The 121,896-nt window shown below is 34.8% G+C and overlaps 3 protein-coding genes across 3 annotated transcripts; 2 read left to right on the forward strand and 1 right to left on the reverse strand.

Moving 5' to 3' along the window:
- Positions 1–5,197: 5,197 nt before the first annotated feature.
- On the forward strand, positions 5,198–8,768 carry LOC123532493 (sodium-dependent glucose transporter 1A-like). Its single transcript, XM_045313947.2, has 4 exons — positions 5,198–5,747; positions 6,017–6,120; positions 6,452–6,633; positions 7,240–8,768. The coding sequence occupies exons 1-4, from the start codon at positions 5,559–5,561 to the stop codon at positions 8,280–8,282; spliced, it is 1,518 nt and encodes a 505-aa protein (XP_045169882.2). The 5' UTR covers positions 5,198–5,558; the 3' UTR covers positions 8,283–8,768.
- Positions 8,769–13,117: 4,349 nt separating this feature from the next.
- LOC123531292 (sodium-dependent glucose transporter 1A-like) lies at positions 13,118–22,721 on the forward strand. The gene is made up of 4 exons (XM_045312118.2): positions 13,118–13,714; positions 15,205–15,308; positions 20,487–20,668; positions 21,016–22,721. Exons 1-4 carry the CDS (start codon positions 13,535–13,537, stop codon positions 22,143–22,145), a joined length of 1,596 nt encoding a protein of 531 aa, XP_045168053.2. The 5' UTR covers positions 13,118–13,534; the 3' UTR covers positions 22,146–22,721.
- Positions 22,722–28,356: 5,635 nt separating this feature from the next.
- LOC123532440 (ankyrin and armadillo repeat-containing protein-like) lies at positions 28,357–121,259 on the reverse strand. Its single transcript, XM_053518370.1, has 23 exons — positions 121,127–121,259; positions 113,514–114,162; positions 109,791–110,225; positions 105,825–105,848; positions 93,225–93,260; positions 86,650–86,754; positions 84,861–85,032; positions 83,721–83,904; positions 83,046–83,268; positions 76,439–76,513; positions 71,914–72,115; positions 70,724–70,932; positions 60,414–60,518; positions 54,637–55,072; positions 50,033–50,180; positions 49,139–49,292; positions 47,635–47,799; positions 47,199–47,311; positions 46,173–46,289; positions 41,930–42,088; positions 40,758–41,182; positions 36,249–36,304; positions 28,357–31,848 (listed from the first exon to the last, which is right to left on the reverse strand). The coding sequence occupies exons 2-23, from the start codon at positions 114,094–114,096 to the stop codon at positions 31,574–31,576; spliced, it is 4,401 nt and encodes a 1,466-aa protein (XP_053374345.1). The 5' UTR covers positions 114,097–114,162; positions 121,127–121,259; the 3' UTR covers positions 28,357–31,573.
- Between the last annotated feature and the right edge of the window lie 637 nt (positions 121,260–121,896).

Genomic DNA, 121,896 nt, shown 5'->3' on the forward strand with positions numbered 1-121,896 from the left:
CAAACATGCGGCATCAAAATGTAAATGTTATTCAAATATGTACAAATGCTTTACGAGATGCCGTCATATCAATTATTATTACATACTCGTTTCTATTCCCCGTTAGGTTACACTGGTACCGGAAACGTCAATATTTTTCCATACACTGACGCCTGAATTTCATATCGGGTGCGTGACGTAATTCAATGTGTGTTGTTGCACTATTTTTATCTATTTTGTTCAGTATTGTCAATCCCATTCAGGCTATTGAACAAATTTATGATATTTACATTATATTTATACGTGTAGATGTGTATGTAATAAAACTTTGCATCGGAAAATATGCACTCGTTCTTCAGCGGAAGAATATTGCGCTCCTAAAGGCGCGCAATATTTCCGCTGAAGAACTCGTGCATATTTCCCGATACAAAGCTAATAACCTATAAATATGCATGCCGCAATCGAATCTGTATATTAAATAATACAGTTAAAGCCGCTACATTTTGTCACGTTGAACAAATTCGATTGTATATTTCTCAAACGGAATACGAGCCGCCCACGAAAAACCCCCTCCCCGATTTGGACTAGGACAGGAGGAAACGTGTTTCCGTAGCCAATGTATAACACATTGAAATGCTCAGACTATTCCTCGAAATACTGAAAAACGGAACGAATTCAAGCATGCTAAAAATATAAATCAATACTCTATGACTATCATTTTTCTGTAACTATTCCGTATAGTTGCCATGCTTAACTTTGCAAACTTGTGGGAGCAGAAGAACACCAAAGTAAATGTAAGTGCATTTTATATACACTTTATATAAAAGTTTTATGAATTAATTTGAAATAACAGTGTTCGTCATAATTAAATGCACCGTATGATGGAAAGATGCAGGGGACAGAGATATACAAATAATATTGGTACACTTTACTCATGACACCGACCATTTATGCAACTAAGGTCCCGAAGATAGGTCCGCACTGTGAAACGAAGGCATGTACAATCAAATGAAAATTCACGTATAGTGGGGGCGAGTAAAACATGCGACCCAGATGTCTATAGCAGACCAGCCATTGAGTGAAGTAACTGAAAAACTGAAATCATGTCGAGTCGCCAGACTACCAAATCCTACTGCCTTTAACCTATGACGTCATCTAATGACACAAATTGAGGTGCAACTTCGACGTCAGGCAATGAGACAGCGACTTAGGCAGCACACCCGACTAGTTATAATGAACTCATATTTAAACAGTATTCTACAAATGCCTTGGCCCTCAGTCCCCGACCGAATTATTTAGTGGCTTCTAGCCAGTTTCGACCGAGAGATCGTAAGCATTCATTAAAACACAAGTGCAGACCCACAATTAAGACCTATACGCCGACAAACTATGACAATACTTCTGCCAACGCTGATTAGGCTCATGGCATTTTCGTCGAACAAATATTAACCATGGTCGGTGGTCGACAGCTTTTCAAAGTGGCGTACCCTTAACCAAGGCTAATAGGCTATTTCCTTCACTACACAGAACACTTATTCGATTTACTTGATACCATTCTGAATTAAAATATTACTTCCGAGTAATACTATTACTTTAAAATTAATGCATATGGCCTTGGTACTCTTTTACTCCCATCGTGCATTTCAAATTAGAATCAATATTCAATGAAAACGTTATAAAGCCGCGACAATTAATAACGTTAACATATATATAAATATGTCAGTTTGAGTTTCTGATGTTCAACATAACATTTACGAACAACATTTACTAACAGCACTAGCACTAAAGTGCCTGAACGTATGTGTATTCTATTTCATTTCTAAAGTAGTTCTCATAGCAATAATCTCACATAATCCATGTCATTATTTTGATACATCCTCTCAAAGAATGATCGAAAACTTTATTGATACATTCTCTCAAAGAATGATCGTAAACTTTATTGATACATCCTCTCAAAGAATGATCGTAAATTTTATTACATGACCAAATTATTGACCAGTCACTGCATAGCTGTGTGTTGTTTGTGGGCATACCACTTTCTGCTATTGTCATGTTCCCTTATGGCGTATTCTATGTTCTGAAACAGATCTATTATGCAGGAACCTGAAAAATAGATGAACAGCAGCAGCAAAGACTTCTGATTCACAATAAAGTTATAAACAATATTCACAAATATGGGCATGGGCGGGTGGGATAAATTCAGTGAAAGTCTATGTTGTTCCATTGCTGACGAGGATTGAAATGGCCATACAAACGTGGCAAATCCAAAAACGAAGTTCACGCTTTTTTCATTACAAATAGCGTTCAAAATACGAAGGGAAACAACTAGCGCACGACTAAATACTAAAATGCTGTTCTCGTCGCGACCTCTTTACTGGAACAGTGGTCCATGAAAAATAAACAGGTTTATTATGCACAAAGGGCAACATAAAACCCAATACTTACCTACTTTCACTTTTGCCTATATCGGCCATTTTGTGTCAACTAACCTTTTGCTCTCGCTTATAATGTCAACGTACCCAAACACGTTCGATCCCCTGTGCAGGAAGGCAAAAGATGTGGCACTGAATGAGTCTGACATAGTATATTTGCACTGATAAAATATTCTCGTCATAAAAGATGGTTCCATAAATATCTTGCACGATCTTATTGTAATATTACACCTTTGGATTTTCGGCTGAACCGTTCAGTGGCGTGGGAGCAAACTCAAAGTTAGGGGTAGGGCGGGGGCAATATGCTGCCCCCACTCTCAGAATCGCCCCCCCACACACCCCCCCGCCCCCACTGCGTCCCCACTCCTGCTCCTACGTCTATACCGTTGAAACAACTAATATGTTTTTTATTGCGGTGTCATAGTGTAGAGATGGTACTTAAAAATCAAATTCGGCTTTGCAGGTTTTCTTTTCAGTGTGAACTGATTGCTAATTGCACCAAATTACTAAATATGCAAGGAATATTCGATATTTAAAAATGACCAACTAAACAGTATTTTTTTTTTTACATGAAATATGTTTTAAACTACTGCCCCGAAAAACATAAGGGTCAATCTACTATTACGGCTATGACGACTGTAAGCCAAAGCATTCTTCAGTTATCGACCCAAAACCGATTTTCGGCCGAAGACTACTGCGACTTTGACCGATAGACAACTGACCTCAAAATCAATACGGATCATGTGCCTACACTAGTACAAACAATTCCCATAGCTTAGACTTGAATTCTGACATGGGTTATGCCCCTTTTTAACTTAGAATTCTTTTTTGTTAGGGTTTTATAAAGTTTTTATTGGCAGGGCTCTAATCCAAAGTCAAACACTAACTAATAGTGTTTTTTTAAACAGTCATAGAAACGTTTTAAGATTCTTTGATGTGATTTTATGGTATATCATTGGTTTTAATGATGATAAGGTTTTTATGGTATAGTATTGTTTTATTGTCATAATGTACAAACTGCCATATGTATAGTCTCATTTAAATCATTTATGATTGGTCACATACATGTTCTTGTGATATTTCGATAATTGTAAATTGTAATGTACATGTAATGTGAATGAGACTTTATAAAATATTTGAATTGAATTGAATTGAATTGTGCCTGTCACGACCAACTGGCCTACTAAGTTTGAGGTTTTTGTGTCAAAGCATTGTTTAGTTATTAACTTGAAACCAATGAGACAGACGGATGATCCTATCACTATTTGCCACCCCGTTCCGCCAGTAGAGGGTGAGTGCATAAAAGTTTCAAGGGTTTTCAAACATTATGTACATGTAACATTACAAATATATACAAAGAGTTTTAGTAGAATTCTGTTAGGATGCATGGTTTAAATTTCTGTTAGTGCCGGAAAAGAGTTTAAAACAAATGTACGTCATATTTTGTCTGCCCGATCAGTTGTTTACCAGTTTATTGGTTGATTCAGAATTGTTCCCCTTCGACCTTCTTGGGTAAGTACTATCTGTACTTAGTACAGTGATAGTGAACAATTATAAAGAAGAGTGGGGGGGGGGGGGGGTGAGGGTGTTGTTTAAAATGAAAATGAAAGAATCTGTCAACTTCAAACAACACTTCATAATATTTTACTACCATGGTCCTACATCCACAATCTAGAATTTTGGAGAAAATTAAAAAAGAATCACATGGTTAGCTGTATTTTAAGTTCAGATAAAATACTTGATTATTTTTATTATTGTATCATTTTATTCTTCCGCTGAGATGGCAGTCGTATTGAAAAAAAACAAGTTTGACCTTTTATGCAATGAAAAGTGTAAGAATATCCTTTGTAAGCATATGTAAAACGCCTTTGAACGTGTTTAACGTGAAAAGGGCGCTATATATATTATGCAACCAAGCAAAATAACAGCAGATTCGTGTTGACTAAATCTGTTCATGGGATGTTTCATGGGAGGTTATGAAACGTCCAACACCCTTCACGCCCACTAGAAAGCCAAACCGTTATAGCCGAAAGAATCACAAATTGATTACACATACACATGATACTCAGTATTGCAGTCAGGTTTGGGTTTCAAAACCATTTTAGCCTAATAAGAAAAAATCGTATTTACGTTTCTTATAGCATCTGATCACTTGCTTGTTTCATATCGTCTTGTTTGTATTTATTCATTTGTTCAATGGCAATGTCTAAGTGGCATCTCTGAATGAGTTCTCTGATCAGGATATCTCCAAAACTTCCTTTCCTGAGCTAAAAAAAATGAAAGTTCAGTTTTACAATAGTTTAAGCGTTGCTGTGCGAGTGAACACTATTGAAGGGTTTTATATGACTTTCAACCGGGCAAGATGTAGATTAATGCATGGAGATCCACTTCCTGTTCTGCTTTTTGGATTACTTTTGCAACTGGGCATTTGTCCGAATCCTCATTATCAAATTTGTTAAATTTCTACGATGAAAGTTATATTTTCTAAATCAAAACTTTCGGCGCTGTGTTACTTTTACTCGCCGTGATGTTTTGTAAAATTATTCTGGTTTTGATATTAGTATCTGTAGACAAGACAATTTTACTGCAAATCATTTAAGCCTAAAAGCCTATCATGCCATAAATATTACAAAATACAAGCGTACAGCAATTAAAGCTACAGTTAAAAGCCGCAATAATGGAATGTTAAGCTTTAACAAACACTCAAAACCGTACTATTGTCCATGTTGCTTTTTTCGCACTGTTTCACACCTTTCATTAACATTTTCAAACATTTTTTTTAATATACTTTACTAAAGAAACGTAATACAAGGGCCAAGAAGCTGCAGAATGCATTATATTTAAGATTTCTTCAGATTTCTTCACAATTCTCCTTTGTCCATCAAATGGGTCTGTTCAGTTCTCTGCCTTATCTCTCTACTTAAAGAAATCAGATAAAGTCATTGTACTTTATCTGATAGTGAGGTGCACTCCAAATACAGTTTAATAAATGAATAATTGTGACAGGGTGACATTTTTTTCTTATAACGTGCTTTTGCCTTTAAAAGTGCGTAATTGTCCTTAATATTTGTGATATGAAACATTCGAAATCAGCCTTCTTTTAACGGATACACTATGATTTCTTTAATTACGGAGATTAAGTAACCTATGATGGATTACAATGATGCAACAGAGGACAAAGTTTTAACATGCTCAGAAGATGTTTCCGATATCAAAATTGAATACGGAAGAGGTGATAATAAGGGTGGAAAATTGCTCGGTAGAAAGGCTCCAGACGTGGCATATAGGCATCGACTTTTTCACACAGCTTGTGTCTGGTTCACTATTTTTGGACTGGTAAGACACCTTAACTGAAAGCCGATTGAGTTAGATGATTTTGGTGACAGCCTTATTTAAACGAGTATTACGCGCTTATTGTTTAACTGGACATTTGGATTTTTTGGCCTTCGGGCTATCGGAATGTAGGTAATGATAGTTGGTAATTTGAATACCTGTTTTAAAAGAGAAGTGCCTAATTTTGGAGCGTTAGATTATCAGAATTTATTTTGGTCCTTATGCAAAATTTGATAACACTGTGAATGCATTTTTCCACATTTTAATTGCAGGGTTGGAGAAATGCTCTGATTGGACCTACTTTACCAGATTTGAGGCTTATCATAAATGAAGATCTTTCAACTACATCCTGGATATTCACCGCAAAATCACTGGGGTAAATACAGTGTAATAATGTATGGTTTGATTTGTTCAAGGGAAATCAATGGGTTTTTTTCTCCATCACTTCATATCTGTCTTATTAAGTATTATTTGCATAACTTACAGACTTATGCAAAATGTTAACTGAAGTTTTTGCCATAAGGCTAGGAAAATAGATGTTATCATCTTTACTGGCCCAGATATATGTATTTTGAACTTCCAACAATGTAGTTGTTTTATCATTTAATTAATTTGAAAGTCTCATACAGTTTAACTTTAAGTGTTTAGAGCAATAATAAAGAGGGTGACACCCAGCTTCAATTACATTTCCTTTCTTTGCTGTACAGAGGACTGTTTGGTTCAGTTTGTGGAGGTTTTGCCTACGACCGCTTCAACAAACTTGCCGTTTTCATCTCAACTGTCCTTGCTATGGGTGTTGTGGCTGCTATTACTCCTTGGTGCTACCACCTTGCTGCAATGCTTGTTGTGCACGCTTGTCATGGGATTTTCGGTTCTGCAGTTGAAACAGGTTTGATTTCCAGTATGCACCTTTATTGCAATTAAACTGTGTCTTTGCACTAACTACTGTATTGTGTGTCAAACAGTCAGTATTGTGTATGCACAATAAGAAGGCAAAGGTCTCCGTTAGATAAAAACGAAGATAAGCTTACTGTAAATCTGATAATCAACTTTATCAAATATTGTCTACTTTAAGACGGCAACTGTCTCTTACCAAACAATCAAAGCTTTCAGAAAATTGATGGGGCGAAGAAACTGTTTTGCTTTTTGCATTAAGGAACGACTGATTTTTGAAACTCTGTGTAAGATTATATTAACACTGAGACGGATATTCAACCCAAAACATGAAAGACAGATTAGCTTTATTCGAGGCGAAAACTTTAAGTTTATTAGAAAAGAAGAGAAATATTTAGAAACATTTTAATAGCTTATGACGGAATATACGACACAACAAACAAATATAAAAAGAAACAAAAGTAGGATAACTCATTTGATAATAATTTATTTAAAAATGGTGAAATAAAAACGCTGTATTAAGCTGTTTAGTACCCGATGTCTAAATGAGTTTACGTACAGTCAGAAAAATATAATCAGTTTGGTCATTTTTTGTATACAGCAGCGATAGCTGACATGGCTGTTGTCTGGAAACAAGATGCTGGACCTTACATGCAAGCCGTGCAATTTGCCTTTAGTGTCGGAGCAATGGTGTCGCCTTTAATTGCAGAGCCATTTTTAGCCGAAAGAATTATCGTTGGCAACCGATATACCTCGGTACTTCCAAACTCCTCTGCTGAGGCAATGCTAGATCTGGAGATGATTGCACCAACAGCGAATGTTGGGGATATCACTACGCATACAGGACTGGGTGTCAAAACCGCTACGATCGAATACGGAAAAACTCGTGTTTACGTGCCGTATAGTATAACGTCTCTTGTTTGCTTCATGTCGGCTTGCTTATATTTACTCGTTAGCTTCGTTTATGGTAATGTTTATAGGAACTCGCTAAATGAGTCCCCTGGAAGAAAAACAAATATAGGTACATGCCCAAAACGACATTTCCTGAGCAAGAAAATGAAAGTAATGTTTACTGTACTTTTAGCATTGGCAATTCTGTTTTATGTTGTAAGTGAGCACTGTTTTATAGGGTTTCTTATGACTTTCGTCATATCAGAAATAGAGTGGAGTAAAGCTAAGGGATCCACTGCCTCGTCTGCTTTTTGGATTGCTTTTGCAACTGGACGTTTATCTGGAATAATACTTGTAAAATTTGTTAATATTTCTATAATGATTCTTATATTTTCCTCAATTTTAACTTTGGGCGCTGTACTATTTTTTCTCGCTGTGATGTTTGGTAAAACATTTCTGGTTTGGGTATCTGTGGGTGTTATTGGCTACGGGATGTCTGTCATTTTTAGTTTAGTTTTCTCGTGGCTATCTCAAAACATTAGAACTCTTACAGGTAAAATGACGAGTATATTCTTTGTTTTCATGTGCATTGGAACTATGGTGATACCAATATTAGTCGGATACCTTATGGATAAGATTTCACAAATGTGGTTCATCTATTCGCTCTTAATTTTGAGCACCGCCATGTTTGTGTGTTTTATATTAGCTCTTGTATCTTTCTGTCTGGTGAAGAAAGGAAAAATCGAAAGTTAGGTTAAGAATATCAAATATAGGTCATGCATTAGAAAGTTAGAAAGATAATGAAAATAAGACTTTTAGCCGTAGTGGTAGAGATCAGACGTCGCAGGTTTGAATCTCGTCAAGTACGGGATTTGTCTGCAGCTCCCCTGATTCCTTTATTTGTCAGATTATCTTACGGAGTGATTTTAAAATGTTGAAGTATTAATAAAATTATGCTTTATTTCATTCTTTGTACTTATATTGTGAATGATCAGTGTAAAGTCTTGTATGATGTTTTATGGTCTTTTTTAATATTATTTTTTTTAATTCTCGGGGTCATACAGATATTATTATGTTAAAGTTGTTAACATCTCAGATCTATATTGTTATACCGATTATCACGTATGGGTAATTCCCTGTTACCGTTACTGAAACGTTTATAGGTTATAACACACTAAATAGTTGTTGTTCTTTGGTAGCAGATGGCGGTTTTTTCTAGTACTTCGGACTTCCGAGCGATGTGGCCAAGTCAGACGGCTTCCGATATCTTACGAGATGCAGACCTGAAAATAAAAAGATACCGGTTTTACATCTTTCTTGAAGAAGAAATAAAATACATAGTAAACTTCATACAAAGCATAGATTTTTAAATCCACAAGCCACCTGAAAGATAATTTCAGCCCGCGAAAATACATGACATTTCAGCCCAAATTAGCCATATCTCCAACTGGCCTTAAAATGTTAGGGGAAATGATAGAGCCAAATGGCCACTTGCATTCTGTACTCAGTTTCAAGTATTACTTGCACAGCTGGACAAAAATACCTGTCAACCGATTACTTTTTTCACTATTTTCAACTGTGTGAGGCCTATATGACATTTGACAGTTCACGAGACGCTCAATGCTGATAGTGGTATATATGCATTTCAAGCAGTTATATGAAAATGATGCCATCAAGCTTACATTCGCATCTGCCAGAATTTCTGCAACATACCATTCTTAAACTTGTTAATCACAAACTCACATCAACAAATATTTCAAACATCAAAACAGCCTTCACTTCAAGGTTTTATCTCTAATGACAGATTTTGACCCTGGCAAATTCGAATCTGTGGCTGGAAACTACCAACTGCTACCTTTATTCTATATAAAATTGACCTTTTTCCAATGGCCACAACACACATCAGGACCCATTTTAAATGTCTGTAACTTACATTTTCTTGAAGAATATTGTTAGTGCTAATTATAAATAAAATCAAAAGAAAAGTAGGGTCATGTTTAATGCAAGAAAAATAATTTCAGTCAAACATACAAACTGCAAAATCAGCTAAAAAAAAAAGACCCCAAATTATACTGGTGGTGTATAGTCTAAGTTTCCATGAAAATTGTTGTCATGTTGTTATTTCATTATCAAAATGCTACCTACATGTCAAGCATAGATCTGTGATGTGATTTTACCGAAAATATTGCAAAGAAAATAAGGAAATTAGCTCTACAGAGCAAAAAAAAACAACCGAGGACTATTATGCGACTAACATTTTTTTTACGCGCCATTTTTCTATTTAGTGTCTGTATGCCTTATAAGAAAAGCTTTATTTACATGCAATTTTGATTTCACTTTTGAAATTCTCGAGTTCATTGTATTCATGTTTACAAAAAAGAAACATTTTTTGAATTCAAAAGGCAATTAAGTTCACCTGAAACATGCATCAGTCTGGTTATATATGTTTCTTTTCCAGACAAAAACATGCTATGAGTTAATGTAACATCTAGTTTTTATTATTTATTGTGTATGTTGTGCATGTTTGTTGTGTAGGTCATATTGTTACGTGATCATATTTTATATGGCCGCCCATTTGGCTTTGCACGTGAAGTACATGCTAGGTCGCAAGTTCGATTCCCGGCGCCAAGTGCTTGCTGTCCGAGACAATGAGAATTAAAATATATATCTTCGTCTAAATCGTATTAGGAGGATGTCCGTTACTTGCAGAGAACAAGTCTGTACTGGTGCAATATCCAGGAAATACGGGTTTACTGGCCGTAAACAAAGCATTTTGCATTTTCAATAGTTAATTTGTTCTAAATATGTATTTTTATGTATCAAATTCTTATTTTAAAACAATCCAATGGGATATCTTTTGATAAATTGCATCCACATGCATGTTTGTAAGTTCCTATTGGCTTTTTTACTATATTTTATGGTCTGGATAGTTTTCGGGTGAAAGACCTTACGCTCATTACAGAGAACATCGATGAAAAGTATCCAGATAGTGTAGTTATGGCATATGAAAATCATAAATGCTTAAAATACCGTCTTTGTAGCAGACAGTTTTTGAAAATTAATGTCAAATTGGAAATCTTTAATATTTGGATGTTTATCCAGACGGACAATGTATTGTACAATGGACACATTGCAAATTAGAAGTTCTTTTTTTTGTGAATATTAGTTAGGAAGAATGAAATTGGGTTTGTTTTTATAAGTTAGCACCACGTTTAACAAAAGCAGTGTAAATATCTGAAACCCGACCTTCTGAAAATTGGACATTTTACATTGTACTGTAAAATACAGTCTTCATCTCATATGCGCTCGTTATATGATAGAAATTCGGACGTGCTGTTTATTTAGATAATTGGCGATTGTAAAGTCAACAAATTTAATTCAAAGGTCACATTTGTGTCCGGATCATAACTTAAACACTATTCAAAGCATTGTCTTAAAACTTGGAATATAGGTAGCTCTTAGTGGGTAGGTCAAAGAGTAAGGTCACACGTGAGCTCAACGTTGAAGTTTTGTGTCATGTAATGTGTCCAGAGCATAAAGTAAAAACCGTTTAAGGTACTGACTTCAGTTTCGCCATATTGACCGGTCCTTCTTCAGTTTCAGGAGCGTAAATAAAAAGCCGTCAAAGATATTGACATTAGATATGAACTGGTTGCGATGTGATGACTAACACATTAAAGTCCGTATCCAAATATTCACTTCTTGTTTCTTGTGACTTAATATCCCTTCTTTACATATCTGCCCCTATCTCAACCTACTGCCACATTCTGCCCCTCCCACCCTCACACATTAACTTGAATTTTATATATCAACTTAAATATGATATAGAAATGCAAATCTACGCCTTTATGTGGCCGTTCAAAAAATTGTACAGTGACGTGGAAAGTACAAATTGTTTCAGAAATCTTTGTTGACACAATAACTAAGTATTACAAGAGGAAGGTCGCTATTGGTTATAGGGTCAGTTGTTCAAAGGTCAAAGTCACAGAGATCAGACTTAATCTCTGATTTCTTTTTCATTTCTGGGTTCAGAGCTAAATCACAAAGTATATCAGCTACAGCTTTCAGACATTATAGAATAATTTAATACCACTAGAGGCAATTCCTGTTTAGTAAGTGGTTAGTGACTCAAGAGTCATTGTCAAAGGCACCTTAGTTATATTTTGGCACATGTTTTTTTGTTTCAAGGTTTTAAGGTTTAAATTTCTGTTGCTTTTTGTTGTTGTTGTTGCTGTTGTTTCCGGGCTCTAAAACCTAACACTTGATTACATATTGACGATTTAGTAATTTCTGTCCTAGATGTTTACAGCAAAGTCCACGTCTGAACTATATGGAGTCAATTAGCTTCAGAGAACAAGTTAATACTGATACAGAATCCAGGAACAAAGGTTAGATACTGTTGAAAATGACGTTTAACCAAAAACAAAAAGGCTGTTTAAGGTATCCGGAAATAAGCAAGTTCTCTATAACATTGTTATTAAAATATATCAAATATTCATGCCTGTTAAGCTCTTGAAAGTTTGGTACATTTGAAAGTGTATTGTCTACTGACGAAGAAAATATATAAATTGCGTGACAAAGCTAGATGCCCACTGGCAACATGTCGAGCTCGCTCTTTGACCCCTAACTGTGACCTTGACCTTTGAGATAGTGTCCGTCTCATTGAGTTAATATAAACAAGATTTTTCAATGCATATCAAAGTTATAGGCCGGACATCATCTGACATGACCTTTGACTTCCAACTGTGACCTTAACCTTTAAGATAGGAACTAGGGTTTGCGCATGACACTCCGTCCCACTGAGGTTAACATTCATGCCAAATATAAACGAGATTTCTGAATGCATGTCAAAGTTATGGGCCGGACAAGATCTGACATGACCTTTGACCTACAACTGCGACATTGACATTTGAGATAGGAATCTGGAGTTTGCGCATGACACTCCGTCTCAATGAGGTTAAAATCCATGCCAAATATAAACATTGCTCCATACATGTCAAAGTTGTGGTCAGGACAAACAGATCCGGACGCACGCACGCACATACACCAAACAGCCATTTGGACAACATATGTCTTCGCTTCCGCAAGCGTGCTCGACAAATATGTCAGATTTTTTATATTTTTCCTTTTAATTTTTCAATGATACTTCAACAGAAATCTATATATACAGTGTCGCAGTCAAAAACATAACTGTAGTGGTTTGTGCATATTATTATGGTCGTCTTATTTACTATTTCTTGTTCAGCAGACAAAAATCTTTCGGATGATACCAAAAAAAAATAAATAAATAAGTAAATAAAACATGGGGTCACCAGGTTTCGAAATGTTATCTATTTGTGAACTTATAAGACTTGGTTTCTCTCTATTCAGAGAAATCCAAAACGCCGCTGAGGACTTTTCTGTCAACATTTAGGACAGAAATTACTAAATCGATAATATGTTATCAAGTGTTAGGTCAGGAAAGGGCTGACCGGGGCACTCACGTCTTTGTGGTTCACTTTACTGTTGGGTACGGTGTTTCGTTAGGGTGAAATCGCGAAAACACGATGCATTGACGCGAAAACACGATGCGATACAGCGAAAACAAGATGCGAAAAATATCGCGTTTTCGCATTTTTGCCCTACACACAGCAAAGGCGAAAACGCGAAAAGACGATGGGAGATCGAGGGGAGATCGATATTTATAGCGCAAAAACGCGATATTTTTCGCATCGTGTTTTCGCTTCATCGCATCGTGTTTTCGCTTTTATCGCATCGTGTTTTCGCGTCAATGCTTCGTGTTTTCGCGATTTCGCCCTTAGGAGACAGCGCGAAACCACAATGGCCCTAACGGAACACCGTAGTTTCCAGATTATGCATGTTAAATGCATGCTAAATTTATGTTCACCTAGCATTCAATACACTGTTTTGTACGCGTCGATAGATCTGATTCGCGGTGTAGATAATTTATGTACGATACGGTACTTAACCATTCTCAACTGAGATTTCAAAACTGATATAGCAAAATGGAGAAAACATGTGAAAATGGTGTAACAGCGGAAAATGATGAATGTGGAAAATTTATAGTGGAAATCGATGATGGCATTAAACTAAAGGACGGAGAAATCAACAGGGAGGTAGAAACTAGAGCATACAGGCATCGATTTATTCATACAGCCTGTGTGTGCTTTAGTATGTTTTCACTAGTGAGTATTTAATTGTTTACAATACTATGATAAACATACTATGCTATCAGCTATGCATGCTCGATTTTCCAAAACTTTAAACCCGATTTACGTTTTAACTCGTTCTTTTGAAAACATCGAAGTAAAGCACATTAACTTGCACAATCATTTAGAATCCACCTAGTGTACAGGTGCGTTTTACATGTACCCGTTAATAATTAATATTCCAAAATGAATTGCATACCATGTCCAGTTTCTAAGAGCGCTTAATCTACAACGAGGAGAATATCTATTTACTTCAAAAAAATCCAGTGCGCAAACTATTTTCAAATATTATGGTGTTTTAATAAAAATGAAAGGCGTCTGTACTTATACAATGTGCTTTTGTGCGACCAGTACGAAAACTATTAATTTGGGTAAAGATTTACGTAAGAAAACAATGTGTTTTAATATTAAGATTTTATCGCTATCATTTAGGCAAAGTACCAAAGAAAATTAAATAGGCTTATAGTCCCGTTTAAATCGAAGCATTACACTGAACGTATGATTTATTTTTTTTCCAATTAACGAGTTGCTTTGTACAATATTTTAGCATTATTTATACATGTGGCATTACTGGAGTCGCAGCTATAACTTTGTTTTATTTTGTAGATAGTTATATTTTTGCGGGCCAGTTATCTTCATGTTATGCATTTGTAATACACAGTGTTTTATAATTCATTATTAGAATAACAGTGTATTTCATTTTATTGATCTCATCCTCCTATTTGTGTGAGATCTATGTAATATTATTGATATTTAAAACTTAACTGAACAAGACTGATGCCGGACGAAATAATCTAACTTCAAAGTGATAGTTGCTAATTGCACACATAATGTATGACTTTGACTTTGTAGAAAATAGAAAATAAGCCCTATGTGGTTCTGGGACGATCTATGTATGAAAAGAATTGGAACCACTGCCTTACCCTTGCATGATCGTAAGAGGCGACTTATAGGGTATTAACGCTTGGTTTTGCTGTAACTCTGTGATTCCAGCAGGTATGCAAATTTTGATTCCATACCTCATGTTTTTATTTCGATGTAATTGAGATGTGAAACCAAAATTTGTAGTCCTGTTTGGCGCCGTATAACCTATACTGTGTTGGTGTGCCGTAAAACCCAAATAAATAAATAAATAAATTGTAGAAAATAAATATATTCAGATAAATTATTGTAGCTGCAGTGTTGTCAAATGTTCTTTACAGCCTAAAAATTGCTTGCTATATACGTTCGGCAGCATAATGATTCTTCCGTGGAGTACATGTATTTAAGTTGATTGTACCTCCCTCTGAGAAACATTCCCCTTTGACTGCTCACGAATGGGAAGGGTACAATGACTCTGTAAAACTGCATCCTCTTCCACGTGTTTTATATACCTCAAGCATGGTCCTACTATCTGTTATTTTTTAAATGAAGGACACAAATGGAAAGAATATAAATCACCCATTTTGACATTTTATTTACTACAGGGATGGAGAAATGGACTGGTCGGCCCAACCTTTCCAGATTTACGACTAATCACGAATGAAGATCTGTCGACGGCTTCTTGGTTATTTACGGCAATTTCTTTTGGGTAATTATATCAAAATCTTCTGTTTTACATTTTGCTTAAAGGAGCGTCCCGCCTCCAGATGTATGTCGGTGTTTTGTCCAGAAGTCATCAATATTGATAAATAGATATTTCAGCTAAACTCTCCCTTTTAACATCATTTTACCACGCAATGGAGAGCTACAAGCGTGTTGCAAACTATCAAAATCCCTGCAATCTTTACTTTTGATACACAATAAATGATCAAATACTACTTCTTTCTAAATCTTCAAGAAAAGAAACACGAAAAAGTTGTTGGGGCTTCCCCTTTATAAACAAACGTCAGAGGACCCTTATTAAAAGACCTAAACCCAAGTTACATATATCTGCTGAATTAAACAAGCTGTATATTGACAAGTAATGTGCGGATCCGTTCATAATAAATGCACACTAGCCATACCTTTATCATGTTAGGTAGTACCAACGTTGTTTGAGTGGTGAATTTTATGGGAAATCGTACGTACAATACAAAACAAAACAAAAACGTCGTTTCATCCACTCATTCCACTCAAAAACGTTGGAACCACCCGGTCTGATAAAGCGACGGCCAGTGTGAAATGAACTTGGATGACTTTCGCACAAACGGTTCACTGACATGCTTGTGTTTCAATTTGCTTCGATTTCATGTTGCGTCATTCCAAGAAACTAAATACTAAATACCATCGAAAAGTACAAAAATGTAAAATATCATTTACGTTAGATAAGAATGTTTTCAGATGGCTAAATTTATCATCTATGTTCATGGAAGGATTTCTTGCGTGGTACGAGTTCAAGTTTCAGTAAATCTATGCCATCCATGCAGAAATGCGGTTGCCATGGCAGTCGACAGGAAAAATCTTATTCTTATAAACAGTAGCCCCTTTTCAAAATGATTCCGCAGCAGTATTTCTTGGGAGTCTCTCTGGCCATTCTCATTTGTTAGAAAACATTGTTGCCAGGAGGAGGTATATAGAAAAATATCTCCGAAGTCAATGACACGCTTTCAAAAATGATTTCACTGAAATGTCCCTCAATCAAAATTCTCTCAGATCATTCTGCTAAAAAAAAAGATGACCACCAGGGCAGTGGGGCAGCGATGGCCACCAGCGAGCGTGATTACTTATCCGTAGATTCATACAGTAGAATTTTTCAGAAACTGCTTGTGCCATTTTTATTTCACTAATTGTTTAGATTCGACAGAGATGAAATTATATAAAGTCTTCGAACTATTTCTCCACCTTTACCCTCTGGTCCAGTTTTTCTAATAATTTCACAGAAATGGTCATTGGAGGATTCTTCTAAAAGAATATTCAGATGTCTTTGATTCGTCAAAAATATAGCCACCAAATATGAAAAAATATAAATCATTTAAAAAAAATTAATAAAAACAGAATTTCCTCTAAATCGCTGGTTTGATTTTGCAGCTATATAATAAAGTGTTTCTTCTGGGACCCTCCTGTTGATTGTTCATACATCATGGCCACCAGAAGTAACACTTCAAAACTAAAACGCCATCGTCTCGTAATCTGCTCTTTCGATTTTTAAATAATTTCAATGAAATAGTTATTTGGTGAACATTTCAAGCATGACAAGTATCTTGACCGATTCACTAAAGATTATAATCAGTTATTTATTGTTTCTTTTTTTCCAAAATGTAAGTGGTTATACACTTTCTAAATCTGATTAGTTGATACGAACCTTTGAAGATTTTATGGAATAGAATTTCGTAAAGCTTTGGCGTGATGACAAAATGTTGTAAATGTCAACAAAATATCAAAGGCTTGGGAAGACTGATAGAGGCGGGTTTCCTGTTATAATAGTTAATGCTACTCGTTGACTCGAATGACTGCATTTACAGAGTGTCTATTAGCAAATACAGTTCAGAGGACACAATTTATCTCAAGAAAAGAAACAAACAGATTAAGCACTTGAGATAAATATAGTAACAAAGCCAACTTAATAAGTAACTATCCACTGACATAACATCTACCCTGTACATTTTATATAGCACATTCAGAAAGGTTACCCTTAATCATTAATACTTCAGACCAACTGGAACTATTTGGGACCTCACATGTATCATCTAAACGGCAGTCAGTGATGTAATCGTTGGTCGGACTATTTCATCATTGATAAATCTTACATAATCTAAATGTTGTTTCTTTTTTTCCCAAATAATTAGAAGTTTCTGTACTATTGGTCCAAAACTGTGGAATGAACTGCCGTTAGAACTACGCAAAAGCAAATCACTTGACACATTCAAAACTGTATTTCAGAGACTTCGTATCATTGTTCTGATAACTGTTTTATATGCGATAGCAGCAGATGATAGTTTTTATTTTTTTTCGTAAAAAGGTTTATATTTCAACATATATATTTTCAAGGTTTGTTTAATTAAACGTAATTGTTGGTACAGGCTCTATGGGAAGGTTAGTGTGTAGTATTTCTTTTGTTTCAAATAATCCGTGATAGTTCCATTAACCAGGGGGTATGAACCTCTATATGCAGCCCATCTGGGCGTACCATGTAAGGCTTTAAGCACTGGTATTCGCAATTGAGGTAAAATAACATCGGGGGAAAGGTGCGGTCATGACATTTTGTTTAAATGAGGCTATTATGATTGTTATTATTATTATTGTCGTTATTATTACTGTTATTATTCTTATTATGTACAACGCCATTGAATATTTCATTGTATAAAAATAGGCGTTTAATCAAATTATTCAGTTTAAGTTTCAGTTTAAATGGTCAGTTTGACCTGTAACCAGTCAGTATTGTAAACAGAGCTAGAACTCTACTTTATCATTGACAATTCATCCACATTACTTGTGAATGGAACTATTCGATATAGCGCAGAAATTTAGATGTTGTTTGGAATAAAATAAGCACTACCGGATTTCAGAAAGTTAGTATTAACTTTGGAAGCGGGTAAAACCCGCCTCCAAAACTCATTTTACAGTATCTATTTAACAGTTCATTGCATATCTTGAACTATATATATATATATATATATATATATATATATATATATATATATATATATATATAGACATAATTAAACAGCTGACAAAACGTTAACCTTATTGCACCCATCTCCATCCGTATGAGTTGTCGCTCTTCAGACATTAGGGTCAGGAACTATAGCGCGACTGTACTAGCTTCACTGTCTACGCGAGAGGTGAGAAGGCACTGTCACACCTGTACTCTGTAACACTGAACTGAATTTCAGACAGTTTAATCCTGTAGGGCGTTAGCAATTAAAGGGGTTTAATCAGATTTTGGCAAACTAATGGATTTGTTCAAAACTTGACCAACTGATCATTTACACTTGCTTGTGTACTAAACATCAGATTTTCATTTAAAGTATTTTTAAAATTTGATTTTTTCTATCTTTGTTGCTCAACCAGCATTATTTTAGCATGGGTATAAATTTAATAAACACATTTTGCCTTATGAATGATATGAGTATAAGCATTACTGTATTAAAGTTGTCAAAAACTGGCATTGAAAAGTATACATTTGCTAAAATTAATTAAAAACGGAAGTTAACAAAATTATTATTACCTCCCTTTTTCTGTCTCGGGTGCGCAGCCAAGGTAGATTGAATCTGAAGCTATACGATGTTTCAAAACTTGCCTTTTGTTTTAAGTTGTTGAAATGTCCCAATATTGATCATATGCAAATGTAAATCTGCAAATCGTATTGAAATTGAAAGAATTAGTCAACCATTTTCAGTATTTTTATATTTAAGGGAGGTAATTACAAAATGTCATAAAAGTAATAAAATATATATTTCAAATATGGATCTAACTCGATGTAATGGCCCTTATTGTTCCCTAAACAACTCTTTAACTAAATATACTTAAACTTATAAATGTCATCAAATGTTGTTCAGATGTGAATGACCACCTTTAAAAGGCTGCACATGCACTAGAGACCAAATTATTTACATGTTTTGACATACTGTGACACCTGCTAGTAAATGTTAAAGTTCGTATAAAGCAACAATCTGTAATACTTTTGTTGAGAAGGGACATAAAAACGTTCGTTAAGATAATAATGAACTATCTTTTCGTGCGCTTATCTAAGACTTTTATGAAGACAGAAAAACACCTATACTCCATATACTATAGGTTTCAACATAAAACAAACAAAAAATTTCGAATTTGCAAAAAAAAAAGAATAATATAATAAATAAATAAATATAAAAAAAAGTTTCTGTAATAATTGACAGTAATAATTGAAAAAAAAAAAGCTTTTCAAGGGGATATTGGGGCGGTGTTACCCAATGCTAATCAGTCTGAATTGACAAAATGATGTCATTTTTTTCTGACATAAAAAACCCAACAAATCCTACTGTTCACATGAATATTCAATAATGCAAACTGTTGTTCAGTAAACATTGTTACAGTCAATATCTATACAGTGAAGAATTTGATGAAACCCTGAGTTATCAAAACTTCACAAAAATGATAATAAAATTAGGCAAATAGATATGATAGTCCTGTTTTCACTGGTTTCAAAAGTTTGGACACGCAGGTTTTCATATTGCTGTATATGGGAAATCACAATTTTGATGACATGTTCAAGAATTGAAAATGGTTAACAATGTAGATGAATTTAATTATTTTTTCTCAGTTGAAAACCAACATATTAAAATGATATTTCTGTAATATAGTGAATTAAAATAAAAGCAGAGCGGTGGCCTTGTGGTGAAGATGTCGGTCGCTTGGGTCACGGCCACACCTTATCATGTAACACCAGTACTTTTTTTTCAGGAGGCGTACTCAATGGTGGTTCAGATAAGCTTGAAGCTTCCATCACCATCGTGCTTAAATGAAATAGTACAAACTAAGAACTTGATAACATGTAGAGGTCCGTGTGCTTATTCTTAGATATTGGTACATGACTTAACAGGTTTTGTAAATGTCAAACAGGCTTGGCGACATTATTTCGAACTATTTCGTGAACACCCTTTAATTATATTTTATCTTTAGAAGAAAGTAATGTTGTCGTTTTATAAATGTACACATTGGAGCTGGAGATTTATACATAGGATGATTTTCCTTTCTAGACGTCGCTGGGTCCAGGCTTTATTCTATGTTATACGGATAAATGACGTTACGTCGTGAATTCCGGTTTATCAAACGTGCGGAAATACCTTAATCTTAGAATATTTTCCAGGGGATTGATAGGTTCAGTATGCGGAGGGTTTGCCTACGATCGCTTCAACAAGATCGCCGTATTCATCTGTATCGTCAGTGGTCTGGGTATTGTTGCTGCTGTCGCGCCCTGGTGTTCACACTTTGCCGCTATGTTTATCGTGCATGCTCTGCACGGGGGTTTCGCAAGTGCACTTGATACAGGTAGTTTTCATAATCATCATTACTATTGTTTTCTTTGGGCCATTACAAAAACAAAATCGATTATTTTAAAGATATTGCAACACACTTTAAATATTGTTTTGCTCAAATGCATTAGGGCAGTATTAACTAAATGATCAATAGAATTGTTTTTTATTTTCGTTTTGCGGTTTAAACTTCCTTGTGTAAAAATGTCCCCTAAAATTTCCTAAAAATTGTCTTTAGCAAAGTAAAACTCAGTTTCCCATTTCATTGAGAAGAGATTGTAAGCATTCTCATACCGGTATGAGTGACAAGTACTGAACTGGCTTTATTTTCTATATTGACAACTGTATCGTCGTCAATTTCAGCTGCCACAGCCGATGTCACTGCGATCTGGAGACAGAAAGCTGGACCATTTATGCAGGCTGTGCACGGTATATTTAGTGTTGGCGCAATAATATCACCATTCGTTTCCGAACCATACATGGCGAAGAAAATAATAGCAGAAAGCAAGCGGAGTATTTCTTTGTGGAACACATCGATTTCATATTTGGAATCATCAACGCCTGTTTCGGAGTTTAATTCTTTTGAGACATCCTCTAAACCTTCTAATTACTCATTAGGAACATTGTTATCATCTAGATATTCTATTGCAGAAGAAGTGACATCAAACTTCTCAAATTTCACATTCGGAGTTTCAAACGTTTCTCCGGAGTCTTCTGCGTATAATTATGGAGAAACTTACATTTACATTCCATATTCTATAGCAACATTTGTATGTTTTATAGCTGCGTCATTTTATGTAGCCATTTATTTCATTTACGGAAATGTGTATAACTTACCAGTGTATATTCACAGTAACACTAAAAAGACTATACCACAGAGAGAATACTTTCTTTCAAAGAAGATGAAAATAGTATTCACCATTCTTTTAGCACTGACTTTAACGTTTTATGTGATGAGTGAACGCAGCTTTATAGGATTTCTAATGACCTTCATTATAACAGAATTAGGCTGGAGTAAGGCAAGGGGTTCCAGTGCGTCCTCCGCGTTTTGGATAGCATTTGCAACCGGTCGTTTGTCTGGTATCATAATTGTAAAATATGTACATCTTTCCATAGTGATTATGACATTTTTCCTTATAATCACTTCCGGTGCTGTGTTACTTTGGCTAGCTGTGATATATGGTATAAATTTGCTAATCTGGATATCCGTCGCCATCGTCGGTTATGGTATGTCTGTAATATTTGCCTCGATATTTTTATGGCTTTCAGAAAATATACGAAAGCTGACGGGCAAAATGGCAAGCGTTTTGTTCATTTTCTTCTCCTCTGGTGCTATGGTGTTTCCGATTTTGGTAGGACATCTTATGGATAAAGTTTCTCAAATGTGGTTTATATACACACAACTTATTTTATTTTGTGCAATGTGCTCACTCTTCATTTTTGTGTTGGTGCTGTTTAATATTTTGAAGAAACGTCACGAGACCTCTAAATGATAAAAATGACTTTATGTATATGTACTGTCAATGCGTTTTATTTCTTTTCTGGAATTCACTGAAGATAATGCCTTAAATTTCCGTTTATCATTATTTAAAAAGTTAATTTTCTTGACCATGTACTGCGTTGCTGTAAATTCAAATAATTATATTCGCCCTATTACTTTCCATTGAAATTTTTGACGCGATTCATGGATTTGCCGATCCTATTCTGTCGTTCATTTCGCATGAACACAGAAAAATAATCATTTCATTTCTTTAATACGTGTGTTAAATGCATATTTTTATATCTTATTGTGATATTTTCATTTTGATATGTTGAAAATGTGTGACTTAACAGTCAAGGGACATGACATTTAGTTTTGTAGAAACTTTGCAAAATGTACATTTGTTTACATTTTAAGTCGCCATGCAAAATGTACCTTTGTTTACATGTTAAGTCGCCATGACCCATGATTGTGTGGAACGGGCTGCTCGTGGCCAAATTCATTCGTGTATGTTACTTTTCGAGTTCATTTTATTGTTGATATGCCATAATAACAAGCACAGTACAATATCATTAAACTGGAAAACCTATGATTGTGTCGGTTAACGTTAAACTCTACGAATTTTTTTTTACATTTTTGCTTTTTATTAAAAATGATCAATACAATTATGTATTTTTCAATACTGAAATTTTGTTGTCATGTCAATGACGTTAGTTTGGAGTTACGTTTAATATTGTAGATTATTTAGATGCATTTTCGTCTTGAACTCTTTAAATATGGCTCTTAGATGTGAAGACCTTTATCTTCATGGCCATGCTGGACTTTTGGCGGGATATTGCATCACTTCTGCGTTATGATTAATTATTATTGTTATATTAATTATGAAGCAGAAATTGCCATATTTATAGTACCCTATATAGTTAACGCTAGAAACTTCTTTGGGCCATAACTCGTGTTACTTGGGCAATGTGACTGAAACTTGACGGGCCGCATAACCTCATAGTGGTAAACATGTATATGAAGTTTTATTAAGATATTCCCAACACTTCCTAGATATGGCTCCGGACGGACGGACAGACGGACAACGCCAAAACTATATTCCTCCGTCTTCGACAGGAGATAACAAAATTAATGATTTATCATGATTTGACCGCGTGACCCCGTTTTGTATCGTCGAACCAGACTTTAACTGCATGAAGAAAACATTCTGACTAGGCTCAATGAAAATCAAGAGGTTATTAACATTTTCTACCCGATGTGTATAAAAACTAATCATGTTTGCTTTTATATGAAATCTAGGTCAAGTTCAAAATATGGTAATCTGGAAAAGAGAACCAGGTCACTAGATCAAATCATACAAACACTCCAAAGGCCACATTTTCTGCGTTATCTACATTATCAGATTTTCTGTACACATTTATATGAAACTAGGTAGTAGATCATCTGGAATAAAACGCAAGGTCACTAGGTCAAATTATTGAAAAATAAATCAATTGCATGTATACAGGCCACATTGTTTACCAGATATAAATGAAAACTGAAAAAGTACTTGTCTTTGTATAACCTATAACAAGTTTGAAACATCGGATCGGTAATATATCAACAAATTGATGTTGGGGCCTTAATAGTTTGTTTTAAAAGAGTTTTATACTGTTTCTTAGTATTCTTGCCCAATAACGTAACCGGTGTTTTGTGTTAATAATGTGTCAATATTTCAGTATATGAACAATCATTATCATTAAATGCCATATTCGTTAGAATCAAAAGAAACAGAAGTCTACAGTTAGAGCTATATAATTTCTGAGCAAGACAAGCAACCGTATTACCAACGAAAACTGATTCATGACCCGTAGATCGTTCCATTACACGGAAGTACTTTATAACCATATAACCAAAATTGATCCGCCGATGCTAAAATTGATGAGGGTCATTCACTGCCTAAGAGCAGTATGTTTTCAAGGTTCGATGGTCACAGGGATGGTCTACATATTGAACGGAAACTAGTCACTGTGACCTGGGTCACTCAAAATGAAAGACCCTGCTGTGACCTTGACCTTTGGCAAACTGACCTCAAAATGTATAAAGGTTATCCACTGCCAATGAGCTGAAAATTTCATATCAAGCTGAAGGATCATAGGTCAAAGCATTCATGCATAACTTATTGTTTGGAAACAGGAATGGATTGCTCACAGGCAGACATACGTACAGATAACCTGCACCATCACATATAACTTGACAATGAATCAACAGATCTAAAATCTGCATGAAAAACAATGATCCAAATTTATTTAAAACAAGAGCTGTTTGTAAAACACGTATGCCCCACATGATGGCTTGTCCCGTTTCAGTCTCGTGATCAATATGACCTTGACCTTTAACCTACTTGTTCCCCAACAACAACAAAAAAACGAGTAATCAGCTTCAAATACGTACACAAACATGCTATCAAGTTTGAAGATAATGGGTCAGGTGGTTCTCAAGTTATTGAATGAAATCTGTTTTCAAAGTTCAGGTCCCTGTGACATTGACCTTTGACTTACTGATCCCCACAGTGGTCTTCTTTTTTGTTAAGTCCAATCAGGCCATCAAGTTGGAAGGTTGTAGGTGAAGTGATTCTCAAGTTATAGAGCAGAAATATTTTTCGATCTTCGGGTACCTGTGACCTTCACCTTTGACCTATTGACCCAAAAAGCGATAGGGGTCATCTACTTCATAAGCCCAATCATGCTACAAAGTTTGAAGGTTCTGGGTCAAGTGATTCTCAGTAATTGATGGGAAACTGTTTTGCCGATTGAGACCCCTGTGACCTTGATCTTTGACTAACTGATCCAAAATTCAGTATGGGTCATCCCCTTTATAAGCCCATTCAAGCTGGTAAGTTTGAAGGTTCTGGGTCAAGTAGTTCTCAAATTATTGGGCGGACAGTTTTCAAGGTTCAGGCCCCTTCTGACCTTGACCTTTGACTTACTTATCCCAAACACAATTTAGGTCAATTATTCTACCAGGTTTGAAGGTTCTGTGTCAAGTGGTTCTAAAGTTTTTGGATGGAAACCGTTTCAAGATTCTAGCCCATGACCTCGATCTTTAAATTACTGACCCTAATAACAATAGGGGTCATCTACTTTACAAGCTAAATCCTGCTATCAAGTTTGAAGGTTCTGAGTTTAGTGGTTCTTCAGTGATTGGATGGAATCTGTTTTCAAGGTTCCAGTCCTTGTGACCTTGACTTATTAACGCCAAAAGCTATAGGGCTCATTTTCTTCATAAGCCCAACCATACTACCAGGTTTGAAGGTTCTGGGTTAAGCGCTTCTCGGGTTATTGGGCTGAAACTGTTATCAGTTTTAGGCCCCTATGACCTTGACCTATCATGCTCCTTAGTTTGAAAGTTCTGGGTCAAGTGATTCTAGTTATTTGGAAGAAACCATTTTCAAGTTTCAGACCCCTGTGACCTTGACCCCAAAAACTAGTGTCATTTACTTTAGAAACCAATTTATGCTACCAGGTTTGAAGGTTCTGTGTGAATTGGTTCTCAAGTTCTTGGGTGGAAATCGTACGCACTACCGACCGACCAACGTGAACCACAGGTGCAAAGCAATATACCACCAGTTCTTCGGAGGTGAGCATAAATCTCAAAGGGTTTAAAAATACAAAACAGATATATGGATAGACAACTAATTAAATCAATATGTCTTCCTATAATTTGGGAAGACATAATAATATTCAGTTTATTTGATCACTAAAGGGTTAAAAGATAGAAGACAGATAATATTATTATAGGATCTTCCTGGAACAACTGATACATATTAGACCTTCCTGGATCTTCCCTTGATTTCGGCCGGGGAGACACGATATTGTTCAGTTCATTTGATCACTAAAACAGTATAAAATCTGCATGAATATGGAATGTTTGCATTTTGAGAAGAATAAGTCAAACAAACAATTGAAATATTAAACTTTTATTATGGCAAAAATGATCACAAAAATAACTTAACAAAGCTAAAATATCACAATATCAATCTAAACTGTCAAACAAACAAAGAAAACACAAGAACATCAAACGAGTTACAGATGTAAAATGCTTTTATTGTAAAATGGTAAGCAGATATTTCATAATACATTCTAATACATCATAATTATGTAGAAATAGCTTTTCTCTGAAATGTTAAGTTTTGTCAATTATCACATCTAAAAAAATCAATATTAAAAAGTAATGTGTATTAGCAAGATTCCTCACAAATCAATTACTGCTTGAGGAAAACATCAAAATTTCTTTAGAAGAATCGCGAGTGATGTTAATATTTTACGACACAAGCCCCCTGAAAATGCTTGATATAATAATACCATGAAGTCTAAAATGGGGCATAACTAAAACAATTAAACATGAAACTCAATGAAATACAACTATGTCCACTCTAAATTGATGATGTGTACTAAGTCTCCATAAAACTGTATGAAAACTGTACAAGCCAAAAAGCAAAAATCTTTACTGCAAATCAGGCATCCTGTCCATACACTTTTGAAGTTGAGTACACAAGCTACAGAAGTTGTTATATTATAAAGTCCAAAGAAGGGGCATAACTCAGAAACAGAAATAGAGGAAATGTAACTTCAGACAATACGCCCAAGTTAAAACTGAAAGACGCTCATCTGATTTTTTTGTATAATAGAAATATTTTCCTACCCATGATTTTCTAAGTCTAAAAAGGGCCATCATTCTTGCAAAAAGCAGGACAGAGTTATGTTTCTTGATGTACAGGATCTGATATTTTCTAAGTCCAAAAGGGGCCATAAATCTTGCAAAAAGCAGGATGAAGTTATGTTTCTTGCTGTACAGGGTCGGCTTATGATGGTGAAAAACTGTTGAAAGTTTTAAGGCAATAGCTTTGACAGTTTATGAGAAAAGCTGACTTAAACATAATACTCAACCAAGAAAACTGATTTTCTAAGTCCAAAAGGGGCAATAATTATTGCAAAAAGCAGGATGGAGTTATGTTTCTTGCTGTACAGGGCCAGCTTATGATGGTGAACAAGTGTTGCAAGTTTCAAAGCAATAGCTTTGATAGTTTAAGAGAAAAGGTGGACCTAAACATAAAACTTAACCAAGAAATCTGATATTTTCTAAGTCCAAAAGGGGCCATAAATCTTCCAAAAAGCAGGATGGAGTTATGTTTCTTGCTGTACAGGGTCAGCTTATGATGGTGAACAAGTGTTACAAGTCTTAAAGCAATAGCTTTGATAGTTTAGGAGAAAAGCTGACCTAAACATAAAACTTAACCAAGAAAACCGATTTTCTAAGTCAAAAAGGGGCAATAATTCTTGCAAAAAGCAGGATGGAGTTATGTTTCTTGATGTACAGAGTCAGCTTATGATAGTGAACAAGTGTTGTAAGTTTCAAAGCAATAGCTTTGATAGTTTAGGAGAAAAAGTTGACCTAAACATAAAACTTAACCAAGAAATCTGATATTTTCTTGACCTAAACATAAAACTTAACCAAGAAATCTGATATTTTCTAAGTATAAAAGGGGCCATAAATCTTCCAAAAAGCAGGATGGAGTTATGTTTCTTGCTGTACAGGGTCAGCTTATGATGGTGAACAAGTGTTCCAAGTTTCAAAGCAATAGCTTTGATAGTTTAGGAGAAAAGCTGACCTAACATAAAACTTAACCAGGCAACGCCGACACCGACACCGATCAAGTGATGACAATAACTCATCATTTTTTTTCTTCAAAAAATCAGATGAGCTAAAAACTGAAAAACAGACTTAAGGAATGACAGACTGGTAAAACACTATACTAAGTCCCTTTTGGGGCTTTCCATTTAGCACATGAAAAAGCCCTTGATATGTACACCATATACCATGCAAGCTCCCTTCCCCATTCCTCAGTAACAAAACAGAATCAAAGTTAAAGGCATGTTTGATACTTTAAGCACTCCATTATGTGTCAAATGGAACAATTCACACTGCCTGCACCCCTGAGAAATAATTCTGTAGGACATTATAATCCTCCAATCGCATCTAAATTAATAACAACACATTTCTGCTATAAATAACTTAATAAATGAATTCTAAGTACTATATAAGGTTTAGAATAAAATTCACATTAAAATGAGCGAAACATCTTAATGAAACCGGGCCCTGCCTCAAGATAATTTTGAAACTTACAAAAAGTCACTCATTTCAAGAAGACCTTCCCCTTTTGACTTTGCATGGCCATGAATGCAGACATCCCAACTTTTTCTGAATGCCAAGTGGGAGTTTCTGCTTTCCAAAGTGGGAGATTGAGGTGTTCAAGTGGGAGATTTTATACCGCGGTAATTATGTTCATGATAACGAAGCTTTTAACAAATCTAATGATAATATAAACTTATTTGCCCTTGTAAAATCACTAGTCTTAAAAAAATTCACTTGTCTATATCTTATTATTCATGCATTTTTAATGTTTTGGAACAATAATACATGAAGCCTTCTGTGCAAAATTAAATAGTTATGGCACTTTAAGCACTATGTCTAAATTCAAAACACCACTGACAATTAAACCTGCACTTTTATTTCTTTTGTTGGAAAGAAGACTCCCCAGGTGAATTTTACATGACAAACAGTACAGCTGTTAGAACTGTAAAAACAAAATGTATATAGCTAAACGAATAAAAGTTCAAGCAATAGAAAATTTACTGTTTGATTCTCATCCCTGTCAACCAGTATTTAAAACCCCTGGCTCAAATACTTTTATTGATCAAAATTCTGTTATCCAAAATTGAATGTCCGGGTATTGTTACACTTTCGTAGATTTGCCTAAATCTCCAGTTAAAAGGATGTGTTTGACAAATTGTTATGATGCAAAGACAGTTTAACAGCATTTGATAGCAAGAGATATTAAAATTTACCATGACATTTCCTCTTATCAAAATAATTTAAGAGAAATGTTTTTTAAAACCTAGCAGGTTGACTCGGCGACCATCTACTTTCGATTTCAAAAAAGTTACAGAAAAAGGTAAAGCCAGTATAATTTCTAATCTAAATTTGATTGAATTTAATTAGATATCTAATGTCTGGATTTTAATTTCAATTGTGACACATTAATCAACACCTGGCTTTGTTAAATCGTGTAATAAACAATAATCAGCACGGGTAGAAGGTGCGAAAATATCTGAAAGCTGTTGTTTACAGACTCGTCAGTAGTGATACAGTATCAGATAGGCGCAAAGAAGTGGATTATTTCATAATTTTTGTGTTTTTTTTGTTGTTTATGTTGTTTTGTTGTTGTTTTTTTTAATCGGGAGATTGAGACTTCTGATCGGGGTGATCGGGTTTTACAACCAGAATCGGGAGGAACCCGATCGGATCGGGAGAGTTGGGATGTCTGTGAATGTGTGATGGACATCCTGCAAGCTGTTTATCAGAGCCTTAACATCCATATATACCAACTGCTCACCTACAATATTTAGTTCAGGTAAGCTAAAAACGTGTGGAGAATCAAAATTCAAATATCAAAATCACTCAAGTTTGTATTCTACGATAAACGTAAAATACACCTAAATTCTGCTATATGTCTTTCAATGTTTACTGTGTTAGCTAATTTTAGGAAGAGTTTTTGTAATTTATTTTACATACTAGACACTTTTTAATCATAAATAAATACTGTGTAGAATTCCCTCTTATTCCCTTTATACATAATTACAAACTAATATTTGAGCCGCGCCATGAGAAAACCCAACATAGTGGCTTTGCGACCAGCATGGGTCCATGCTGTTCGCTAACAGTTTCTCTAATTGCAATAAGGTTTGAAAGTGAACAGCATGGATCTTGACCAGACTGTGTGGATGGGCAGGCTGGTCTGGATCCATGCTGGTCCCAAAGCCACTGTGTTGGTTTTCTCATGGCATGGCTCATTTATGAAACTTCCAAACATTCATTCAGACATAAATCTTGAGGCTTTCCTCTTTGATACATGAAGATAAGGGTTTCAAGCAATTATAAAATGTACAAATCCTTAAAAATCAAACTCTGAACTAACAGGACTTTACAGCATGTACATTGTGAATTTATGAGAAGCTAAGTGTTTCAACAGTATAATTTTATTATCACAGTTATCTCTTTATGCCAAAATTATATGTACATAAAACACACACAAAATAGTCAGTCCATATGCTTACGAAGGGGGAAATTATCAACACTAAAAAACAACTACAAAAACTAGAATAAAAAAAATCAATCAAACTTACTTGTTATATATTTATATTGAGACAAGCACTGCCTTTGTAATGTGACAGAATCTTCACACTCAACACATCTGTATTTATATCCCACTTAGTAACTTGTAACACTGATCAAAAACTGGAATTTTAGTGTCGTAACAGTAACTCCATAATTATTATAAATGCAGAAAACATTATCAAAAACAGGTCTAAGAGTAAGCATGTGCTTGTAATAAAAATGTTACTGTGAAATCATTAATATTCGTGGGGGACTAATTTTCGTGGATTTTGTGGTTTAGTCAATCCACGAAATTTAATCCCAATGAACAAGTAAAATTCCCATTCATTTTAATATGTTTAAAAGTTGAAATCCTCGAATTCATATCCCCACGAAATTGCCGTTTTGACCAAAACCACGAAATTTCATGCCCACGAAATTAAATGATTTTACAGTATTAGATTTGCATTTAGAAATACGCTCAGTTTCAGCCCTTTGCAGAGTAGTATTACACTCCTTAAGTCATGGTAGATCTCTGCTGAACAACTTCTGAATAGGAATCTAACAACCTTAAAATACTGACCACAGATAACAAAAGCAACTATTACAATAATTTTATGATTTCCCCATGAGAAGAGTTATCAAATTTTATAGATTTTAGACATTGGTACATTTCTGCAACTGGATCGCATTGCTAAATTGCCCCTGAGCAAGTTGCCTATGTGAAGAACTTTATACAGTGCAGTAGCTGGTTTTGGCCATGCCCCCGAGTCAATACAGCATTTTAAATGGAAAAGATAACAAATACAGACATGATAAAATAAATATTTTAGACAAAGCTATTGGGAGTAAAATCACACTACATTTTGCATTTTAATAATTTTAAAAGAAATGTAAACATCTTTAAACATCTATAACATTTTTAGAAAATCTTTACATTTCAGTTTCATAACTTCCTTTTCATTCGAATGGAAATGTTTTTTTTCTCTATTTGTCCACTTCTGTGTATGTGTGTTAAATTAGAATCATAAGATACTTATTCACTTAAAGCAATACTTAACTATTGCTGTGGCTGGAAAGTCATTAAATTTTCTGTGCGGACATCCCAGCATTTGTCATAATAAAATGCACTGTATCATATTTAATGTTTATCTATGAATAACTATAGACTACGTAAATCTGTTGACGTATTGCCAGTAAGTAAGCAATGTAAAAGTTCTATATAAAATATATTCAATTTATCCATCACTTTTCTTCTCTCCATGCTTTGAGTCTTGTTTTAAACTGGTGATCTGGTGATGGTGCATTAATCCTGATAGATTTTTCTGAACCAGATGCAGGGCGGGACTTGTATGCTGTTGATGGGCGTGTCATTATAGATGATGGCCGACTGTCATCATTGGATCTACTGGCTACTATACTTGGAGATTTCTTCCCACGTGCTGGTGCTGAGACGGCACGATTCAGTGTGTTGTGATCCTGTTTTCGAGATCTTGGTTGTGTTGTCATGGGACGCTGGCCTGAATAAAGACAATTATCATAGACTACTTAATACCCGTTGCAATACTAATATCACCGTACTATTAAATGGAATACAGAAATCATTTCACTGCTAAACTTCATATGGAAAAGCAGCTTCAAAGTTTACTGCTCTAATGGTTCATGCTAACAATTCTCTAAAATGAACATAGTTTTTTTGCAATGTACAAGTCCTCCTACACATACATGTAGGACTTCATTCTTGATTTCAATGAAATTCCGAGGAGTCAAAAAATTCTGAATGCTCACAGACAGAAGTATCCAAATCACATAATCTCAATCATTAGAGATAATAATCTAGTTATTCTTTTTAAGTGAATGGAGACTTTCTCTGGAATTCACAAAAGCATACCATTACATCTTTGTGGTTATCCCATAAATTATTCCCTCAACCATCAATTAAAGTCTGTTTCTTATGAAGGTTTATATTTGAAATATTTTGTCAATTTTTACTATTTATTAAATGACCACCATTTTGAATGCTATCAAATTTTCGGTTCATCATAACAATAAATTTACAAGAGAAATGGGTATATTAGACTTACATAAGACATGCATAAGAAAATGGCCTTTAAATTACAATTACAAATCAATGTTCAAATAACAGTCTGTCAAAAAAAGAAATCAAAACATGACAGTATGTGTTATACGAGTTAGAAAAGAAACAGGCAGTGCACTGTTCAATGTGACATCTTTTCATGTTTGTTGATTCTTTTTCATGGTTAAGTTTTGGCAGTATATATCACCAAACCATAGAAATATTTGTTAAACAAACAACATCTTTAACATAAACAATTTACCTGTTCAATATAAAAAAGAATCGTTTTACCATACGGTCAAATACGATTGGCTCAAAAAGTTGTTCCCATTTATAAATGAATGCCTTGTGAAGAAATAGAGTAAACAACAAAAACTACATTCCAACTAGTTATGTGAAATTTTCAAACTGGGATATTATTGTAAATGCATCAAAACAAAAGCATGTAACAGTTATATGAAAATGGTAAGATTTAAAAGGCACTGAACTGTCCAAAGAGTGGTCTCTTTAACATGCAGATCTGTTGCACACATATAGTAAACTGACAATCCTTTAGTAGACCCTTACAGAAGAAAAAGGCCTGCTGCGTACTCTTGCTGTGTACATACAGCGTATATGATGCGTACATGATGTGTACTGAAATCAAGGGCTTTAAATAGTACGCAGGATATACACCGCACATACACCGATAGTACGTTTGTAATACACTTTTGACATGCAAATGAGCTCTGCCGCGTACTACGTGCTGCGTACATGCTGTGGACTACATAATACACGGGATGTACGCTGGAGGAATTTAGTATGCGGGAAATAGTACGCAGCATGTACGCGGCACATACACTTTTCACATGAGCCTGCGGTGTACCACCCCTGCCGCGTACATGCTGTGTACTCCTGCGGCGTACATGCTGTGTACTCCTGGCCCGAGTCCTGCGGCGTACATGCTGTGTACTCTTGTGGCGAAACTGCTGTGATAATGTAAATTCCTTACCCCACCAACTTTCGTATGCAAATGCTGATCATTTGGACAGAAAAAAACAGAAAAAAGATAAGTGACATGCATCAATAAGTATTTACCCTTACCAAAATAATGTAGACTGATGTTATCAAATAAATTAGTATGCTTTTCTTCATCCACTTTTCAATGAAATAAATCAATTTTTGTAGCATGTAATTTGGTAAACATTTGAAGAAAATGGCGTAACTGCATCAAGGGGAAACAACTTTAATGCAACTAAATATAAGTATTATGTTTTATTATAGACGATGTGTGCGTAGTATGTATTTATTTTGATTAAATCCATCTGAGAACAATCTAGGACTGGAATTATATAAGCATTTATACACTTTTATGTCCGTAAAAAGTAGCGTGCCAAAAAATTTTGGATTGATTTTTTCCAATGGGGCGAGCGCAATTAGCCAAAAACGTTCTGAAAATATACAAGCGGCAAATCCGATGAACAACTCTTTAATTTGTTGAGGCCTTAATGAGTTAACATAATGAGTATTAAAGCCTTTATAAAGCATGATAGAATGTGTTGCTTAAGAGTATTCAAATAACAGTGAGAGCTATTAATTCTTCTCATTCGGGCGCTGTTGAGGCATTATCTTGGTAATTATTTCATGTATTAAACAAGAGCACCGCCTTGCGGGTGCTGACGCTCATCTGATTTTTTTTTTGTGTAATAGAAATATTGTCCTACCCATGATTTTCTAAGTCTAAAAAGGGGCATCATTCTTGCAAAAAGCAGGATAGAGTTATGTTTCTTGATGTTCAGTGTCCACTTATGATGGTGAAAAACTGTTGCAAGTTTTAAAGCAATAGCTTTGATAGTTTATGAGGAAAGTTGACTTAAACATAATACTCAACCAAGAAAATGATTTTCTAAGTCCAAAAGGGGCAATAATTATTGCAAAAAGCAGGATGGAGTTATGTTGCTTGTTGTACAGGGTCAGCTTATGATGGTGAACAAGTGTTGCAAGTTTCAAAGCAATAGCTTTGATAGTTTAAGAGAAAAAGTTTACCTAAACATAAAACTTAACCAAGAAATCTGATATTTTCTAAGTCCAAAAGGGGCCATAAATCTTGCAAAAAGCAGGATGGAGTTATGTTTCTTGCTGTACAGGGTCAACTTATGATGGTGAACAAGTGTTGCAAGTTTTAAAGCAATAGCTTTGACAGTTTAGGAGAAAAGCTGACCTAAACATAAAACTTAACCAAGAAAACTGATTTTCTAAGTCCAAAAGGGGCAAAAATTCTTGCAAAAAGCAAGATGGAGTTATGTTTCTTGATGTACAGGGTCTGCTTATGATGGTGAACAAGTATTCCAAGTTTCAAAGCAATAGCTTTGATAGTTTAGGAGAAAAGTTGACCTAAACATAAAACTTAACCAAGAAATCTGATATTTTCTAAGTACAAAAGGGGCCATAAATCTTGCAAAAATCAAGAAGGAGTTATGTTTCTTGCTATACAGAGTCAGCTTATGATGGTGAACAAGTATTCCAAGTTTCAAAGCAAAAGCTTTGACAGTTTAGGAGAAAAGCTGACCTAAACATAAAACTTAACCAGGCAACGCCGACGCAGACGCCGACGCCGACAACCGCTCAAGTGATGACAATAACTCATCATTTTTTTTCAAAAAATCAGATGAGCTAAAAATGTAATGCAACGAAGTTCAAATAAGGCTTTTCAATTAGGTATCCAAGTTAGACAGCTCCAGGATTAATTCAAAATGAAAAAGAATATATTTTTACACTGCATGCAAGGTGCAGCTCAGAAATCACTAAGATGTAAGCTTCGCAAATGAACATTGCAGATAGTTTGGCAAATTTTCATTGTTCAGAATACTGGTAATCTGAACTATTCTGTGCTATTAAGATAAAAGTTACTCGGAAATCAAGTTCTTGCTTCCAAAAAAAAAAAAATGTACAAATCCTTTCTGCATGAAGTGTACTTCAGACTTTTACCTAAAAAAATTCAAAGTATAAACACCAAAAGAAAATGAACAAGTCCCTCCCACTTATATGAAGTTTACTTCAGACTTTAACTTATAAAAAAAAACTAAGTATAAATGCCAAAAGAAATTGTACAAGTCTTTCCCGCGTATATGAAGTGTACTGCACAAATTTCAAAATATCTGCGGTGTACATGCAGTGTACTATTTTCTTGTACAAGTCCCTCCTGCGTACATGCAGTGTACTCGTTAAATTTTCAGAGTCTGTGCTGCGTACTTGAAGTGTACTAGTGACCTCCTGCGTACATGCTGTGTACTCATCGAAATAATACGCGGCATGTACGCGGCATGCGGTGTATGTAAAATGTACTCCTCTGTGTTCGCGGCATATACACAGCAAATACGCAGCATGTACGCCACAGAGGCTTGCTTCTGTAAGGGTCGAGTCATATACATGTTTTTATATGCTGTTCAATTATCATGTAAAACAACTCTTTCTTTGATTTAGTGTTGTTTAAACTTTCTTTTTCAAAATACATGTATAGAACTAGCCGTTAAAGGCTGATTTTCAACAATATTTCGGCTGTGTAACCACAGCCAGTAAACCTAATCAGTGACCTGGACATTCTACAAGTACTGACTTGCACCCTGCAAGAAAATCACAACTTCCCAGCATTAAACAGAGAAGGGCAAATGACTTCTGATATACTGTTCTCAATAGGATGTTTTTTATCTTTTGCCACTTTTTCTCATTAAATTTTGCAACGCTCCTAAACCAAACTTACATGGATCAAACTCACAACCTTGATACAGTGTCTCATGCCCTATCTACTGAACTAACTGGGTGAGTTGACTTTGTGTTACAGGCTTAGCTACAAAAAGCACTTACCATTGACCCCTATCCTGCTAGGGGGGATAATGGGATAGCCACCATTTATTTCAAGGCTGGAAACAAAATATAAACATGGGGTTATTAAAGACATACTACTGTTATCGTGTCAAAGGAGATCCCTGTTCCAAAGGATTGAGGAAATAGGAATATAACTAGGAAAACAATATTTATCCACCAATAAGACGATCATTCTGCCAATAAGATGGATTCTTTAATACATATCAAAATCTGCAGCATTTTGCAGAGACTAATTACCAGTATTATAAGGCAAATGCCATTAACTGACACACTTATATGACATAGTAGATATGTAAGTCTAATTATTAAAGAAAAATTTATAATAATTAATTAATTTTTCCATAATTTGAATTTAGAAGGCTGCTCTTTGTTATACTGGTCAAAGAATTTTAAATTTCTTCTTTTCTTAATTACATTTTCTTTCTTTTGCAGTTTCTCAATTGTTTTAATGCACAATCACTTTCACATAGCTCAATGCATTCAAATGTAACATTATTGTGGCTGTAGAAGGAATACAAAATATATATCAATTTACAGTAGACAGCATTTGTATGAAGCTCTTTTAAAATATATCTGATATCTGCATGTCTATCTTTTTCACACACACATTTATTTTCTTGAATTGGGAAAACAATTTTTCTGAACTGCTGTCTGAACACACGCTGAAAGTATCTGAATTCCTCTTGAATTAAACTGTCCGAGTAAATTTACTTAACTTGACCCACTTCAGGATATATTCATACTTCTTAAAAAGGGTAAAAAGATCTAGAGCCTACAAAATATGCTGAAAATACATACACCCTTGACTTTGAACTGACATAACTGAAAGCTACATTCTGTAACTATGTTGTCTTATAATGGCAAAATTTTGTGCCAACTTTAATATTTGCCCATGGGGTATAAAGATAAATAGCAGACAAGATTTTGTGACAGACAGACAGACAAACAAACAACTATTAATTATACATGTCTCCTTTTAAATTCTGGGAATACAAAATAAATATGAAAAACATTATAATGCAGAGAATGTATAATTTATATGTAATAGTCATTTATAATGTTGGACTTTATAACATTTATTTCCCTGCACCCCTATTTTCTACAGTCAACAAAAAGAGGAAAACAACTAAATACCAAAACCCTACCCATGTGATAACTTTGATGAATTTAATGTCTGATTGCTTTAATTATGTGTTTGAAGCAAAAATAAAAGATAAATATTCCAAATTAAATAATCATCTAACCTAATAAAGCTGCAAATATTATGCATTGTAAAAAAGATGCTTTTCCTACTAAGAAAAATGTGAGTCACAGTATGATTTACCTTTTGTCACTGAAGGTTTCCTGAAGAATTAAATGAAAATGTTTTTTTTTCTCTATTTTTGGGTAAAAATTGTACTTTTGTTGGTTTAATAGTTTTGTTTGGTTTTAAGGTAAAAATGTTAAAATAACATTTGAAAACTTTCACAACATCTTGACGGTAGGAGGAAGTTCAAGAAACTTGGATTAAGAGCTCAATTCATAAGCAAGCTAGACAGCTACTTCTCATGAGAGAATTCTACACCCAAGTAGAATTCATATCCATAGAGGTTTTGAAGTCTGTGACATTTATCTATATTATCAATGGCAACTCTTGCAAATTCTAGATCTTAGTAAAGGATTTCTGTTTTTTTTTTCTACTGAAAATTTTCTATATGTGTGTTTGTTCAGGTTTAGCATCTTTTTCAACAACTTTTCAGTCATAAAAACAAGACGTTTGCTTGCAGTAGTGAGTGCAATGCCTAACTGTATATGCTCAGCTACCTCACTGAAACATCACTCCATAGACAGGAGACATGACACCCCGCCTAGTCACATATTACTAACACTAGTCTGACCAGTTCTTAACTATCTTTTAATGCTGAACATCAAGCAAGGAAGCTTCTAATACCATTCTTCATGTGTTTGGTATGATACAGCCAAGGAACACATCCACAACCCCCTGCCCTAGAAGCGGGTGCTCTACCACCAGGCCACTGAGGCGGTTGAAAGTGAGTGGATGGACAGAAGGTAAACAGTTCATCCCCGAGCTAAAAAGGTTAAAATTGACTCAAGTGTACTGAAGAGAAAGCAAGGAAAAATTGACAGTCTGCCCACTTCTCACTTCAGTAACCTCTAATATCCAAATATATAGGAAAAACAAGAAATATTTTTAAACATGATGCCCAGTCCCCCCTCAACATGATGGCCTTTCTCCCCCAACAGGATGCCCAGCCCCCCAACATGATAGCCCATAAGAGGTAAATAGGAGTGTAGTATGCAGTCCCAAGTTTACTGAGTTCTTGAATATTGTTCTGAAAACAATAGGAGTTTTCTACTGAACATAGAAAATCATGGTATGAAAGAGCTAGCCTCCTCAAACTATTTAATGGAATTCTTAAGCAATCACTGCTAATCATTCTCTAAAGTTTGACAGTCTGAGGCCTAAGCATTTTGCAGCTAATGACTGGAAACTGTTAACAAACTTAATGTCACTGTAACCCTCAAAACAACAGTGGTCATCTTCTGACCACAGGCTCTGAAGTTTAGTTTATACTAATTTGTTTTAGCTCGATTGTGATGAAAGCTTCAAGCTTATTGGAACCACTCTCGAGTCCGCTTCCTGGAAAAACCAGTACTGGTGTCATATGTTTGTTTGTTTGTTTTGTTGGGTTTAACGTCGCACCGACACAATTTTAGGTCATATGGCAACTTTCCAGCTTTAATGGTGGAGGAAGACCCCAGGTGCCCCTCCGTGCACAATTTCATTACGAGCGGGCACCTGGGTAGAACCACCGACCTTCCGTAAGCCAGCTGGATGGCTTCCTCACGTGAAGAATTCTACACCCCAAATGAGGTTTTGAATCCACATCGATGAGGGGCAAATGGTTTGATGTCAACGACTCTAACCACTCGGCCACGGAGGCCCCTGGTGTCATATGAGAAGGCATGGTCGTGACCCCAGTGGGGCTCGAACCCGAGACCCCTGGATTGAGCGGCCGACACCTTATCCACTAGACCACCGCTCTGAAGTTTGACCACTGTCGGCTCAAGAGAATGGAAATCAAATGGCCTATAAACTGACCAAGACAGACAGACTGACTGACATCAGCAAAACAACGTATCGGTTAGGAAATATTAAAATTGTAAGAAATTTAGGTCATCAAAAATGGAGGGAAAACCTTAGAAATGCTGGTAAATAAATCAATACAGAGACTTGCAGGAGGCCTGTACCTATAAGAACAGAATAAATGCTGCATGCATAATATGAAGCAATTATGAAGCAGTAAGCCAGATTCAAATGTTTCTTATAACATCATGCAATTTCATTTACAATTCACCAATCTTGATCCTCATTCTTTCTTCCACTGGAAAGAACATATCATTTAGACCAGCAATATAAAAAAAAAGCATTTAAAAGGAGTGAATCATAAGTGACTTGGGCCAAAACGGACATCCAAAGAACAAGTGCAAAATCGATAGAATGGCAAAACAAGTTTATGGGATATTAAACTGTATTCTTAACAATCCTTAAAGGACAATATTTAGCCATGAACAGTATATAAGGACTCTGCATTCCAAATTCTACCATTTACCATCAGTCAAGGGTTCAATCTTAAATCCTGTAAACTGGTCTTGCCTTTTCCATGGAATTTCCTTTATTTTTGAAAATTCGGGGGAGCCCATTTTGGCTATAAAGTCACACATTTCCATCCAAAAATATGAGCAAGATCTGCCATCTATTTAATTTTTCCATGTAATTTTATAGAATGGGTGTGAACATTATGTTGTAATGAACTGTATTAAATTAAAGCACAGTAAAACTTTATTTAAATGACTTATTTTAAAGAGTTTTTGTTTTTGTATTAACAGTCTGACAATTATTTCAATCTGGCCTACTGCCATAACTTGCAAGTTACTAACCCACATACACAACCTGCATTGGCCAATAACACATGACTTTTAATCAGAAGTGAAGAGGGCCTTGAAAGCCCCGTATCAATTCCCTGACCTAGTTCTTATCCCAGGTAACCTAGCATCCAATCTAAGCTAAATTTCATTACAAAACATATTCTGTCTATGCTTTATGTTAATCAGGTAGAACTAAAAAAAGTTTTTCAATTATATGACCTAGTAACTTTGTTTTTGACTAGCTGACCAAGTATAAAACTTCCAAATGTGATGTTCACCTTTGAGCTATGGGTCCAGGTCTTAAGCATGACGCATGATCTTCTCATTATGGGGAATTTATGCGCTAAGTCATATTTAAATTACAATCCCTTCATGAATGAAAAAGTTACAAACCGGATATGAATTAGGGACAAATGAACAAAAGAATGAACATACTAATGGACAGATGCTGCAGGATTACTACATGCAGCCACCGAGGAGGGAATTATAACCTTTGAGTTGTTAAAAGAAATATTGTACAGAAAACAGTGGGGGTAACATAAAGAAATATAACCTTACCACTGAGAAGGTAATCCCACTGTCTTTGCCCGTTTAAAATCTTCTATAAATTCTGCACTGATTTTTGCATCTTTCCCAATATTATCCATCAATTTTTTATGTAGTCCTGGAGTATTTCTACATGCACTAAGCAGCAGTCTAGCAGCTGTCCGGTTAAACGTCAGGTAACCTAGTGCTACAGCAACAGCGCTACGAACTTGTTCATTTGGAGACGATAATTTCTCAACAAGCTCGTCAATTGCCCCAGTTGTTACCATGGCATCAGGAATGCCGGCACGTGTGTGTGAGAGACTGGAGATAAGACTGCTTGCCAATACTATGACATTATCATCTTCTGATGATAATTTCTTTACTAGTAACGTGACACCCTGAGCAGTAAGTGACACCTGGTCACGGTCTACTATCACACGAGCCAGTACCACAATCTGAAACAGAAAAAATCAGAGCTATCATTTAGCAGTTGATACCCCCAGGTGCCACTTTCATACAGGAAAAATAAAATGTTGTTATCATGACCTTCAAGTGTGACCTTCACCTTGGACCCAGTGACCTGCATGTCATCTTGATGAGATTAACAACTGATCCTAGTTTTATTATATCACTGACCTCCTGCAAGCCAGACATCTCACTCTCATAACAGGATCCTATATATACAGCAATGGATGACAACTGGTTCTAAGTCGGCAACAGTGAACACTTGGTTATGAAAGTCCTATATTTTTCACTATTGCTCTCTGTATTTAGATATACAAGTGGCTATTTCCTTACAATAACAAAAGGGCCATCATGGCCCTGGATCACTCATCTGAGATTCAATGCTGGATTGAATGATTCTGGTAGAGGGTCACTTCAGGAACATTGCTATGAAATTATTATAAAATCAGACAAGCAGTTTGTGAGATTTTCAAAGTTCTCAATATAGCCATTTAGACAAAACTAGCCCAGCATCTGGCTGGCATGTATTTTAATAAATCATAAAAACTTCAAAGAATTTGGTAGAGATTTGGAGACCACCTAAGGAACATTTCCATAAAGTTTGGTTGCAGGTTGCTTGGTGGTTAAGTAGGAAGTAGATGTTCTTTAGAAAAATTAAGGATGATGGACACCTAACGATCTTAAAAAGTCAACATAAGAACTCATTGCACAGGTTAGCTAAACATTTGCCTTTTTACCTGGAAAGCTGCATAACAGTTATGGAACTCATCCAGTGAATCGATGAAAGGTTCAAACACTGAATACTTGATTCCACCTGCCTCACGTATAGCATACTGTTGTGGGGTATTGTTGAAGGCAAATATAGTCAACGCCATACCAGCCTGTAATCTGATGTCCTGTAACAATATGTAAGCCACTTCAGTTTCTAAGCATATCATAATAAAATTAAGTTTGCTTTGGTGCAATATCTTTTCTGTGAGCTCATAATGCAAAAATTTAAGATCAAGTGATCACCAGTGAAAGGTAATTTGACCTTGCATTTAAAACAAATTCTTTCTTTTATTTTAATTTCTTTTCAAACTGCACGCTGGCCTAACTGAATGCACCATTACACTATAAATCAACAACATACATGGTGCATGACAGCACACAAGAATAATTTAATGCATAATTATGCAATAAAAACCAAAAATACACAAGATGCATGACAGAAAACTGCATCATTAACTTGAACAAACTAATTTTACATTAAACTTTGATGTTTGCACGCAAAAACTAGCATTTCAAATAAAAAAATTGACCATGTAACATTATCTCAGTGACTTAACTAAGCCAACCAACTGAGACTGCCTCAGTGTGTTTGTAGAAATGGTTGATAATGTTAATAAAATATTTTTGCAAAAGTACTTTTCGGAACCTCTTTCAATTAGCCTCAGTGCATTTTTGGGGTCTGGCTAAATCACTGTATATTATTCCTATATAATGTTTATAACTGAATTTTAAAAATATAAACAGACCTTTTAACAATATAATCTATCAAACAAGAGCACCGCCTTGCGGGTGCTGACGCTCATCTGATTTTTTTTGTATAATAGAAATATTGTCCTACCCATGATTTTCTAAGTCTAAAAAGGGCCATCATTCTTGCAAAAAGCAGGATAGAGTTATGTTTCTTGATGTACAGTGTCCACTTATGATGGTGAAAAACTGTTGCAAGTTTTAAAGCAATAGCTTTGATAGTTTATGAGAAAAGTTGACTTAAACATAATATTCAACCAAGAAAATGATTTTTCTAAGTCCAAAAGGGGCAATAATTATTGCAAAAAGCAGGATGGAGTTATGTTGCTTGCTGTACAGGGTCAGCTTATGATGGTGAACAAGTGTTACAAGTTTCAAAGCAATAGCTTTGATAGTTTAAGAGAAAAAGTTTACCTAAACATAAAACTTAACCAAGAAATCTGATATTTTCTAAGTCCAAAAGGGGCCATAAATCTTGCAAAAAGCAGGATGGAGTTATGTTTCTTGCTGTACAGGGTCAGCCTATGATGGTGACCAAGTGTTGCAAGTTTTAAAGCAATAGCTTTGATAGTTTAGGATTAAAGCTGACCTAAACATAAAACTTAACCAAGAAAACTGATTTTCTAAGTCCAAAAGGGGCAATAATTCTTGCAAAAAGCAAGATGGAGTTATGTTTCTTGATGTACAGGGTCTGCTTATGATGGTGAACAAGTATTCCAAGTTTCAAAGCAATAGCTTTGATAGTTTAGGAGAAAAATTGACCTAAACATAAAACTTAACCAAGAAATCTGATATTTTCTAAGTACAAAAGGGGCCATAAATCTTGCAAAAAGCAAGATGGAGTTATGTTTCTTGCTATACAGGGTCAGCTTATGATGGTGAACAAGTATTCCAAGTTTCAAAGCAATAGCTTTGATAGTTTAGGAGAAAAGCTGACCTAAACATAAAACTTAACCAGGCAACGCCGACGCAGACGCCGACGCCGACGCCGACAACCGCTCAAGTGATGACAATAACTCATCATTTTTTTTCAAAAAATCAGATGAGCTAAAAATGATTTGAAAGCATAGAAGGCAAGTGAGCAAAGTAATAGCAGACTCACGACAGTTAAAAATAATTAATAACAAGAGGGCCATGATGGCCCTATATCGCTCACCTGTTATCATTGCACTTGAGGACAAGAAGGTCTTCAGTAAAATATCAAAGTCCAAAGGACAGGAACAACAAAGGGAAGAAATTTAACCAAAAAGAAAAAAAAAATCTTACAAGGTATAGATGTGTCAAAATACACCTAAAAATTGGAGGTACCATCCATGTTGTACCACAGAAAAGTGGTCTTGGTTTTTCCCTACGGCCAATAATAAAAAAGTTACTAAAAATAAGCTATTTATAGTAACGTAAAAGGGAAGTAATTAAAAAAATTAATATTGTAAGTGAACAAAAGAAGGATCTGCCAAATAAATCTGTTGACATAAATGAAATTTCAGATCAGTATCTTCATTAGTTATGAAGATATACCCATTTTAATTTGAAATAAAGGGAGGTAATTTGACATAAAACCAGTCCATAGTTATCTACCCTGATTGTCACTGTCCATCTAATAACAATAATGAAATTTCAAATAAGTCCTGTAAGTACTTACTGATATAAATCCATTTTGATTACAATCAGGGGAGGTAATCAGATATAAAATAACTCTGGAACCTACGATTGACTCTGATTTGTCATGGAATCCAAGATTTATTGTTGTTGAAGATATTTTGGAAGTTTGTAGCAAATAAAACCATAAATGAAGTCTCTATATGGCTGCAAAAACCAAAATAGCCAATTTTGGACCTTTAAGGGGCCATAACTCTGGAACCCATGATGGAATCTGGCCAGTTGAAGAAAGGAAGCAAGATCTCATGGTGATACAAGTTGTGTGCAAGTTTGGTTAAAATCAAATCATAAATGAAGCTGCTATTGTGCAGACAAGGTCAAAATAGCTAATTTTGGCCCTTTCAGGGGCCATAACTCTGGAACCCATTGTGGGATCTGGCCGGATCAAGAAAGGAACCGAGATCTTATGGTGACACAAGTTTTGTGCAAGTTTGATTAAATTCAAATCATAAATGAAGCTGCTATTGTGCAGACAAGGTCAAAATAGCTAATTTTGGCCCTTTCAGGGGCCATCACTCTGGAACTCATAATGGAATCTCGCCAGTTCAAGAAAGGAACCAAGATTTTATGGTGATACAAGTTGTGTGCAAGTTTGGTTAAATTCAAATCATAAATGAAGCTGCTATTGTGCAGACAAGGTCAAAATAGCTAATTCTGGCCCTTCAAGGGGCCATAACTCTGGGACCCATAATGGAATCTGGCCAGTTCAACAAAGGAACCAAGATCTCGTGGTGATACAAGTTGTGTGCCAGTCTGGTAAAAATCAAATCATAAATGAAGCTGCTATTGTGCAGACAAGGTCAAAATAGCTAATTTTGGCCCTTTCAGGAGCCATTACTCTGGAACCCATAATGGGATCTGGCCAGTTCAAAAAAGGAACCGTGACCTTATGGTGATACAAATTGTGTGCAAGTATGGTTAAAATAAAATCATAGATGAAACCACTATCGTGCAGACAAGGAATTGTTGACGGACGCACGGATGGACTGACGACTGACGACGGACGAAGGGTGATCACAAAAGCTCACCTTGTCACTATGTGACAGGTGAGCTAAAAAGTGTGGCAAACTGTCGTAATACATGCCCATCAAAGTAAAGCACTTTTGACTTTCAAAATACTTTTACTGATTGATCAGACTAGTTGTCAATACTCTCCATTTCAACTTATTTAAGGGCCACAAGTTCACAGGGACAAAGAATATCCAGCTGGTAATCGGACTTGGCCAGGGATAATATGCCCATAAACATTGTCATCAAGTTTGGGGAACACTGGATCAAACTACAGAGTACTCATGTGAGAGAGCAGACAATTTTTACTAATTAAAGGGCAATAACTCCAGAGCCAATGGAACAATGCAGCTAGTTATCTATCTTGGTTAAGATATTATACTGATGTTCATACATCATACATACTACTTTCACAAGCTACAGTGTGTCAGTTATAAAGAAAAACAATATGTCAGAGAAAGTTTGTAAATACAATTTGTGTTAACCCTTATCATGCTGAACACAATTGATTCTGCCTTTGCAACCTGTGTAGATCATGATCAGCCTGCACATCCATGCAGTCTGATCAAAATCTGCACTGTTCGCCATTCAGTCAGTATCTTTTAGGTATGCACCCCTTTTAACAGTTAATGGTACTTTGGTACTGTCCAAATTGAAAGATAGACTAGTTCATTACAGAAATTTAGCAGAGTAAGGGTTAATTATGTGAATATTTCCCAGTAATTTGTGGGTTTCTTTACAGTTCCAAGTATCATTAAAGCCCTATTTGAAGACATGTTGAGTAAAAGATCTTACTGTATTTTTTGACTTGAGTAAGTCAAGAAGGACGTCAAACTTGAAGTCTGGCTCATCATTCAACATGTCCTGGTTTTTGGTATTGCTCAGTATGATACAACCAAGGGAGATTGCAACCTGTAAGTATAAAACTATTTTGAAAATAATGGCTCATTTGTACCATCTTTAATATCAACATATTATTCTTGTAATATTGCTGTTAATAAGCTATATATGAATTCAAGTTTGGCTTACTGTAATGAAAAAGTTAAAATTAAACAACATCATATGAATTTAATGAGTTACAATACTTCAATGACAAATGAATTAATTTCCCCTTTGTCAAAACAAACAGCTTTTTTTAATGTTGATATTGTAAACAGACAGTTGTTAAGTCAACATTATACTTTGTGATTGTACTACTCCCACATGTTAATTTAAACAACAACATGTTTATATTATTGTTTGATTGTTATGGTTCTCATGCATCGTTGGACTCAAAAAGGTTGTCAATGATAGAAGTTAAGTGCATACTGTAACGTTATACAAAAATATTTTCTGTATTGAAACATTTTAAAGAAGAAAAATCATAATTATCAAACATGTTATCATCTGAGTTATCGTGCGGGATTTATACCATGTCAAAGCAGCTGATAGAACATGCAATTACTGTTTGTTTCGCCATAAAATTCTGCACATCAATTTTTTTTGTGACAAATGATTATAGTAAATTGTGTGTTAGTCACATTGACATTGTGTAGAAGTGTGAAATGATGTGGGACATTCACTGCTAAGTGGCTAAGGTCACTGACCTTGAATCATGTGCCTCACTGTTCAGGGTTTGAGTCAGGGTGTCAAATACTATCAAGAGGGACTGGCAAAAATGATTCTTCCCTACCTTATCCCCATCTACTTGCCTGAAATAATGTTAGTGGTATCTGAGTTCTTCCTCCACCTGTAAAGCTGTAAAGCTACTGTGTCTTAGGGACTTAAAACTCAAGAAAACAAAAACCAACAAAAAAATACAGAGAACCGACTTGTACCCACCTCAACTTGGACCTCCTCAGACAGTGGGGAGTTCAGCTGTTGTACAAGTAGAGGTATGGCTCCTTCCTCTGCAATCTTGTTCTGTGTTGTCTTGTTATTTCTGTATGCCACACCTAAATGAAGAGAGTTAGGGTAAAGGGAACTAAATCTAGCATAAAAAAGACACAACTTGAAGGTAATTACCTCCCTGAAACTTCACAAACAATAGAACGCAAAAATAAATTTTAAATCACTTTAGAAATCTTTGATACTTTAGCTTTAAACAGCAATGTAACATTCGCAACTTCAGTATACTTTATTTTTTATTGAAAAAAAGATCTTTAATTTTACCAGAGGCAACTATCATTAGATATCTCAAATTCTTACATCATAATTTGTGTACAAGCTGAAATATTGCTTATAAACTAAAAATACAACCCAGAAAAAAGCTCCTTACCAACACAGAGTATTCCAAGCACCTTTATAACCATCAGCATAACTTTAGTTGAAGTATTTTTATGTCTACGAAGCAGCCTAACAAGTTGTGAGAAGCAGTCTGCCTGTGACAGTCTGTTCTGGTTCTCGATACTTTCCCGACCAAGCGCAATACACATCATACATCCTGAAAAATATCAATACATAAAACCAATGTAACTATTCCAGAAAGTTTGAACCCATTAATTTTACACTGACTGTAAAAACAGTTCTCACAGCTTATGTTACCTATCCTTGATGCATGCATCTTGGAATTTGATGAATACATTGTGTGCTTTGACAAGGGACTGTTGAGACCCAAGTCAAGTTAAGCTCACACTGGCATTCAAACCCGTAACCACCAGATCAAGTGTCTGATGCTCTATCCCTACACCTCCTTATATGTAAACTTATAACACTATTTTGTGTCTTGATCTATTATAAATAAGGAGCTTTAGTGAACTAGTGTGACAAGTTTTGACGGGCAAACAAATAATGGACGGACAAAAACTCCATGAAAATTATCTTAATGGAACACTGACAACAACCCTTTGCAGCTATCATGGCCTTGAAGTTCAATTAAAACCAATCAAATGTTTAGTTGAAGAGGTAATGACAAGGTTACATTATGGAAGAATCATTAAAGGGCAGTAACTCTGAGAAAAAACAAAGGACCAGTAAATGGCTACACTATATGAATGTTGTCTTTATACTTTTCTTTGCCAGACAGTTTCAACAGAAGAATACCAGCAATTAAGAAGAAACTGCAATGACAACATTTTATATATTGAACATATCAAAGGACAATAACTCAATGAAATGTCAAAACACCAGGACATAATGACCATGTAGGCATGTACACTTCATAGCTCATTACTTGTGAAATTTCATCAAAATCCAACCCGAATATAAAATGACTGGGATACATAATATTAAAGATTTACACTTACATGAAGGGAAAGAAGAATCAATCTGACTAAAGTACATCTCCTATTACGCTACGCTTAGGATCTGAACACGAGCTATTGATAGCCTCGTTCTGACGACCCTTCCGCTGGCCAATCAAAAGCTAACTTACAACATTCTGCAAGCTTAAAAAAGCCTTGGTTTTTGATATCTACAATTCTTATGTCATAAGATGTCAGACTGCTGGCTAGCTCAGTCAGGAGAACACTTGCTCTGTAAGCAAGAGGTTCCGGGTTCCAGCCCCGGACTTACTGCAAATTTTTCTTACTCTTTGACATTCGAACAAGTCGTCTGATTGGTTCAAATAAAAATAGATTTGTGAAAATAAAAATAACAATACTGGAAATCCAAAATATACAGAAGACGTATGTGAATAGGTCGTTCTCAGATCTTCGTTTAGAAGATCAAGTACTTAAGTCAGATTGAAGAAGAATATGCGTATTAATGAAGTAAATACTAGCAAGCAACATAGTGATCCTGTTCAACATGATGACTCAATTATTCTGTCAAGCATAACTTACCAACAGTAAGCAGTTTCTCTGTCGGCTCCAACAACATCTGGTGTATATGTGTAATCCCTGTTACCTCTGCAATATATTTCTCCTGAGTTTTGGTGTGTCCAGCCAGAGACCACAGAGCACAAGCACCCTGTTCTCTCACCTCAACACTTATATTCTGTAAATAATTTCAATCAAGAATAATATATATACTGCTGCTACGCATTAACAGTAAGATATAAAATGTAAACTTTGATATATGGCATAGCAAGCAACATATTAGCTTAATGTACTTTTCAGTCAATGCACACTCTCAAACTCTGAAGTAAACACTGACCTATTTTTAGCATTTGTTTCATTTTCAAATTAATATCATACTGCAACCAATAATAATTTGCAGGTTGTTTTTTTTTCAGTTTGAATTCAAACAACATGTGACCTATCATCAGCATCCCCTGTAATGATCACCTCACTTTACAAAGTACCTATGGCACGGCAAAATATTGTACATAGGCAGCTGAAATGGGTGACTGTTTACATTTAAAAGTATGTCTTTGTTCCTAGTTTAAAAGCTGTTAGAACAAAGATGGATGTCTACAGTGGATGATAGCCAGAACAGCCTTAAAGTCCTCCAGTGTAGATTGATTTAAGGCATACTGAGACAGGCAGTTCCATAGGGTAACAGTGATAGGTAAGAAGATGTACTGATCAGCATGCTGAGACAGGCAGTTCCATAGGGCAACAGTAATAGATAAGAAGATGTACTGATCAGCATACATGCTGTAAGATCAGGAACGATTTTTCCTTGAAATAAACTGTTCTGACGACATCTCACGGAATGTCAAACTAACTACAGAAATCAAATATAGAGCAAAGTTAAGTTGCTATAGAAATGCAATGGCCATAGCAACAGTATACCTTTAAGAGTTTGATGAGAACTCTAGGTGCATCAAGTTCAAGGAAAGCTTTCTGGCACTTGAAGTTATTGGTTGCCATGGCCTCTAGAGCGTTAGCAGCCTTCACCTGTACCCGGACATTCCTACCTTTGATAAGGTCAACAAGAGGTCTGAAAACAAAGATTAAGAATGTGTTCCAGCAGAAACCTAAACTTGTTACAACTTTTTTTGTTTAGACCCAGACAATTTCTGCTCTCACTGAAATTTGGACCTTATAATTTTATGACCTTATGATTAAAAGTCAGATCCAATATTTCCAAATATTCTAACAAAATCATTGTTTTAAGCTCAAGAATTAAGAAAATTAATGCTGAAACTTTCTAATAAACTTAAAGTGTATATAACATGCAGAATTTTCAACTCTGATTGCATGTGAAAACTTGTATAATGCACACAGATACTGTAGTACACAATATTCTGCCAAAAAAATAACCATTGGTAATAATTCTTTAAAACAAGAGCTCGTCGAACACGAAATGCCCCCCTTGATGCATTCAGTAATTGCACAAGGAACAGAAATTATATGCTCACTGTAAACAAAAGTTCTACCATCTGGTTTAATCTGACCTTGACCTTTAAACTATTAACCTAACAAGAGATTGCAGAGTGATCTTGGTGCCATCCACTGAGCCATTTTTAAATGTTCCAAATTTCAAGACTAGCTCAAGGTCAAAATCAAGGTCAATTTCATTTTGGTACAAAACAATGTACATGTGGTCCAAATTTGAAAGCTGTGGCTTGAGAAATGTGAAAGTAGGTAATAGGTAAAAATCAATGTCAAATTTCAATTCAGAACACAAAAATATGCATGCGGTCCAAATTCGAAGCCTGTAGCTTGAGAAATGTGAAAGTAGGTCACTAGGTCAATCTCAAGATCAAAGTTCAGTTTGGTACACAAAACTATGCATGTGGTTCAAATTTGAAGGCTGTAGCTTGAGAAATGTGAAAGTAGGTCACTAGGTCAAAATCAAGGTCAAATTTTATTTCAGAACACAAAACTATGCAAGTGGTCCAAATTTGAAGCCTGTACCTTCAGAAATGTGAAAGTAGGTCACTGGGTCAATCTCAAGATCAAAGTTCATTTCAGTACACAAAACTATGCTTGTGGTTCAAATTTGAAGGCTGCAGCTTGAGAAATGTGAAAGTAGGTCACTAGGTCAAAATCAAGGTAAAATGTTATTTTGGAACAAAAAACCATGCATGTGGTCCAAATTTGAAGCCTGTACCTTCAAAAATGTGGAAGTAGGTCACTAGGTCAATAACAAGGTCAAAGTTTTTTTTCGATACACAAACCTATGCATGTGGTCCAAATTTGAAGGCTGTAGCTACAGAAATGGGAAAGTAGGTCTCTAGGTCAAGATCAAGGTCAACTCATGTCAAGGTTCATCTTGCCATTCAAAACTATACATGTGGTCCAACTTTGAATGATGTAAGTTATGGACATGAAGATTCTAAGTTTTTCCCTATATAAGTCTATATGAGCCATATTTGACCCTAGAGGAATAATTTGAACAAACTTGGTAGAGAACCACTAAATGATGCTACATTACAAAATATCAAAGCCATAGTCTTTGTGGTTTGGACAAGAAGATTTTCAAACCTTTTTTCCTATATAAGTCTATGTAAAACATGTGACCCCCAGGGCGGAGCCATATTTGACCCTTGGGGAATATTTGAACAATCTTAGTAGAGGACCACTAGATGATGTCATATACAAAATATCAAAGCCCTAGGCCCTGTGGTTTTGGACATGAGGTTTTTCAAAGTTTTTCCTTTATAAGTCTATATAAACCATGTGACCCCCGGGTAGGGGCCATATTTGACCCCAGGGAAATAATATGAACAATCTTAGTAGAAGACCACTAGATTTTGCTGCATACCAAATATCAAAGCCCTAGGCCCTATGGTTTTGGACAAGAAGATCAGAAACCGTTTAACTGTTCCTGGCAAATGTGACCTTGACCTTTGACCTAATGATCTCAAAATCAATAGGGGTCATCTGCTGGTCATGGCCAACCTAACTATCAATTTTCCTGATACTACGCCCAAGCGTTCTTGAGTTATTGGCTGGAAACCATTTTACTGTTCCTGGTCACTGTGACCTTGATCTTTGACATACTGACCTCAAAGTCAATAGGGGTCATCTGCTGGTCATGTCCAAGCTCCCAATCAACTTTCGTGACACTAGGCCTAAACGTTCTTGAGTTATCATCCGGAACCCGTTTTACAGTTCAGGGTCACTTTGACCTTGACCTTTAACATACTGATCTCAAAAACAATAGGGGTCATCTGCTGGTCATTACCAACCTAACTATCAACTTTTATGATCCTAGGCCCAAGTGTTCTTGAGTTATCATCCGGAAACCGTTTTACTATTCAGGGTCACTGTGACCTTGACCTTTAACATACTGACCTCAAAAACAATAGGGGTCATCTGCTGGTCATAACCAACCTCCCTATCAATTTACCTGATCCTAGGCCTAAGTGTTCTTGTGTTATCATCCGGAAACTGTTTTACTGTTCAGGGTCACTGTGACCTTGACCTTTAACATACTGACCTCAAAAACAATAGGGGTCATCTGCTGGTCATTACCAACCTCCCTATCAACTTTCATGATCCTAGGCCCAAGTGTTCTTGAGTTATCATCCAGAAACCGTTTTACTGTTCAGGGTCACTGTGACCTTGACCTTTAACATACTGACCTCAAATGAAATGTAGTTATGCATGGCATTCTCAACTTCCCTATAACTTTCATGATCCTATCATGACGTCTTGAGATTTAACAATTCGGTAACGGACCACATCAATCGAGCACATTACAAAAATATCCCTATCCTTTTGAAGGTGGCACAAGAAGTATTGAAACCTTTTTCCTTTAAGTTATGTAAATGTGACAGGCGTAGCCATATTTCCGGGAGATATTACAATCTTAGTAAACTGTTCTCCACAATATCAAACTCTCCCTGTGAGTTGATGGGTGAATGATTTTCAAATTCCTTTATTCATTTATATAACACATGTGACCCTAGGGCCATATTCCAGAAATAAAAACATCTTAGTAAAATCCACTAATTTTGGCACTACCTAATAGCAAGCCTAGGCAGGTTGCAAGTAACACCGTTTAAATTTTAAATGTGTTTTTTAATGACAAATAAACTTTGTGGTCATGGTTAACTATATTTCCTGTACCTAACGCCAATTGAGTTAATGCTAAACATTTTGTTTCCTTCCTGTGAATTGATTTTTACTATGACCTAAAACAAAGGACGACTGTCATTTGCTCAATCCTTTCCCAGTAGAGCGTTCTTGATCATCCGGTACCTGTTTACTGCTTGCATGGTCACTGTGCATTGCTTTACAATACTATCTAAAATGAAATAAGAGTCATGCATATAAATTACACTTTACAACTTTTATCATTTCTTAGGCCCAATTGTTTTATTGTCATAAGAAAAGATTATTTCGTTCAACATTACCTTACCTTCTTTAAAACAAAACATTGTGACCAATATATATTTTGGCCTGTCCGTGTCTTGTGTTATTACCATAACTATTTATTTCAAGTCTTTTATCTATCACTTCTGTAACAAAGCAACGCCTTGCGGTGCTTACCCTCCCGATCAACTTTCTTGATCTAGGCAAGTGATTGAGTTATCCATGAAGTTTTACTGTCTAAAGGGTCATTCTTGCAAAAAGTCAAAACATTTAGGTTCATTGTGTCAGTGTCCACAGATGCTATCAAACTTTGCATGTTTAAAGAAATTCTTGATGTTTATCGGAAAGTGACGTTAATTCATAACGACTCTGCAAAAAATATTTCCTAGTTCAAAAGGGGCAATAATAGAAAATCATGATTATTTTGTTTGCTTGCTGTCGGTTATGTAAGGGCAGCAGTTAACCAACTAGTATCGAAGTCAAGCTTTATCTTATATTTTAAGAGCTCAAAAATTCCACATAAACAATGAAAATATTTCAGACATACCGATATATTTTCAAGTCCACAAGAGGAAAATGCTTCCAAAAACAAATGAGACCAATCTATTGATTCCTATTGTAACAGGCAGGCTGCAGTAACAGGTTGAACAATGTATAAGTTTTTTAATGCAATACAACTGTGATCATGTTAATTATAACTGTACCTAAACAATGAATAACAAGAATGATTTTCTGTCCAAATGGCAATAAATACTTGAAAAGCAAGATCGGGAGTTATTTTCCCATTTCAGTAGAGACGGTCTGTTTGCTGTGCTGACCGATATTGCAAGGGTTCGCAATCGCTCTTGATAGTTAGCTAAAATGAAAATAAAACATAAAAAATTATTTTTAACATAATTGTGTACATTCTTGAAAAACAAGGGTTGTTTTTTTGGTCATTATGATGGTGAAAAGTATATTTCCAAATAATATTTTACTTTTAAAGGAAAAAGTGCCTAAAATAAAATTTAAGACCCTGACGGCTCGCGACTTTATACCTCAATAACATAACTTTATTCATTTTTTTCAATCCCTTACTTAAAAAAAAAAAAAATGCATTCTAATTGCTTTTGAAATGTAAACTCCATCAAGTCAGTGTTTTAGTAAACTTACGTGAATCAACTGTAAGAAATTCCACCAATGGTTCCAGCCCATGAGCCTCTGACACTGCAGTTTTATTGGTATGGTTACTCTCACAAAGCACTCTTATAGCATTTACTGCATTCACTAATACGTCCTCTAACTCAGAATCCATGAGATTCACTAACGGTTCTATTCCATTTTCCGAAGCTATCAGCTCCTGGTTCCCTTCCACGCAAGCTAAATCTGACAGAATGATTGCTGCACGAGACTGGATATCGTCAACAGGGGACGACAAAAGTTTTATCAATATTGGACCAGAACTGCAGTGTGTAAGTGCTTGCCGGACTTCAGTTTGCTCCGATATGTTACATAATACAGATGCGGCAACACACTGAAGCTCCTCGTTGTCAATCTTCAGAAGGTTCACTAAGGCAGGTACACCCTCTGTAAACACAGAAAACTAACTTAAAAAAAGCTTTAAATGATTTTATATAAATGCTACTTGCACTTACTTTTCATTTCAAAACAACTCAATCCATAAACACTGAGCAGTAATATACACAAAGTATTCAGTACTCAATACCAGTACTATAAATGAGTTAGACTACGACCACGTTTTTGCAGTAAGTACATTTTGCAAAGCATTCTATTTGCAACAGAGTCTAAAATTATTATTATACAATGATTTAAGCAATTAATTTCTAAATATGACAAATTCAGCTATATCTAAAGTCTAATGGATACATTTACATGCTCAGATACAAAGGGATACAGAATGTCTGTAAATATGATTTTTATCTTAAGCTAATAAAAAACTGAAACTACAATATGAGGGCGATTCAACTGATTCTGTCACTGGGTCTTTATATGCTTTATAATTATCAATCAGATCAAAGCAATTTTCAGGTCATCCCTTCACTTCCCCCTTTTGTTTTAGATAACTCAGCATTTGCAAAATTTAATAAATATAATTGTGACATGACAAGAACTATAATTATTTAATTCTGTCATATTATGTGTTCAAAAGATAAATAAAAGGTGCATACAAAACTTGTACCACAACTGTTTCAATTACAACAATTTCATACCAGACTAATCCATACCTGTGTAAATTGTTTGCTAAAATATAAAACTAGGACCTATGTGAAAAGGGAAACATGCATAATGTATTTTTTTTATTTTACAACTGAAAAAGTGATCCAAGTAATCTAGTTTAGGCCTTTCAATTCAAGTCAAGTCAAGTCAGACTTTATTTATTGAATAAATAAAACAGCAATCTAGCAGCCTTAAAGCATTATAATATTATGAATGTCTTGCAAGTACTTATAGTTAAGAAGAATCTTTCATTGGTCCTCATTACTACCAAAACAGTTACCATAGATCGTTCTTGTTTTGTTTTGTTGGGTTTAAAGTCACACCGACACAATTTAGGTCTTAGATGAGCACCTAGGTAGAGTCTCTGACCTCCGGTAAGCCAACTAAATGACTTCCTCTCAAGAAGAATTCTACACGCAAAACAAGATTTCTGACCCATATTGGTGAATAATTTGAAGTAGGCAACCTTAACCAGTCATCTATTGAGGCCTCTACCTGGCATCTGTGCCTAAAACAATTGATACATTATTTTGCTTGCCTACTGAATCCTACAAGAAGAAATTTAAGCATTATTTTCTTAAGTTCTATAAATTATAACATTTATAAATGCATAGTTAGTTACGCCATAATTTACTGCACAAGTGTCTCCTTAAACCCCAGTGTACAAAACAAGTTTTTCAGTACTGCTGAATTTAAACACCAGACATTCCATCTGGTATTCAAGAATAACTGAACTTATACTGATTATAATCCTGTCTCTTTAACACGTTCTAAGTTTGTAAAGCACTTTTTGGAACGATATTACTCTTCTCCACAAAATTTGAATATTTAAGGCCATAATTTGCATATATTTAATTGTAGTGCATACCATATTTTTCTGATTTCAGTTCATCACTTTTTGTCTTTTTATACATAAGATTAATTACCACATTTTGATGATAATCTAACAATTTGTTTACAATCAACTACCTGAAAAAAAAAAACCCTCAAAGAAACCGAAGAGTTTAGGCCCAAAATAAGGTGTTATAAGTTGTTTGAGAAGAACACCACAAAATGCACACAAACACGAAGAGGAATAAACCATTATAACAAAGATGACTGAAAAATGACTGCCAAAAATCACCAACAGCAACATTACAGAAACGAATGTAGAACCTGCTGTCATGAGTAGATAAACTCTAACCCTTCCCATGCTGGACACGATTGGTTTTGCCTTTGCGACAAGTGTAGATCATGATCAGCCTGCACATCCATGCAGTCTGATCATGATCTACACTGTTCGCTTTTCAGTCAGTATCTTTTTGGTAAGCACTCCTTTTAACAGTTTATGGTACTGTCCAAATTGGAAGATAGACAAGTTGCATGGTAAGGGCTGAATTAGTCAGTCAGCATCATCAAATAATGAATAAATAATTCAAGATGTGATCATCAATTTGGGAATTCAAACACTGCAGTGAGGCCATGTAATAAATATCCATTCTTTGTCATAACAGCTTTTCTAATAATTTCCGATAAGTCTTATACAAACAAAATTATGAAAAAGTGGAAAATATTTTCAAAATCAATGAAAAATCCAAGTTATAAACCAAAATCTATAAAGTTAGCTTTTATCTAAGCTGTTGAATTTCTTTATAATCATCTTGTTTTAAGACTTGATGCTTTTACAAAGAATTTGGTTTGATAGTGTAAGTTACTCCCCTTTGTTGCTAATATTCCATTTGCAAGTCAACGTAAATACAGAATGTGGTTTAATTTCTAAGTCTTACATACATATTCTTAAAGTTGGTAATTATATTTTGATAAGATTAAGAGCTTTCCTGGCATGTCTAAACCCCAAGAGATTGTGGGCACTGTATTCTGTTTTTTCTTCTTCATCCTTCTAACTTTATATAATAAATTCTTGCATGTAAACTGTAACTGCAGTAAATATGAATCAAAGTTACTAGAACAAATTTTAAACAATTCTTCATAAAAAAGAACAGCTGCTGTGAACTTGACATAAAATGAACATATAGCATCATAAAAAAAATCAGTGAAATTGATAGATAAAAGTAAAATTTTCATAGAAAGGACCAATTCTGAATCTGTTACACTGCTCAAAATTGTGTTTCTATTGAAGTCCATATTTTTTTTTAAAGCCAGAGATGTTTTCTTTAATTTCTAAGGAATTTATTTTCTTAGATGGTAAAAACTCTTATAATTTTCATTATTAAAGCCGCTGAGAATGTGTCCTTGTGATACAAACTCTCTCTGGTTCAAAAGGTCACCAGTCTCACTTCCTTTTAAAACAACCTGTATCATTCTTTAACCTGTGAATAAAAGACATTACCTCCAAAAGGTGCTCTTCATATTTGCCCTGCCTACACTTTTTTAAGAATTCATATTACCTATTGTGCTAAATTTCTGTAACATTCCTTAAATATTTCTTTACACAAAAGAACTAGGAATTGGCAATTCACATTTTATAAGTCAAGATGGTGTTTAAATTGCACTTGTCTACTTATAGCTGGATTTTCTGTGAAGGGTATGAACTGCAGATAAGGGAGGTTTCTCAGTTACATAAGAGGCTATAAATATTAAAATGTATGTTGGGAGTCATGAGCGCGAGCAGTGCAAATTTATGAGATAAACTAGTAAAAGGAAAGATTCCGTGTGTTTCTGGATTTAAATTCTGGGTTGTAAGTCACACTGACAGTAATGTAGGTCACATAGTGACTTTTAAGCTTTCAGTGGTGGAAAAAGGCCTCAGTTGCCTTTTCATGCATTACTTCAAGCACTGGCAGGCACCTGGATGGCTTCTTTGTGCAAAATAATTTTACATCTAACATCTGGAATTGAAGTGACCTTAATCACTCTGCAATGAAGAGGTTGTTATTTAATTTCATAGATTAATGGCATCCATAAATTCCGAGCAAACTGGTTTCCCAAATAAGAATTATATAAAATGTTTACATATTGTCAGAATATCTCAGAATTGGTCCTTTTATCAACATAGACATAGAGAAAAGATGATCTACTAGGGGGACTGGTCTATTTCTGGAATAGAATTCATTTTCTCTTGGTTCTCTATTTCAACACTTACCACTTAGCAAGTATCCTTTATGTGTTGTTTTTAAAGACAGAAATCTTATTAGTATTTATCTACATCTTACAACATCACTATCAAAACTGGCTAGTCTTAAAATGTAATCAGTTTAAGGTACTGCACCCATAAAGACAATTATGTTTACTCTGCATGTATTCTCCCTCCGCAACACCCCTCCCCCCACCCCTCCAATCTGTACAGAATACCGTGAGCTAATGCTAATTATTTACAGCTAAATCAATGACCCAAAAATACTGAAACAGTAAACGAGAGAATATATGACTGCAGTGTAATTGCTGACTGCCTTTATGGGTCTGTTACCTTATAACATAGTACATTTTAATAAACAACATGTGTTTGTAAAACATGTAGGCCCACTATGATTTGTCCTTTAACCAAATGACCATAAAACAATAGGGGTCACCTACTGACCACAAGCAAACATCCTATAAAGTTTGTCACCTGTAGTCCAAAGCATTCTTCAGTTAATGATAGGAAACTGTTTTCAGTCTCAAGGTCAGTGACCTTGACCTTTCACTTACTGACCAATCATCCTAATAATCGTCACCTCAGTGCAAAAAGTGGATAACTGCATTGATTTAAAGAAGGACTTGTTGACTTATTGCGCTAAGGTGACGCTATGAAGTTTGACACTTGTAGGCCTAAGCATTCTTCAATTATCGATTGGAAACTGAAAGACAGCAAGACAGACAGACAGACTGTCCAACTACAATATGCCTCCCCCACTGCACCCCTGAGTGCCAAAATAGTAAAATTGGAGTACTAATAATCTCTGAGTCAAAGGAACATCACTGCTATTTGATTAGTTGTTTCATATATATCTAAACACAGTAAAATTTACTTGATTATTTGAATCAGTTAATCATTTATAACACTTACATTAACTATTTTTTTTTATCGCAATGACACAGGGTTACATGATGCCAGAAATGATGTCATTCATCTCTAATGGTCATGTAACTGGTTAATGTGCCAACTTCTGGTTACTGAGCTCATTTCTTGTATTGGCATGAGTTGCAAAATTCTGTTCTTTGCGATTTTGTTACTATCTATGGTAAGGTATATAATAATTCAAACATCAATGTACTGTTGAAATACAAAATTAATACTGATGATGGATTCATTTTTCCTATTTCATTTTCTTACAGGCATCAACCTAAGCATGAAGTCCACTATAAATTAATCTGACCTGAAAACTTGAAATTTATCAGTGAAGCATCACAATTCTGTCTTTTTGAACAATGGTGCCTATGTGTACAATTTGGACAAGGAAAAAAAAATTAAGTAATAGATTCATTTGTAAATGTATTCATGATTACAAAAATATAAATCCCTACGAACACTACTTGCAAATTCAGAACTAAATATTTTAGTAATTTTGACCTAGAGAAAATATTTGGTTTTACATTTGATAAGTATACAGTGAAGTTGACAGAACAAGATTTTGTGTGAACACAATACTTGTAAGCTCATTGAACATTTAAGAACATTTTCTTTTCATAACAACACAAACTAGCTCCATTTCCATCCTTGCAAACTTCACATGCAATATTTTAAAAAAATGTTGACAGTGACACAACGTACCTGCATCAAGAATGGACCTCCAGTGATCTGGCTTGGATGTAGATAACACTTCCAGACATTTTACAGAACTGTCTTTCTTCTTAAGGTCATCACTGTTCAACATACCTGTACATGTAAGGTACAATATGTCAGAATACAGTTTCTAAAAATTCTTCGAAAATGCAGGAAAGCAAATTTAATGAAAAAAAAAGCCACTTTGCAAACAATATCCTGTGAACCCAGTGAACACATTGGTTGAGAGGGCAAAGATGCTTTACTACGGAGGTGAAAGTCCCAGGTTCGATTCCTGGCTACTCCCACTGCAGTGTGTTCTTGGGCAAGGCATTTTATCACAACTGCCTCAGTTGACCCAGCTGCAAAATTGCTGAGGGTAAGGTATAATCGGTTTTACTTGTTCTTAAAACAGGGTCGCTCAAATAATATAAGTCCACACAAAACTCTTTACCGGGTAGAGATAAGTAAACAAGAGGACCATGATGGTCCTGAATCGCTCACCTGTCCCCACATGACCCAGTTTTGAACTGAGTATGACGTTTTTTTCTATCATTTGACATAGTGACCTAGTATTTGAGTTCATGTGACCCAGTTTTGAACTTGACCTAGATATCGAGATAAAAATTCTGACAAAGTTTCATGAAGATCCATTGAAAAATATGGCCTCTAGAGAGGTCACAAGGTTTTTCTATTATCTGACCTAATGACCTAGTTTTTGAAGGCACTTGACCCAGTTTCGAACTTGACCTAGACATCATCAAGATGAACATTCTGACTAATTTTCATGAATATCCATTTAAAAATATGGCCTCTAGGGAGGTCAAAAGGTTTTTCTATTTTTAGACCTTTCGACCTAGTTTTTGACCGCACGTGACCCATTTTCAAAAATGGCCTAGATATCATCAAGATGAACATTCAGACCAATTTTCATGAAGATCTCATGAAAAGTATGGCCTCTAGAGAGGTCACAACGTTTTTCTATTTTTAGACCTAATGACCTAGTTTTTGACCACACGTCATCCACTTTCGAACTTGACCAAGATATCATCAAGATGAACATTCTGACTAATTTTCATGAAGATCCATTGAAAAATATGGCCTCTAGACAGGTCACAAAGTTTTTCTATTTTTAGACCTACTGACCTAATTTTGAAAGCACATGACCCAGTTTCGAACTTGACCTATACATCATCAAGATGAACATTCTGACTAATTTTCATGAATATCCATTTAAAAATATGGCCTCTAGGGAGGTCACAAGGTTTTTCTATTTTTAGACATACTGACCTAGTTTTTGACCGCACGTGACCCAATTTCGAACATGGCCTAGATATCATCAAGATGAACATTCAGACCAATTTTCATGAAGATCCATTGAAAAATATGGCCTCTAGGGAGGTCACAAGGTTTTTCTATTTTTAGACCTAATGACCTAGTTTTGGACCGCACGTGATCCAGTTTCGATCTTGACCTAGATATTATCAAGGCGAACATTCTGACTAATTTTCATGAAGATCCATTGAAAAATATGGCCTCTAGAGAGGTCACAAGGTTTTTCTATTTTTAGACCTACTGACCTAGTTTTTGAAAGCAGGTGACCCAGTTTCGAACTTGACCTAGACATCATCAAGATGAACATTCTGACTAATTTTCATGAATATCCATTTAAAAATATGGCCTCTAGGGAGGTCACAAGGTTTTTCTATTTTTAGACCTACTGACCTAGCTTTTGACCGCACGTGACCCATTTTCAAACATGGCCTAGATATCATCAAGATGAACTTTAGACCAATTTTCATGAAGATCCATTGAAAAATATGGCCTCTAGGGAGGTCACAAGGTTTTTCTATTTTTAGACCTACTGACCTAGTTTTTGACAGCAGGTGACCCACCTTCGAACATGGCCTAGATATCATCAAGATGAACATTCTGACCCATTTTCATGAAGATCCATTGAAAAATATGGCCTCTAGGGAGGTCACAAGGTTTTTCTATATTTAGACCTAATGACCTAGTTTTGAACCGCACGTGACCCAGTTTCGAACCTGTCCTAGATATCATCAAGATGAACATTCTGACCAATTTTCATGAAGATCCATTGAAAAATATGGCCTCTAGAGAGGTCACAAGGTTTTTCTATTTTTAGACCTACTGACCTTGTTTTGGACAGCATGTGACCCAGTTTCAAACTTGACCTAGATATCATCAAGATGAACATTCAGACCAATTTTCATACAGATCACATGAAAAATATGGCCTCTAGAGAGTTCACAAGGTTTTTCTATTATTTGACCTACTGACCTAGTTTTTGATGGCATGTGACCCATTTTCAAAAATGGCCTAGATATCATCAAGATGAACATTCAGACCAATTTTCATGAAGATCTCATGAAAAGTATGGCCTCTAGAGAGGTCACAACGTTTTTCTATTTTTAGACCTAATGACCTAGTTTTTGACCGCAGTTGACCCAGTTTTGATATTGACCTAGATATCATCAAGATGAACATTCTGACCAACTTTCATAAAGATCCCATGAAAAATGTGACCTCTAGAGTGGTCACAAGCAAAAGTTTACGCACGGACGCACGCATGGACGCACAGACGACGGACGCTGCGCTATCACAAAAGCTCACACTGTCACTTTGTGACATGTGAGCTAAAAAAACAAAATTGGATGTAACATGTTGTACCACAGGAAAGTGGTCTCGATTTTTCACTACAGCCAGTAATAAACACGAGGACCATAATGGTCCTGAATTGCTCACCTCTTCCCACATGACCCAGTTTTGAGTCTGATGTCGTTTTTTCTATTATTTGACATAGTGACCTAGTTTTTAAGCTCATGTGACCCAGTTTTGAACTTGACCTAGATATTATCAAGATAAAAATTCTGACCAATTTTCATGAAGATCCATTGAAAAATATGGTCTCTAGAGAGGTTACAAGGTTTTTCTATTATTTGATCTATTGACCTAGTTTTCGAAGATACGTGACCCTGTTTTGAACTTTACCTAGATATAATCAAGGTGAACACTCTCACTAATTTTCATGAAGATCTCATGAAAAATATGGCCTCTAGAGAGGTCACAAGGTTTTTCTATTTTTAGACCTACTGACCTAGTTTTTGACCGCACGTGACCCAGTTTCAAAACTGACCTAGATATCATCAAGGTTAACATTCAGATTAATTTTCATGAAGATCCATTGAAAAATATGGCCTCTAGAGAGGTCAAAAGATTTTAATAATTTTAGACCTACTGACCTAGTTTTTGACTGTAGTTGACCCAGTTTCAAACTTGACTTAGACATCATCAAGATGAACATTCAGACCAACTTTCATACAGATACCATGAAAAGTATGGCCTCTAGAGAGGTCACAAGGTTTTTTTATTATCTGACCTACTGACCTAGTTTTTTAAGGCACATAACCCAGTTTCAAACTTGACCTAGCTATCATCAAGGTGAACATTCTGCCAAATTTTTATGGAGATCCATTCACATGTATGGCCTCTAGAGAGGTCACAAGGTTTTTCTATTTTTGAACCTACTGACCTTGTTTTTGACCGCACATGACCCTGTTTTGAACCTGACCTAGATATCATCAAGATGAATATTCAGACCAATTTTCATACAGATCCCATGAAAAATATGGCCTTTAGAGAGGTCACAAGGTTTTTCTATTATTTGACCTACTGACCTAGTTTTTGACGGCACATGACCCTGTTTTGAACTTGACCTAGATATCATCAAGATGAACAATCAGACCAATTTACATACAGATCCAATGAAAAATATGGCTTTTAGAGAGGTCACACTGTTTTTCTATTATTTGACCTACTGACCTAGTTTTTGATGGCATGTGACCCACTTGCGAACTTGACCTAGATATCATCAAGGTGAACATTTTGACCAATTTTCATGAAGATCTCATGAAATATATGGCCTCTAGAGAGGTCACAAGGTTTTTCTATTATTTGACCTACTAACCTAGTTTTTGACCGCATGTGACCCAGTTTTGAACTCGACCTAGATATCATCAAGATGAACATTCAGACTAACTTTCATACAGATCCCATGAAAAATATGGCCTTTAGAGAGGTCACAAGGTTTTTCTATTATTTGACCTACTGATCTAGTTTTTGATGGCACGTGACCCAGTTTCGAACTTGACCTAGATATCATCAAGGTGAACATTTTGACCAATTTTCATGAAGATTTTGTGAAATATATGGCCTCTAGAGAGGTCACAAGGCTTTTCTATTTTAAGACCTACTGACCTAGTTTTTGATGGCACGTGACCCAGTTTCGAACTTGACCTAGATATTATCAAGATGAACATTCTGACCAACTTTCATAAAGATCCCATGAAAAATGTGGCCTCTAGAGTGGTAACAAGCAAAAGTTTACAGACGCACGCACGCACGGACTGACGGATGACGGACACCGCGCGATCACAAAAGCTTACCTTGTCACTTTGTGACAGGTGAGCTAAAAAGTTACAATATAAGCTACAGTGAAACACCGCTCGCTCGAGCATCGATGACTCGAATACCCGGGCTCGCTCGAGCAATTCATGTGGTCCCGGCCGATTTCCTTCTATTTTCTATGTGAAATTACCATGGCTGGGTCGAGCATCGATAACTCGACGGCTCGAGCATGACACCTGGTCCCTGTGTATTAATTTACTATTTACTTCTTCTGGCAAACTCGAGCAGAGGTGTCAAAAATTGTCACACCTTCGGTGGTCAGAATGTATCGGTTAATTAAAAATTTTCACACGTCGTGAGAATTGTGTGTTCTATTCCACGACTATCCTAAATGTTTGTTTGTCAGTATATTTGATCTGATTAATGAGATTAATTATTGATAAAGGTTGAAGAAAAGTTCTATTGATCAAATATTGATCAATTATTGATCTTCTCGATCCCGCAGAAAAGAAGTTTAGTTCTGCTCAACCCTGGGCTAGAGGGCGTGGACGGTAGCATGCATTTCCACTACCGTCCATGAACAGGCTCAATCAAACCGAGCCTGCAACATTTTCGATTTTGTCGTGTTGAGCGACCTGTGAAGTTTCCACTTTTCTCTATTTTAAGTAATCAATAATTGATCGTTATGAAATCTTAGTATTTTAATCAGCAATTGTTAGCATGCAAATGAAGGAAATTATTTAGACTTTTCATAAAATTGAGACAATAATTTTGATATGCACTTGTTGATAAATGAAAACAAGTGAATGAAGTATTGCCATGCAATACAAAGTCCCCTACTGGAAGGCACCTAATTTTCTCTACTGCAGTATAACATAATGAACTGATATCTGTCAATGATGTATAAACAATATTGTACTATATATACAATATGTTATAACAAAACACTTGGATTAAAATTTATATATATAAAAACCTACAGTTGTTTTCATATTGAATTTTTTTGGCTGATTATAAAAATGTTATCATGTAAGTTATTTATAGAAACAACAAAGGGAAATTAATCTTAAAAAAAAAAAAAAAAAAAAAAAAAAAAAATCTATATAATACAAGTCCACAAGAAACTCTTTACCAGGTAGAGATAGGTCAAAATACACCTAAAAATTGGATGTAACATGCATGCTGTACCACAGAAAAGTGGTCTCGATTTTTCTCTACCGCCAGTAATAAAAAAGTTACAATAAAATCTATTTATAGTAACAACAAAGGGACGTAATTCTAAAAACAAGGGTGCCTCATGGTGGTGAACATTTGGTCCAAGTTACATCAAAATCCCTCCATGCATGAAGAAGAAATGTCCCGTACAAAGTCATTCTTGAATTTGACCTTTGACCTCTAAATATGACCTTGACCTTAGACCTAGGGACCTGGTTCTTGCGCATGACATGTTGTCTCATCCAGGGGGAATATTTGTGCCAACTGATATCTAAATCCTGCTTTGCATGACAAAGTTATAGACCGGACAGGAAAAAAATCCTCTTGACCTTTGATCTCAAAGTGTGACCTTGACATTTAAGCTAGGGTATTGGGTGTTGCGCATGACACATCGTCTCATCATGGGAAACATTTATGCCAAGTAATATTGTAATCCCTTGATGGATGACAGAGTTCTGGATCGGACAGGGCAAAAACCTTATTGACCTTTGACCTCCAATTGTGACCTTGACCTTTGAGCTAAGGGTCTGGGTTTTGCGCATGACATGTTGTCTCATCATGGGGAACATTTGTGCCAAGTAATATTAAAATCCCTTCATGGATGGCAGCGTTATGGACGGGACAGGAAAAAAACTCTGTTGACCTTTGACCCCCAATTGTGACCTTGACCTTTGAGTTAGGGGTCTGGGATTTGCCCATGACACGTCGTCTCATCATGGGGAACACTTGTGCTAAGTGATATTAAAATTCCTTAATGAATGTCAGAGTTATGGACCGGACACGAAACAGACCCTGTTCATGCTATGTTAACATTTGACTGCTAAGTGTGACCTTGACCTTTGAGCTAGGGGTCTGAAAGTTGTGCATGACACATCGTCTTATTATGAGGTACATTTGTGCCAAGTAATATTAAAATCCCTTCATAGATGGGAAAGTTATGGACCGGACAGGAAAAAAGCCTTGTTGACCTTTGACCTCCAATTGTGACCTTGACCTTTAAGCTAGGGGTCCAGGTTTTGCGCATGACACGTCGTCTCCTCATGGGGAACATTTGTGCCAAGTAATATTAAAATCTCTTCATGGATGGGAGAGTTATGGACCGGACAGGAAAAAAGCCCTGTTGACCTTTGACCTCCAATTGTGACCTTGACCTTTGAGCTAGGGGTCCGGGATTTGCGCATGACACATCATCTCATCATGGGAAACATTCGTGCCAAGTAATACTAAAATCCCTTCAAGGATGGGAGAGTTGTGGACCGGACAGGAAAAAAGCCCTGTTGACCTTTGACCTCCAATTGTGACCTTGACCTTTGAGCTAGGGGTCCGGGTTTTGCGCATGACACGTCGTCTCATCATGGGGAACATTTGTGCCAAGTAATATTAAAATCCCTTCATGGATGGCAGAGTTATGGACCGGACACGAAATTGCGGACGGACAGACGGACGGACGGAATGACGGAAAAGTGCATTCCTATAGTCCCCGAAACTGGTTTTCAACCAGTAGGGGACTAATAAAAAGTCCTAGTTGCTTCTTCATATGTGCCATTTACAAATTACGTATTGAAACGTCTATCATAGATAACGTTTTTAATACGTATTCTTTTAAATGTCACAAGTATGTTATTATTACGCATCACCGTTTTCTCTGCAAATGATCCCGATGACAATTGGTAAAACAAAATTCTATTTTCTACTTATGTTGGTCAATGTTCGGGTCGCTCGAAACCATGGATAACTCGAGCATTTTGCTCATCCCCTTGCGACCTCGAGCGAGCGGTGTTTTACTGTATTTATAGTAAAAACAAAGGGAAGTAATTCTAAAAAGAAGGGTGCCTCATTGTGGTGAATATGTGTGCCAAGTTATATCAATATCCCTCTATCCATGAAGAAGAAATGCTCCAGACAAAGTCATTCCTGAATTTGAACTTTAACCTCTAAATGTGACCATAGACCTAGGGACCTGGTTCTTGCGCAAGACAATACCTTTCATGGGGTGAACATTTGTGCCAAGTTACATCAAAATCCCTCCACACATGAAAAAGAAATGCTCCAGACAAAGTCATGCTTGTATCTGACCTCTGGTCTCTAAGTGTGACCTTGACCTTAAGATCTAGGCCTCTGGTTCTTACGCACGGGACTCCGTCCGTCTCATCGTGGTGAACATTTGTGCCAAGTAATATTAAAATCCCTTTATGGATTGTTGAGTTCCAGATTGGACAGGAAAAAAGCCCTATTGGCCTTTGACTTCCAAGTGAGACCTTGACCTTTCAGCTAAGGGCCCAGGTTCTGCGCAGGACATGTTATCTCATCCAGGGGAATATTTGTGTCAACAGATATTGAAATCTTGTTTTGCATGACTTAGTTATAGACCGGACAAGAAAAAATTCCTATTGACCATTGATCTCCAAGTGTGACCTTGACCTTTAAGCTAGGGTTTTGTGCAGAACAAGTCATCTCATCATGGGGAACATGCCAAGTAATATTGTAATCCCTTGATGGATGACAGAGTTATTGACCGGACAGGAAAAAAACCCTGTTCACATTTGACCTCAAATTGTGACCTTTATCTCTGAGCTAGGGGTCCAGGATTTGTGCACGACATGTTGTCTCATCATGGAGAATATTTGTGCCAGGTAATACTAAATTCCCTTAACGAATGACACAGCAATAGAACGGACATGAAACAGACCATGTTCATGCAAAGTAAACATTTGACTGCCCAGTTTGACCTTGACCTTTGAGCTAGGGGTCTGAAAGTTGTGCATGACACATTGTCTTATTATGAGGTATATTTGTGCCAAGTAATATTACAAGAGCTGTCAGTGGACAGCGCGCTCGACTATTCTCAGTGCTTGATAGTATAATATAAGCAATGAGTAAAACTTCAACATTACAATAAGCATATTCTAAGTCGAAAAGGGGCCATAATTCAGCCATAATGCTTGATAGAGTTGCCTCCTCCTTTTTACAGACTTGGGTCATGATGGTAAACAAGTATGCAAAATGATAAAGCAATATCTCAATGGACTTCGAAAATATTTGGGGTGGTACGCAAACTTTAACATTTATTCTAAGTCAAAAAGGGGCCATAATTCAGTCAAAATGCTTGATAGAGTTGCCTCCTCCTTTTTACAGACTGGATACATGATGGTAAATAAGTATGCAAAATATGAAAGCAATATCTTAATAGACTTTGAAAATATTTGAGGTGGTACGCAAACTTTAACATTTATTCTAAGTCGAAAAGGGGCCATAATTCAGTCAAAATGCTTGATAGAGTTGCCTCCTCCTTTTTACAGACTGGGGTCATGATGGTAATTAAGTATGCAAAATATGAAAGCAATATCTCAATGGACTTTGAAAATATTTGGGGTGGTACGCAAACTTTAACATTTGTGTGACGCTCACGCCGACACCGGGGCGAGTAGGATAGCTCCCCTATTCTTCGAATAGTCGAGCTAAAAATCCCTTCATGGATGGCAGAGTTATGGACCAGACAGGAAATAAGCCCTCTTGACATTTGACCTCCAATTATGACATTGACCTTTGAGCTAGGGGGTCCGGGTTTTGCGCATGACACGTCGTCTCATCATGGGTGGGGAAAATTTGTGCCAAGTTATATTAAAATCCCTTCATGGATGACAGAGTTATGGACTGTACAGGAAATTGCCGATGGACGTTCCTACATATGGATACTTATGTGGCTACTCTTTTGTTCTTTTAGCCACGTAAGAGAAAAATAGCCACATAAAAGCCTTACGGAATGAATGACATCAAAGAAAAAGTACAGTTACCTATTGTTCCTATAGCCACCTAAGTATGCAAATGTGAGCTCGGAAAGATGAAATGACAGACCGAAAAGTGCATTCCTATAGTCCCCGAAACTTAAAAAATTCTTTAGTTAAAAAGGGACATAACTCTGTCAAAATTCAAATCAGAGTTATGGGAATTGTGTCTCCTGGTGTAGACTTTGACAGTAAATAACTATTTTGAGTTTCAAGTCAAAAGCTTTAATAGTAACAGAGATATCTGACTTTATCAAAAATTTTAACAAAAAATTCTAAGTTAAAAAGGGGCATAACTCTGTCAAAATTCAAATCAGAGTTATGGGAATTGTGTCTTCTGGTGTAGACTTTGATAGTAAATAACTGCTTTGAGTTTCAAGTCAAAAGCTTCAATAGTAACAGAGATATTTAACTTTATCAAATATTCTAAGTTAAAAAGGGGCATAATTCTGTCAAAATTCAAATCAGAGTTATGGGGATTGTTTCTCCTGGTATAGACTTTGATAGTAAATAATATTTTAAGTTTCAAGTCAATAGCTTTGATAGTAACAGAGATATTTGACTTTATCAAAAACTTTAACCAACGGCAACGCCTACACCAGGGCGAGTGCAATAGCTGTACTTTTTCTTCCAAAAGTCGAGCTAAAAAGAGCTGTCACAGAAGACAGCATACATGATTATTTAAATGTTGGATAGCCAAAGAAGGATATATCTGAGGAAGCTAGATTTGTCACTGGAGGATTTAAGGTCTCGGATGTGGATAAAGATGTTCGGCAATAACTTTTTTTTTTTAATTCAAATCCATCTAATAATAACAGATTCTGACTGCCTTTAAAAAGTTCAGTTTTCAAGCAAAACTGTTTACAAGTCTCTTGACTATTAACTTACCCACAAGAATTTCCCAAACATGCACATCAGGGTTGTTCCACTCAATCAAATACTCTAGGATATTTGTGTGAAACCGTAAGGCAGCCAGACTTACGATGCCGTTGCCTTCGCCATCAAGTCTACGATAATCAGCACCCAGCTGGATCAAACCCTTCAGTACTGACAATCCCCCTGAACTAGCTGCCAGCAAGATAGGAGTGGATCGCAAACTGAAAAAAAAATGTGAGAACAACAGTAAACAACTTTCATAACATAGCTTTGTACATTGTATCCACAATATAACACACAATTTTTTAACAGCAAATTTTTAAGGAATATTCTTGGCATATGCTGAACTTTGAATAGCTATTTATTAATCAGCTAAGTCATAATATTGTGGCTTAAAGTCAAAACAAAGCATGCTCCTTAATAATAAGTCTTAATAATAAAATCTTTTTTCCTGAAAGCTTTTAGACTTGTATGAAACATTAAGTTTTTAAAGGCAGACATTCAGAGTAAAGCAGGACCTGGTGTGTTATTGAAAATCAGAGAAAAATCATAATTTTCCAACCTCTATAACAATGACATTCCTTTTTATCCTTTAATAGGTTTCTGTATTACGCCAAGAGCTAGTCTCAAGCTTGTTTTCCAATATCTGACTTTATCAAAACTTTAATAAAAATTTTCTAAATTAAAAAGGGGCATAACTCTGTCAAAATTCATACCAGACTTATGAGGATTGTTTCTGCTGGTGTACTAAGACTGATAGAAATAACTATTTCAAGTTTCAAGTCAAAAGCTTTGATAATAACAGAGATATTTGACTTTATCAAAAACTTTAACCAAAATATTCTTAGTGAAAAAGGGGCATTACTCTGTCAAAATTCAAATCAGAGTTATGGGGATTGTTCCTCCTGGTGTAGAGCTTAGCAGTAAATGATTATTTTAAGTTTCAAGTCAATAGTTTTGATAGTAACAGAGATATTTGACTTTATCAAAACTTCAACCAACATTGGCTAGGCTAGTGCAATAGCTCCACTTTTTCTTCGAAAAGTTGAGCTAAAAAATAATAATAGATATCTAATAAAATTGCTTTTTTTCTTATCTAGTTCACTGATCCTCAACTTTTACTTTTAAATCATAAGCAAATAAACAGGTCAAAGCTTTTGTTGAAACCTTATGATATTCCAGAAAATTTGGTTTTATCTTACTCATTTCTAGTAACAAGCTCCATCAGGCCTTTATTTTTTCTGATCATCAGTCGTACAACTGGGTTGTGGTCAAAGAAAGCTGCATGGTGGATTGGTGCCCAACCATCTTGATCAGTAGCTAGTATATTAGCATAGTTAGCCAGTAAACAGGCTACAGTATCCAGGGCCCCACATCTCGCAGCCACATGTATTGCTGTAGGACCTGTAAAAGCATAAATGAAATAAAGACCTGTACATGCCTAAATAAAACAGAACATGTTGAAGCATAATAAAATAAAATTTGGAAGAGTATAAAATGCTATTTAATGTACATAATATCTATAATCAAAAAGATTAATTAATGATAAACTAGAAAGCATATAAAAAAGGTAGGCTTCATGAATGCTTTTTACCAATAATATAATAAATGTCTTGCTTTTAATAATTCAATGACACATACAGCATAAGCTTTGCACTATGTCATGTTGATTCTTAATTAAAACGTATAAGACAAGAAAAATACTTAATGAGGCAAAATTTATGATTTCTCATTCAAAATTTGAAGAACAAAGAAGTTTTTATTAAAGAACAGTTAAATTTAATATCAATTAATAATACAATGAATAATAAATTATATAAATAATATAAATTCAAAATCCTTGAGTATTAAAACATGTACCTGACTCCTATAATAAAATCAATTGACATGCTTTTGTAAATATGCAAAAAGATTTTCAAGCGACTGCAGAATTGAGAATTAATATATTGCCTCTTAACTGAAGTACTGAGAAAATTATTTGAACAAAATATGACATAGCTTGTGTAAATAAATGTACAGCAGTGTGGGAGCAATATTAAAAGCTCTATATGAATATACATTGATAAGTACGCAAGTATTATGCACATGTGCACAACTTCATATGTAAGCACAAGGTTATGTTAGTATTAATGGAAGCTACTGTTGAATATATATAATGTTATAATGTAAAAATAAAGGCAACATTTTTTATCCAAATTTATTAAAAAAACAAACATAAACAAACCAGAAAAAGGTAAAAAAAAAATGATAAAAAGGTATTAAAAACATCACAGAGGCTCCAATTTCAAAGTCAGCAATAAAGCTGTTTGATGATGCCACGTTACCTTTATTGATGTGCCCTGGTCCAACAAAATTCAATGGATATTTAATAATTTTGTAATAAATCAATGTGAAGATAAAATTTCATGTTTATGTTTAGTCATGATAGTAGACGATGAGCGAAAGAATAATGCTATATGTCAGTCCTAACTAAAATTTCAGACCAAAAACCACCTTATTGATAATACCAGCAAACTTTTTTTTCTATTTTTAATAATTGGACCAGCTGACCTTGTCCTAGACCTATGGCATCTAAATGGCCTTTTTACTTAAAAGAAATGAAAACTTAGACCTGGCTGAGGATGAAAACCACTACTCACCATTTTAATAACCAGATTTTCAATTTTGAAAAAGTGGATTAAAAATATATCCTGATATGGTACATACCACACTCAAAAAACACCAGAGAATAGTCTCTGCATCCCTGGTCAAAGAATCCCTTGTATCTGATGCTTCTATTTTCACCAGACAAAAAAATACCAGTACATGTTTAGTCTGTTTTAAGAATAACAGAATCCTCCAATTGAAGATTAAAACTTTACCCTCTTGTAAGATATTAAAGTTGAGATATCAATTAAGAATATGCAGATATTACATTTAAAATGAAAAAAAAATCCTATTTTATATAATCAATCACATCCATACCATAATAATTCCCAGTATAATGAACATACCTTTAAGTTCATTAATTTCAGATTTAAGGAAGGATAATGGGTATTGAATTATCAGGTTGTATATCCTATGAAAGTAAAATATGTATACACCTTCAACAAAATACAAACAATGAGGTTCTGAACATGTATCTGTTTAAAGTTATAAAATTAATATGATGTTTTATCTTTGTTAAATTTAATTTTTCTATATGTTTTGTTGTTTTCGTTTTGTTGTTATACAGGGCAAGGATATTAAGTCTATAATAATTGGAACACTGCAAGAAGTCAAATGCAATTTTTTCCCAGGACAATACAATAATTTTGCTGACTGTTTGAAAACTGCAAAAGTAGATAGTACTAATAGTATGGCACAAGCATGCATAAAGTTGTTACTGGATGCATGATGAAGCCAATACAGAATGCAAATACTAAAAGTCTGGTATATACCACTGCCATTTAAAGGTGGTCACTGACATTTGAGCAACATTTTATGACATTAAATTTGTCACTTTTCATACATTCTGTTAGAAATTTATTTAAGGAACAAATTTAAAAGACCCATTACATAGAGTGAGATCCTTATTCTAAATGTATGGTTTATTGCCTTTTATGAATTTTTGTAACTACCTCCCTTTAATATAAAAATATTTAAAAAGTGGACTATTTCTTTTCACTTCAATACAACTTCTAGTTTTACATTTGAGAAATATTGGGGAATTTCAACAGTCTGAAACAAAAGACAGGTTTTAAAACAGTGTGTAGCTTTGGAATTCATCTATTTTTTCATCTGAGATAGGCAAAAGGAGGTGAAAATAATTTAATGAACTTGCATTTCTAATTAATTTTGGCAAACTATGTACTTGTCAATGCAAATTTGACAACTTTAATACTGTAGTGCTTATATTCATATCATTCCTTAGGAAAAACAAGTTTATCTAATTTAAACATATGCTAATTAAAATAAATGCTATCTTGGTTGGGCAAACAGAATAGGAAAATCAAATTTTAAAAATACTTCCAGTAAAAGTCGAATGTGTATTAAGAACTTGGTGAACATACAGAAGTGTAAATGATCAGCTGATTAAGTCTTAACCCACAAGTAACTGACAGTTCCCAACAATGGCAATAAAATGTCCTCTGTAGAAATACTCAGCACAGTGGGAATGTGTGCCACTTCTTGCAATCAAACTCAAAACCTCTAGAATAGTTGTCTAATGCTAATTGAACTCTACTGAGCTAACTAGGGCACTTTTGATCATTACAATTTTTTTCTGGGCCTCAATGCCAACCAATACAAATAAGGCTATCAAAAGTCATTCACCTAGGGTAAATCTTACAAAACAAATACTCCAAAACAATATATTACTATCAACTTTCAATAAAATATTAAAATGAGCTCTTATAAAAGTATTCTCAAATATCTAAGACACTTTTTCTCAACAGAACTTTGACATATTTACAGCCCTAATAACAAATACATATATTTACTAAATCTCGACCTATTTGGAAAGTGGTAAAGTTATGCTACTGTTGATAATGAAATGCTCTTCTCTTTACTTTTACGATAAAAGAAAACATTAATTAAATATTTAGGGGTTTCATCAAATGTTTAAAGGTGGCGGAAATTATTTAACAAAGATCTGTTAAATCTTTTAAGTACACTTTTGGAGATTTTACTATTTATTAATAAATGTTAAACAAATACAATAATTTGAAGTCATACACTTCATTAAAATAAAACCACCAGAACCAATTATGTTTCTTAGTTTCTGGCAGTAAAGCATGTTTAACTTTAATATTTTTTCATGCAATATATTGTGTGTGCAATTTTTTTTCAAACGTTATTTTTAGAGCTAAATTTAAATTATTTAAACTACGATACAGTTTTAACCTTCGTGTATTACATCTCTGAAAGTTTAATATTTAAAATTGCTTTTTCTAAAACACATCTGCAGCGTATTTTCAGAAAATAACTGTTTGCTTTTTTCAGAACTTTTCTTGAATTTTTCATATTTTCTACTTTTTGTTACTGGCTTCTTTGACAGCTAGAAGCTGCAGAGAGTCTAAGTCAAAATGCATAATGTCATTAATAAGAGTTGAGCGCAATACTGCAGTAACTCCTATTAAATAAAGAAGGAGTTTAAAATAATGACAGTATTGCACTCAACCCTATTTTTGTAGGACTTTAAATCTTTTTTTTAGTAACTTTGTTAAAAACATGAACATTTTAGTATAACATTCAATTATATATACCTTGTATAAATAGCTTTATCTAACTTAATCTAACAGACAATACTCAAAAGAAAGTAAAATCAAGATGGTCGCAATTTATCATTTTGGAAGAAGAGCTACTCTTCACTAGTAAAGATAAAATACTTGTATTGCACAGTAGGTGTGTTGTTTTTGAACAACTGTGATAAATTATATAGACCTTAAATTTTTGTTTATACATTTTTTATCAAATGAATTAAATGCATACGTATTCTATTGTTACATTATAGACTTGTATCTAAAGTTTTAAGAACAAAAACATTTTTTTAAAAACTAAATGTTAACCATGCACAAAAAAATCCATGCATTTCAATTATAAGACAAACAAAACTGCATTAATATTCACTTCAAAATTACAGAAAAAAGATTTTTATAATTAATACACATTTCTTTTTTACAAACCATTCAATTCAAATTAATTTTAAAAAGATTAATTTAAAACAGAGGTCAGAGTTCAAGGTCACTTTTACACAACCACTTGTACCTTGTGACCCTGGCTGTGGTGTCAACATTATCACTTCTCTATCTTTACTCTGAGTAGCGCTTCCAGCTCGCGATGCTAAAACAATTAATCCATACAGGTCTAACGTCACAGATTTTCAACTATATTCTCCTATAGTCTCTTTCAGAAGTTCACATATCATTTTACTTATTGTTAAATGCATGAAAAAATGAAAAACAATCCTTTCTTGCATAACAAAATATGCTGACTTTAATATTCCTCTTGAATCAGAAACAGTCACTTAAAGAAAACTCCTAAACTCACTCTGACAGCAAAAGGACAAAAATGTGAACACATTCAGGTAGTCACAGATTCTGTAATGACACTCGGCAATTCCCGTACATTTCCGTGTGATTACTTACACTCGTTAGGCGATTTTGCATTCATGGTTGTAAGTATACCTTAACATGAACATGACTTTCAATAAAATAACAGAGAAACAGAAAATGAGCAGCGTCATGAGAAAACCAACATAGTGCGTTTGCGACCAGCACGGATCCAGACCAGCCTGCACATCCGCACAGTCTGGTCAGGATCTATGCTGTTCGCTTTCAAAGCCTATTTGAATTAGAGAAACTGTTAGCGAACAGCATGGATTCATGCTGGTCGCAAACGCACTATGTTGGTTTTCTCATGGTGCAGCACAAATATGTAAATTGCCAATTGTCATAAGTGATCCGCTACCTTAAGAAGAATGGTGGATTTCTGGTTAATAAGTTAGGAACAAAGAGAAGACTTTGCGAAACAAAAGTTACCTTCAGATATTGTTACAAGTCTTTCTCATATATCACTGCATCAAACAGATTAGGGAATGCTCTTTAATATTTTACAAAGGTATTTCTTCAGTCTCAAGATGATAATATGGTTTTCATTGATTCTGAACAGCTTTTATAGCAAAACTATTTTCTGATAGGACTTTTCTATCCATTTATATAATTATAATACTGCTCAAGTGAAGTAGTATCACTAATTTGATGTAAATGGGGAACTGATTTTCATGGATTTCATGGTATTTTTGTCAGTCTGCAAAATTAAATCCCAATCCTATTATTTTATCATTTTTATTTTGACATACATCAATTTTAACCAAGACAAAACAGCTGTTTTGCCCATAACTTTAAAACATTTCGCAGTACTTTTTTCTAAAATTATGATACAATATGATAAAACATGTTTTTAAGGAGTGACAGTGATCAAACATACTGAGTGATCTTGTAAAGTATATGTGTCTAAAATACAATATCATTATAATTCTATAACTATATTTATGATATATATTTTCTTGCCTACCCAGCAGGAAAAGACAAGACTATCCAGGTAGCAGATCAACTTATCTTTCCCCTTGGAAAAGAAAAGATACAAATGCGCATTTTGACATAACAATCCGACCAAAAAGATAAAATAATTTGACATCATGTGCATGAGCTATCTTTAATTTACAGTACCTTTAAAAATGTTATAATAGTAATAACAGTAGGCAAGAAAAATGATCTAACATGCCTGCCTAAGTAAGACCTGTGTTTTCCAAACCCTAAAAACAGCCTGGATGAAAAACCTTGCTAGTGATTGGTTTTTCAATTCCCTGGCTGTCCCTTGGATTTGGGAATACCCTGTCTTTAACTCAGGCATGCAGTCATGAAAGAACCTTATAAACCCCTGTAAAATCAATGGTTTGGTTAGTCAGATCTGATGTAGTTTTCTGTAGAAGCATAGTAAGCCATCTTCCATGGTATACAAAGATAAAAAGGTGTAAAAAAGCTGAAAGATGTGACCCTTATATATCGAAGAATTGCAGGAATCAGTCAGATTGCCCTTCCAAAATATCATGTTTTCTCGGCCTTGTCACTGAGTTGCTATACAGTAAAACACCACTCACAAGAGATTGCAAAGAGATTAGCAAACTGCTCAAGTTATCCATGGTTTCAAGTAAAACATATATAGAAAAAAGCTGTTTTACAAACATATGCCAACCATGGTAGCCCGACAGGGGGCAACTGGGTATGTAATTTTGTATACTGTGACCTTGACCCTTTAACCAAATGACCTTAAAAACTACAGAGGTCATCTACAGACCACAGGCAAACATTGTATGAAGACAGACAGCAATAGGTCCAATCTGTCTCTAGTAACTGATCAGAAAGTAACCACTTACGCTCGAGAGAGTGGTGTCTCATTGTACTTGGTGTAATACAGAAGTATACCGGCAAACTAACTGTATAGATATTTACTGCAAAGATAAATTTGTACAGCACAATAACTGTACTGGTATTTTAAAAGAGCAATCTAATATTTGACTGAAATTATAAGCAGCCATTTTAAACACTTTTGCTAATTTAATCCCCTGTTGGTTTTACTTTCAAACAAGAGCACCGCCTTGCGGGTGCTGACGCTCATCTGATTTTTTTTGTGTAATAGAAATATTGTCCTACCCATGATTTTCTAAGTCTAAAAAGGGCCAACATTCTTGCAAAAAGCAGGATAGAGTTAAGTTTCTTGATGTTCAGTGTCCACTTATGATGGTGAAAAACTGTTGCAAGTTTTAAAGCAATATCTTTGATAGTTTATGAGAAAAGTTGACTTAAACATAATACTCAACCAAGAAAATGATTTTCTAAATCCAAAAGGGGCAATAATTATTGCAAAAAGCAGGATGGAGTTATGTTGCTTGCTGTACAGGGTCAGCTTATGATGGTCAACAACTGTTGCAAGTTTCAAAGCAATAGCTTTGATAGTTTAAGAGAAAAAATTGACCTAAACATAAAACTTAACCAAGAAATCTGATATTTTCTAAGTCCAAAAGGGGCCATAAATCTTGCAAAAAGCAGGATGGAGTTATGTTTCTTGCTGTACAGGGTCAACTTATGATGGTGAACAAGTGTTGCAAGTTTTAAAGCAATAGCTTTGATAGTTTAGGATAAAAGCTGACCTAAACATAAAACTTAACCAAGAAAACTGATTTTCTAAGTCCAAAAGGGGCAATAAATCTTGCAAAAAGCAAGATGGAGTTATGTTTCTTGATGTACAGGGTCTGCTTATGATGGTGAACAAGTATTCCAAGTTTCAAAGCAATAGCTTTGATAGTTTAGGAGAAAAGCTGACCTAAACATAAAACTTAACCAGGCAACGCCGACGCCGACGCCGACGCCGACGCCGACAACCGCTCAAGTGATGACAATAACTCATCATTTTTTTTTCAAAAAATCAGATGAGCTAAAAACAAAACAAATTCTTTTTATTAATATGATCAAGTACAATGTAAGTATAATTTTCTTTCAAAAAAGCTTTTAACTGTATCAAACAGGCAGGATTCTCATCTTTTTATATCTTACTTGCATTTACATCGATCATATTCTGTTATTAATGTTGTTATAATATCATGGTAATGAATATGCTTTGACTGTTTTTTGACAAGCTTTCAACACCATAAAAAAGTGTTCAAAATGGCTACCATTAAATGTTTGTATTCTACAGACTCAGTTCTGGGAATTCTATGTTACTATATATAGATGAGATTTACATATTTCAAGCAGGTAGTATGACATCCCTCCTGGAGCATTTGAACCTTTGTTCTCACCACCTTCTGTGCAAATTACACGGAAAAATACAAGAAATCAAACATGCAAACGGAAGCTATAATGACCTAAAATGGTCAGCAGCATGAGAAAGGACTATGGAAACCATAAAACATGCAAAAAAATAAATTCTCTGTTTCTAAATGTATCAGCATTTCATGCAATTAAGCAAACTAATTATCCAGTAGTGTATGTGTTAACAATATACGCAGGTTTGAAAATATATGTAGCAATAAAAATCTAATTTGTACAGTGATATTTTGTATTCAAAAGAATACGGTAACCATTAAATATAAATTATAACAGAATAAAATGTTTGCTTTATTCATTGTTACTTTTATGACAAAATAAGTACAGCTTATTGTCTTATACATAGGTACATGCACTAATAATTTTCTAATCAAAGGTTATATTTTCACATCTTCCCTGATGGACCTCACTGCACACATGTATGTTTTATGCTGGATCAAACACAGGATGTGTATTGGAAACTAAATGTGTTTTTTTAACCACACAATGGGGTCACTATAAGCACAACAACATCAAATCGAGTTTGGGAAACCTTTGTACAATATATGGGTGGAGTTAAAAATGGAGAAAACTTTGGCGTTGGGGAAAAATTGTGTGTCCAAATACAACAAATGGCGGACTGGGTGATACAGTCTTTACTTAAATTACCAGTTGCAATATCTTTGTGTGGTTTCCTGGATCTACGTTCACCTTCTGAACAGATAAAAACAATTCAATATCTACGTGTGTGCACTCAAACATGATAAAAGGAAAAGGTATTGCAACTTACATTCAAACCATACAAATGTAAAATTAAAACTTTTATTCCAGAATATCAAATGTACATACATACTGTATAATTATATAAAGATTGAAATTAATGCAATTTTGTAACTCTGAAGAAGAAATGGACATGTAGAACAATTCAGATGATAATAAAGGCCCTCTATCTGAGTAATAAAGTGCAACAACCATTTCCTTAGTGCAACATGCTCACTGCTATCAAATAAAAAATGTGGTACAAACCATTGGTTGTCACTTGCCCTTTAATGTTATAAAACTTATACTTTCAATAATGCTATTATAAATGAATGTAATAGTCTGATATTCAGAAAATATGAAATCCCTCGACTCATTAAAGATAAAGCTTAGACACAGATGTTTTGGATGGCCCTACTAACTCACTAAGGAACAGAGCAATTATCTACCTTTGGGGAAATAAAAATCATAATCTATCTTGAAATTTACAGATTTATTGCGGAGATCATTTACATGTAAAAGACACCAAAGTCTACAACAAGAACACCACAAAGTTCTACAATTAGCTTGCAGTAATTAATATAGCATAGTCCTATTTTCCCAGAAATCTACCTTCAATTATTCAAAGCTGAAATGCTTGAGCACTGCAAAATGACTTTTAAAGTTTATAATACTGTGAATTCATCAATTTTTGTGGTGAAAGGGGGACAATTTTTGTGGTGAAAGGGGACAATTGTTTCAGGATGTCATGGTTGCACCAACCTAGGAAATTAAAACCCAACAGACAGAATTTCTGTTCATTTTATCTCCAAAAGTTGAAATCAAAGAATTCATATTGAAAGATATATTGGTAGCCATTACTGACAGTAAACTACCAAAATTTCTTGCCCACAAAATTAACTGATTTCACAGTATGCAATTTCACTAGCATATAATTGTTACAATATTACTAAATATTACAGAACACAAGCTCTTCATCCCAGAAACTATATCAACATTTATTTCTTCCAATACAACTACCAGGCAGCAACACCCATCACTTTCACCTGTTATAAAGCTTACAACAAGCCCTGCTAACCTACAATTCATTCCTTAATTTGTCTCTGATTAACGTCTAAAAGAAACTAAATGTGTGTCCATGGAACACTGGTGCCCTTATTCACTGTCACGTACAGTACCGTCATACACGTAGGTTACAATTTAAACAAAGATAAAAGAAACTGAAACAGTGAAAAACCTTTTTTTAGGAGGGTGTTTTTTTTGTGTGTGGGGTGCGGGGGGAGGGTTTAAATTCCAAACAACAAAATTCCATGCACACAACTGCACATGCTCAACAATATTCATATATTTAGCCTATGACTCTAGGTCAAACACTTATTGAGATACTTATGTGCTACACATATTTTTAGGCCCTTAATGCATATTTTTGACTAAGTCAATGTCCATAACTCTCGTCTTGCTGACAATAATGCCAAATGAAACCCCTGGTGAACAACTTCATATGCTGAATTAAAACAAACTATATAATATTTCATGACTCCAGGTCAAACACTTTTTGAGACTTATACAACACAACTTATACAATAAAACTTTTGGGTCTTTTATTTGTGTTTTTGACAAAGGCAAGGGCCATAACTCTGGTCTTACTGAGTGAAAATCTGGAATAAAGCCGCAGGTGCCCATTCTGAATGGTGATCCTCTAGCACAAATACTTCTTGAGATATGCACAGCACCAGTTTGGACGGACATCTAAATGGACAGATAGACAAAGGCAAAATCTAAGTGTCCCTCAACCTCTAAAAATTGGGGAAGTGGAGAGAGGAAGGGCAGAAACAATATTTTCTGCTTGACAGTTAACTGTTATGGCATGAATATCATCACAATTGCTTTGAAGTATCTGAATTCAGAAGTCTGAGATTTTATACTTATACTGGTACACATAGACACTTACAATTTAATTTTTCAATAGTCATCTGGGGTGTCTTTCAGAACATTACAGACCCTTTTGAGCTCAAAAAGTCCTTATAAAATCTAAATTATATGTCTCAAACCTAGAATTAGCAACTCAATTAAACTGTGCAACATTTAGCAGACAATTTTCCAGTCTATAGAGATGTACTCAACATGTGTCTACATGTACAAGTATAAAATCATAACCTTTCCAATGTTTTTGAACATATTTTGATGGCACTCTGTTGTGAACCTCATGAATCAACTTACAATTAAATTTAAGGGAAAGTAAAACATACCAGTTCCCATAATGTTGTTCCTACGGACATTTACATCCATTGACTGTATCAGCAACATTGCAATTATTTGTGGGTGGCTGTTCATTGCGGCATAGTGCAGCAAGGACAGACCATGTTCATCCTGTTTGCCGAGACGTGAAGCCTGCATCATTTTCCTGCATAAAGCAGAAAACATGGCCACCAATCCTCTCTTTGCACACTCCTTCAAACCATTGTAAGGGGTCTAGAAGAAAAGATAATAAGATGGTTAAAACTAGAAATACACAAATTACTAATTTTATTTCTTTATCTTTGGCAAATATGGTCCAATTTGCAGGTATTTAAGCCATTTGAAAGCAAATTTTCATTTTATTCTGGTAAAACTACAATTTGACAAACATATAATTTCTTCCTGTTATAAAATACAAAAGAACCTGTAATTCTTAGAAGCCAAAACCATAAGCCGGATGTCAAAAGTTCAAAACTCAGTGACAGCGGAATTTAACACTAATGTTCACAGTTTCTTCGGCACCTAGGCAATATTAGGAAATCTTTGAGCAACTGTCTACAAGCATCTTTATTCACATTCTCTTCTTAAAAAAGAAAAAAGTATAAATTATTAAAAGATAGGCATGCCCGTATGTATGAAGTGTATCATAAACTAGTCAAGTTTTCTGTGATACTGTATAGTTATACCTTGCATTTGATGGCTTTCTTATAGCCAAAATATTTCTTGAACTGCTCATGAAGATGAATATCACTCATGGGTAACTTCTTTGGTTTGAGCTTGTTAAGCTCCTCGTGGTACACCTTCACCCACAGGGGCTTCTGCGGGTTGGTTGGATAGAAGGTCTCAAAGTCCAGGCAAATTACGTAGTAGCTAAAAATAAAAGAAAGTTCGTAGTAGCTAAAAATAAAGAATGTGGTCTAAGGGAAAGAACTCTTATAAAACATGATTTATAACAGATATTTAAATTACTTCCCTTGGTACATGTCTTTGAAATCAATAAATTATTTGTTGTCTACAAAGTTGTCATCTTTTTGCAGAGTTCAATACCCTGGGTGGAATTATGTAAAAGGTAAGTATACTGCTGTTACATACCGTAAAACCATAAATATTCATGGGGGATTAATTTTCATTGATTTCATAGTTGACTCAATCCACGAAATTGAATTCCAACAAGCAAGTAAAACTTTTATTTATTTCATGTTTGACAGATGAAAATGATATTAAGTTATAACCCTTACAATGCTGGACACGATTGGTTCTGCCTTTGCGACCAGTGCAGGTCATGATCAGTCTGCATATCCGTGCAGTCTGATCATGATCTGCACTGTTTGCTATTCAGCCAGTATCTTTTTGGTAAGCATCGATCCCTTTCAACAGTTATTGGTACTGTCCAAATTGGAAGATGGACAAGTGCATTATATAAATTTAGCAGGGTAAGGGTTAAGTTGAAATCCATGAATTTATATCCAAAAGAAAATAACTGTTTTTGAATAAAAACCATGAATTTTTATGTCTACGAAAATAAATGATTTCCCAGTACACTAAAATCAAACATTTTCATCGACTAAATGTTTGCTATATTTCATATTGGAATCTGTTTCACACGACTGAATATTTACTATAAATGGCCAGTTAGTGAGGCATACATCTACAAAACATTTACATAATACACTGCACAATCAATACTAGGCTTTTATTTTCCAAAATATGGGGAGTTAAGCAATATATTGAAAATAAATCATTCATGAAAATATCCGATCTTATTGTTATCTAGAGAATGGGGCTGCAGTAAAGACAATCAGTTTGTCAATGAATGCTGAACTTACTTCTTGCCATCAATAGTTGTCATGGGAACTTTGTAATGGTCCATCAGTGTGTTTTCCATGTCGAGGACCTTGCCAAGATACGTTGTTGCATCTTTCATTATGTTATCATAAACGCCTTCAAACATGTCAGGGTTCTCAACTAACTGGTCTGTCTCTAAGTCTATCATTACACCTGTAAAATGCACAGACGTTCAGTTCTGCTAAAACACTATTTTATATTCTACTTCCATAAACCATGTTTATTTTCTATAATATACGCTACATGTGCTATGACACTACATATTCCTTCCTATAACAACCATATTTGACCTACAACATTATATATGAAATCTATACAAATCAAAACCACGATTTTACTCAGGAAGAAGTGTTTTTTTGGTCATATGTGTAACCCATACAGAATAATCGATTGGAGCTACATCCCTTTGAAATACATGTAGTTCTGCTAAACATAATTTCTTTATTGTAACTTTTTGTCATGTTTAAATGATTTTATGTCATTTTCTTATTTATACATGTATCTGAGTAAATATATAACATCATTTCCTGGAATCTCAACAGTATGAACACCATCGACAGGAAATTGAAACTGTGTGACCTCTGTGGTCAGGAACTGGAACCTTTACCCTGCCGTTTTTAATAGAAAATTGATCAAAATTGTTAAACACTGGGAAGAATGTGAACATCATACCTATGGGGTTTGACACTGATTTGAACATTTGTTTTTTTGTTTGTTTACCTCTGATTTTAAGTAACACAATGAAGGTCATCCGGACTCTTTCCAGCTTAATGGCTTAGATCCCAGGTGCGCCTCTGGCAGTATTTCAGGCACTAATAGGCACCCAAGATCCGAAACCTTTTGCACACCAGTTAGATGACTTTCTCCCACAAGGACCCAAGCAAAGGCTTAAGGATGTAGGATCGATTTTTTTCTAACGTTAAGAATTTTTTCATACTCTGTGAGCTTGAGGAACATTAGTTTCTAAGACAAACAAGAGAAGAAAAAACACAGGTCACCGAACTCGTTTTAATTTTATAGGGCATTTTTTTCACCCACTGTTTAAGCATTTCTGAAAATTTGTAAAGTTGAATAAATGATGTTACTTTATAAAACATAATAATATCCCATTTAATGTTACGGGGATTTCACGTCTTACAGGTTAATATGAATACAAGGTGATGTCAGTATTATATAAGCATAAATGCCACTAACAAATCTGTCATTTTTACATGTTGACATAATTACCCCACCCACTTTATTTTCAATGGAAAAATGTATTTAGATTTACAAAAAAAATTCTGACGGTAACCGATTTTAAAAATATTTTGCAGCTTTGACACACAAAAATGCTTGAAAATGGAATGAAAAAAAGTTGGGATATCCTGAAAAAAACCCTCGTACATCCTTAAAGCCACATGTAGAGGCAGGGATAGTCTGTGTTCACACCCTATGTTTTGTTCACAGGAGATAACTCCTGAGCCTATCTAAATTTTGTATAATTATGTCCCTTTTCTTCTTAAAACATAAATAATCAGAGCCAAGAAAGATGGTCAGAATATTAAAAAAATAAAAAAGATCATCTAGTCGGTAGCCAGCTAGACTAAGGCAGGATGAAAGATGTCTTAAAACCTGAATTGTTATAAATAAAATAGGCATGACTTGTGTTAAAAGAATAAAGAACAAGTCTGGTTAATCTACATTCTTCAGAAGCAATAAATTAGAAGTGGTGTGTATGGTATCATAAAAACAACACATTTTAAGCAAGTTTTTAAATTATTTTCTACATACCTCCATGTAGGTGGAAGTAGTGGTTTCCAAAGTTGAAATTCTTGCACTTGAAATCTTGACTCAACATCAAGGGAGGTAACTCTCTTTCTGTTCTACACTCATCACCTGTTTAAATGGACAAAAATTGATAGATTTTACATACTTAAAATTCTACTAAGTCTTCAAACACCTGCATTATTAGCATGTAAATAAATCTAAAATATTAGTATGAATGAAAGTACTTTTATTTGTCTCATAAGTAAAATATATGACTCCTTGTTTCATGGCTGTTCTATGGCTGCTTGAACCAGTTACTAATATGTTTCAACATTTTCTATCTTAATATATTGATTCTGGGTAATAAGTTACTGTGCAATCATTGCTATTCATGAGTGCACTACTTTTTAAGGATTTTGCTGTTATGTTAATCCATGAAGAACAGTAAAATCTCAAACTCAGTGTTCACAAATTCATGTCCCAAAGAATCATGGTCAGTTTTGGCAAAACCGTACAATTTCATGGCCATGAAATTTAATGAAAAATATTTATGGAAACTCAATAAAAATAGTGCAAAAACAATTTTACTGCACAACATCATTACAGCTTTGCACTACTTTTACTCATCAAATCCAAAATGGCATAAAATGCGATTGACTTCACATTTATAATCAGGTAAAATTCTCATTGCTACCCAAAATACTAAATAAATACTAAAATACAAATGTGAACATAAAGCTAAACAAAACTATCAATGCATTTGAACAATGGAAAGTATACACATAAATAACAACATAAAACAACATTGAAATTATTTACTACCAAAAGCAGCGCTGTTACAGCTGTTAAAAGAAAAAAACAAACAAAATTTTACAAACGTGTAAATGATAAATTCTCATGCTAAATTAAATTTCAAGTGACATCTATCTGATGAAAATAATACTGTTGATTAGAACATAACATGTCAAAACAAGGAGTGCGTTCAATAAACACTTGATGCCCCCAGTGGCATCCTTGTCGATAGATTTTGCACCTAAGTCCAGAACAAGGTCAAGGTCAAACTGAGGTCAGGTGATGTTTGAAGATGAGGAATGGTCACAGTTTACATCTGCATTAGTATCAAGTCATTCTAGTAAGGGGTACTGATGCTAGACGAAACGGTCCCATTTGGTTAACCAAGAGATGGCCCATAAAAAGCAACCTAAGTCCAAAATGAGGTCAAGGTCAAAGTAAAACTGAGGTCAGGTGATGTCTGAATATGAGGAATGGTCACAGGTTACATCTGCATTAGTATCAAGTCATTCTAGTAAGGGGTATTGATGCTAGACGAAACGGTCCCATTTGGTTAACCAAAAGATGGCCCATATAAAGCAACCTAAGTCCAAAATGCGGTCAAGGTCAAGATCAAACTGAGGTCAGGTGATGTCTGAAGATGAGGAATGGTCACAGGTTACATCTGCATTAGTATCAAGTCATTCTAGTAAGGGTTATTGATGCTAGACGAAACGGTCCCATTTGGTTAACCAAGAGAAACTGATGGCCCATATAAAGCAACCTACGTAAGTCCAAAATGAGGTCAAGGTCAAGGTCAAACTGAGGTCAGGTGATGCCTGAAGATGAGGAATGGTCACAGGTTACATCTGCATTAGTATCAAATCATTCTAGTAAGGGGTATTGATGCTAGACAAAACGGTCCCATTTGGTTAACCTCATATGGACGAACGGACGGACAGCACAATCACTATATGCCTCCCGCATCAGTAGATGCTGGGGGCATAAAAACTTAACTACTTAGACTTGTGGAAAATGCTACGGAGAATTCAAATGTTTATACAATAAATGTATCAATATAAAGTAAGATTGTTGGTTAGAGGCTATAATAATTATCTGCTAAGTCATGGTATATAATAATTAAGTCTCCCATCTAAATGTAGATTATGTTGGTGCTTGGCTTTTTCTAATGTTACAGAAATTTAAGGATCTTCGAACAATGTAGCACAGCTCAATCGTTCAATAACACCATAACAATGTTCTGCAGACATACAGTAGATTTCCACCTAACGGGCATGCCAAAACAACAGGCACGCCGAAATTGCGGCAACTTTTTCAAAGTACAAAATAAATTTGTTCTTTATTCATTATAAATATTGACCAGTACAGCGGGCACGTCGCTAATGCGGCATTGCGGCCACTTTTTGTGGAAAAAATTGCTTATTTACTATGTGCTAACTAACCATAATTACGGGCAGACAAAAAGATGGACCCAGACATCCTTTGTTTATTTAACACATTGACCTTGTTTATTTAACAGAGTGTAAACGATCCCCTGCCTGGGGCAATTTACAACAAGGTACAGTCCGTGTCTGATAACTTCGGAGTGATGTATTTGGACGAGTCCAAGTCAGAAGGGTAATCGATAATCATCATTTGTCTAAGTAAACACTTTTATATTATACTACTACTGAAACGCTTACATTGAAGTAGAAGATTTTAGTATCGGTCGTAGAGCGTTAGCCTTACATGTGTGATTCTTTTATATTTCCATTGTCACGTTGGTTCGAATCCCACCGTGATTTATACTTTTTTTAAATCCTTGCTTTTTATCTGTGTTTTAATTACATCTTTTAAAAGGCAATTGAAAATTTTCAAAATGCAGTAATACAGCACTACGGTATACAATAACGAACTAAAAAATGAAAAAAATGATGATGCTCGAAATAACTTTCAGAATATTTTGTAGTATGCATTAAGTATCATTCTTATACTAAACAATGTTTCTCTTTGCAAAAAATACGCGGACGTCTCGGACATGTTGACTACACTAATACTGGCAATATACCAGAGAGGAATTTAACCTGCACGAAATTTCCGAGTGTTTTCTTGACTATGCATTCATAACATGATGTGTTTACACATAGCTGATGCTTGGTCCCCTTTAAACAGAAATTAATTTAATAATATTTCTATCTAAATAAATAAAGATATATTCAAGGAGAAATGAATGATTATGGTGGTTACCCTGAAAGAGTAACAAAAAAAAAAAAAAAAAAAAAACAGCAACATTCTCCTCGACTCGAGCCTACGGCCCGCAATATTCAATATTTCAAAGACTAATGCTTAACCACTGAGCTACCAGGACTGACTGACGTATTGCAAACAAATATACCTAATATTATTGTTTATGTAAGCTGCTTTACCTATCTTGTTCGTTCTATAAGTCCAGAAAACATAAACAAACATGACGTCACTCCGAAGTTATCATACATGGACTGTACATCGATCAATACATGTGTATTTCAATCAGGTACACTTAAATCGGTATTGCCTGGACGCTTGTTATACAAATGTAAGAGCAAATTCAAGCATTTACAGATCCATGATGAAATGCTGAAATTATTTTGTCAATTTTGTTATGAAAGCTTTAACTGTTGAGCAATTAGCAGCAGATATAACTCATGTAAGTATCACTTTAACCTTTTTGATCTCAAAGAAGAAATTAATTGTATTGAATGATGCGATAATTGTGTCAATTTGCAGGGGATTTTTGTTCTTTAATTTGGTTTGTAGGCCTATAACTGACTTTATTGAACATAAAAAATTATGACACATTACATGTACATAATTGACCCAAAACATGGATTAAGATCAAACTCCACATCCAAATCAAACATATAAATGAGTTTTCTACAGAATATTACTAATTAAGACATTCTTGCAGAACAGTATCACTTGCTATATGATACTGCAAAACATCCACCAGTAACACTGTCATGAAATGGCAGACCTGAATGTAACAAATATGCCATTTCTCCTTAACATTTATCTGCACCATAACTTTGCAGAACATTGCCATGTTTCTGCGTAACACTGGCATGATGTTATAGAACTCTGAACCATGGTGTTTCTGTATAAAAACAGCCATGACAACTTGCTTACGCTAGCTGTTATTAAGTTCTACATTACAGTGATCCTTAGCTGTTTACATGTGTAATGTATATGTAATTATGGATGTGTGGACATATATAATGTATATGTAAACAGATGTAATTTTTTTCTGTTTTTAAAATATGCTGTTGTAATTTTATTGTTGTACAAACCAAAATAGGACAGAATTGCTAAATCATAATCTGCTAAGATATAACATAAATAAACAAAGTAAATCTAAAACGCATGGTCTGCTTAGCAGAAGTGAAAGAACCAATGATGTCAACATGAACTAATTATTTTTATAAACATTGTCGCATGTATATAACTCTTGACTGGTTCCCTTTCAAATCTATTTACTGAATCAGTGGTCATGATATAAAAACAGCTTCTGACTGGATGAATCACAGTCCTTGTTCCTGAAACTGGCCAATAAAATAGGCTGCACTCTGAGGTTGGTCTACATGCATTTTGGGATGTCAGAGCAAGATGACATTACGTTTTATCTTGCCTCCTACAAGATTCTTGCATTTCTATTGGTCAATAGATGTCACGTGGAGACAGGATATATTCCATATCCTGCAAGTACATTTCAGATATACCGTAATCGGCCGAATATAGGTTGCACTCGTGTATAGGACGCAGTGAAAAAATATCAGCAGAATTCTGGAAAAATGATTATACCCACTTATCCGAATTTATGTTTGTCCGAAATTCGCTATAGTTTCTACAAACTCGCCGGTTTTTGCTTAATCATTGTCGATGTTTTTGGATGTTGTGGCAAGTATCTAAATTTAAAAGTATAAACTCTGTGTAAGCACTAAACTGCTGCATCCTCTGACCACTCCATGAATATTGACGCCTGCGAAAACGAAAGTACACTTTGGCACGTGGCGGTAAAATGACGTAATTTTAAGACTGGTTTGCAAATTGTTCTGAACATTACGGATCAGTGACTATGATCATATTGGATCAGTCTAAAATCTCACATGCACATGTTTACAATTGCCCCCGGGTATGAGTAAACGGTTAATTGTTTGCAGATTGTGACAGTAGGTGTAAGATAAGTAATGCCTCGGGCGTGAGTTTCTCGATGAACAAGAGGATTATAGACAACTATCAAAATTATGTTTGAAGATTGGATAATCAATTTCCCGGCTACCTGATGTGGAGCTTTAAGTATTTTGATGCAAAATGTGTGAAAACACGCCGGGAAAGTTTTACACAGGTCTTGTTAAAAACTTAATGATCAGTTACAGAAATGCGTTGTAAAATATATTTTAATGAAAAACAGCATTTATTTATCTTTTTTACGCGAGCTCTAAATTTTACATTTTATACAAAAGTAATTTACGACGCCGGGTCCCGATACAGGCTATTGGCTATGCCCGAGTCATTGGTATTTACTCCCCTTGAATTCTCTTCAATATAGAGGTACGCGGGGTAAACAAAGATCGATTTTCTTAATTTTTGAGTTGAGGGAAATGTTTGGTCTTTTTCTATCCCCATATATAGGACGCATCGGTCCTTCGAGACCAGAATCTCCTAAAAAAATGTGCTTCTTATATTCGTAGAATAACGGTATGAATTTTGATTAAAAAAAAAAATGGCTTCCCATCGCTAGCGTAATTGAATCAAGTCAGATTATAAACTACAGCTATAGATATCGTTTCCGAGATAAAATATTTAGTGTTTTCTTGCTGTTCTATTTTTTCCTATCTAAATTAGGTGCATGAAATTAGTGGAAATAGAAGACCAGTAACTCTGTATGGGACGGCCGCGACTGCCAGGTTGAACTGTTGTTTTAGTTAAATCGTCGTAAAGCAAAGGGATTAACACATTTGTAAGACAGCAGTTTGTTGTAGAATCATATAATATACCTGCAAGATAAAGGAATTAACAGGAAATGGGACGAAAGCCAAAGTTTTAAGACATTCCTGACATCGTGTAATCTGATGATTTTTGGAAATGATGGAACATAAAAGTTTTTCAAAACCAGTTAATAACCTGTATAAATGAGCTTCTGTGTTTTGTGATTCAGTCAAAATACAGTTCACTTTGCATTTTATGGATGCATGGTGTTAATCAACTATAATCAAAGCATGATGACCAGAGAAGATTGCAGGATTCCAGTCTTAGTACTGTAACTGTAAGTAGCTTTATTATAATATAAAAATTATGTCAATTACAGTGAGGATATAAAAGGTAGTCGGCAAGATAAAATCGTTACACTGCTTGTTGGTACACTGCTTGTTGGTGACAGGATACGGGATATATGCTGTCGAGGAAATCCATATCATGCGGAAGCTCTCGCCTGATATGGATTTCCTCGACAGCGTATATCCCGTATCCTGTCATCAACAAGCAGTGTAACTAATAATATGGAAGCAATTTCAGAAAAAGAAAAAAATGTTAACATTGCAGTTTCAATATCAGACTGTTCATATGGTATTACAGCATTTTTTTTTGTATTAATAAAGACACCCAAATTTCGTTATCAAAAATACCATGATCATTGGTTCTTTTTTGACTGTTTTTAACAGCATGCACTACAAGATAAAAATCATCAAAACAAATCTTGTTTAGATAAAGCCATTCATTTCAAATGGCAAGTTAAGGCATGCAAGGCATTATGAGTGATTGCTGCTATATTACCATGGCAACAATAAACTTACTGCTGTGGTAGGGTGATGTTGAGGAATGAGAGTAGCCTGTGAAGTAATTTACATAATCATTAATATTTATAAATATAACTTAATCACTGTGAAACAAAATAAGCATGTTAGCCCAAAATTAGATAAAAGGAGGTAATACTTAACAAGAAATTACAAAAAGGGAGGTAATTTAAAATATCTTTTACCATAAAATGACTTTTTATGAAGATGAGATAATTGTCTTTACTATTAAATGAAAAAATAATTAACTATTTTATCATAAGGATACAATGCAGTATATCATGGCTAGATAAGAAACCCAAATTGAAGAGCAGTCAGACTATTGTAAGAGACAGAGGGTTTGTAATTTATAGCCATGTGCTGGGTATAACTTATTTTGTTTCACTGTGTACTATATATTATGTAAAATTGCTTTAATATACTCGATGGAGAAACAATAATTCAATAACTGGACTCCTAAATACTGTAAACAATCATGCACAAAACAGTGTATACCTTTTTAAATAATGCAAAAAGTAGCAATATACTTTTGGTACACAAATTTAAATACAAACTTTTACATAGTTAACAACATTTATAAAGCTTTTGGTATTTACAGAAAAAAAGTCAGCACTTATTCTCAAACATACAGTCATGTACTATATCATATCCATAGTCTGCATTCAAGATGATCAACCTCTAAAATACTTTACCTTTCAAAAGAAGCAATTTTACTTTAAATTCTCAAAATGTTGCAGAAAAATGGAAGGTATAAAAAGTAGAAATTAAGTACCCAATTTTCCTTTTCCAAGCTTATACAAAAGAGGCCAAATTTGAAATTTTTTTAGCAAATTCAGCTTTTTACATTTTCTTTTTTACCACCAATATCAATATGACGTACGTACACTTTATCAAATAAAGAAATTAGGCTACTTTTGGTTGTACTAGCAATTTTTCATTTTCAAAAGATATGCTATATGAATAACAATGTTTCATGACCTAGAAATTTCTTAGAATATTCATACAGCAAATTGAATGGTGACCAATATATGAAACATAACTTAACAGAAATAGGAGTGTATAAATATCATTACCAGAAAAATAACCAAAAAACAAAGAAGAGTAAACTGTTGTTCTTACAACAGCATGATGCTGCACTATTCGATTTTTCTATGCCGAACAATTAAGGGCCATTATCAGACCAAATTAAAACTTTTATTATCACAATAACCACTTGCATGCAGAAGCTTCTGCAAATTTTCTAAGTTAAAGAAGGGCCTTAATTTGGCTCAATTTCTAGCAATTATCTTACCTTGTTTGGTAAGCACGTTAATTTAGATGAGGATCATTTATTTTAGTTTCCTAATTTAAGGCTTGACAGTAAACATGCACACAAAAACATACCTAATTTTCTATGTTAAGGAAGGCCAATAAAGGTAAAGGTCTTGTTTATTATAGTGTCACCCCTATTGAAAGGGCCAGCCAATTTGGCTTATGAGACACCTCTATTGTGCATACCAATTACCTCCCAACCCCTACCACTATGCCTGGCGCCAGGCGGATAGAAGTCGGTAACCATTCATTTAACTAGCTCGCGGCTCACGAACCGGCCTTTTCGGAACGAGTCCCATGACAAACATCCCCCGGACGAACGCTTAAAATGGGGCTCAAACCTAATAGGCCTCCCGATCCTGAGGTGGACGCCTTAACCACTGGGCCACGGTGACCAATAATTCCTATCAAAATCAGTGAAGAGTTATCAAAGTTATGTAAGGTGTGTGACTAGGATGCATTGTGTGAAGTTTCAATCCAATATAAATATTTCGGTGTTACTGTGCTACACTAAACTTTATCCAACTTTTCAAAGTCAAAAAAGGGACATAATATATATTTAATTAAACCAAGAGTTATCTATACTAAGTCCACGCAAACTTCTGTTTGGTACACAAAATAACCCTCTCAAAATCAGAAGATCTTTTTTGACATGCAGATAAATATATGTATATAGAACACTGCTGCTGATTCCAATCACATGATTTTATTTGCAAATATCTAATGCTTCCTGTAAACTATACAGAATACATAATACTACACTCTGCATTAGCATATAGCTGTTACTTAGATACTTTGCTGAGTTTTAAACTTCACACCGAAACTGTAGGTCATATGTCCACTTTCTAGCTTTGACGGTGGAGGAAGATCCCAGGTGCCCCTCCATGCATTATATTTCATCACAGGTGGGCATCTGGGTAAATCTACCGCGGCCTTAAAATTCCGTAAGCCATTCGGTTAGCTTCCTCACATGGAAAAATCAACACCCCAAGTAAGGCTTGAACCCACATGATGAGGGGCAAGTGATTCAAAGTCACTGACCTTTAAACCTCCTGACCTGCCAAAGAGACCCCTGTTACTTAAATTTAAATGAATACAGTACACAAAACTTTAGTCAAAGTGGGGCCACAATTAAAATTAAGTTCAACCATAAATTATCTACAAATTAGTTATTTCAGTTGGTTTGATGACTGGGATTCACAATATCCAGTGCATGCAATAGCTTGTAAATGAAATAGGAACTTGAGCTAAAAGTTTTAACACAGGTGCATGTGATACTGACACCTAGGTGAGTAGAACAGCTCTCACTATTCTTTGAACAGCCAAGCTAAAACTGAAATTTTAAATCAATTAAATAATATAATAGTACAGGTATATAGTATAATTATTGCATTCTGTTCTACTAAATGCCATGCTATTATTATAGGTAGACTGTGCAATAAAAATCTGTCAAAGAAAAATGTTATCTATATCATAAGTGGTGCAAGGATCTATATATTAACTATTTTGACTATTTTATAGTGATTTCAGTACAATATGGGATATTGGTAGTATTCAACCATTTTTGTTTGGCCATTTTCAGACATGCTGCTATATAAGAGTATTTTGGGCAATTTTGCTAATTCAAATGACACTATCTGAAAATTTGTTTTTAAAGAGATACGATATAATTATTGTAAAATTCACAAAAACACACCTATGCAAACCAAAAGGTTAAATATAATCACACACAAAATTTACAAGAAATTTACATTAAAGATTAATAAGAACTCAAAGTTGCGTTAAATTAACTGCTTCTTCAAACCTGTATGTTAATTCTACCTCAAACGCTACTGATCTAAACTTTCAACTGAGGATACTTCATTTCAACAAGGGCTGTTTATAAAAACACATTTGCCCCCTCCAGTGATGGTCTAACTGTCTGAGAAACCAGGGGTATCTTTTAGTCTCAAATATGCTATGACTTTAATCTTTGACCACAAGCTACAGTCATCCTCTCATGTGAGATCACTCCAAATCCTAGCTTTCACCAGTTATTGAGTGGAAACAGATAGCTGTGATCTTGGCCTTTGACCGACTGACCCCCAAACCTCTGAGGGTCATCTACTGCACCACAAGCAAGCAATCATCCTGTGATGTTAACCATTGTAGTTTCAAACCTTCTACAGTTAATTAGCTGAAACCATTTCAAGTCTCATGGTTTACTGTAACACTGATTTTTGACCTACTGAGATCCAAAATATTAGCGGTCAAATACTAATTACAGAAAGTAATTCTATGTTTGAGCATTGGTACTACGTGGCAGACACTGTTTTCCAGTAGTAAGGTAGATTGGAAAGGAATAATTAGACAAAATCGCTTCCCCCTCCCCAACCCCCACCCCCCAAAAAAACCTACTGCTTAATTTGACATTAAAAAATTTAAAGCTATCATCTTAAAAACTGTAATTTTCTAATGTCAGTTAAAACTTCTTCTGAAGTTTTATTCAATGAAATAAAATTGGCGAGGACTTTGTCCCAGTGGTAGGGGATTGGAATTTGTCCAACACTTGAACAGAAACTAAAGTGTTTACCAACTGATGGACAGACCAACGTGAGCAAAATAATGTAACCACTCTTCTTCAAAGGGAGGCATAAAATGCTTTTCAGCTTAAAAGGTTTCTAATTATATAACCTGGAATTCATCAGAAGCACAAATTAAACCTGTAGGGAAAAAAATAAATGAGTATGACAAAAATAATTCATCCGGATAAGAGATATAAAGATGGTATCTAGTACACTGCAGAAAAAAATCAACATACGGTATTAAAAAAATAAAATAAAATAAAACAATGCACTTTAAGTATCTATCAATATATATTATAAATAGGCCATGCATCAACCATATTTCCACTAAAATACAGAAAGATGCAGATTATTAGTTATTTTAAGGATTACTATTAATCATGGTGGCCCAAAAAAGCATAACCACTGAGTGAGCAGCATATCAAACTGATTCAGCAAGCGGTTAACCCTCCCCAGTGAAAATGATCAGTGAAATTTCACTGATATTTCAATGAAATTTCAATAAAATATCAGTAAAATAACAGTGAAAGATTTTGGCAAATTATCAGTAAAATTTTGTTGAAATTTCATTAAAATTTCGCCAAAATAACAGTAAAATTTCTGTGAAATTTCACCATATTTCAGAAATATTTTGCCAAATTCTTTCGGTGAATTTTGATGAAATTTCATTGATATTTCTGTGAAATTTCGCCAAATTTCAGAAATATTTTGCCAATTCTTTCGGTGAAATTTCACCAAATTTCATCATTATTTTGCCAAATTCTTTCGGTGAATTTTGGTAAATTTTTATTGATATTTCTGTGAAATTTCACCAAATTTCATCAATATTTTGCCAGATTCTTTCAGAGAAATTTCAAAGACATTTTGTCAAAATTTTGCCAAAATTTGACAGAAATATCAATAAAAATTTACCAAAATTCACCGAAAGAATTTGGCGAAAATTTCAAAGCAAAGAAAGTTACTAAGGTCAAGGTCAAAGTCAGGTAACCCCAAATTACTTGGGGTCATCAGTTAATTGTACTTGAATAATCTAGGAAAAAAGATCAGAAAATTTTTGAAGTATTTTTTTTCTATGTAAGTCATATAACAAGTGACCCTCAGGCTGGGGCCTCTTTTCATTCCAGAGGCATAATTTGACCAAATTTGTTAGGGAACCACTAGGCAATGCTACATACCAAGAATCAAAGGCTTAGGCCTTGAACTTACAGACATGAACATTTTTTAAAAAACAAATGCCTAGATGTAAGTCTGTGTAAAACTTGGGACCCCCGTGGTGTGTCCACTTTTCACCCCAGGGTAATTATTTGAACAATCAAGGTAGAGGACCATACGGCAATATTACATACCAAATATCAAAGGCCTAAGTCTTGTGGTTTCAGGAAAGAAGATTTTTAAAATCCAGGGGTTTTTCTTGCTGTTTTGGGAACATAGCCTATACCCCCAAAATTGGGAATTTTGACGCATAAATGTTCCAGATTGGGAAATATTTAGTCCCATAGGATATAGTAAGGATGTGTTTAAGCACTTTCTCATACACTTGTTTCACATTGTACAACCTCTTGAACATACTGCCATTACAAAATTGTCCATAATTTAGTCAATGTTTGTGCAATTTTGATGATTTTTTTTTCAGAATGTAGATTGGGAATTTTTGCACTCATTTTGGGAAAAAAACACTACTTTTTGGCTTTGGGAATATAACCCAATATCAGCTATAAAAACGGCCGAAAAAAAAACCTTAAGTCTTTTTCTTTATAAGTCTATGTAAAACTTGGGACCCCGGGGATGGGCCTCTTCTCACTCCAGTGACATAATTTGATAAGTCTTGGTAGTAGACCTCAAGGTAATGTTCCATATGGTACCAAATATCAAAGCCCTTAGGCCCTGTGGTTTTTGACAAGAAGATTTTCAAAGTTTTTCCCTATATAAGTCTATATAAACCAAGTGACCCCAGGGCGGGGCCATATTGGACCCTAGGGGAATAATTTGAACTATCGTGGTATGCCCTGTTCCTACGAATTCGTGGTTCTTAACTGTTAAATTTGCGCATGCGCGTTGTATATCTTGCCAGTCAAAATTATTATTTTTTAATAATCAAGTAAAATACTTAAATCAGAACAATAAATATCAAAATCAAACAAAAACATTGTTTTTAACAAGTTTACTGACCTTTTAAACCTTGACCTCTATTATCAGAATCACCCAGATGCTTTCCTATCGATTTCGTGGCTATGATTGGCTTGTCTATAAATAGCACCATGGAATTCTCCACCAAAAAGTATACTGCACAATAAAAAGTTTGTGGTGCACACTATTAATGATGCAAGTTTGATAAATTCTTGGTTTGTCTATTTCAGATGAATTATTTATTTCAACAGGTACTGCTTCTTTCTTAAGCACCAGAAATAATATTTTTAAAGTTGCTTGAACTGTTTATAACAATTTTTAACAAGTTTAACAGTTTTAAACCAACATTAAACCAACATATTTACATTGTAGAACTATACTGTATGTTATAGTATTTATTCTGCACAGTGAGGGCACAGAAAAGTACTGTGCCTCCTCACAACATGCACATCAGTGCACAAAGTCAGATGCACCCAATGACCACATTTGTCGCATTGGCCCCAATTGACAATTTTCAGGTATGGAAATTCTTTCAATCTTGGAGAAAACATCTTCTTGCACACACAGCACACATCTTTCTCATCTATCTCCTCCTCAACATCAGAGTCATCATTTTCATTGGTGTAGGTCAATGTTTTCCTTATGTTTATACCACTTGTACTTGGTCTAGGGGACAGTGGGGCTCTTGTTTCACTGACTTTTTGTTTTTTTGCTGGATTTTTATTGTTCTTGGTTCTGTCAGATTTCAGTTTTTGGTTGTTCTCCTTGTTCTCTTCATACTCAGTTATTTCTTTAAAAAAGTCATCTTCAGTTATTGCTTTGCCTCCAGCTTTTGGCTTTTTACATGTTTCTGTTTGCTTGTGGTCACATTTCTGAGTGTCTTCACTTTGACTTTTTTCTTTGGCTATCTTTTCAGCTTTCATTATCAGAAAATTTTCAAATGCTTCTGTTCCAGATTTCAAGGCGGTGACTTTCTGAACCGGCAGATCCTCTCTGAAGCTTTCACATGGAACAAGCTTCTCCATTGGCACAGCTTCCTTTGAAAAGGGATAGATTCCTGTCTTGCTGAAGCCAGATATTATGTTCATTGGTGTCATTGCTTTGATGTAAGCTTTACAGGCTAGTTGACACATTTCATATCTTGTGATGACTTGACCAATATGTTGTTTCATGAAAAGGGCACACTCTGCATAGTAGAAATTTTTGAATGGCCCGAACATTGACACATCTAGAGGTTGCAAAAGGTGCGACGTATGGGCTGGCAGCACAAACAAGATGATGTGGTTCTGTCTTGCCCAATCTATAAGAGGACCATTTATGTGAGAACCATGGCCATCGTACAACAAAAGAACATAATCATCTCCTTGAATCTGACCTCTGACAAATGGCAAGAAATGATCCTGAAGATATGTTTTAAAGATGTTTCCATTTGACCAACCACTATCGGACATTGCGTGGCCTGCACCTGGTGTTGCACCTTTCATCAACAAAGGACTGAACCTTTTGCCTTTAAAAACAAAATATGGTGGAATGTGATTTCCTATGGCATTAGCACAACCTAGAACAGTGACAGTTGTGGATCTAGGGGATGTTATTGCTTGGGGTTTCGAATTTGGAGCCGCTATTACATTTGGAGGGCGATGTTCTGGTTGCAGACCAGACTCATCAACATTATAGATGTTTTGTGGCTTGTCGTGAAGCTGATATTTGTCAAGTACACTTGAAAGATTTGCATAATAATGGTTAACATTTTCAGGTGTTGTAGCTTTAGCTCTGTTGCTTTCTAATTTACGTGGTTTAATTGAAGAAAGTTCACCTTTCCATCTTTTCAAGAATCCATACAGCCAACAATTGCTAAGCGGTTTACTGTTTGCCTTTTTCCCGTGTTCAAAGGCAATCTCTCCAGCAGCATGTTGTAGCTGGGAATTTGTGAAACCATAACCGAGCTCGGCCATGGTCTTAACATGCTTAACAAGAATCAGCTCCTCTTCATGACTGAAAAAAGTATCCCCTCCTTGCTTAGCAGTCTCATGGTTCACATGACCCTTAACCCTATCTCTTAAAGTCTGTTCTGGCACACCATACTGTTTTGCAGCTCTCTGCACAGGCAACCCTTTCTCTTTTACTGCTTTATATGCACGATCTAAATTTTCAGCAGAGTATTTTCTGTACTTTTTGTTAATTTTCTGTGATTTTTTCTGAAAGCCAAATGATAAAATTTGTGAAAGACTGCATCTCTTAATTGCAAAATAAGATATTTTTATTTTATATTTATTTATAAATGTTCAAAATTACAGTATAAAAAAAGGAGAAATAAATGCTTATTTGTGTGTTTATTTTATCTTTATAATTATGCAGCAAATTTCAAGAGGTCCTTAGGATGTGACCACAAATCTGCTAATTGAATTTTAATTGGTTTCTATTTTTGTGTCGCTAAACTTTTTTCGTGAATTATAGATGATTGTGGGTAAATCTGACTTCTGGGATCGATATAACCTTTCGTGACGTCACAACATGGATGCTGTATAGGATTTCTGTCAAACATATCGGCAAATATTGAAGATATTACTTATTGTAGGTTGTAAATTTCACTGTATTTCAATGAAAATAAAAAAGAATCAACACCTTTACATGGATTAAATAATAAATACGGTAAATTACCTGCTTTTCTCGCATTTTTTACACTCGTAGTGACTGTATGCCGGAAAACTTGCATGGACTTTGGACACGCGATTTTCTCGCACGAGCGAAGTTTCTTATAACCATGAAATCGATAGGAACCACGAAATCGATAGGAATAAGGCATAGAGGACCACTAGATGATATGCTACATACCAAATATAAAAGCCCTATGAACTGAGGTTTTGGACAAAAAGATTTTTAAAGTTTTTCCTTTTGGTTTTATAATAATTTTGAAGGGGGCTACCTAAGGATCAATCCTGTGATGTTTATGTTAGTCTCACACTTATCTTCTTTTTTTCTACATTTCCCCACCCACTTGTTTACATCAATGTTTTCTAAATTTTCAGCATTGTTTTAAAAGCTTTAAACGCTTATTTACTGTAGAACTATCAATTTTCAATTATTCTGCAATTTTTCTTCCACTATAACCATGTTCATGTAATGAAAATATGGCATTTTTCACAGATGGAATCAAATCTTCTATCAATGTGACTTTGCAGACGAAATAGTAATCACCAGTTATTTCCCTTGGTGCTAATATAGATTGTAACCCTGAAAAATTATCCTACCCTTAATTGCATTTCAATTGGAAGAAAATATGCTTTGAATCTGCTGTCCCCTATTTATTAATAACTTGGTGGCTATTTTAGGACATTAATTTGGCACGTGAGTGTACATAGTAAGGCTTTACTTCTAAATAATGATGTATAACTTCATCAGATTTTCTCACCAAAATTTTGATCACCAAAATTTGACAATCAAAATTTCACTGAAAAATAAATTTTGGTGAGAAATGAATTGCACCAAATTTCATTGAAATTTCGGTGAAATTTTAGTGAAATTCCACAAAATTTTTATCATTTTGTTAAATTTCACCCGTTTCAATGAAATTTCAATGAAATTTGCTGAAATTTCACTGAGATTTTGTTGACATTTTCACTGGGGCTTACTCTGCTAAATAATGAACTTGTCCATCTTTCAATTTGGACCATACCATTAACTACTGAAAGGGGTCATTGCCAAAAGGATACTGACTAAATAGCGAACAGTGCAGATCAAGATCAGACTGCACAGATAAGAATTAGAAGTAACTGTTGTTTAAAGATTTTTCTATTTTTAGCTCTTTTAACCATAGAAAGCCTCTACGCAAAAAATTAGGAAAGCTCCTTGAAAGGATGCTACCAGCCAAATTTGGTGATGATCCATCGATCATTTCATGAGTTGTTTAAACGTTTTTAAATTTTTAGCTCTGGCAGACCCTAAATGGTGTACTATCTGAATAAATCTGCCAGCCCCTTAAACTGGCTAAGCAGAACCATTTTGAACAAATACCAGAGAGGTTTATAACAGGGTGCTCAAGAACAAGTTTGGTGAAGATCCATCATGCATTTCATGAGAAGAATTTTTTTCCTTTTTATTTAGCCCTGGCAGCTCCCAAAATGGAACATGTAGAACCATTTGAACATATCTGAGAGAAATCCATTTAAGGATGCTAGCTACAGGCAATTTTGCAATATTCAAGCAGTTTGTAAGAAGAAGTTGTTTAAAAATGTTCTTTTAGTTTCAGCTCTGGCAGACCCAATAAAAGGCAAGGCGAACAATTTGGAAAAAACTGAGAGATTTCAATGCAAAAATGCTATACACGGCCAAGTTTGCTGACAATTCATTAAGCAGCTAGTTCATTACAAGAAGATTTAATGTTTAAAGGTTTTTCTATTTTAGCTCTGGTGGCCTCTAAACATTGCCAGTTGGAATCATTTGAACAAATCTAAGAGATGTCTATACAAGGATGCTACAGAACAAGTTTAATGCAAATCCATCAAATGGTTCATGATAGATGAATTAAAAGTGTTTTTTTTCTTTCTATTTTTGGCTCAGCTGCCCCTACAAGAGGCCATGCAGAAACAGGACCATACAGGTATGCTACAGACCAAGTTTGGTGAAGATCCGACTCATGTGGTTCATGAGAAGAAGTGTTAAAATGCTCCAGTTAAATTATCTACAGAGGCCCCAAATCTGAGGTAGGACAACACTGATCAAGTTTGGTGAAGATCCATGAGGTTGTTCATGAGAAGAAGTTGCTTTAAGGTTTGTTTTCTATTTTCTGGTGCCGTCTTTAAAAGGGGCCAGGTAAAACTACATGAAAACCTTGAGTCCATACCAGGATGGTACAGACCAAGATTGGTGTAATTGTGACTTTAAGTTTCAGAGAAGGATAAGGATAACAGACCATCAACATTTACTAACAGCTCACCAGAATATAGGATTAAATTAATTGCCAATAAAATAGAAAATCTTGGTATTCCACATACTGTATAATTTCAGTATAAGTGCTCCCCCATACACCTTAATTAGTACAAATAAATTCTGTACTTTTGTAACGCATTAAAGTGTTTAAGGGGACTAAAAATTGAATCAGTTGTCAGCACAAAAAAAAAATTTCAACATTCTGAACAAAATCTGAAAATAAAATATAAATTAAACCAAGACTGTATATTAGGACTATCTATATAAACTATAAGAGTAATCTATATTTGGATGTCACATGACTTTCAGACAATTCTTCTATGTTAGACTAATTCACGGTGTTCAACCAGTAACACCAGCAAGCGGTATTGATGCTGAATGTGTGGTAAATGTAAATTCAATAATTAGCTTCACATAGAATAACAACAAAAGTTGTCACAGGAGACAGCGTGCTCGACTATTTCGATGCTGGATAGTGAAACTGGGCACATCTGAGGAAGCTAGAGCTGTCATTGGAGTGTTTAATGACTCCAATGGTGGATGAAGATATTGCAAAATAGCTCGAGTCTGTGTCAAAAATATTAAGTTATAAGAGAGATAAAGATAAAGTGTATCAAAACACTAAATAAGTATAATGCTAAGCAAAAAGGGGGCATAATTCATAAAATATTGCTGCAAGAGTTATACACATTGTGTCATATGATGTGGGTGATGATGTGGAACAACTACTTCAAGTTTGAATAAAATCCATTTAGTAATTACTAAGATATAGTGAAAATGCATCTAAATTAACCTTAAATTCTTAGTAAAAGGGGGCATTATTCATAAAAAAATTGGTGCCAGAGTTATGCACCTTGATGTGGGTGATCAAGTGGAACAACTATTTTAAGTCTGAATCAAATCCATTTAGTAATAACTGAGATAGAGTGAAAGTACACTACTAAAACTTTAACCTGAAATTCTAAGTAAAAAGGGGAGATAATTCATCAAATATTGGTGCAAGAGTTGTCGCTCTTGTGTCATATGATATGAGTGATGATGCTGAACAACTACTTTAAGTTTGAATCAAATCCATTTAGTAATAACTGAGATAGAGTGAAAGTGCATCAAAACTTTAACCTGAAATTCTAAGTAAAAGTGGGGGATAATTCATTAAATATTGGTACCAGAGTTAAGGACCTTGTGTCATATGATGTGGGAGATGATGTGGAGCAACCACTTTCAGGTTGAATTAAATCCATTTAGCAATACTTAAGATAGAGTGAAAGTGCATCAAAACTTTAACGTGAAATTCTAAGTAAAAAGGGGGGATAATTCATGTAATATTGGTGTGAGAGTTATGGCCATTGTGCCATATGATGTGAGTGATGATGACAAATAACTATTTTAAGTTTGAAACAAATCCACCAAGTAAATACAGAGATCAGGAGAAAAAAGAGAAAGTATAAAAAAACTTTAACCAAGGTGGGGACGCTGAAGGACGCCAACGCCGGGTTGAGTAGAATAGCTCTCCATATACTTTGTATAGTCGAGCTAAAAATTACTGCACACTGTTTGCAAATTATGTATGATAACCATAAATTAAAGTTAAATTTATCTCACATTTCGCATCGCCACTGAAAAGCATTACCAGTTGCACACAGTGTAAGTTACATGTATAAATACGCACCTCGCCCTCCTCGGTAACGTGCTTCTACTCAAAACAACTCACATTTTTAATGAAAATTCTTAAAACTAATACTATACAGTAGCACTTCGTTAACTCGAACTCGAAGGGACAAGCAAAATTTGTTCGAGTGATCGGTTGTTCGAGTTATCAAAAAAAAATCATTACAGTGGGATTTTTCCGGGACCTGACAACCAGTTCCAGAGAAGTTTAGGGTGGTGTACAAATTATCCAAGTTCAAGTTAAGGAAGTTTGACTGCAGATGGAGAAAAGAATGTAATCTTTAACTACTTACTCCAATGAAAAAGTCCCTTATTAAAGAAAACCGTCTCAAAAATAGCAGTCAGAGCCTACCTGACAAGGCAATAATATTGGTATTTCTTTTCCATTAGGCACTGGATCATTATCATAAGTTGCTATAACTTTATAACAGATTACATTGAATCAAGCCTGATTCGCTTCTCATCAGTTCCGTCTAAAAGGCAACATTACAACCTGCTTTCTTTCAAATTTAATTCCTTTTTTATTCTTCTTGATTTAGAAGTCAAAGACACATTATTTAGATCATACGGCAACTTTCTAGTTCCTGATAGTGAAAGCAGACCCAAAGTGCCCCTCCAGGAATTATTTCAGGTATGGTTTGTTAATCAAGAAATAACCTATAGCAAAACCGTGTTTTAATACTTATTTATACACTATGGGCAGTTTTGCTATAAATTATTTTGATAATTTATATCTTTTATTGTAAAATTTTGATAAAATATGATAGAAGTGTATAAATATCATGTCAACTTGAAGTCAACATAATATCGTTTGATGATTAAAGAATTGATAGTCATTTATCTAAGAATGTGATATAGTTAATTTTGATTAACCCTGCCTTTTTTTTAGCAATCATGGTATACTAAGAAATTCAATACAATTTCAACCATTTTAATATACTGGCAAGAGAACAGTCCCCGGACAGTAGTAATCGCTGTCCACTCTCCCTAAATGCTTTATTTTCAAATTTTGTTTACTGGTGATTGTTTTTCATTAAAACAGATGCAGGTTTTCTTGATAACTGTTCAGTTTGTTCTTTTTATAGGTATATGTATAACTTTAAAAATTCTAAGATTCACAACATGAGTATAGGTTTTTATATTATCACTGATGGGGGTATCTGTCTACATGAGCATGCATAAGAGATGCCTGTCCAGGGCCTGAGGCATTTGTAATAGCAGGATTTTGCATTAGTCAGACACGCAGACAACATTATCATTATGTAACGAGTACTGATATTTTCTGTCTATACGTCTAGGTCTCAATTTATAGACATGAAAAAAACAAGTGACAGTGTTTAAAATGTGACAGTTTATGTACCCCTTATTGGGCCCCTTGAATGTGCATGAAAGTGACATCATTTCTCGGAAAACTCCATGCCGCAATAGAAACAGACCCAAAGTCTCTTTTGATAACCACATTTTTACTATAGACCTGCTTTAACATTTCTAGCACAGTATTTGTATGATTTTTGTCCAGGGACTGCTCTCAAGTCAGTAGTGGTGAAATAATATTTTAATATATTGACAAATATTGTTCAACCATTTTGTGCAGTATCTTTTAATATGTTTAAATAAATAAGATAACCTGTTTAAATAAACTTTAAATATTAAACTATGCAGACATTTAGCTCTAATGGGTTTATCTCTTAATCCCATTTGTATATTCACGTTCTTTTGAAACATTAGGTGAAATTTCAATGACAGTGTTTACATATTCAGCCAACAGTAAAAATTAACACCAATTACAACTCCCTAAATGGTGAAAACCATAAATAATATTACACTTAGGTTTTATAATAACACCTGTATAATGTGTAACACCATTAAAAAACACAAGTTCTATAACCCGTCTTGACCTGAACCAAAAGAAAATTTCAGTTTCGAGGTGTTTCCTGTTTATGTCAGATATTAATAGGGATAATTTCCATTTTTCTAAGATTTCGAATTAGAGTTACGCCGTATTGTAATTTGACTTGTGTCAGACTTTACAGGTTCTGCTACAGATTCCATGACCACAAAAGTTTTGGCTTTTCAACCTTTTGAAATGTTTTTTTGCAGGCCATCAATGTTTGAGTAAATTCCCTCTCTAACAAGAAACTACTTTTGAAAAAGTGCATGCCCCAAATACTGCTTCATTTGCATGAAAGTGGTATGTGATATATAATATATCGGTAAATGTTTTGTCAAAATTTGGAGTTTCAAAGGTGCTATCTCAGAAACATGTCCACATAGTTTAATACTAAAAATGAAAAATAAAATCATTATACAAATACCAAAATCTGTTTTTTAGTTTGATTTTAATCAGACACGAGCTGAACATCGAGTGTTTTCAAAGGTTCGCAAACATTGCAGATGTTTGTACATCACATTTCTCTATTATCAAACTTTTGAGTGTGGTATAATAGTTTTTACTTAATTGTTCCAGATCAAACAATATTATTTACTCTGAAAAATAAACATTAGGCATGAATTTCACAGCAATAATTGTTTTCTTTCTTCACTCTTTTCTTCACAAGACATTAGACTGCACATCAAGTTTGCAAATTACCTTGCTCATTTTCTCAAAAATCAAACAACTTAAAAATGACATCAGAGGTTAAGCATGTAAACAACCTCAGAGGTAATATACAAAATAATGACACTAATAGAATTGTCCACAGTCAATATCATAGAGAACATATACCCCTTATCATGAATTGAAAAAAACCTCTTGATTGCTAGTACCTGTTCAACCTATTGCGCTAATTTACAGGGAAGATTATAAGTTTGGTTTGATTTTGCAGGCTGCTAGTAATTTTCTGGTTATGCTTCTAAAACTTACAGAAACTACTGTTTAATTTCTAATATAATAAGGCATGACACACTTTCTAGTTGGTTAATATTATAATACATCACTTCAGTAAGAAGAAAAAAGGACAAGAGTTAGGAAGCAACAAATGTTTCATGGCATCTTTAGACCATTATCTTCTGTAAAACATGGCTGCACAGTCAGACCTCTCCTTACAACACACGTAAGCTAACTTATTATTACAAAGGACTTAAATAGAATGGATTTGAAACTTCAATCTTCCTGTCACTTAAGACAAAATTTGTAATAATTGTGATACTATTTGACAATTACAAATAATGATGTTAAATTGAATATGAATCCAAACTAATTTCATTGCTATGACTTGTGGCAGTATCCGGAAGCAATCATAGTCCCACGATTTCCTGCTACTCTGCCAAATCACAAGATTATTTATGGTTTAATTAAGATGAGATAAAGTTTCTAGTCCATTTTATTTAGGATCCTTGTTTACTTAATTCTACATATCAACATAAAAACAAACAATTTCCTTACTTTTCTGAGATCGTTTTTCTAGATGTTAGCAAGAAACAAAACCTTCTGTCATGCATTCAAATTATTACTATGACTACACTATAAGAACAGTATGATTTGACCGAGGTTCAATGTACTCAGATGCATACACATCCCTCGATTTCAATTCTTCTCTCTATCAGATAGAACAATCTTCCTTGTTAGAATATTAGATCATCAAGTCATGCAGTTATAAAAATGATACATGCAACTTTCGTGCAATTAAGATTTATTCAGAAAACACCTCAGACAATTTTTTAAGTTGACAAGCAATAAAAAGATCAGAAGCAATCCAATTACTATGTTTGAATGATTCATTATAATCATTAATATCAAACTGTCTATAAACAATTAGCGGAAATATATGATAAGTAACAACCATATAAAGGAAGAGATATCAGACGTATCTGTTTGTAGTAATATTCTTATAGAGATCTCTTGTTATACACATCCATCATAAAGAAGCTATTGTTGAATATGGCTAGTAAGAAAACTCCGACCCGTATAGATAATTACTGAAGAAGAATACATGAAATGAAACGTAAAAAGTTTTAAAATGATTACCTGTGAGATTCGGCAATAATCTTGTGATGTCTGGAATCTTCATCCGTTTCTTCATACCAATTAGGAACGGCACCATATAACTGATGAACTTTAACAGGTAAATCTGCCGTCGAATCTCCGACTTGTTCGCTAGATTTTCCATGATCAACTGTTCATGGAGCTGAAGTCTCGAGTTCAAACGCTCATAAGACACATGGTCAAGTTTATCATCAAGGATTTTAACAACACTTGATACGACCCAGTCTGAGTCCATTAAGAATAAATCCTTATAATGTGTGACATTGTTTTGAAAAAGGGTCATTTGCACCATAAGATCTTCTACATGTGACATGAAGAATCTCCGCTCCTCGGCCATCTCTTGGTCTCCGGGAGTTTCTGCTGGCAGTTTGTCATAAACTGAAGCATAATCTGGATCCTTCGTTACATCTGTGAGACCTGCATGTGTGTTAAATGTAAATTCATCAGTGCATGCTGTAGATTAAGTACATTTAAGACTAAGAAAATTCAGATTATATATAAAAATGCAAGAGAAAATCTGGGTGTTGAATGAAATTTCCCACTCTGATTTTGTTAAATGAAAACAAAAATGATAGTCATCAATTTTCAAATGGAATGAAGTGAGTATTTGGATACAATTGAAACAAGAGCTGTCTGATGACAGCGCGCTCAACTATTCGAAGAATCGATTGAAGAATTAGAATGGGGTCAAAATATTTCCACGGATATTCAGACAAAAGAAATAAATAGATTAGACAAACAATGTTCCTGTATTACTTTGATTTCGACAAGTCTTGCACTAAATGGCAATATATGAGCCAATTTCAAAGTCCAAAAAGGGCCATAATTCAGTCAAAATAGTTATGTACTCTTGCCTACAGATGTAAATCATAATGATAAGCAAGTGTTCAAAGTTTAAAAGCCATATGTCAAATAGTTTTGACAAAACATGGACTTGTATAAAAACAGAACCAATCTCAAAGTCCAAAAAGGGCCATAATTCAGCCAAAATAGATGACAGAGTTAATATGTTCTCTTTCCTACAGATAGAGACTATTATACTAAACAAGTGATAAAAGTTTCAAAGCCATATGTCAAACACTTTACAAAAAATATGAACTGGTACGAAAAACTTAACCAAGATGTCTAAGTCAAAAGGGGCCATAATTCAGCCAAAATCCTTGACGGAGTTATGTACTCTTGCCTATAACTGGACATGGTGATGGTAAACAGGAGTTGAAAGTTTCAAAGCTTTCTCTTAAAAGACTTTGTCAAAATATGAACTGGTACGAAATATTAACCCAGATTTCTAAGTCAAAAAGGGCCATAATTCAGCCAAATTCCTTGATGGAGTTATGTGCTCTTGCCTATAACTGGACATGGTGATGGTAAACAAGTGTTGAAAGTTTCAAAGCTTTATCTCAAAAGACTTTGTCTAAATATGAACTGGTACGAAAAACTTAACCAAGATTTCTAAGTCGAAAGGGGCCATAATTCAGCCAAAATCCTTTATGGAGTTATGTACTCTTGCCTATACTGGCCATGGTGATGGTAAACAAGTGTTGAAAGTTTCAAAGCTTTATCTTAAAATACTTTGTCAAAATATGAACTGGTACAAAAAACTTAACCATGATTTCTATGTCAAAAGGGGCCATAATTCAGCCAAAATCCTTGATGGAGTTATGTGTTCTTGCCTATAACTGGCCATGATGATGGTAAACAAGTGTTGAAAGTTTCAAAGCTTTATCTCAAAAGCCTTTGTCAAAATGTGGACTGGTACGAAAAACTTAACCAAGGTGTGACGCCGACGCCGTGGTGAGCAGGATAGCTCTACTTATTCTTCGAATAGTCGAGCTAAAAATCAAAAGGGGGATTTTGTCCACATTGCCACATTGGCCAAAATGAGCACGGAGGACTTTGGGATTTTGGGATACATTTGTTTGCCAAGTAAATGTTAACTTGACAAATAGCATGTCAAGATTCAAACATAACTGACAATATGCTATGATCTGAAAGGGCTTATAAATTATATTTTCATCACAGTAATAAGTAAATGAAAAGAGGCCCAAATGGGTTTAAGTAGCTCACCTGAGGGCTGTGACCTACAGACTTTGCTTCCAAGTTGACCTAGGTGGACATAAATAAAGCACTGATTATCAAAATTTACTTATAGTTTTGTCCTATTTTTTTCACTCTTGCTACCTTCAAAAGTGGCCTTGCAGAAATACTGAACAAACATAAGAGAGATCCTTTCAAGGATACTTAACAGACCAAGTTTGGTGTAGGCCCATCATGTAGTTTATGAAAAGAAATAATTTGAAGTGTTTTTTTTTTTCATTTTTGAATTTAACGACCTTTAAAAGGGACCAAGCAGAACCATATGAGCAAACTTGAGAGAAGACAATATTAAGATGTACAGGCCAAGTTTTGTCTTGATCCATCCAGTAGCTCATGAGAAGCAGTTGTTTAAAGTTTTACATTTTAAGCTTTGGAAGTCCCTATGACCCCTTTGAACAAAACTAAGGAAGGACTATACATAGCTGCTACAGATGAAGAGTGGTGAAGATAATCAAATGACTCATCAAAAGGAGTTGTATAAAGGTTTTTTTCTATTTTTAGCTCTGCCTAAGAAAACCACACATTATAAGGAAGCTGCAGACTTAGTTTGATAAAGATCTATAAAGTGGTTTAAAGTTTTTTCACCATATTTCTCTCTGGCAGACCTTAAAAGACCAAGTGGAACTACTTGAAGAAAAGGAAGATACAGACCAAGTTAAGTGGAGATCAATAAAATGGTTTATGAGACAAAATCACCTGAAAGTTTTTCTATTTTAAGCTTTGGTGGCCCCTAACAAAGGCCAAGCGGACACATTTGTAAAAATTTGTAAGGTATTTTCCTTACATGAATGCTAAAGACCAAGTTTAATGAAGATCCATCTGTTGGTTTACAAGAAATTTCTGTTTAAGAGACAAAGCAGAACAATCTCAACAAATCACAGAGGATGCTTCAGACCAAGGTAGAGGGAGATTCATGAACGGGTTCATGAGAAGTCAAGAAGTCATTTAAAGATTTTTCTGGTTTTAGCTCTGGCCGCCCCTTAAAAAGCCCAAGCTGATTTTCAAAGATATGACAGATGACAACACAAGGATGCTCAGACAAGTTTGCTGAAGATCCATTATAATGTGGTTCATAAAAAAAGTCAGTGAAAGGTTTTTTTTTTTTTTTTAGATCTGGCAACCCCCAAGAAGGGGCTATGCAAAAACATTTAAACAAAATTGAGAAAGAACATTACCAGGGTGCTATAGACCAAGTTTAGTGATGATGACAGATCTATTTAGTGGTTCATGGTAAGAAGTTGTTTTTTCCCTCTATTTTTAGCTCTGATAGTTCAAAAAGGAATTTGAATAAATCTGACAGAGGTCCATGTCAGGATCATCATTTACTGATTAAGTTTTGTGTAAATCTGATCAGTAGTTTCAGCAGAGAAGATGTTAAAGTAAAAATGCTGACACAAGACAATGGGTGCAGGAGGTTGTACACTCCACCCCTGTATCCACCTATACTAATAGCTCACCATGAAGAAAGTTCATGTGAGCTAAAAATAAATACTCACTAGACAAGACCATGACTCAGAGCATACTAGGGTGATTTTAATCAACAACATCCAGTAGTCGACCTATCAACCATTATAAAATATTTCAGAACTTGTAAACAAAATGACCTACCACTCCGTAAGAACTCTGTTATCAATGTTTTCTTTGTTTCTGGCTTCCCATTAGCATTTACATCTAGACTAGATCGCCACTTTTCTGAAAATTTTGTTCGTTTATCTTTTGGAAAATAACAACCATGCCATAATGCCTTCATCATATAGTCAACATTGATCATTATTTGACCTATTCTTGTGTCCTGGTAAGCAGGTGGTAACTGGCACGTTGTACTTTGGTCAAAGTTTGCCTCCAGTGACAAAGTTGGAGTCTGATTTAACACAAACAACCCCATAGTCAATTCTCGAACAATCTGGTGAAGTTCACGATAATCTAATGGTTGAACATTTTCCTCTTCAGGAATGAGTATTACACATGTATTAGAATTTTGAGGGTTTATATTACTGATAAGTCCCATGGGTGGGTCTGTGGGATATCTGAAATCTTCTGTTGACAACATCCAATGAGTCTGCATATATCCAAGCATTTCTTGGCAATCATACCGCTCAAACTTTTCAATGAAATTAAGTGCATTTCTTGCGATGGCAAGTGCCTGCACCTGCTCTTCTGTCTTCTCCGCATCTTGGGCCGGGGCTGCCATGGTTACCAGTCAGTGGTGATTAGCAACCACTTGGTACTGAAAGTCTAGATAAATACCACCATTTGCCTGAAATAAACAAAAAATTAATAAACTGGAGTATGTTATTAAGAGTGAGAGCACAGAAAGATGTGCACTGTTTTCTGAATGCTGAGTGCCAAGCAAGGGAGCTACCAGTACCATTTTTCACATCTTTGGTATGACGCGACTGGGGATTGAACCTCAGACCTCCCGTACTCAAAGCGGACACTCTAGTACCACTATTTAGCTATTGAGGCAGTACAAGCACTTCATGTATTATTCGTAAAAAGTCAACAGCTAAGAAGTACTAAATAAGAAAGAGTGAGATTATCCTTTCATAAAATAAACGGTTGCCGACCTGAAAAAAGGTACCATTTAATATGTATATTCAAACATCTCTACTCATTGTTTTAAAAGCTATGATATTTTAATTATGGCAGTGGCTAGGTAGCCGGTTCTGGCTACCTACACTAAAGGTCTAGGTAGCCAGCTCTATATAAACGTATAATGAACATGTAAGTAAAGGTATTATAAATTAAAATTAAGGCTCATTACATTGGTTAAATAAATTACATTTCTTGTGATTCAATACTTACTATTTGTGATTTTTTCGCTGTATTTATGCACTCATATCATATAGGCCAACATTTTTTATGTTATTAACAAATATATTTTAAGGATTTATAAACACGCCGATGACGATAAGGACACATTGATCATTTGTAGATAACATAACAAAATGTCGGCAAATATGATACGAGTGTGTAAACCCTTATGAAATGGTCAAAAAGCTGCGAACAACATGCTGTGAACATGCCGCGAACATACCTTTTCGCAGGAAGTATTCGTGGGATATTCACTGCTACCGTGGTCATGCCGCGACTGGTTTGATACTAGTTCGCGGGATCTTCACAGGAAGACCAATGATCGCTGCATGTTCACGAGAAGAACTTAAAAGATTATAATCTTTTGGTAAACTGTTACTGCCCTTACAGAAGCAAGCCTCTGTGGCGTACATGCTGCGTATTTGCTGTGTATATGCCGCGAACACAGTAGTACGCCAGAGGAGTACATTTTACATACACCGCATGCCGCGTACATGCCGCGTACTATTTCGACGAGTACACAGCATGTACGCAGGAGGTCACTAGTACACTTCAAGTACGCAGCACAGACTCTGAAAATTTAAGGAGTACACTGCATGTACGCAGGAGGGACTTGTACAAGAAAACAGTACACTGCATGTACACCGCAGATACTCGAAATTTATAACACTTATATTTAGTTGCATAAAGTTGTTTCCCCTTGATGCAGTTTACGCCATTTTCTTCAGATGTTTACCAAATTACATGCTACAAAAATTGATTCATTTCATTGAAAAGTGGATGAAGAAAAGCATACTAATTTATTTGATACATCAATCTACATATTTTGGTAAGGGTAAATACTTATTGATGCATGTCACTTATCTTTTTTCTGTTTTTTTTCTGTCCAAATGATCTGCATTTCATAGAAAGTTGGTGGGGTAAGGAATTTACATTATCACAGCAGTTTCGCCACAAGAGTACACAGCATGTATGCAGCAGGAGTACACAGCATGTACGCCGCAGGACTCGGGCCAGGAGTACACAGATGTACGCCGCACGAGTACACAGCATGTACGCCACAGGAGTACACAGCATGTACCCGCAGGGGTAGTACAACCGCAGGCTCATTTGCATGTGAAATGTGTATGTGCCGCGTACATGCTGAGTACTATTTTTCGCATACTAAATTCCTCCAGCGTACATCCTGTGTACTATGTAGTCCACAGCATGTACGCCGCAAGTAGTACGCGGCAGAGCTCATTTGCATGTCAAAAGTGTACTACAAACGTACTATCGGTGTATGTGCGGTGTATATCCTGCGTACTATTTAAAGCCCTTGATTTCAGTACACATCATGTACGCATCATATACGCTGTATGTACACAGCAAGAGTACGCAGCAGGCCTTTTTCTTCTGTAAGGGTGAAGAGCTTTTATAAGAGCAGGTAATTGTAGATTAAATTAATTTGTAACATTACCTGTAAGGTCACAGTATGAGTCTGATAAGTTTATTACAACCAGATATTCTGGACATGTTTAGACGGAAATCTGTGTGCATTACAGACAGTTTTCGTAAGTGATTCTTAGACGCTGATAGGAATATATACTTTTTTGTGGTAAGTCAGAAAATTTATGTTTAATATCTATACTTATATATCTCAGTAAACATAAGGAATTTTGAAAATGAAATAGATATGCTTAACCTTTTGCAGAGCTGTATCCGGTTATCTAAAAAGAAATATAAAACTAGCTTATTTTGACAATTTCTAAGCTTCATAAGTCTGATAATTAAGATGTAAAACAATGACAGATTTGTAGTGATACATATAACTTATAAGTAGTGTGAAGAAAAACATTGGGATGAAATGAATACATGCACTCAGACACTGTTATTGAAATGACAAGTAACAGTAAAATTCAAGCATATATATATACATGTACAGGTAGAAAATGATACATCAAAGGATATTTTAGCTTCTCATAAATGTTATTTTTTACCAGCTGTTAAAAATGCACGTTTTGGTCGAGCAATGGGTGGAATGTCAGTGTACGTGAAAAATGAACTAGAACCGTATATAAGACGTGTAAACCATGATTGTTGTATTGGGATCATATTTATTGTTGACAAAATCTTGACTAGATTGAGTAATGATACAATTATATGTTTTGTTTATGTCCCGCCAACTGAATCACCATTTTATGATGATAAAGTATTAAAAGGTATTTCATTATTAGAAGATGTAATAATATCTGTCATTGGTGAATATAAAGATGTAACCATGATGATAATAGGTGATCTAAATGCTAGAAGTGGAGAATTAAGTGACTGTTTATCTACTGAAGATAATGTTAGGGAGCTTGAGGAATATAACGATATGTTAAGAAGCCCTGTAGAAGAGAAACATGTATCTTGTGACAAAACTGTAAATACACAGGGTAGGCTATTAGTAGATTTTTGTAAAATATACTCTTTATATATAATGAATGGTCGATTGGGCCAAGACAAAAATATAGGTAACTATACATATGTTTCTACACAAGGATGTAGTGTTATAGATTATTGTATTTGTTCAAAAGATATTATTTAGTTCAAAATTTTTGTGTAGATGAACGTGGAGAATCAAAACACTTTCCTCTTAACATTACTTTAAATGTTCGTTTCTGATGATTCTAATACAAATACCCGACAGACTACAGGTACTAGAGAAATACTCTATAGCATACCGCAAAAGTACAAACAAGTATTTCAAGACAGGACAACAGAATATTTTACGAAAGAACTGTTACACAATATGTGTTGTCAGATTGATAATTCAGAAAATGATATAAATGAATGTGTATCTAATTTTGTAATGTCACTCAAAGAAGTTGGTAAATATTTTGAATGTAAAGTTTCACCTGTTTAAAGACATACTGGTCCTTTATGGTTTGATAACGAATGTAACGTTCTCAAACGACATAAATATAAGTTATTAAGACAATATAGGAACCACAGATCTGAACACAATTTACATTTATACATACAAAGTAGAAAAGATTTTAAGAAATTATGTACAATAAAACACCGAGAATACCAGGTAAACGAGCTTCATGATCTAACATCAAATGTCAACGACCCAAAATCATTTTGGTCAAAATTAAAACGAATGACTAACAGAAACAAAAAGTCAATAAATAACATTACTACTAATGAATGGGTACAATATTTTGAAGGACTTCTAAATCCCATCAATGCTAATGATAATAATATAAGAGATATTGATATAGAAATTGAGCAGCCCGATAATGAAGTTGAAGATTATTTATTTAATACAGAGATTTCGGAAGACGAAGTTAGATTAGCAATTAAACATCTAAAACAGGGTAAAAAACCAGGCCCTGATAATATTGTACCAGAATTTTTTATATACGGTATTGAAAATTTTATGCATGTATTAGTTAAATTGTTTTATAGGATTTTTAGCACTGGAGAGTACCCTAACAGCTGGTGTGAATCCATAATTGTTACCCTTCATAAAAAAGGTGATAAAAACGATGTAGGAAACTATAGAGGTATTTCATTGCAAAATGTGTTAAGTAAAATATATTGTGGAATACTTGTTTCAAGATTAAATTTTTTCGCCCAAATGTATCACAAAATTTCCGAAAATCAATCAGGCTTTAAGGCCGGGTATTCAACTGTTGATAATGCATTTATTTTAAAAACTGTTATTGATAGAACTTTAAGAAATAAACGACGCAAACTTTATGTCGCATTCATAGATTTTGAGAAATGTTTTGACACTGTTAACAGAGATCTATTATGGACTATACTGAAAGAGAATGGTGTTAAGGGTAATCTGTTTAGAGCACTGAAAAGTATGTATAACACTGTGAAGTCCTGTGTTAGGTGTAATAATACTAGAAGTGAATTCATATCCAGTTCTGTAGGCTTAAAGCAAGGTTGTTTAGCCAGTCCAATACTATTTTCTTTCTTTATAGATGAACTAGAAAGTACTTTGTCTGACAATAATGTTAATGGTATTCAGTTACATCCAGAAACCATTCAACTTTTCTTATTAATGTTTGCTGATGACATGCATTACTGTCTGATACTATATTTGGTCTACAAAGACAATTAGATATATTGCGTGACTTTTGTGCACCTATAAGTTAAGGGTGAATGAAACTAAAACAAAAATTGTAGTTTTTAAAAACGGAGGTGTATTAGCAAGAAATGAAAGGTGGACGTACAATAATACAAATATTGAAGTTGTGAATAAATTTTGTTATGTTGGTTTAACTTTTACAAGGCAATTGTCTATGAACGCAATGGTTCATGAACTATGTATCAAGGGCAAACGAGTTTTTATATCTCTTTTGAAATCACTATATGAGTTTGGTCAGGTATCTAAAACTGTATTTTTTAAACTTTTTGATAGTAAAATTTGTCCACAACTATTATATGGTTCAGAGATTTGGGAATTTGTAGGTTCGATGAACTTGAACGGGCACAGTATTATGCTTGTAAACGTTTTATGTGTGCTAAACAAAGTGCCTCAAATTTTGCTACGCTGGGTGACTGTGCAAGATACCCTATGTACATAACCACGTATAAAAGATGTATAAAATATTGGCTGAAGATTATAAAAATGCCGAATAGCCGATTGGTAAAAAAATGTTATAACATGATCCTAAATGATGACATAAATGGTCATAATAATTGGGTATCTTCCATAAGGTATTGTTTACAAAGTCATGGTTTTGGGTATGTATGGGCTAATCAATTTGTTCAATCTGAATTCTCATTTTTAAAAACGTTTGAAAATAGATTGAAAGACATAGTTTTACAGGAATGGAACGTAGCAATACATTCAAATGTTAAACTTTCAAACTATATGTTATTTAAGAACGAATTTAACTATGAAATGTATCTGGATGTATTAGATGTTAAAAATTTAGATATACCTTCGTTAATTTTAGAGTAAGTTCGCATGACTTAGAAATTGAAAGAGGTCGATATATTAATGTGCCAAGACAAAACAGAATATGTAAAATGTGCAATTCCAACTCGGTAGAAAATGAGTATCATTTTCTGTTAAAATGTGAATTTTATTCTGAACTACGTAAGCTACATATACCAAAAAAATATCTATCACCGCCAACTATAAATAAATTTAATGTTCTAATGTCTATCAAAAATGGAGAAACAATTAAGTCATTAGCAGTATATTTGTTCTACGCTTTTAAGAAAAGGAAAAATAGATTACAAGATTTGCAAAGAATTACATAAGTAGGAAGAAGCCATTTATTATCATTATATTAAATTGACATAATGTTGTAGCTGAATATTATATATTATATGTTTCTCAACATGATCTACAATGCACATGCTATGCAATTTAAAAAATATTTGTTGTATATGTTTTGCATGGGCCGGTGGCCTTAGAGCAAATAAAATTTGTCATTGTCATTGTCATTTGTCATTGTATTTTATCATTAAAACTTTGTTTAAAATGCTCCAAATCTGATATGAAAAAGTTCAGACATTGACAATTTGAATTTGTTACAACCTCAGTGTTCAAGTTTATTCAATAAATTTATATCCCTGATTCCTACTAATTTATTTGTTTTTGCACTTTTTCTGTACATGCTTTTTTGTACACATATTATGTAGAGATGGTTTTCAGCTAGTCGCGGGATGTTCACAGCAACTAGTTCGCCGGATGTTCGCAGCAACTAGTTCGCGGGATGTTCGCAGCAACTTGTTCGCGGGATGATCACGGCAACTTGTTCGCAGGAAGTTCACAGCTACTTGTTCACGGGAAGTTCGTGGGAACTTGTTCGCGGCAAAACTAATTTGCATGTGAAAAGTGAACATCAAACGAACATCCCGCGAACTACTATACCAATTGTATCAAAAGTGTTTGCTGCATATTCGCTGGATATTTGCGGCATGATTGCAGCAAGTGTTCGCGGCAAACTATAATATTTCCGTAAGGGAATAAGGCGATATAAACAGGTATTAAATCAAAAATAGTATGTAAATAAATCACAAAAAATGTAATTTATTTAACTAATATAATGATCCTTTATGATATGTACAGTTTATCAAAGAGCCTTGACTTACATGTTCATATACTATATGTTTAAATAGAGCCAGCTATGTAAACATTTGGTCTAGGTAGATGGAACCAGCTACTAGCACTGCCTTTAATCATTGGTGTAATGAACGAGGACATTGACTCCATCATACTGCCACATGAAAAGCAGGTTATTCAAAACACGTTTACGATATTGATAACGACAAATCAGTATTCTGAGGACAATAACCGACGTATTAGTTTATTACCCCACCCACCAACGTCAACACGTTTGGCGTCCTAAGTTACCAATAGAAAACTATATGAACATTGCCAAAATACTTTGAATAAGAAACTATCGTACAACAAATTCCCTGTATCCGATATATATATCCGAGTCCACCCGTTTTTCTTAACTTTCATCGATTCTTATTCTGTTTTTGTGCATGTTTTTGTTTGACAACCCGTTTTGGTTTTCTTGCGAGCACCTGTTTACCGTCCACTAATTGATAGCATTTCATTGGTCAGTTAAAGTACGGAATATGACGGTATACATAACGGATTTATCCGTACAGCATACGTACCGGATATGTTGTGCATCACATGTACATTTTATGACAATTTTATACATACCAAGGGATGATTTTAATTCTAGTATTGTAAATTTCCCCCATTTTGATGGGCATGTGCCCAAGACAACACCTTATGGGATTTACATTTCTCAATTAATTAAGTTTGCAAGAGCGCGAGTCATGTTGGGGATTTCAATGAACGTAATCAATTTATATCCTATTACAAATAAACTTTTTCAACAAAGCTAAAGTCAAGTCAAGTCAAGTAATATTTATTTATAAAAGTCGGGGATAAATAACACTGGTACATAGTACACAGAAAACACAAACTCTGAAGAGCTTTTAAAGCTGACTTTTAATGGCTACCGTTATTATGAATAACGTATAGATCTAGAAATACTTTGCTTAATTTTACTATCGTAATTCTGATTTGGTTTTAAATACATTTAATTCTTGTTCTCCGAGAAGGTATATATCATAAAACCCGAATTTTACGGCGATGTGGTTTACAAACTTTGGGTAATGGCAATTTTCTAATTGTATCTTGATATAAAGTTATGAA

This window comes from Mercenaria mercenaria, chromosome 11 (assembly GCF_021730395.1).
Source record: "Mercenaria mercenaria strain notata chromosome 11, MADL_Memer_1, whole genome shotgun sequence".
Classification (NCBI taxonomy): Eukaryota; Metazoa; Mollusca; class Bivalvia; order Venerida; family Veneridae; genus Mercenaria; species Mercenaria mercenaria.

What these genes read in the sequence shown, in the direction of transcription:
- LOC123532440 (XM_053518370.1), bottom strand. Translation starts at nt 114,096, where the DNA reads ATGGCAGCCCCGGCCCAAGATGCGGAGAAGACAGAAGAGCAGGTGCAG. An exon ending in AAGTTTACTAAAACACTGAC is followed by an intron (nt 50,181 to 54,636) that starts TTGATGGAGTTT and finishes CTTTGTTTTCAG; the next exon opens with ACCTCTTGTTGACCTTATCA. An exon ending in ACTGTTATGCAGCTTTCCAG is followed by an intron (nt 41,183 to 41,929) that starts GTAAAAAGGCAA and finishes TTTCTGTTTCAG; the next exon opens with ATTGTGGTACTGGCTCGTGT.
- LOC123532493 (XM_045313947.2), top strand. Translation starts at nt 5,559, where the DNA reads ATGATGGATTACAATGATGCAACAGAGGACAAAGTTTTAACATGCTCA. An exon ending in GGTTCACTATTTTTGGACTG is followed by an intron (nt 5,748 to 6,016) that starts GTAAGACACCTT and finishes TTTTAATTGCAG; the next exon opens with GGTTGGAGAAATGCTCTGAT. An exon ending in CGGTTCTGCAGTTGAAACAG is followed by an intron (nt 6,634 to 7,239) that starts GTTTGATTTCCA and finishes TTTTGTATACAG; the next exon opens with CAGCGATAGCTGACATGGCT.
- LOC123531292 (XM_045312118.2), top strand. Translation starts at nt 13,535, where the DNA reads ATGGAGAAAACATGTGAAAATGGTGTAACAGCGGAAAATGATGAATGT. An exon ending in GCTTTAGTATGTTTTCACTA is followed by an intron (nt 13,715 to 15,204) that starts GTGAGTATTTAA and finishes TATTTACTACAG; the next exon opens with GGATGGAGAAATGGACTGGT. An exon ending in TTTACGGCAATTTCTTTTGG is followed by an intron (nt 15,309 to 20,486) that starts GTAATTATATCA and finishes AATATTTTCCAG; the next exon opens with GGGATTGATAGGTTCAGTAT.